Here is a 144179-nt window from a genome sequence, read left to right as displayed (position 1 = left end):
CCAGACATGGGATTAATAGCTGGGCATTCCTGAAGCTCAGAATAGCAATCAGTCATCATCCAGAGACCAGTGGGGCTTAAAAGGGCATGAAACCCCGTGACTGGATCCAGTCAAAACAAGCACTGTCTTTCTCAGATTAGTGAGTGAGAAACTGTAGAAGATATCTATCTGAAGTTGCTCCATCTTTCCCATTTTCTCACTTCTCCCTATTTCTTTGGAGCCACACCACGGAGACACCGGACAGAGAAATCTTTCAAAAAACATCATTAACCCACATGTTCAGAAAAAAATGCAACATTTACATTAAATACATAATGCAGGAAACTGCTCTGTCACATGAGATATTCTTCACCTGGTTATGATTGGAAATCAATAAATAGAAAAAACTAGTCAAAAAACAAATGGCAACTGAAAACACGCACATTTAGGCCTTTAGCTCCAGAATAAATTAAGTGTAAATGTAGATTTTTCCATATATCTGCCAGAATTCAAGTAATTATTGTTATTTTACCCTATTTAACAGGTTGCTTGTATGAAAAAGTTTTTTTTTTTCTAATACTGAAATACTCATTGTGAAAGAGCTTCAAATATTTTTTTGGTGACACAATTAAAATGAAAGTGGTTTTTTCCTGGTTTTCTGTGCCTGTAGAGCTACAGTAAATGCCAGTTGAGATAACAAATACTTGTTGATGGCAAACACAGACCCTAAGGTCTATGACATCATTAGGTCTACTTCTCTAAGACTTTAACTGCTCATAAAGTCTGGTCTTCGTGGTTTATGGGATAGGTGTATTTATTCAATTAAGCTAAACTGTTTAAAAAAACCCCAAATATTACAATTTTGAGGTCCATGTTCAAGAATAAACAGCTGGATTCTGTTCTTGGGTAATACAAAGTGACTGCCAACATTTAAAGAAACATTCTGGATTCCATCTTAAAGCAGATTTGATAACAACCTTGAACTATACAAGCTAAAATTCAGATCATTCTCCTGTAATACACCTCCCTTGAGATTTGGTCAGATGCCTTTACATTACATATTTTCAAATGTACCTAGCCACAGAAATCAGTTAAATCAGTTTCAATGCAAACTGGGTGCTTTGTCAATGTAGGATTTGGTCTCCTTGTTTTTCAGTTTCTCATTTGTGTAGAGGAAATTTCCAATCATAAACAGCACTAATTTTCAACAAGTTTTTACCGGGCAAAAAAAGTTGGAAGTCTGAAGAACAGGAAGACACATGTATTCAGGAGTTTATATTCTGCAGATGTTCAAAATTGACACAATTTTATTTGCAGATCAGCTCTGTGATTATCTTAAGACCCCAAGGAAGCAGAAAATATTGATATTTGCAGCTCACTATCATTACACAGGACATGTGACCTTCAAATATGCCATTTATCTCCTCTACATACAACTCCTTTTTTACTGTTTAATTCTACCTCCATTATGAAAACACCAATTACCACAAATGGCTTAAGACTGTCCAGTCAGGTGTAACTCCATGACTGTGACTTTCTGCTTCTTCATTAATTTTGACTATTCTATTATTAGGATTAGGATGGTATTCAGAAATCTCAGTCATGTTATATGAAACCTCACAGCAGCAGTCAATCCCTGCTCTGAAGACCTTATATTCTCAATAGGTAGAAGAGAGAAAAAAATATTGTTTTCCTAACATTAGAGATCACCCAGCTCCTGGTAATACAACTTGATGCTTCTGCTCTGAGCAGCTATAAAATGCTGGAAGGCAGAAAAGTGCATGTTAATTGCTCAGGGCAGCTCTTTCCTCTTCAGGCAGTAAGTGGCAGCATTGCAGTAGCCTTCGCTTCCCTATCTTCTTTGTTGTTGCCTTCCAAGGCAGTCCTGCTTTTCTGCTCAAGCTCACTAAACTCCTTCTGCCATTTCTATATCCCTAAAATACAATATTGTGTTGGAAAGAAATATATTCAATTTAAGATAAATAATTTTGTGTGAGGTTAAACAAAAAAGAAAATGTGTCGATATGAGGTCTTGTGAATGGAGACTGTGCATATGAAAAACAACCTCTCCCTTTCTGTGCTCTCAGTCAGGGAGTATTTTGTGTCTTTATCAACGTTTCTAAAGACTGACCAAATTAAAACTAGAGAAGCTGAAAAATGTTCTTCCTGTTTCTGAAGCAGAGGATGTAAATGGGATTCTATCTATAGATAGACATTATAGTGTAGATCCTTATTCTTGAATATTTTATAGCCACTAAAAAATAAACCTGAAAAATCAGCATCAGATCATTTCATGTTAATTGACTTGTCAGTGATATGGTATTGGATTTACACAGTTCTAAAAGGGCTTTTTGGAGCAACAGCTGTGATTTTTTCCTGGCTCATAATCATCATCAGCCATAAGGAAACTGCAATCAGAAGGGAGGAGACAGATCTGCTGATGAAGCACAAGCCTGCCTTGTATCTAATTCCCTCTGGAGCTTTGTTGGCTCTGCAGTGCTAAAAGGAACAACATACATCAGGAATTCAGTTTTGTCACTTGCATAAACATATAGTCCTAAATATGAATTACACCCTTTTCAGTGTCTGCTGAGGTGAATGGCAATTTTCAGTTGTAGGGTAGGACTAAAGGTAGATCTTTTCCTGAGAAGAAATGGATTGTCAGGATAATTGATTTTCTGGTTAGACCTGTCTGTGGTGATTAGCTTGTGTAGTCATTAGTTCTTCCAGGCTGTTTTCACACTATCTGGCTCTGTACCATGATTCTGAATGCTCCTATCAAAGGTTGTCGTTTTCTCTGGTGTGGCATTTATGCTACTGGCCTTTGCAGAGGAATGAAAACTGTATGCTCTGTTTCTTGTGGAAAATTGTCTTTACAAAGATCTAGTTTTCCCATAAGAATGTGGCAAATTGTGTCAGGCAGCTTTTCATTATAAACCTTGCTTATTCGCTGTCAAGGTGAAGAGGTGAATAAGAAGACTCCTTTATTCTTCAGCAAAGTAATCCTGGAAATGCAAGAAAAGGATCAGGAAAATGGCTTTATAATAATTTGCACCATGCCTGTGTCAAAAAATCACTATTTTATTGCATTTTGGAGTCCCCATTTTCAGTAATGTTACATTAACCAAGGCCTGATTTGATGCCTCGGCATTTTTGGCCATGTTTAAGAAAATCAGTCATAATAATATTTTAGTGGAAATTTTAAAAAGGATTAATTAAAAAGATAATACACTGCATAATCTGGCAATCATTCAAAATTCTTTTTCAGTAATATTTATGTTTTTCTGCAACATCACATACAAACACTTTTAATCAGCATGTTTTTAATATACTTTGGAATACTGAGAATAAAAATGCCTTATAACTTTAAATCATTGCTATTAATTATTGCAACAATTTTTACTTCATCATCTTTCTGATCATTCAAGAACATTAATAAGAAAGTTTATTCATTGTATGAACTGTTTTTCATGAATGTCTTTCCATGAGATGATGTGACTGCTGAGATGAAAGATCTCAAATATTAATGCACTTGAGGTTTGTAATGTCTAATGTTAATGTCACAGGACATAGGTCAGGGAAGTGAACTGGGAGTGATTGCTCATGATAAACCATTGGCATGTTATTTTGTAGCAACAACACAGGGTAAATTAAGTCCTGGGACATTTCTATTGAGTTATGAAGTTATTGCAGAACTTCATCTAATATTAATGAGGCATCATTTAAACAAATGGGAAATTCTTGAAATAGGATATCACAGAACTAATTTCTGAGGAGCTCAAGGGAATAAATTTTGAGAAAAGGCTAAATGGATTTGGCCTTTAATGGTGCATAGGGTAAAAGAGGAGAGAACTTCTCACATTTCATATTCCAGTGTTGGGCTACAAAAACTGCCCTGTGTCCATCCCCTTGAGAAATAAACAAGGACTTTTGGCAGGATTTTTTTTCCCTTTGTTTTCTTCTCCTGTCTTCTGTGTTATTCTGGAGGTCAAGACTTGAGATTACATGTTGACATGCAGAACAGTGAAATAAATCTTTAAGCTGTCTATGTACATTCACAGCTATAAAGCATAAAAATCTTTTAATAGCAATGCACTCTAAACTACATTTTGCCTGCTAGTATCCAGCTACTAATTATAAGTTTCAGGCTGAGTTGCTATGTCAGCTGGACAGTGATTTACATGTGCTTTCATTTTATGGTCTGGTTTATATTCTTCTTTGCTTTATATTATTCTGTGATAGGGACAAAAACTGTATCTACAGTGGAGGAGAACTAGAGAAATGAAAGTTCTTTTAAATTTTATCTGTTTGAAAATTAATTTAACATTGACTACATGATTTGAATTGTCTGTAGATGTTTTGACCTCTAGTTTCAAATGTTAAATTTATTTTCATTGATGCAAGTTACACCTTGAGAATATATAAAGGAAGCTGCCCTTATGATGGGATATACAAAACTTTCATTATCCAATTAAAGGCCTGTGCATCCTGCTAGCTTTTAAGAAAGTAAACACACAACTAGCTCTCTTAGAACAGATGCATTTATTTGTCCCTGTCCCCTCAGACTCAAAGAAGCAAGGTTTATGTCTATTTTTCAGCCAGCATCCTATACTATTCCTGTAGGATAACTAAATCCTTACACTACAAAGTCACTACAAAGTAACAAACTCATGTGTACTCCAATTTGTTCCTGCAGGATTCCCTGGAGGATGAGAGTGAATGGAGTTAATACCAGCAGAAAATTTGAACTATTTTTTGTTAGGTGGGAAGACAGTATAAACTACCTTTGTCATAAGTCTCTTTTGTAAGATTTATAAGAAATTAAAGATATGTAAATAAGGTACAGGAAATTATTTTTCTTTTCAGGGAATTAGACCATTTGATTACATCATTCTTTGGTTATTTAATAACATCCAGAGAAGTTGTTTTAAGTGCCTTCAAGATAAAAATTAAATAAAAATCTTGGAACATACCATTTCATATAAGTTGAAATGGTGCAGTGCATGAAGGAGGAAAATAAATAACAACTCATGTATTCATGTTACTAGGCAGCACTCAGTGTTCATTTTTATATGAAATTATGAATCTTCTTTATATTTTTTACTTTATGTCTGTCATTCCTGACAAGTAATTTCTATCTTGTTGTCTGTTGCTACATGACACGAATGTTTAAAACATTGTGGGTATTTTTGGGAACCACCAAAATCTAGCAGTTGAAATGTTAAGTTAAAGATCTTCATGGTACAATAGACCTCCAGATCTTTCTACTGGGCACAGAGAGGAGCCTTGGACAGACATTCTTCTTGATTCTGGTCAGGGAAGATATGAAGGGTATTAAAAACAACACATAAATGTCATTAATCTTTAAGTATAGACAGATATCCCCCAAGTCTCTTCCTAAGGGCTGAAGAGATTGTCAATGGAGAGAGAGAAGTATATAAGGGCACATTCCTGATTTATGAATATCTGTTCCAGGATGAGCTGAATTACACCCAAGATTAAAGGTACCTTGACTAGTATGAAAATTTACCTTGTAGACATCTTCCTTATGGACAGTGAACCCAACCCATGGAGTTGCATTTCCTCAGAAGCATAATGTCACTGAGGGAAGGGATTCTGGGGTTCATTGATCAGCTGAGGTCCATCTTTGGAGAGCCAGACAGCTCAGCATCTACAGCCAGGCACTTGCCCATAAGTAAGCAGGCATTTGCCCTTATAAGCTCTGTATGCAACCACTGTCAAGCAATAAACCTAAGCAATCTTTTGCTTGATGTGGCACAGTGAGGAAAAGTCTCAAGAAGAAAAATAGTGAAATGAGATGAGAAATCATTTCTTCTCAGCTTTTATAATACTCATATAGAAGGGTAGATGAGAGATCCTAAAAAAAAGGCTAGGAGCATCACCCCATATAGGAGAAAATGAAACCCTTTTTAGTGAAGGAACCTGCTAGCTCATGTGAGCTCAGCGGAGTACAGGAAGCCTGGCAAGCCTGCCTCTAAGTTTGGTTTTTGTCTTGTAACCAGCAGGATGATTCCAGGACACTTCAGTTCACTCAGACCAGCAACAACAGTGAAAATAAAGTTGTCATTCAGCCATGTTTGGGTTTAACTACCGAGCCTGTTATATTCTATCTATAATAAAATAATTCAGTATAACTGTTGGTCTTAAGGAACTGGGCAGAAGTGAATTATTTTAATTATTCTTATGGGACCTATTGGCAGTGAACTACTACATTTTTCCTCTGAATTTCCTTGTGTTGAAACTGAGTAACCATATTAATATCTGTTTAGTCTTTAGCATTTATTATTAGCTATGAATATTCAAGCAATACATTTGAGGTATATTCAATGAATGAGTGAAATTGTAGATAAAATAGGTTGCAGATGACACTCCATGGGAAAAAAAGAGAAAGAGAGAAAGAAAGAAAGGAAGAGAGAGAGAGAAAGAGAGAAAGAAAGAAAGGAAGAGAGAGAGAGAAAGAGAGAAGAAAGAGAGAAAGAGAGAAGAAAGAGAGAAAGAGAGAAGAAAGAGAGAAAGAGAGAAAAGAAAGAAAAGAAAGAAAATTATTTTTTACAGGGCTAATCTACATTCCAGCTGAGCAGCAGTTAGAAACAGTACCTGAACTGAATGGTCTGGAATGACTATATCCCAGCTGTGACTAAATACACATACCCAGCAGAGTGCATTACAGTAGATTAATTTACATAGTAACAACAACAATTTTCTCTATGTCGAAGTTGTAATTTCCTCTGCATCAGGTCACTCTTACTTATCTGATTATTTAGCTGATCAGCAACCTAAACCATCTGCACTCAATTAGCAATGTCATTCCTGCTAAAAGCTGAGCTTGTGTTATTTGTAGGGATATTTATAAGCTTCTTGTTAGCTTGAAGAAATGCTGTGCTGACTTAACTAACCATTCATGGGAAAAGAAGACTTGGCACTCACTGTAGGTACTATGACTGCTATCACATATCCTCCATTGCTACTATGAAAAGCATTTTGAAGAAGACATTACTAAACACCCCTTAGCTGCTAACCCTTCACTGAGACACTGCAAAACAAAATGGCACAAAGCGTGCATGAGTTGTCTGCTCACAAAGGATAACCTTGGCAGGGGTAATTTCCTGTAACTTTAGATACCTGCAAGGTACAAGTGTGCATCCAAGCTCATCACAGAGCCCTTGGTTCTGTCTGCCATTGATGAAGGGAATCACAGAGTCAAGTCAAGCATGGGCATTCACAGGGTGAATCCCATCAAACTAAAAGTGTTGATTTTCTTCATTTATGACAATGAAATGACCCTGACTAGTCTGAGCACAGATGTTCACTTTATAGTTTTCTAAAATTAAGTAGAAGGAATCCAGGCAGATTTTGCTGCTCTTTGAGAATCTGAAATGTTTGTCACTGGTCATTTTATTTTGCCATGATTCTAGTGTTTTAAATTCAGGTTACAGCAGGAATTTTCAGAAACTCAGCATACACTTGGAAAATATGCAAAAAGATGAAATATCTTTAATGGGCAACAGGAAAGAAAATGAGCAGTGAAAGAAGGAGACATTGCAAACTGTAATATAGAGATGTTGCATATTGTGCTTCTGACTGACAAATGACATCCTAGCACTATTTCCACACCGCCCTGCCCTGTGTCCATCATCCTCTGAGCTACCAGACCACAGCAGAACACTCCCTCCTGTCTGCCCCTTGACTGCTAGCTGTGAGTGCTCTGTGTGACAGGTGCAAAGATGTACCCCGCAAAATGTAAAGGAATTTGTGTCCTTATTTTTGCTCAGTTACACTTTCGGGACATAAATTTTCCTGTGGCTATATGTCTGGGGCAGATGTATCTGCTTTACAAGCTTGTCTCACTGATTTTTCAAGATTCACTCCAATGAAAAAAAATCATAATTTCCTTTCCAACAGTAGTTACCATATATATCAGAAATACTCAGGAGTGAAATTTCATTGTTTATGTTTAGTTAGGTACAATAAAGATTTCAGATGCTAAAATACATGTCAATGTAATGATTCTTTTTCAATTAATAACTTTTTTCCTTAAAATCAATTTTTCTTCAATTTTCTTATTCCCATTATCAAAGACTATTGATATTATTTCCCTTCCTCTTCCAGATATTCTGGTATTTTCCATTTCCTTTTAACACTTTGCATTTTCCAGGGAAATAGATCAGTGTATAAGGACTCTGGCCCAGAGCATTTCCTTGGAGTTTAACAAAGTTCCTCTACTTCTCATAGGCAGTGATGTGTGTACTCACTGCTCTGAGGAACAAACCTTGCTCCTGAAACAAATTGGCCTAAAAGGTGTCTCAGTAGTGTTCCAGCAATGTCTAGTTTGCTAACTGCTAATTGTTATTCTGTTCCTCAGAGTTCTTATTCATTCCTATCCTATTCATCAAGGCAAAACTTTTTAGGTGCTTTTCTGAGCATTTATGAGCCAGCATCCAACCCAAAGGAATCTACATTTCATCATGCAGTTGTACCCAGTGGAGGACCTTCTCTTTGTGGACCTTTCTGTCTGTTACAACTAAAATCTTGAATCCTGGGGGTTTTTTTGGGTGTATGAGTTCTGTTTAGGTATGGCAGCTCTCCAAACCACAACTTGTATGTAACAGTATCAAGATTGCTTCATATTTTCTGTACATATCACATTAAATGAATTTAAGTTAAATATTCAAATAGATTAAAGCTGACATGTATTCCTGTGCTGGTGTAATCACACAATCTAAATTGAATATTTCTGTCATAAAACAAGATACAATGACTGAGTAAATTCCAATATATACATAATTACCTTAATAAAGACTGTGTCAGCACTGTGTTTGTAAGGACGCGGCATCGTTTATAACCAGCCAGATTTAAATATATGCAGCGCAAGAGAAATGTACCATTTAACAGGCTAATAATTCACCAGTTGTTATTCTGTATTTCTCAGTGTTTTTTTTATGATGAAGAACTCAAGTCATGCTGAAACACATGAGCTGATTATTATCTTATTACAGCCTGTACAGGAGAACCTTCCAGTAGTTCAGAGCTCACTCCTCAAGGAATGCACGTGGCTAAAGGACTGCAATGCAGTAACTTCCAGGCAGGGTGATTAGCTAACTCCCTGTTTCTCCAGAAGAATGTAAGCTGAAAAAGTGGTAGAAGAGCTGTTGGTTCCTGTATTTGATAAATAATTGAAAGCTTCCCTTTGCTGACATTATCACTCTACTCATGCTATGATTATTGAAGTCTTTCTAAGGATCTGATTTCAAGCAGAGATCTTAAAGGGAAGATAGCACAGATAAGCAAATAAACCAGCCTTTTCTTTGGAAGGCATATAATTTTGCATTAAAAAGCAGAATATAATATTTCCTGGTGTTAAGTCTCCCCAGAGAACATATTTCTGCCCAACATACCCATTTTGAAAGTCTAAGAACAATGTTAATTTTTATAAGTATGTTTTATTTTTAAATTCCTGTTTGAGGGGGTAAAAGAGGAGAGTTTAAATAAGTGTTAAAGAGCTTTCATATAGCTAAGGGGGAAATGTAAGAACTAGATGTGTTAATTGCAGTGTCTTCAAACACAAGTCACATCCATTTACAAAACATGCACAAGTCTGTGTAGATTTTGATTACCAGTGGACTATGAGATTTCATAAAAGAAGGTCTTAGCAGTGACCTGTGGCCACCATACATGCAGGCCCCAGACGCCCACTGGAACCTGTTGGTATCCATGGCATGTCCCTGCAGGCTCTGTCCTCACCCTTGCAGGCAGAACTTTGGTCACCATGCAGTAACACTCCTGCTCACATTTCTGTATTGCTTTACTGTCACCATGCTGCTCATCTGTGCTCATGTAGTGCTGCTACATGTAATTTTATACTGGCGTGAGGGAGGTTTGATTCACAACTATCAGCCCTCAGCAAATCTTCATTTGAAGAACTGGAATTTGAGCATCAAGCTTTGAGACTTTATGTCTCAAATGGGGCCATAATCTCTTAAATGGGGTCTTAAATGGGATTAAAAAATCTCAATTTCTGGACTTCATTCATATGTAGAAAGCACATATGGACACAATATTGCCCAAATAGTTTGTACAGCCACTGCCTACAATTGCTCTGAAGCTGTTAGCCTCTGAAAAAGTTTTGTCACTAAATATAAACTGAAATCGACTTCTTTACAAAATTAATTCATGTCCAAGGAAACTTTTGTGTTTGTTTACTTCTCTTACACTGTCTTTTTTTATTTAGCAGTCACCATGTCCTAAACTAGAATTTTCATTGACGTTCCTTTGAAGTGCGACTGCAAATACATAAGCGAATTGAATATAGATAAAATTGAGGAGTTTTGTTTGTGACTATTTTGGACCTTACAACTAGAACCTTTTAAATTCTTCATCCATTTTTCAGATCTAAATACTGAGATTCTTTATTCTTTTCCTCTTAGTATTTTGGACTTGACTTGAAAGTTTAGAGTTTGCTTTTTAGAAAGTGGAGGTACTTTGCTTTAAAAAATGAGTATTATTAAGTTGAGAAGCTTTTGAAGACATTCCTTTTATTGTTTATGTGTTTTATCCCACTGATAATGAGGCAAATTAAATCTAATATTGTATCTAATTCTATTTACAATAAATGCATTTGCTGAGAAGCATCCTGTGAGAACAAAGAATATTCCCTGCCTCAGAGCTCAAAGGATTAGGCCAATTGTAAAGTTTCCTTTCCTGAAAGAAAGTTTAGCCCAGAAAACATAGCAGTTTGCCCCAGGCATAACTAAACTAGAAGAACTGAATCTCCTGCCAGACATTTAGATATGGGTTAAAGTTTTTTTCCAGACATTTCATATATCTACATTTATTATCTCAAATGATACGCTAAGATTCTTGCAAGAAGGTCAGTGGTAAATTGGTGAAATCCATACTGGGTACAGTGGGAGAAAGAGAGAAAGATTTTGTATAACTATGTTGAAGATTTGCAAAGTTACCAAACACGTTGTGTTAAGAGGATGCCCCTGAGAAAATTCAGTAGTTTCCATACACTTCTCTGGTTTAGTTACTCATCCTCCCACATTTCTCCTTCCTGCCTCATTTCCATCACAGCTGCACTTTAAATAATCAGGGTCTAATTTCTCTTTCCCTTACTTCAGTTTCACTGCAGTCTAATGGACTTGTTATATTTCTCTACTTTAGATAATGGTAACATTATACACAGGAACATGAAGACAGAACTTATGAGAGTGACAGAAAGTTTGGGAAAGATGCTCTGAGAGCAAAAGGAGAATGAAGACTATTTATTCACACATGTCAAGTGTGTGAATATTGGTGAATTTCTATGGAGAAATATTTTGTCCAGTTCCAAATTTGAAGACCAAAGCTTCTGTATACAGATTTTTTTTTTCCAGTGCACTGGCTGCAGATGAAATACCATGTAGAAAAGAGTGTTTACTGATTTGCAAGAATTTTGTTCCAGATCTTACATGTATTGTAGGTAGAAATAAAATGATTTATAGTAATTTCAATACAAAAGCCACCAAAGCATTGTATCTGTGGTGTACTGGAGCATATTTAAGATGTTTTTTTCTATTTTGAGTGAACAGTGTCCTAACTTATCTCTGAGAAAAAGAATGGATTAGTATTTGGAACATGTTTAGATCTACACTTCTAGTAATGATTTTAAAAACTGCACACACATAAGCAAAACTAATGCAATTTATGTTTATGAAAGTTGGTACAAATATCCTGTGTACATGGAGACTTCTTCTCAAGAAAATTATGTACCTGAAGAAGGAGCCCTCATTTCTCCTTACATTCCTGCAGTGGAACTTACCAGTGACTTTTAAAAGTAGATACTGCAAAGATTTTAGAGTCAGCATTCAGGTCTTACTCTGTCAGTGAAAAGAGCTCATGGTTATTCAGATCTTTTCATACACAAGATCGATCCAGCCAGAAGACCCAGAGTCCCCACCCATATGTAGCTCTGGATAAAACATAATGCATAGATAAAACCAGCAGATTTCCTGCTGGTCACCGAAAGATGGGAGCAGAGAGCTCCTTCCCGTGCAAAGCATGAAGACAAAGTGTTTACATAATATCCTTAATCATTTTTTTCAGATGTGTCACACAGAAGTTTTACAGTGCTGCTCATCTCAAAGCTTCTTCCTTTCACGGTAACAAAAGGGGCTACTCTTGTGTCCAATCCAAGTTATTGTTCCAACTAAAGACAGATTGTGTTGCTGCATTTAGCCAAGCCCTGTTTATAAAACAGTTTTTTAATATTTATTGGATTGTAATAGTAGATACAGTCCCATGCCTTCGAGCCTTCAAAAAAACCAATTAATTTATTTAATTAAAAGAAGACCTTAGCTAATTTTTTGCTATATATGAAGTTCCTTGAGATTGCATAATATGTCCAGAGTTTGTATACGCTACACGTAGTATATATAAAATGCATACTCAGTAAAGATTAAAAGGGCATTGAATGAAATGCACATCGTAAATTGTTGCTAAATTATGACAAACAACTTGATTTTGAGTAGCATATGAAGTATATCACAAAAGCCATTCCTAAACCAAATCAACAAGACCATTAAAGTTTTCTGTTTGACCTCACTTTCTCAGGTTATTCAAAGAGAATACACAAAAATGAAGTGTCACTGATTCAATGCACAAAGAATAAAAAGCTAAAAATAATTTAGAGGGAACATATTCTTCACACATAACATTTTATACTGTCAAGCTATTCTGTTTTCTTTTATACCCTGGAGATTTTAGCATAAATTATTGTTTTAAAACTGACAGCTGTTAGCATTCATACCGTTCAGTCCAACTCTAATGAACTGCATTTGAGACTGAATTATATGAAATCATTCCCCAACTGGCACGCTATCCATTAGCAGTGACTTCTGATGATTCTTTATAAAGGCAGAATACAGTGAATATATTCTTCACTATATCTACAAATCACATGAGTCAAGCAACCTTAGGATTGACTAGAAACCATGGAATTATGGCAGTTGCACAATGTCAAGAAAAATAGTCCTTCCTGTTCAGGCCTGAAGGAGTTGTTTATCATTTACAGGCTAGCATATTCAAACAAGGACAGAAAATACTCTAATTCTGCAAAGATTTGTCCCACCATTAAGCCTCAGCTAGAAATAAATTGAAAGAAGACAGTTCCTAGATATTAGGTTTAAAAACAAGCATTTAAGTTAATTACTTTTAATTCCATATTAAGTGTTGCTTTGGCAAGTCAAAAGCAATAATGATAATTTCAAAATGATGAAGCTCCAGTGAAAGGGAGTAAGGATGTGCATCACAGCTCCTGTGAAGCTGCTCCACTTTAGCACTTCCATCACGTCTCTGCTCTTTAGATTCCTTTACACATTAACTTCTATTGAGACAGAGGCTGCTACTCATATATCCCTGTTCATTTTATAAAGTTATGACAGAATAGTTAAAAATACTCCACAGGCTGAAGGGAAGGATATTCACAATAGTCAGTTTTTACAAACACAGTGAGGCTGGCTGAGTTGGAAAGCCATTGCCTTGAGCTGTGTGTGAAATTATTTCCTCTGAGGGAAACTGAGACCAAGAGTACTTCCTGTGCTCTTTTGTTGGAACAGCACAAGATGGGGACAACCAGCTGGAAAGGTTCTTGGGGTCCTGGTGATATAAAGTTGACCATGAGCTAGCAAAGGGACATCATAGCAAAGGCAGATAACCTCCTGTCCTAGGCAGAGTGTTGCCAGCAGGATCAGGAAGGTGATCCTTCCCCTCTTTTCAGCACTGGTGGGACCCATCTGGACTGTTGGGTACAGCTCTGAGCCACTCAGAGCCAGAGAGACATTGACATATTGGAGCAAATTCAGCCAAGGGCTATGAAGAGGATAATCATCAAAGCCTTCTTATTCCTATTTGATTTTTTTTAATGCTTCTTGAAATATTTTATAATAATAATAATAATTTTCACATCAACAAATCACTTCTACGAGACCCTAATAACATTACTTAGTGTCAGTAGTTTTGAAGAAGCTAAGGGTTCACATCACTCTCATGGTTTTTGCCAAAAAATATTAGTATTTTAATCTGGTCACATAGCTCCCCTACATAAATAATGAAGAAAAGCAATGCAATTCTAAGTACACATTCACAGACAGAAAGGCCATCAAGGTAGAGCCAGATCTCTGCTCAGGGCTTTGTATTATGTTGCCCATATACATAATTTGTTAATTCCATTCTGTGCATCTAATTTCTACTCTTAATGAGTTTTTACTTTTCAGAAATTACCTTGTTGTCAAGAAATAAATTAAGCATAAGGTGTGAAAATAACCAGTACTACCAACTGGTTATTTGGTAATGAAAAAGTCATTGTGCCATAAAACAGTTCATAAATAGAGAACATGTTTCAGGAAGCATCTTGACATATGGTTATGGAACAGTTTATCTTCTAGTGGATGAGGGAAAGGCTGTGGATGTTGTCTGCCTGGACTTCAGTGAAGCCTCTGTGACTGTCTCTTACAGTATTCTCCTGGAGGATCTGACAGCCCATGGCTTGGACAGGTGCTGTGTCAGGGGACATTCAGGTTGGACATCAGGAAGTTTCTTCACTGTAAGGGTGCATAAGCATTGGAGAGGGAAAGCCCAGGGAAGGAGTCACCATCCCTGGAAGAATTTGAGAAATGACTGGATGTGGCGCTCACTTCTATAGTTTACTTGGCACGGTAGTGCTTAAACAGAGGTTGGACTTGATTTTGGAGGTCTTTTCCAACCTTAGTGATTCCACTCTATTCAAATAATGTTACAATTGCTCTGAAGAATCACACATCAGGCTCCTTTTACAACAGTCCATCATACCAATTTTACTGTCTCTAACCGAGACAGCACAGGCTAAATATAGGTATCACAAACATATACAAAACCAGACGGCAGCCAGAATTCTGGCAAAGCTTCCAGCTCAGCTGTCATCCCAGCTGATTCTCAGTGAGCTCAAATATAATCCACTGAAGATGTCATTCCCACAGGAAGCTGAGGATCAGTTCACACAGGACTTTGTGTTTGTTTGCATATGTGTATTCACTGTAGTTAATGTCATTTTACTGACTGCACTTAAAAATTGCCCTCCTCCCGAACCGTGTGAAATGAGATTATCCTTCAAACCATGAGACTGTTTCTGACAAAATACACGTGAATCAAGCCCCAGAAAGTCTCCCACGTTCATGAAAACCACTGGTTTCAGAAAAGAAGCATCTAAATAATAAATCTTCTCATCCTATTTTGTGTTCATTATTCCTAATAGAAACAATGGATTGGCTACCTTTTTAGATTTATAGTCCAGAATGATTGTACAGTGATTATAAGCAAATTTTTTTATGTCTCAGACAGAAATCAACTTTTTCTGTCAGGATGCTATGTCGTATCATGTTCATAGGATAAATACTGAAAAATATGAAACTGTTTTGACTGAAACGAAATTACTGTAAGGATAAACGTTCAAATGAAAACAGGGAAAATAGCCCCTCAATAATACTAGTATCTACTATGCAATCCTAAACCAGCAAAGTTCAAATGACGATTTGTGGTGTATGTGTTACCAGTTTCTGTCTGGCTGTGAAAAGACTAGATCTAGTTTCAAGAAAGATCCTACTGCAACACATTTTAGGCAGTGGAATATGTTGAAGTAAATGGAGTCGTATCAATTATTGTAAAAAGGATTGCAAGAGGATGAGGAAGAAATATCTTTTAATAAAGAGCTCTCTAACAGGGAGTAGTTCCACAGCACAAGATGAAAGAATGACCTTTATCTGATACCCAGATCAGAAGGAGAAAAAAAATACTAGACAAAGCAGCAAAATTCTACTCCAGAAAAAAAAAAACAACATCTGTCCACAAAAAATAGGGAATAATCATTGTGGGATAAATATGTGAGTTCCCAACACTGACTACAAATGCATGGCTGTAAGAATATGTGGACAATAAATATACATTCCTCTAAGCTGAATAACTCTTACAAGTAAGAGTAAAACAAAAAACCAAATATCGTTGCTAAGATAATAAACAAGCAAAAATCCCCATCTTGGGTATATTCTTAACCATAAGATGTCTGCTATCTCTCTATTTCATAGTGTGTCAGTAATATTTTAGTGTTCTATGTACCCTAGAATAAAAATAGAGCAACTTATGTGGCACAGCTTCCAACCTTAGCAAAGGCAGCCAACACTCACCAGCTACAATGCATTAAATCTTTACACTGGTGGGACTGACCACCAGTTTACACTGTCTGGATGCCTGAGTATCCAGTACTGGTATTACAGGACAAATCTTCCCAAATCCTTTAGCAACACTGCTAATACAAATATTATCTTGTGCCAGCACACTGCCAGGAACTGTGATGCTGTCCATAGCAGTCTCAGAGAAGAAATAAAAGATGAGGAAAGTGAAGTGTAAATATGAGGTCATGAAAGACAAGTTGGAAAAGTGAAGTAAGGATCTTCTGCTTAAATAGGAAGTGTGGAAACATATTTTCTTTTCCTCTTAAACTTTCCCTCTCTCAGTATTCAGTGTTTAAAAAGGTGTCTGGGGCACTCTTCTGGGAATTCCCTTGGTTGCTTGACCAAGTTTCTACCTAACAGGTAACTTCTTCTGAAAATAAAAAACATAGTTTTATACTTTCAGACACGTGGATTTTGTGGCACCTATTTCATGAAAGCTAAATTCTGGGGTTTACCCAAATTTCTTTTCAACGATGATATATATTTCATTGAACTTAATTCTCTGGAGGAATACCTTCAAAGTTGGTGGGAAAAAGCTTTGAAAGATCATATCCAAATTTCATAATGCTTTCTGTTTCATTTCTGTTACTTGGACTTTTTACATTTTAGTAAATACAAACAAATTCTCAACATGTTCTGGAAAAATGGACAAATATTCACACAGAGTCTGGAGTAACAAGTGGTTCCAGGGAAATCCAAAAGGTAGTGGAAATGGGAACAAAAATCCTACTTGGCAAAAAGCCAGCTAATTTTCTGCAATAGAAAAGCATTCTAATTCCAGAACATAACATGACAAAGGCTCTAATAAACATCCTGAATACTTCATCTTCAGAAAAACTTCCCTTCTACATAATGACTACTGTTGCTGTGTGATCATCTCTTTCTGCATATCCCTGTGAAGAACTAGTACTCCAGGGAGTTTTATGCCTTTGATGACTGATCTGTCTCAGGGGCTGGTGGGAGCTTGCCCTTGACTTCTGCAGAAGCCGAGTCTAGATCCAGAATAAACAATGACAGACTGCTAACTGAATCTGTATGAACTTAGTGAAAAAAACCCTCACCAAGTATAAGAGAAGGGACAATGAAATTAATTTAAAGGTAGGGCAGATTCTTTACCTGCAGCATCAAACACTACATTTTTGATTGATACTATAGTCCAACTTTTCTCATATCAAAGCAGAAGAATTCAAATTAATCTAGTATGTCCAACTTGGCAAATTTATCTGTTGTTTCAGTAAACAGGCCAAGGATTGACTAGACACTAGATCAGAGCTGGCAAAAATCCTTGTGGTTGTACTAGATTGATTTATACTGACTGAGGATCTAACAATATATCATCCTCTAATAAAGCAAGGTATACAAGAGGCAATGTGTTAAAACTTTTGATGGTTTTCTCTGCACTGAATCTATATTACTAACAGAAGACTTCAGAATTAATTCTGGCAACACTTAAAAACACACATTTGCAAAACTTTTGGAACTAAGCCATTCTGGCAGCAAATATTCAGAATAGATTTGAAAAGTAGTCTCCATGGAACTCTTTTTACTGAAAAAAAAAAAAAAAGACCACGAAATTATTACTCTGTAGACCAGAAGAAATGCAAGTCCATTTCATTAGGTGAAAACTCTGTTTTAGCAATTAAACATAAAAAGACTTTTCGGACTAGCATAGCCGTAAATAAATTCAAGGGATTGCTACTGATTACATCTATGTATCATTTCACTGATATTCTTTTCTGATTTGAATTCTACTCATCTAAAGCTTATGCCAAAATATTTTAACTTTTCATCCATTATAAAAATACTGTATAATGCTAGAAGAAATACATGCTTCACAGTTTATCTTCTGATATTTTGAAGATATTTTCCACCTTCTAATTTAAGAAGGAACATCTCGTTATTACAAATAACAAGAGTGTAATTTTGTTAATGTATATAGTGTGCGTCTTCTCTAGAATTTTTTAATTTTTTAATAGCAGTGATTCAACTAAAAAATTTCTGAAATCAAGCAGGTAAGAAGTAAAATAGCCCATGGTCAAGAATCTGAAAATATGCAGGTATCTTTGTTTCAGTTTTTTAATGATTTTATGACAACTGTTCTTAAATGTTGTTTCTTCAGTATGAGGGGAAAGAAATACAACTACTATTTTTACATATTACAAGGGTTTTTTCTGATTAACTATTTACTGTAGTCACATGCTGATTTACAGCTAATGTAACAGAAATGCAACTATGCAAAAATCTCAAGGGCAGGAATAGTCAAAATTATCCAGTTAGTTTTGACCCACTGTCAGTCTGATTTCTGCTTTTCTTCTGAACCAAACTTGGGATTCTCTGACAAGATTCTGTTTTGGGAAGCAATTCTTACAAGTAATATAGCCTTTATCCTTCATAGTTCCTTAATGTTATCTCTGCTAGACCTGCATATAGAGAATGCATTTTAAAACTTAAAGTCACAAAAAAGTAGCAGAAACACAATATTTAAAATATGTGGTTTTGATCTCCAGCTGGTACAAACTTTACCTCTCTGCAAATATTGATGTAAGGACCTAGTTACAATGTTCTAGTTCTCCAGTCCTCATGTCCCAGAACACATAAATGGATTTTTCATCTTATTCTCCTGTTGTTGGATCTGACACATCACAGAGATGGGAAAGCCACCACTTGACACAAGTGTAACATTCCTGAATGCAGCTGTTTGCACAAGCAAAACCACATGGCATCCAGTGAGGGTTATGCAAAGGTTCACATTAGACAAAGCCAAATTAAGAACTAGGGAAACTTTAAAGCTATCATGGAGCTTTGCCTGGGGATTGTCCAAGTGTTATTCCTACTTAGGTTGCTACTGTGCACAGAGCTGACATAGCTGCTACTTTTCACAGAATAGTATTTTACCTACGCAAGGTGTACTCATCTCTACTGGACTTGGGATGGACTATCCCTGGAGAACTGTTTCCCTGGTCATGATGTTTGTGAATATAAGAGCATTCATGGCTGGGCAACATCATGATAGCACCACAGTAAACTTGTCTCTATAAAGTTCCTGAGCAAATTATGGGAAAAGAAATTACTTACTAAATGAAAAGGAAAAAAGTTAGGACATTAAAACACCTGATAAAAAAGAAATTTGAAAGTAACTTCACACTTATTTCTGTGGGATTATCATTGGGTGACTCCTTTTGCATATTTATGACAATACAAATTTTATTGCTACACATTATAGTTCTCCCAGTTTTGAGATTGGTTTGGATGTTCTTAAAATTTTTCAAAAAATATTTCTTGAAACCATTATATTTACCAGAATGTGTCTAATTTACAGCATATTATGGAATGGAAATACTCCTAATGACATCAGTGTGCATCAGTTTATAAAATTTCAAATCATTAATTATACCAGAAATCAACAGGAAATCATATTGTTATACTATGTGATTTAGAATTTTGAGAAAGATGATGAATAGTGAAAACTGCTGATACACATTAATAGCTGTACAGTGAAATGAGTGCAAATGAGTACAATAGATTTTTGACAACTAAAATATTGTGAAAAAGTCAAAAGTCACAGGAACAGATAAACTCTCATATATATATATATATATATATATGTATGTATGTATATATATATATGTATGTATGTATACATATACTCTGAGGCATATGTACTGAGAAATGCCCCTTAACCTTCAGGCTCCTTTTTTTAAGGTATTCACATGGACAATTAAAGCTTCCATACGCTAAGACTGAGGCCAGGGAGGCTTTGCTGGAATCCTTTAGCTGCCAGATGAACAGAGCCCCAGAACTTTCAGAATTTTTTCCTGCATCCTCTTGCAATAAAATGACTGCCAAGGTTAACTGTCAGATACTTGTAAGGAGCAGTAAATCTCACAGTGAGAAAGGTATTTCCCATTGTTTAGTCAAAAAAAAAAAAATCTTGTTGGAATATATGAGAGAGGGAAAGACAAACTGTGCTTTGAAGCCTGAGCCTTTTTCAAGACTCAACATCTTGAGTCTTTGCACCAAAAAACATTTGCAAAGAATTAATATGTGACTGGGAGCTAGCAATTCAGCAGCCATTAGGGAGAGAATTATAGACCACAGTCTGAGGCTTTACAGAGCACAGCCAGCTATATATACTAAAAGAACAAATCTATAAACTTAATTTCTCCTGATTTGTCTATGAATATTGATCACAATTAGTTTATAGCTTCGTTTTTCTAAATATCTAAATAAAATTCCTCCAGTAGTGTTTTCTGGCACATGCTACTCCCAGTCCTCTATATGGAACACTTCCACACTGGATTGTTTATGATATTCTCTTCCTGCAAGCTATGTTCCATCAGAAACACTTGTGATTTTTAAGTTCTTTTAGCATCTTGGTATTTAGAGAGTAGGATCTGATATTTATACTGTACAAGCAGCAACCCTGTTGATCCTCTAGGAAAAGACTAAAAAATGGAACCAAAACTTTGGAAAGTAACATTTTTAATCAAGATAAAAAAATGCAATTAAAATAGAAAGATTCTAGAGGATTGCTCCACTGAGCTTACAGAAACAGTATCACCTATTTCTTTTTTCCTACACAGCCCTTGTTTCCTCATCCAAGGAATGACATGCACATTTCTTTCTTTCAGCTTGAGTGATGGAACTTGCAGAAAATTTATTCTATTTGCCCTCATTTGGCAGAGAAATTCTCCAGATAAGGTTTTAATTTCTTCCTTAGAAGTAGTTTCAAATGTCATATAGCCTGTGATTGCTACCCCAGATTAGAGAACATCCATTTTATCTGAACTTAGGCAATAATTACTATGGTGATGGACAATGCATGTGGTAACACTCATCTTCTTATTACTTACTGCAACATGCTGCCAAAAAATTGTAAACATCAGATTGTGCATGAACATTCATTTAGATTACTCTCTGTTGTCAGTTATAACTTACAGATAAAAAATAACTTGCTTCGTCTGGTTTTATGCATCTTTTAGAATATAGATGACAAAACAGAAAAAATATATGTGGATACATTTGCATAAATAGCACTTAACAAAAGTGTTTATAAATAAAAGGTTGGGAAGTAGGAAAATTCAAAAGGCAAATGATAAAAAAAAAAATAAAAATTATAGAAGCATAGATGAACTCTACACCATATAAGGAAGCCCAAATAATTCAACAGGTTTACTCAACTTCTCTAAATATATAACCTTGAAATAAAAAAAATCCTCTTTCCAAATTTATTCTTATGGCAAGTAGAGCATCAACTGTGATCTAGATCCTGTTTTCTTCCCTACCTGGAGTTAGAATAAATATCTTTGATATGAAATTAAATAATGCATTCAATGAAATTAATCTAATCAATTATTAGACTCTTAAGCTCGGTATTATATAATTGATATGGAAATCATTGTCTGGGAAATTATGTTTTAGACCAAAAAATAATTTTGAAGTTCTAAGAATTGATGCTATAGAAGATAAGCTACAAGATGGAAATATTGCTTGTTGTGTTTTTTTAAATTTTTGATTGATTCTATAGAACAGAATGAGGAGCAGTGTAAATATCAGCCCAATGATTAAGGAAATCTCTTACACAGTGGAAGCAATATGAATGAATTACAAAAATGTGATACTGACAGTACTTAAACATACTTGAAATTTCAGCATGCATTACATAGTAGTTCTCTTATTCTATATGAATGCATAGGCAAGAAATTGAAATCCCATTGTGAGAGACAAAGTTGAATTTGTTGTGTAAGCAAAAATTGATGACAATATAAGTACAAATTCTCAGTTTGATCAATCTTGCTACATTAAGCACAATAAATTCCAAAGCAGTAATATACATAGTGCTTTAAAAGGAGACATTTCCCAGAACTGAAAAGAATTATGAGCCAAGTCAGCTAGCAGAAAGAATTTAAGCAGAAAAATCATATATCAGTTAGAAATCAATTGTGGGTATTTTACTTCATGTCCAAAAGGTAATAGCCTATAAACAAACAAGCAAACAAACAAACAAACACTCCCAGTAAACAAAATAAGAAGGCAGCTCTAAAACTAGAGTGATATCTTGAAGCTTCAGAAAACTAATACTAAAAATATATAGATTAGAAGTTGGAAAATTGGAAGAAAAAGAATATAAAATGTTAAAACACAACAAGAATAAGGACAATGAGATAGAATAATACATAAAGATTAAAGTTACATAGGTCTATTATTCTATAGAAATGGTATATCCGTAAAATGATAAAGAAGATTCTAGAAAAGATGGTCAACATTGATTGCATGTGGAAAAAAATCACAGTAATGCTTCAGAATGGACAGTCATAATGCCATCAGAATCATAGTTTTAAAAACATAGTGCCATTTTTTGTCTTGGGATATTAAAATCAAATAAGATTCATCACTTTCAACTTTTCCCATGATTTATCCAAAAAATTATATTTTTAATTGCCTTTCATATCCCCTCATCCATCACCTTCACAATTCCTTTGTGGTTTTGTCCCCATCAAGTACTTTAATTTTCTATAGAGATGCTCTTTTAATAATGGTGTGTCAAGTGTCATTTTAAGTGTCTAAAACAAAAGGCTTTTGGCTACTTCTGTGTTAACAAATCAAGCACTGCCAGGGAACATTCCTGGGCACTGAACTTGAATATGTTAAACTCTTAGAACATTCCCTGGCATCATTTTTCCTGGGCCAGCAAGTACTCGATGAAACAATTTCCAGGTATGGCCTGAATGTTAATGCAGTCTGGGAGCTGATCTCAAAGGATGTCCAACCTGCTTGGGTGTCTAAGATGATAATGGATTCTCTTCTCTGCCCCTTGGCCTCAGTGCCACAGAATAGTCCCAGGTGCACTGTTGTCTTGTAAATATGTAGCCTTTTGTGACAGATCAAATAAAGATAGATTCAAAATTAGTCTCAGATTCCGAGCCAATGAATGTCCTTTCAGATTTTTGGCCATGAGTTTTAACTGTTCCCAGAGCAAAGTCACCTTTTATGACTATTTTCAAGCTGTATTTTGGGCTTAATTACCCTTGTACTATAAACCCCCGTTTTCTGTCCAATTTTTACATTGCGATCCTGATAATATAAGTTTCCTGTAGACAGCTTTATTAGGTATAACATGCCCCTTGTAAAAATAAATAGGTTTAGTTCAGAGTAGGTCTTGAATATTTCTCAGTCTTTTTAATGTCTGCTGCTTCTTTTTTCACCTGACTTTGTAAGTTCCCAGAACTGCAAAACAAACCTAGCAGTTTTTTAAAGGACTGCATGAAAAAGACTTGAAACCCATAATTTTTTATAATGTCTTTCAAGCTCAAAATGATTTAGGCAGCACTTTTTCCAGATGAAGTCTCACATTTCATAGGTATGAAATAAGCATTTAATGAATTCAAGGGAGCTTACCTGAATAACATTTAAATATTTGTGAACATGAACCATGACTCTCTAAAATCAGTGCCTGATTTGCCTGTTTAGAGGATGGAGACACTGCCATAAACCAGGAAAGGGACAGCCATTCTGCCCAACAAAGCACCTTCTGCAGCTTCAGTGTCATAAATAAAATCTACCTCCCACTTTAGGCTTTGGGTAATTTAGAAGACTACATTTATCTTTAGAAGTATACTGAAAAAGGATGCAATCTTCCCTTGACTTTTTCTTCGTAAGACCATGTGTATAGTGGGCTTATTTTTCTTTGGCCTAACAGAATAATGATTAGAGAATTACAGCAGAAAACAATAGATTTAAATTCTTGGCTCAATTTTGTTCAAATGAGAAATCTTTAAGCACACAAATATGTAGCAGGTGGATGGAAGCTCCTTACCTTAATTCTCTTTTGACGGCAAAATGCTGAACACAGAAGATAGAAGCAAGAACAGCCATTTTGCAGATGAATGGAATGAAAAATATCTGTTAAAGGGTTTTGGAAACTCTCAAGCTATGTTAGAATGTGCCTAGTTACTACTGATGCCCATAATTTCAGGACATTTTGAAGTTAAGACTGTTAACATTCCTGTCTGAAGCACAGATGAATTGTAGACATTCAAATTCTTACTCAGGAAGGAAGGGACCTTAGGACTACAGCTATAGTACAAAGTTAAAAATGCTTAGGAACCACTTTTGGCACTGGGGCAACAGGTGTGAAACATTTTGTGTCATTAATAATAAATGGTTTTAGCCCACTAAAGCAGGATGGCTTCATCCAAACTGTAAACTGGATCTTTTATAGCACTATTTAAATTATTGTTATAGATGTTTTAGGTGAAATAGATCTCATCCAAAATTAGCACAGTTCCATAGCCAAAACAGTCTTCAGCAAAGTACTATATTTTATCAGCTATTTTTCTTTTCTGTTTTCCTCCACAAATGCCTAGATTTTTCTATGTGTGTTTAGTGGAATCTACACTCATTAACTGGTACTATGATCAGTGTTGTTAGAACAAGTAAGATTTACATTATCCGCAGTGCATATTTTTTCCAGTTTTCCAAGAAGCAGTCATCTTCACATACCTGCAGACTTCTATTACCATGGACCATCATTTGCAGCTATTATTGATGTAAGTGGGAGTTGGATATGGGGATTAAAACAAGTTAGTTCCTTTGGAGACGGATGTTAACTACTTCTGTTTAATGACATTATATTTGCTCCAATGCTATTCATTTGTGGTCTGCTAAACTGAAAAATCCAGATCTTCCATTCCAGCTCACAATTTTAGGGAAATTTCTATCTGCTTTATACCCTGTGTTTTATTCTGTTTCATCTATGCAGGAATTTTTTTAAGAGATATTTCCATATGTTTTAGGGGTTGTGAAGAGTGAACACATTTTTACAAGATTCAAACATGACATTACTGAAGCCAAATGACATTGACAATGACATTGTTGAAGCCAAAAGAGCCAAAGCTGTTTTCCAGTGCATTGGACTTTTGTATGAACAGTAAAACTATCCAGAGTATAGAAAATATTCACACAACTTTTCTTTTATATGTAAGTCCTCAGGTTTTAGGTGTGAATCAGCTTCCAACTGCTGAAGGAGAAAGAACTTCCCCACAGGTAGTATTTGCCACAGCAGCCTGTTACACCAAGCTGAAACATCTGCTTCCAACCACTGCTGGACAGAAATGCACACATAGCTCTCTGACAATAATTAACATATTTTATTGCTTTCAACATTAGTGGCATTCTTCACAAGCATTTCCAACCATTACTTACAGTCCTAATATAGTGAATTTTCCAGTATCATGCCTGTTGTTTATTGTTACCTTTTGACAGGTATGACTGTACAAATGAATGCATATATGAAAAGGTGGGAAACAAATTGATATATGCATCTAAGTAAGAAACTCAATTTCAGGAAATCCATTCAGCCAACAAGGGAAAAAATAAATCCAGATAAATCATACAAACTTTTCAAATAAAGCAATAGTGCCTGACTTTTGGGTTTCTTTGTCTGACTGCCAAATTAAAAAGCAGAGTCGAATAATAAGATATCCTGTCCTGTCAAAACTTATGGAGAAAACACCAAAGCTCAAACAGTAAAACTTTCCAGGAAAACTGGAATCCTGCTGTATGTTTTCCCCAGAGAGGCAAAGCAGATTGGATTAATGCACATGATTAATCACAATGACCTGCCAGGAGTCCACATCACCATGACCCAAAAATGAATGCAGAAAGGACAGAAATGTTATAAAACAGGCAGTGAAAAAAGTCTGAAGGAAGGCAGAATTGAATAGGGAGACAGTAAATTAGCTGTCAAGCTGGAGAAAACAAGACAGGAAAAGGAGTAGCTCAATGAGAGACAAAACGTTCAGGGGCTCAAGCTGTCATAACAGAACAGCTGGAACAGAAGAGCTTTTTCCTATGGTGGCTATTTCTTCCCATTTCTATTTTATGCTGGGATCTTGGGAGAAAAACCAAAGTCCATGTATGACTTCCCTTTACTCTGTTCAGGAATTCACTGGAACATGGGAACTCAGATTACTTTAATGTAATTTTAGACAAAAATTAGAAGTTACATCAGCAGAGATCCTTGCTGGTGAAGTGTTCTCTAACATGTTCTAGCAAGCTGGTCATATTTTGTCCAAGTGTGAACATGCACAGCATTCACTTAGTTTTGACTATCCATTAAAACAGCAGTTTAAAATAGAGCTCTCCCAACAAAACAGGCAAAATTGTCTAAAGCTTTGAACACTGGAAGAGCACATCCTGTTTCCAGTTCTGCCAGTGAACTGCTGTTCTTTCTCCATCTGTCAAGTTTCTCGGGTCATGGCTGACAGTAATGAAGTGTCATGTAAGGAATAAATACACCATAAACTTGATAAAGAGGGTCTATAAAAAAGTGCTATTTGTTTTAATTAAGGGTGCTGCATTAACTAAATGGCAGTTGTTGCCATGGACTTTTGTTTTTTTTCAATTAAAGAAACCGAATAGCTTCAATTATTTCCTACCCTTCTCTTTTTTCTTCTGTCTCTTTATTGCCTAATTAAATGTGATGTGAATGCAATAGTAAAGAAATTAGAGTAACATTGCATGCTGTTTAGAATAAAAAAATTTGGTTGGTAGGTATCTCTGGAGGCTATCTAGTCCAACCCCTGTCTCAGGGCCAACTACCAAGCCAGGTCAGGCTGTTCAGGGCCTCGTCAAGTTGAGTTTCTACTGTTTCAAGGATGAAGATCCTGTAGCCTTTCTTCTCCAGTGCTTAACCAATGTCACAGTAAAATTTTTGTCCCCATATCCAGCTGGTATTGCTCTTGCTACAACTTGTGGCATTTTCCTCCTTTCACTGACCATCATAACATCACAGAATACATAGAGTTGGAAGTGACCTCTGGAGATTAACTGTATATTAATTGCATAGGAGTTGATTACATGTATCAGAGGGATCCAGTACCATTTGAAAGCCCCTTTTGAAAGGATCTAATTTTTGACACCCTGCTGCCATCCACTAGGGCCCAGATGTCCCCAAGATCCTGCATAACTTCTGTCATTCTGCTGCCAGGTTGAGGAATCTCAAATGACACTCAGGAATCATTGTTCTGATGGCTGATTAAGGAAATAATCCTCAAATATTCGTGACACTGTACCATATTTTCATTGCCTGCAGTGGATGTTTAATCATCTAAGTGGAGGTGTCTTTCGTGCCATCAGTGTCTGGGATACTCTAAAGTGGAGTGACAGAACTGGCACTACAAACATTACGTTATGATAATCTGATATCAGTGACAGTGGCTTTAGCCACCTTTTGCTAACAAAATTGGTTCTAAAAATAGGCTTTCAACAGAATCACTGAGCAATATTAGATATATTGTCCGGGGAAGAATGCAATTCATCAGGAATGAATGTCAAGTTCTGTAGGTAAAAGCCACCAGCTGTATAATGACAGGCTGAATAATTATGATCTTTGGTACTATAGGAAATGGTCTCTAAAGTATGGCAAGCCATGAGCTGAAAGTTATTCAGTGTTAGGCTGCTACAAAACACCAGAACACTCCATACTGGGATGGATAAACAATACTTTTGTTTGCAAAACACATAAGTAACTTGTCAATAGCATGACCTCAGGGGGAGCACCATGTCCATTTTTGGGCAGTGCAAATCAAGAACAATGTGGGTCAGTCCAGACAAACAACAGAAATGACTGAAGGTGTTAAAAACATGGCCCATAAATGTTGAAGGAAGTAGGACTGGGTAATCTGGATAGGGCTGAGGAAGGAAACTTGGCATGGCTTAATCTTTTCTGACTTTAAAAGTGACAAACAGAACAAGAAGAACATAAAGACTCAAGGCTATTTCTGGTGCTGATTGGTACTAAAGATGTTTGGCCACTATTATTTATTTTTCCCATTCAAGTGTATCAGGAGCAGCGTCAATGCAGCCAGTTAATCCATCACTACTGCTTAGCTCACCCTCATGAGCTAGGCTTTTGGCAACAGAAGGCTCTCAGAAAACATGAAGATACTGCCAAACACTGAGGACTGTCCAATCTTGTAACCTTTTTTTTCCCTCTCTACCATGCATCAGCTTGTATTTATAGAGAGTGTTTACACCACATAAAGAGCTGAGTCAGAAACAGAGGCAAGTTACACAAATCATTTCATGACAAAATTTGACCATATTTCTGCTTCTTTAAAGACAGGCTCCAAGTTCAACTATCAGCTGAAAATCAAATAGGGCTGTGGAGTTTTGCATAAAAAATGCACTTCTGTTTAAAAAAAAAAAAAAAAATCCATTGATAAAAATCTGATGCCAGGGAGTAGCAAGGGCCAGCTGCTGCCTAAGGGCAATGACAGTGAGGGTGATCCAGGGCATGTCATGCCCTCACCAAGTGGGTGCAGCCCTACAGGGCTGAGCAAATTGGGCAGAACTATGGGCTGGTAGCAGGCTCCATAAATAGCTCCAGATCCAGGTCCACAACTAATGCCAAGGATCTGATCAGGGGCAAAAGAACATGGAAATAGCTGCAAACAGACACAAAACAGTGACAGAGCAACTGTGGCCAAGCTTAAATGGTGTTCTGGCCCTACAGGAAGGGCTGTGGAAGGCCAGCAGGATTAGCAAGGTATATCAGTTCTCTCATGGCTCTGGAAAACTTCAAGGGAACAAAAATTGACATATTGGACAAACACACATCGGACTGATTTTTATGGTAGCTGGTCTTGAAAACAATTGATGCTATACAGCATTTTAAATTCCAAAGGAAGATGGATAAAAGTCAAAAAGCAATGATTTGTTCACTACTATTGAATTCAAATACAGACATTTCTACCAGCAGAAACGCGTATGATATATTTTCTACTAAGTATGGGCTGAAAGAAAGATTTTTGTTCTTGGCTTATGCTTGGAGTTTACCAAAATTACATCTTGGGTTGATGGCAGAACCAGCCATGCCAAAATATTTTCTAATAATTATGTGGTTTTGGAAAAAATCTCATGAAATCTCCTGAGAACTGTTGTTTTTTGAAATCCTTGGCTGCATCTCAAATGGGAAACAGGCTTTTCCAGCTTTGGGATTTTACTGGAAACCATAAGGAAAGAAATGATGTTGAAGCTGGGAATTCAAATGTTTCCCCGCCCTTCTTGGCCAGAGATTAGATGAGCTGGATGTGACATACTAGTTTCAATCCATCTGTTCTTTCAGGCACTATCAGATACATAGCTCACTTCACTGACAGCAAATGCTCTGAATAATTTGTATTACTTGCATTCTGCAATAGCCTTGGTGATCTGTTCTCCTTCCCCACTTCCCCCACAGACACAGACTTAGCTATTCATCATGTGCTCCTCACTTCTTTGTACTAGGAGACAGCTGTGCTTTCATGGATTGCTTTAGACCATTTGGCTGCAAAAGCTGGCTGGCAATCCTGTACAGCTGTAACCTTGGCCCACTAACTTTCTAATGAAAGCCATGCCACAGTGGGTACCGAGGGGAAAACAAATACCCTTTTGTCCATGGAAAGTCTGGCAGGGAAGCAGATCCACTTGTGTTTCAATAGCAAATTTCCTTTGACTGCAGCCCTCCCTTTGATTTTTTTCACAGTTAGTCAAATTGACAGAATAGCCAAGGGCAGGAGGAGACCTGCAGTACCTTGGGCTACAGCTGCCAATTATTTGAAACTAAGAATATATGGACAATTAGCAATGAAACTCCTAAATCAAATCTTAGAGTTCTGCCTTAACGGGAGGTGGTTTAATTCCTCAAACTGGTTTCTTTTTTTGTCTGCTCACACATTCAGTAGAAAAGCCTGGAGCAGCGAGGAATGTCTGGCATTTCTGCTGTCAGTGTGCATGTACATTGGAGTTTGTTATTTTTAGAAGCCCATCACATCCAAGTATGCATGAATTCTCACGTAACCTCATAGCATGAACAGCTCAGGGAGTCAGGGATGTGAGGCTTTATCAGATTAAGCACACAACTTGGTTCCTGAGGAGTGTTTTTCACACAAGCACTTGCTGCATATTCAAATCCAGAGACAAATGGTGCTGTAAGATTAAAATGGAGGAGAGAAGCAGGAAAGGCTGTGGTAGCTGGGGTATAGCATAACTCTGCAGAGAAGAGCTAAAATTTGCTAACCTGGAAATGGCATGGGAAAGGCTGGATGTTCAGTCCATTTTAGACAGCCATATGTCTTTTGTAAGTGGCTCTAAGAAAATGTTTCTTTCTTAGAGGAAATTTTCTGTAAATGGATGATTTCTGACAGGTCTACTGTAGTCTTCTGACCCATGCCCAGAAATGAAGCCTTATTTCTTCTCTCTCAGCCTGATCATCTGATCAGCAGCCTTAAAGGGCCTTCACAGTAGAAGTAAAACAGGGTCAGCTTTGCAAAGAAAGCCTAGGGAAGGTCAGCTTTTGAGGATGTTTGGGACATAGTTTTTCGTGTAAGAGAAATGGGCAAATTTGAACTGGGACTTCCCAGAGCTTTTTCAATTTCCCTTTATTTCCAAAAAGAGTAAGGATACCATTTCTTACAATGCCAAAGCCCAGAAAATGTAAGGAAAACATTTAAGAAAATGTCCCAGTGTTAGGGATCGAGGATTTACTGGTTCAGCTACAGAACAATTTTGTAACAAGCTTCCACTTAAAGAGAGCATTGTTTTAAAGATAGGGAAAGGATCTCTCAACTGCTGAGTGGTTTTAGATCACTGAAATTTTACAGGCCAAGCAGAGGACAGTTTAAAGTGTCTTGCATCTCTGCTCTAGCACCAAAACATCTAAAATCACTTGACATGTAAATGATTAGGTGCACTGAAAAACAAACAGGACAATATTCCACCAAAATACTTCTGAAAAACATACTTTTTTTTTTCTAGTAAAATACGGCAGAAATAAATGTGAACAATGGGTCAACTATTTTGATTTTTTTTTCATTGAAGTGCTTTATCAGATTTTTAGTATTTAATTTAATCACCAAAGCTTGGGCCTAAAGCCCATTGCTGAGGGAAATCCAAGTTTAGAACACAAATACAATGCTCCTGTATAATGAAGCTTTGATCAAATGAATAATAACATGGAAGGATTCTTGTTCTATTGCTCCCAGAGCAAAAATGAAATGACCTTTGTGCTAACTTTCTCTAGTCTTGATTACATCTGTATGTCATTTAGGTCTAAAAGAGTAAGACAAAAGTAATTATAATTCTGTTGTCTTAAGGGCAATCTCTGCTTTTGGACACAGAGGCTTTCAAAGGGGTTGAATTGGTTTCCCCCCCCCCCGCCCCCACAAGATTTTATTTTAAGTTTCTTTTAGAAAACAGAATAAAGAAATGGGAAAAAAATGAGCTAATTATATGGCTAGTGCTACTTGTTGCTTCTTGTGAGCTTGTCCAGAGCTCATAAAGCACATTTCCTTAAGAGAGGAGATAAAGTTTTACATAAATAAAGATAGCATGGTGTCGTGCTACTGGAATTGTGCAGGCTTAAGGCAGCCTCTAAAAATACTGTGTATGAATATGCTGAATGTCTTTCTAGTCCCCATGGTAACCAAAGGAACAATCAGTTGCTCTGAGGACAAGTGGAAAAGAAATGCTATGAGAAAAACAGACCCTTTCTGACCAGAGAAAGGAAAAGGCAAGATCTCTGCAGCCTCCTAGAAATAATGTACGCTGTCATAACTTTAAGTATTCAAACAAAGATCCAAGTATCACAAAGGGAATGAAAAATAAAGAGCTGGCACATGACTCTGTGGTTTCATGATTGGGCTTGAGGTACAGAGGTAATTTTCAGCCTGTAATTATTATTTCCCTGCTACTGCCAAGACTTCCATAGACTAATCTCGCCTCTTTCAGGGTTTCTAATTGGATACCCTCTGAAAAAAATCCCACTGTTCATTTTGCTCAGCACCCAACATCAGTCATCTTCAGAGGTGCATCCCAGCCACTGCCAGGCATAAGTAGGATTTCCTTACTCCAGGTAAGTAAGACAGAAGTACCTATTAACACCAGCATAAAATATCTGCAGCATTCCCACCAGAAGTCACTAAGATGAGTTTCTTGTCACAGCATTAGCTTATGTGAATTTTCATAGAGAAAAATATTGATTTTTTTATGAAGTTGAATGTATGAGAGATCAGCTTGGTATACTGAAGATATGTAATCTACGTTGTTTTTGCTGTTGGGATCTCAGAGAGCAGGAAGGAAATGTTCCTGAGGAACACGAGAGAAAGGAAGAGGATCTGGAGCATGAATTTTCAGCAGAGAATTGGAGGAAGTAGCTGGGGAAGATGAACACCTGGCACAGTAATTGAAGATCATAACATGATTTAACATGTGAACATCACATCTGTGCCAAACATTTAAAACCATGTATGTTAAATACACTTTGTAAAAACATATATCTATGTACTAAAACATATAAAAAAAGTCACTGGAATGCAACTATATTAATAACTGTAACAGTGAACTGTTCATAGCCATAACTTATTTTAGTCATTGTCTAAATCACTAACTGAGCATCCCACAATGCTCAAACTAGCAAAAAATAGTTTTCCATTAAATGTTTGCTTAAAAGTACTTTCTTGCATCTCATTCTAAAGCTTGAAGAATTATTTTGGGCTTCACACCAGAAAAATTACTGCCGCTGAAAGGGACCCTTTATGTTGTGTCTCTGATCTAGGAAACACTGGTTATAAATGCAGATTTAGAAATTCTTCACCTCATCATTCTCAGCAGGCATTGTCTTTTGAAATTTGTCTCTGCCCTTATTTGAAAAGGCGGAAATAAAAATTAAACACATTTAGTGTACTACATAGAGAAAAATGTATTTTTCATTCCTGCATATCACTTCAGAGTTTCAGCAACAGATGTAACTACCAAGCTTCTGAGACCAGAAGGGGTGCAAGATCCCTTCCTTCTGAACTAGGTAAGGTACGCTGCTTTCCTGGCAGTTTTTGAGTGGTACCTCCTAGGCAGAAATACATATACATGTGCTAGGTTTTGGAGTTCTATATGGCTAATTTGGAATTTCCCCATATGTGGGTGGAATGATCTGGACAGAGTTCCAGGACACATGGGGCCCACTGAAGGTGATGCACAGAATGACCTCTCAGAGCTGAAGTGTTCACCTCCACTGGGTCTGGTCCATCCAAAACATGATCTGTCAGTGAACCATAATCAGAACACAGTTAATACAGCAGTCTCAATATACATCAGCCTTGCTGGCCTCCACTGTAATAATTACCATTAGTGGCTAAAAAAGACAAATCATTCTCATGTGTCCCTGTAATCCTCAAATTCATACATGTCCATCTGTTAAAGAAATTTACTTTTAGGGCATATTAACAGCATGTACCAATTCACTTTCCAAATCCAGAAATTGTATTTTTCATCTCATATCTCATAAGGCAGAAATTTTTACCATTATTGTTGTCTGTCTTCCCTTGATGCAGGGAATCCAAATCATTCTTGCTTTTTTTGCTGCATTGATTTACTTTCCAACACCTCTTCTCTCTCACTGGAGAACACAAGTCTTGGAAAAGTGATGGCCATGGAAGAAGGATGTCAGCAGCAGCAGGAAGAAGATGGATGCAAGACCCAGGTTGGAGAAAACTTCAAAGCATGAACACATACACTCACCCTCTTATCTCCTTTCCACTTTATCAGGACACATTTCTTGCTTCAAACACCCCTAACAGTATGAGGTCTGTCAGTGAAAAAATCAATGAAAGTGCCTAGGTCTACAGAGTCCTGGGGAAAAGAACAATGTCACTTCAACCACATGAATGCATCATTAAGCAAGTAGTAAAAAAGTGCTGGGTTTACAAAGTTGCACTTCTTCTGCAGTCATGCTGGATTTTATCACTTCCAACAAACTGTTGGTAGAGCATGACAAAAGAAGGGAAAGAACAAGATCTTTCCATTATCAGAGGGTCACTGTCAGTCATTGTGAAGAGTGCAAATATTGATGACATCGTGGACTAGGTATCCAATTCAGGTATCCAAGTGCATGTGCTGAGGGAGAGCCTTAAGGAAGTTGTACAAAGGCAGACTGAAAATCATTGTTCTTCCCTGCCACACACTTCACAGCCAAAAATTAGAGAGGAACTAACACAATAAATAAGGAAAAATAAATACAGGAAGACGAAAAGAGATTACTATAAAGCAGAAATTGGAATCAGGCATAAGTCAAAAAAACAAGTAACATTCTAAAGAGAGACAGGCTGGCATCAGTTCAAGCTATGGGACTTAAAATAATTTAAGTCAGTCACCTTTAAAAAGAAGTCATAAAAATGCCATGGTTGTATCAACAACTTAAGCTCTTCTATAGAGTAAAATCTTTGTTTGTCTTTCTTTCCCCTGTTTTCTCTCTTTTTTATGTGTCTTGCATTTCCCTCAGGTCCTATTCCTTACAGATAAATTTTCCTCCTGCTCAGAAGTTTATTATTTAACTACTTAAACCCAGGGTTTTTTTAATTATACTGATCAGCAGTGGTATGTTTCTGGTATTTCTGGTATTTGATAAGAGGTGACATTTTTAAATAATTCTAAGTTAATGCAACACAATTTTTTGCACAACTTTTTACTGTATTAAGTCTCAAAATAACATCAAAAGGCAGTTAAAAGTATAAACACTTCTGAAGAGATAAAAATGCTTTAACTGCCATCTATAAAGACGAAAATTTAAGAAAAAGCAGCATGTGAAAATGAGATTGCCATAAAACACCCCAGAATAGTTATGGTTAACATTTTCTGTTTCAATTAGGATAAAACATTGTTGAAAAGTATTAAAAAAAAACCAAACAAACAACTTTTTAAAATGCCGCGTCACAGAAAACAAAAATGGTACTGGCTATGTCCCAAATAGAAACAAGCTAAAATATCCATGGGGTCATAAAGATTTCCCAGAAACTCCTTGAAACTGTGAAGTGTGTCATGAGGAAGATGTTCCTGATGAAATCATGTATGAATAGCTTCAATAAATTAAGCAAAGGAGTTAATTCAGCAGGAGGGATCTAATTTGAGTCATTGAGAAATTTCTCTGTCCTCATGTATCATTGTAAATTTAAATCAATGGATCCTACAGCTCAAACCACCACAGAAGAGTAAAACCTGGGACTGGTAACTTACTACCTCATTCCCAGTCATAGATCCTGGCCTCCTGGGAATGTCCTCTGCCCCTTTTTGGCTCAGTACATGACACTGTTCAATCCATCTGTCCACCCTCCTGCCTTCTTATCCCTTCTACACACTGAGGAAAATATAGCTAGCTCATTTAGAAAGATAATTTGTTCCAAGCAGTTACGTTTCTCAAGTGAATGTCAGATGAATTCATAATTGTGGGAACTCTTGGAACATTTCCAGACTTACACAACGTGTTTGTTTTAGGGCTCTGGTAGTGTCTGTAATGCATGGGTCTGCTGAGATTTGGAACAGATGCATTATTTTCCTCTACCACCTGGAAGAAAGTAAAATATTGAAAAAAGTTGGTTTATAAGGACTCCCTGGTGTCCACAAACTGGTCTGGTTAATCAAAGAGAAAATATTTCTGATTTTTTTCAGAAAGCTGCAAAACAAACAGTAAACGTATAATTGCTGCTTTCTGTCAAGGACATAAAAACGTCAGGAGGCTTGCAAGGCTTGAAATCAACGCACAGTAGCTTGCCTAGTGTCCTGATTTGGGGATACATTAGGGATTTGTGAATGTACTTTTCAGACCACTCCTGTAAAACTGAAACTGAAAAGACCACAAACCTGTGTGCAATTCAGTTTAAACTAGGCGGTTTTACCAGGAGTTAGAAGAAATTCATAAGGTTGTTTTAAGATCCTAAAAGACACACTTGAACGTTACACTTTTGAGAACAAAATAACTTTGAAAAAAGAAAAAGTGGCCAAGGTCAAATGGCAGCCCAAAGAATGGACTTCTCCAGACTGAGTGATGTTCAGCTTGTTGCAAATGCCCTTGAAATTGCCAGCCAAATATTTACATCACCAGCCATAACATTTGCTGAAGTCCTTATTTGCTTCCCCTCAATATAATGAAATGTGGCAAAATCCTTCATAATCCCCATTCACTTCTTTGAGAGATAGGGGCCTGTTTAGGCTGAAAAGAGAAACTTTGTGTGCACCACCCTGGGCCTGGGAGCAGACTGAGTGGTTGGGCGTCATCTGCCAACAGTGACTCTGTAGCTGGAGCAGAGCCTCAGGCAGGGATCAGGAATATGTGAGGAGACCCTGCTAAGCTGCAAGGCTCCATTGCTGCTCTGCTCCTATATGGTCTCATGGCCTCAGAGGTGGTGGCATCCATAACAAGAAATTCCCAAGCTGGCTCAAGGTGGAGCTACTCTTATATAGCCACTGGCTCTTAAAGACAGTGCTTAACAAATCTTCCTGTATGCAGAGGCCATGGGCTGTTACAGACCAATCCTGGATATTGACAGGAGACATAAGCCTTTAAAGCAACTCTATTGTGGTGCTTTAATATCCAGGATTTCTCAGGTGGTCAAGGAGAAACTTTTTACTTTTAAAAAAGTGTTTTAAAATGTCTTCACAGGCTGACAAGAGTTTTCCCACATTCAGATATACAAGGTCTTTCCTGAATTATTTTCATAAATTCTCCTGAAATGTCATCAATGTAAGGTAAATGAGGTAAGGTGTTTCTTAACTACTGCTGTGAATAGGGAGGACATGGTATACACAGCAAAAAACACTTGTCAAGAGACAAGAGGTTTGTCCAAGATATACACATTTCAGCAGCACGCGTAAAAACCAGTTGTCTCACCAGACATCCTAAGCTGCTGGCCTAAAACTAATATTTGGGTAGATAGTAATCTAAAATAAAGAACTCTCTGTGTTTGCAGGCTTTACAACCCTGAATATACTTCTCTTTTACATGTTACAACTCAGCCGCAGGACATATACATTGGAATAACCAAACTAGGTTTCAGATCTATGTATTTCATTGAAATTTTTATCATTTCATTGGAACTCTAAAATTTCAAAGAAAGCAATCTGTGTCTATTGCCAAGAGAATATCAGTTTTAACTGAAGTTATCTTTTCTCTCTGTATTTCAGAGATCGAATGGCAATGATTAAAATATGATATTTTAACAAATATTTATGCAACATTAACAAAATTCCTGCATTGTTCTTTTGTACTGGCCATTGTGTAGGACCAACTCTTTATACCACAGTCAGTTCATCTCATCTTTGAAATATAAATTATGACATTTACATGGCAAAGTGCTGTGTAAAGGGATCACTGTGAGAGAAGTTGGTACTTCTTGAAAAAAAATAAACCAAGTAAAATGTTTCTTTTTCAAGCCTCTCCTCTGCTAAGTGAGCTAGAATATAAGGACATATAGTTATAATCCTAAGAAAATGAAATATGGAATACATTCTTCTCCTTTCACACCCCCCCCCCCCCAAATCTAAATCTTCATTATCTAACAATTTACGATGAGCTACATCTGCAAAACTGCATAGCTGCATTTGAAAATCCCAAAGGCCTAGTGCAATTCCTAACAGATGTATCATTGCTTTTAGACAAAGGGGAATAATGTGGCCCACTAACCACAAGAAATACATCAAATTATATCTCTGGTGATGACTTTAGCGTCTGGTGATGGTATCACATGCCAGCTAATTTTTTCAGCATCTTACATGGATCGAGAATTTGGTCTGTCTGTGAAGCTCAGCAGAGAATTGCACCACAGTTCAATTCTTATTACCTTTTCAGAAATGCTATGGAACATTTAATTGAAATGATAATGCATTTATGAAATCTATTATTTAGTAAGCCATTTGTCATCCTTACATCATGAATATAATCCAGATATCAGGTTTACAGGCAATGTCTACTGATGTGAGACTCAAAATTGCTCTGCTTGGCCTTGATGACATGCTTGATTTTTCCAAGTAAAACCAATCTGGGAGTTAGATAATGTTAGACAATGTTAGACAAATCTGGATGAAAATCTAATGGGAGTAGAAGGATTAAGATGACTAGTTAAGAATACAAGAAGGGTAAAAAGAGCAAGCAACCAAGGTGACAATGCAGAAGAGAAGGCAAACTGAAGTGTGCGTCAGAGAAGTGGCAGCAGGGCTAGATCCAAACAGGGATTGTCAGCTACTGTAGAAATTACAGAGACCTGTAGTTTTCAAGCAGCTCACATAGTTTCCAGTTATCTCAGGCATCATCTAGTCCATTGGTTTTTAGATTTCTAAAAATTACCACTCTCTAAAACTGATTGGCCTTTGTGCTAACTTTTTGGAAAGTGTTAGCTGAAATGAGATGGAAATGTGCAGGTTCTTTTGAACTAATTTGCAGGTATGAAGCCTGGCATTGTTTCATTTACTGTCATACAGAGCTTCATCAGCCTGATCCCTTGGAGCCAGCTGCATGTCTGCATCACTGCCTAGGCCTACAATCAGCTGTACTTGCATGCAGAACAGCCTAGCCTTCAGGTAGAGCTGTCCTCAAGTCTGTGAATTTGTTGTCTTCATTGTATGAACATTTAATATTAGGCACCACCTAGTTCTCAGCCTTTCAAGCATAATGAGCTCCATCTGCAAAACTGCATTGCTCCTCTGACACTATATAAGCCATCAAATTACTGTCAAAGCACTAAAAAAACAAAAAGTCTCAGTAGATTTTACATTAAATATTATTAAGTAGCTGAAAATTAGCACTAGCATGCCTTTTTCCCAGTTACATAGAGGAGAATGTCCCTTTGGGTTAGTGTACGTTGCTCCCTGTTAAGCATATTCTTTTATCTTATAGCCCAGTTTTAGTTTAACTGCCATTGTGCATTATATTAAGTTTAATATCCAATATCACATTTTTCTCTGACCGTAATTTTAGTGGTGTTTCTCATAGAGTAGCTATCTTCAGAGAGATTTCTACTCACTGGAGAAATACTATATTGATTGAGTGTTATCACTGCACACAGTATTTTCTGTCAACAGCATCCAGATAACGACAGAAAGTTGTTCTTCCTACTAGGAATATATATAATTACAATTTTACTTTTTCTGTTATGACATCAAGCAGTTAATGGTTATTCAGAAAACTTGCCACAGGGTAACAAGAACACTGGTGATTATCATATAAATCTTTAAGCAGAAACATCCATGCAAACTAGATAAGGAATTCAAAGATTAACAAAGAGTAGGGGTATATCTAAGAAATACTTGGCTTAATTCTACTTGCACTCAACTTTTTACAGGGAAATCTCTAATTAAATTTAAATAGAATTAAAGCTGTTAATTCCTTTTAGAGGAAGGAAATGAAAATATAATTCATGCTACAAAGATACACCCATCTTCAGTCAGAAGAATTTGCATTCAGCTGTGAAATTATTCCATCTTTCATCCTTCAGCAGGTATATTTACAAAGGGACATTTCTGCATCTTTATCAAGAAGTCTTGATGAAGAACTTGGAAGAAATAAACTAGTTAATGAGGATGATTGAACATTGCATGGCCCCAGCGAAACTCCAGTGTTTTGAGAAAGTAGAAGCATGTCTCATCTGATTCCATGCTTGCCTGGGAAAATTTAAGGAAGGTAAATATGCCAACAGGATGTGAAGACATTTTCCAGATGAATTTAAGATGAAGATTTTCTGAAAAAATCGGACATTCCAAAGAAAGATGAAATTTAGGACTCATCCAACAACTCAGAAAATTAAACTGATAAAAACTAAATTCTATCTGCTAGCAGAGAGAGTATCTTTTTCTCTATGCCTTGTCTGATGATGATTTCAAGTTCACTGGGGTTCAGTGAAATTCCAGGATGTTCTATGACTGTTTTCAAATTATAGTAACTGGCATTTCTCTTTCAGTTTAGTTTCAGATGGGTAATCTGATGTTCAAGTTGTTTGAGAATTTGTTTTTAAGGGCACAGGCTATCTGACAGGAAAAAGATATGCACAAGTATGGTCTCACTAATTCTTCACATGCCTAACTCCATCTACATGAGGAAGGAAGAAAGGACAGGGAACTCTTAATCTCCACTACAGTGCAACTGGTAGGAAATGACAGGCACTGCAAGGCCATTATCAGCCACTCCCAGACCTAAAAAACTTCTGTCATAATCAGATAATCTAAGACTCAGCTTTCCCCTCTGGTTAAAAGTCCATGGAGGTGTTGTACATGGTATATATTTCTTCCTTTGATTGACCAAAATCTTATTCAAACTAAAGGCAAAGATTATTGAAATGAAAAATAATCAGGGAAAGGAAATAACACGTAAGAAGGAACAACAGTAAGCTTTCTCTGAGACATAACAGGCCACCAGTGAGATTCACAGATTTTGAAAGACTTTAAGAGGCTGGGCATTATTATGTCTTTCTTACAAACAGGAGACTTAAATATTGAGAGCTTAAATTAATTGCCCAGCAATGCCAAAAGCTAACCCAAGAACAAAACCATCCTGATTCTTATCTTCATGGCCATCCTGCCTTCAATTAATTGTTCAAAATCTAGTCAAACAATAGTTAAGAGATGTTTTTCCTTCTGTCTGCCTTGGTCCAGAATATTTTTTATGATCAAGATGTCAAATATTATCAATGTAGAATCCAACAACTCTGGAATCAGGAAGGTGAGCAGCTCCATTAGCCAAGTGTACTCTCCAATGTGTTTAAGAGCAAAACTTCCTCATAAATTCAATTTAACTACTTAGGCTAACTCACAGCTTGACTGGTAGAATTGAAAACCATTTTCTTGCTTTCTTATTCTAGTTTGGGCAACTAATTCTACCTCTGACTATTACATCTTAAAAACCATTTTATTTTGGTTCAATCATGTGTATAAAACACATTTTTAAAAGGATATCTTGTGCAGACTGTAGAGTACTCCCAAAGAGTTCATTTCCACTTCAGGTCTCTGTTGCCTTCAGGTCAGAGAAACAGAATTGTAATAGAGACTAGAAACCCCAGTTACTGAAAAACAACTAATATATGGATAAACATGTAAAAAATACCTATTAATATCAGATATTAGGAACAAGACTCTTCACCTCTAGCTTTGGCTGGAGTAGAATTAATTTTCTTCCCAATGACTGATACAGGGCTGTGTTATGGATTTGTGCTAACACAGGGTTGATAGTACAGAGATGTTTCTGTTATTGCTGACCAGGGCTTAGGCAGAGCCAAGGCCATTTCTGCTTTCCATGCTGCCATGCTGGTGAGGAGGCTGGGGGTTCATGGGAGGCTGGGAGGAGACACAGCCAGGACAAGTGACCCAGATTGGCCAGAGGGATATTCCAGACCATACAACATCATGCTTAGTATATGAAGTGGGGGGAGGAAGGAAGAAGAGGGAATGTTTGTCTTCTCAAGTCATTGTTGTCTGTGATAGGGCCTTGCTTCCTGGAGATGGCTGAACACCTGCCTAAACCTGGGAAGCACGAAATTAATTCCTTGTTTAGCTTTTCTTTCCCTATTAAACTGGCTTTATCTCAACCCATAAGTTTCCAGCTTTTTTCCCTAGCTTTTACCATTCTGACTCTCTCCCCAAACCCATTGGCAGGGAGGCGGGAAGCTGCATGGGACTAGAGGTTCCTGGATGGGGTGAAGCCATGACATCCTGTCATGTCAAAATCATTATCGAAGAAGTATACAATGTATTAACACAGTAATTGCAACTTATCACTTTAAAAACCCATTCTAAATACTTCAGATGGTTCTTACATGGCAGTATTCCTTTCACAAAGAATAGAACTTCCTAGATGATGGTGAGTAAATCGGCACATAAATAAAAGCAGGCATGATGTATTTAGATATGCTGCAAATCTATAAAATTAACAACTTAATATAAATGTATTTTTGTGCATCCTGCACTGATTTTTGTGTAAATTTTACCATGGACTGAACAAATTAATTCCCTTGGTTTACTTCAGGAATTATTCCACACGTTGGGAAATTGAATAGGGTCGCTCAATGCTCAATGGCCATTTTTCTCCTCCCAAAACTGTATTCTATTTAAACCACCTCAAAATCCCCCTTCCTTCCATTTTTCCAAACATTTCCTTCAAAATAGTTGTGAATTGTTGCGATATTCAGACACTTCATGATGGTTGCTTGGCAAAAGGTCTGTTAACTCCCTTAGTAAACCAGGTCTCATGGGACTATAAATGCTGGTTTTCTCTTACACCCATTCCCTTTGACAGAGCACTTTGGTGAGGACTTTGGATCCCTTGTTTAGGTACAGGGTCACCAGTGTCATGCAATAGAGTCATGTGGACTATAGAGGTCACTAGATAAGCATAAGGAATATATGCATCTTAGAAATAAATACATGCAATCACTACGGCCACAAAGAATTTAACTCACATAAACATCAAATATTTCATAATTAAAAGAAAATGCACGCAGTAAAAGAATACTATTTTCAGTGGAGGTTTCCTTCCTGCCTCCAGCTGGAAATTCATGCATTGTATAGAGATATTTAACTAATTGGTTCTCAAGTTTACAAGACAGAAGGGAAGTATGGGTTTTCTGCCTGATTGCCAGAGATTTTATTCAGGGCCCAAGAGAGAAATGTGCTCATGTAAGTCATGATCCTGTGAATGCTTCCTTAGTGTGCTGTGCCAAGACTGATGTAACAAGCCCTGGGAATCTTCACTGAAGACCCAAATGTGCTAAGTGAGATCTGAGATAGCAGCCATCATCCTGACAGTCTGGCAAGCTATCTAGAAGAATTCTCTGAATCTGCTGGGAGAGACAAAGATATTCTCTGAAGAGTGAAGGATTTGCTGATATCTTGCCCAAACCACAAAATTTACCTTTTACATGGATTCCAATTTCATTTGTAGCTAGCACTCACAAGGATGGACTTTGTGTAACAAAATCTGCCTAGGAAAAAAAAAATTAAATATTTTCTAAGATAACATCATCAAGGTTTTTATTGGTTTCCTGTATAAGGAATATGCTTAGGGAAATCCTGTCCTTAAATTGTAGTCACATATTATCCTTGGCAATCTTATTAAGGAAGATTTCAAAGTAAATTGGTGACGAGTGATCCTTGGGATACTTCTGGTTTCAGGAGCTGCAACTACCTCCTCTGTTTATTCAGTTTACTTGCAGTGGGCCCTTGTGTAAACAAACAAAAATTAGCACAGAGGCCTGGGACATTACAGAGGATAGGATTTTTTCCTAATGAAAATATACCATTCAGTGCTCTCATACCAAAGTGCAGTAGGTGCAGTAAGATGACATTACTGAAAATGATCTCCTGACCTTGTATCTTAGACAGCAAATTTCTTCTCCCTCTTAACACACAAAATCCAGAACTATAATAATATTATTTGATTAACTGGGTGGAAATCCTGGCCCAATAAGAGTCTTTCCCAAGACTGAGCATGAAGTGTCAATGACATCACCACTTTGAGAGAGAAGATTCCAGCCCAGCCTTATCTCTTGTTAACAGACTTTTATGGGCTTTCAGAATGGAAAAAAAGGCCACCTGTTTGGTTGAAGATAGGCAGACAAAACAGAAAAATAATGGTTCACTTCGGGAAGCAGTATCTACAACACTTTTGCAAGATCATACCTTATTAAGAGCTTAAATAGACTTGCCTAGTCATTGCCATCAGCTTTCTTTAGACCAGTCTTAGTACTAGTATCTTGTTTGTGTTGAGAGAACCTGTGAAAGTAAAACTATAACACTTTCTGTGGAAGTCTGGGATTTACACTCTAGTTTGGATTTAGTAATAAGCAGTCAGCTACTCAAGATTTGGTTTAAAAAATTGTTGTGACATTTCCATTTTCTTCTATTCTCTCCCTTTTATGTATTCACTATTTAAAGTGGTAACTAATTTTAAAAATACCATGTAAGCAACTTTTCTATGCATAAATATTCTAATAATCCAAATATAAAATATTATGGATTTTAAGGCCATAATTAAATATGATAATGCAAATGCTTCTACAAGACAGGTAAGATGGCTTGCAGGGTTTCTAGTGGAGAAGCAAAATAATAACTAGTAATTCAGCACAGAACAGAGACATGTGCCTTTCTAATAGCTTGCAAACAAGTGGTGCCACAAAGCCCACCAAGGCTGGTACTTGCAGTGTTAGTCTCAACAGAGACACTGAGGCTTGAATGAACTCAGGTCTTCATCTGTGCCCGAGTAATTTTCCAGAGCTGTAATGGAATTAAGAGACGCTAGGAAGTTCTCACATCTGCCAACCAAGGCTGTTCTGCAGGCCAAGGCATTTTATTTTCCAGTGGTGCAAAACCAGGACTAAAATATGTAAAATTCCTCACCACACTGATAGCTTCATATAGCCCAGAGTCTTTAAATTTCTAATATAAACAGTTACCCCAGCCATGTTTTTCTGCTATTTCACAAGTGTGGGCTATTCTTGTTTTCATCTAATTTAAATTAGAGACAGAACTAAGGGTTGCAATACAGGAAAGCTGAAAGGGAAAGGAGATACAAGACTATCACTAGGAACACAACCTACACCATGTATTACTACACAGTGTAAATCCTGACTTTCTATCAAAGCCTCTCTCTAAGCTCTTTAAGTAGCACATCAAGATTGAAGCAAACAGCAGCTCATATGAGGGGGAAAAAAAGCCAGAGACCATCACCAGCTTTTTTTCGTTTGTGATCATCTTCTCACCACAGAAGGGAAGCAGCAGCTCAGCCTTAATCTGTTTTTCCTTTGCTTTCTTATTCTCTCGAGTATGGTCAGTCATATTTGGCTAATTATTCCTACAAAGAATCTAAAAGATGGATTCACCTGTAGCTGCATCAGAACATCTATACCAGATTACATAAATGGAAACCTTATGTAAATTGCTTTCTAGAAAGAAAATTAAAACACCTACTGATAAATCTGGCTTACTTTCTAGACTTTATCTGATTAGAGTAACATAGTTAAATGTAAAATAATTCATGGGGGAATAAAGAATGTGACTCCTACTAAAAAATTCAGGCCAATACAATAGCTAAAAGCACCTCTAAGATCTGGCTGGACATGAATTCTTGGTATCATTAGTGAAGAAGAGTAATTCTACACTGCAAATGGCACTCATCTAAATCCTGTAGTTTTGAAATTAAAACAAAAAGTAGGCTGATCTATTTTAAAAGTGAAAATATGGGTTAGTATGAGTAATTCAGCAGCAGAATACTAAACTAGTGTAGGCTGAATATTTTTGTGAGAGTAACCCCTACTACACTTTAAATTATGGTGATGTGGAAGTGAGATTTAAAAATTTTCCATCAAGACTGGAAGTCTTTTCAAGACAGTATTAAAACACAAGATAGTGCTTTAATGCAAGAAACTCTGAACAAATTGAGTTTAATAGACAAGGCTATAGTCACTTCTCAGGGGTTTAAATGTCTGCAAGCTAAAGCAATAGGTAGGAGCTATGCCCCTTTTTATCACTCCCATATGCAAAATCTTTGAACTCAAAAGTAAAGTGACATTTTCTGATATATATCTGCAGATAAAATAAAAAAATATTAGCTGCTTGTGAGGTAGGATTTGGGGTAAAAAAAAAGCATTTCACAGTTTAATAAAAAACAACACAAAAAAACACAACATAAGATGAAAGTTTTAAAATCTACATTAATGTTTGCCTGAAGGAGAAACAAGCTGTCCTTTTCTGGCTGCAAGGCACCTGAATTGATTGTTGATATGAAAGAAAACCCAAATAATCCCACATCAATGTTGAAATACTCTCAATATAAGAGAACAGCCTGGCAACATATAAGGCTGTTTGCAATCATGCCAAGGTATTTCAGATGGAAGAAAACATTTATTCCACTTCTACAATGTAACCAATTTGCTGTACTCCATTCAAGAAACCTATTTCCATAAAGGCTAATTTAAAAAAAAAAAATCCTTTTTTGGTGACATTTGAGTTTTTAAATAAAAATGTAGGTTGCTAACTAATTGATTGTCATCCAAAGGTAGAGAAAATAATTGATTAAAACAGCTTGAGTATTCCTTCAGCAGCTGGAATTGCTCTCTATATATGAAAGTTGTCACACTTACCTCTCAGGTGTAGCAAGAATATGGCTTTCTACAAAAAGAGTGACCTAGGAAAGAGCAAGCCCTCAGCCCGGTGTCTCCTAGCAGTGTTCCATGGAAGTGTGAAATCTGCATTAAAGAAATCTATAAGTAACAGTGCCAAATCTATCACCCAATGACAGGAAAAGAACAGAAACCCCCATATGTCCCTCTGGGAAATGTTTTTAACTGGCTGACTCTTAAATCTGATGATTCGCCTTAATAAACATCTTGACCTTCAGTTTTGAGTTCATATTTAAGTCCTTCAGCTGTAAAAAAGCAGGTAGGAGAGAAAAAAAATAAATCATTGCGAGAGAGGCAATGCACAGAGTGGAGGTAGGGGACTAAAAGCCTGTCATACTACCAACAGTAGCTGGTTCAATAAATGGTGAAATTGCTTCCCAGTGCCTCAGGACTCTCTATCACACTCTAGTATATGTGTTGCTTTGGTATAATAATCTGCCTCTATATTACTAATGATTTTTTGCATTTGCCTGAAAAAATTCAGAGGTCTTGATGAAATATTTCCTTTTTTCTCCCTGCTAAAACAAAACAATAGTTTATTTCATTTTCTCTGGACAATTCCTGACTATTTTATTTCCCCCTCTGGACACCTTTTTCATGCTTATGTCCATGAAAAGAGACATGAAGCACTTTGCCATTTCCATCCTTGGAATGGTTGCACACCAGATTGCGGCATCTCATAAAGATATAAGTAGATCAGGAGATTTGTTTTGGCAACGCAGCAACAGCACATGACTTGCGGGAATGTAAAGTTGTATCACTGAGGGAAGCATCAAAATAGCACAAACATCTTTACCAAATGCAACAATTACATTTATTCCTTTATTGCAGTTCTGTTTGTTCCATTTCTGAATCTTAATAGATATTCAATTCACAGCTTTTGAGCTAAACACAGCGAGCCAGATCTTCTTGTAACTTAGATATATCTGATCTGTACTCCACTCCGTCTGTTAGCAGGCTGTAGTGCTTAAGCCTCATGAAAGAACCATTCATTACACTGCCATCTGAACAGCAAATATATTGGACCCAAACGAAAAGAAGTATGCAGGAGGTGTAGAGGTTTCCTTGTCATGTCATAGCAGGCTAAGGAGAAAAAAAAGGGAAAGTAAAGGAACTACATCATGAAAGACAGGACTCGAGGAAATGGCCTGAAGCTGTTTCAGGGGAGGTTTAGTTGGATATCAGGAAAAGGTTCTTCACCCAGAGGGTGGCTGGGCACTGGAACAGGCTCCCCAGGGCAGTGGTCACAGCACCAAGCCTGGCAGAGCTCAAAGAAGCATTTGGACAGTGCTCTTGGGCATATGGAAACTCTTGGAAATGCAGGGCCAGCAGCTGGATCAGTGATCCTTGTGGCTCCTTTCTAATTCAGCTGATTCCATGGTTCTATGAACTAAGCAGCCAGGACAATTGCAAAACAACAGTCTGGTATTCTTAGTATGTATGCTTTCAAATATGCTGTTAAAGGACAATGCTGCCTTTTCATGACTCAGAACAATCTCCCAATTAGATACATCATAATCCAAAGCTGGTCAAGACAGTATTAGTATTGAGATATTAAGCATTTAGCAATTTATTGGTTCACATTAGTTTTAATAAAGATAATGTTTCATTCTACTGGAAGTCTGACAAACTCCCAGCATGAATGAGATACACACATATGCTCATATTAGTATTTTTTGTTGACACAGTTTATTCAGGTATCAGATGTTATGCAAAACAAAAATTAGTCTAGTGAATTCTGAAATATATTTCACTGAACCCCATGTTGTAGATGAGAGACCATTAGAGGACATTACCAGCAGAAGAAAAGACTGTGTAATGTTATAACTTTATCACACTGTGTGTGCAAACTTAAATTATTTTAACAATACAACAACAAAATAATGCAGATGTTTTGAGAAAATTAGTCAAATTTTCCCAGCCTTTGATACCTTAATCTAGTTTTCAGACTAAAACCATGGAACAGTCCAACATGTCTAATGGTTTCTCTGCAAAGATTTGGTATATACTATAGGCAAAAAGCAGGATGCTAATTGGGGATTCAAAAGAAAATATGAGGAGAAATACTTTAGATCATATAATGATATATGTTATGGCAGCAATATATTATTTTACAAAACAAAGTTAATGACTACAGGTCATTCCTTATAAAGACAACTTTAATCATACTGCAGCCAAATGATTCTTAGCTGAAATCAATTAAAAGAAATAAAGTCTATTTACTTGATCTATTTCAAAAGTAACTGGCTCTTCCTCAAAATATATCAGTATCAGTGCAAGGATTTTATTATAAAAATTTTGTTAGCAAACTTCTAGGCAAGAAGTGTGGACGAGCAGGAGTATATTTCACCAGCCTGCTTTAAAATACACAAATGACCTACTGCAGTTTTGCTTTTCTAGATTTGCCTTATTAAAAACTATAAATTATAAAAACTATACTGAAGTGCAATTAACTGCAACCTGAATACAATTCTTAACTTTGTCTCTCGGAGTCCGTCTTTAACTTCTCCCATATCACCAAAAGGTAACTTGGAATTATATTAATTTAAGTGATATTGTATCACAAAATTCTTCATATGAATTTCAAGTAAATCTGACAAAGGAACTGACCTACTGTCCTAGAGATCCTAACACCTCACCAAAGGATGAGTTACTCATAATGTGTTCAGACGTAATTCATATTGTGGGATAAAAAGCATAAATGAGGGAACGAAGATCTCTTTTGCACAGAAGACTCATTTCGAGCTGCGATTGCATGAACCTGAATATCCATTGGTGAAATTATGCGAAAAAAGAATGAATGTAGAATCAAGTGCTTGGGGAGGTAAGTCATGACTGGATCTATTTGGAGACATGAGGAACTGTAAGACCAGCCTTAAATTTGTATGTATTTGAATTATAACAGTTATGACATTCCCATTAAACAAAAAACAAACAAACAAAAAAAAATAGTTCAGCACCAAGGTAAAAAAAATGCATTTTGCTAAGAAATAAGTGTATTTTTAAATATCCTTCCTAAGCTTATGGTATCTTTTTCCAATCATCTATCAAAAAACAGTGAACAGGTACTTTAATTCTATGTGTTGTAATGTTACATAAACTACTGAATCTACATGACTCGTTAGTCCGTTTCTTACTTCTCAGAAACTGTCTTGATTATGACAATTCTGCTTAAGTAATATGAATCTTATCAAAGCCTACACATTGGAATTTCAGCAAATAAACTAAAGAATACGTGTACAAGAAGAAATTTTGAAATTTACTTGGAAATGTGGGCCATTTTATTTTAACTGAAAAGCATTCATTACACAGTGCAAACAGTTCTTTGGTAAATTTACTGATTAAAATAACAACAACAACAATGACTTTGTTTTAGGTAACATTAAAAAAGAAAATAAATATGTAAAATTTGCATCATATTACAGCAATATTCTCACAGTGGATACTGAAGAAATGGTCATCTAGCCATCGGCCACTATTTCAGAAATGTTAAAATCAACACTGATTCTAGAGACACTGCAAAAAAACTGAGCTAGTACAATCCATGACTGCTTACATTTTAGACTGTGGATAAAGACCTGTTTTTCCTGGTTTATTTTCCTGTCAGTTTCTAAACAAATTGATGGTGGCAAATTACTCAGTATTAGACTTTTTACACATGTTTAAGCATATCCAGACTCCAAAGCCCATTTTATATACCATATGAATAAACAGTGAGCAACAAAGAAAACCTCCCACTTTACTCTGGAGGCTGGAGAAAAGGAACAATCAGATATAAGGTACTATTTTATAATGTATAAAATGGAAACTCTCTTCTCCTATAAGCGGAATTCTTGAGAAAGTTTATTTTATATAAAATTGAAAAGAAAAAATGGAAGTAGTAATCAACTGGATGTATTAATGCCTTATTTAACTGCTTGGACAGGTAAATTATATTTTGTTTAGATCTGCAACCCCTCCTCTTTGAGCAATTTCTGCTATAGGTCAATGGGAGCTCCATCTGAGTTGGAATTACAGGACGAGACATGTGGTTTGGACTCTAAAGAAAAGTCAACAAAACACAGAGTATCAAAGAAATACAGGAATGACAATATTTAGGAACTGTATGATACTCAAACATGCTCGCCACACATTTTCTAGAAGTATTAAAAAAGAATATTACATAAATCAAAACATTGTATATAAAATCAATTAAAATATTCTTAAAAATATAAATTGCAATTCCATATGTACCACACGCCTTCAACACAGCACTCACATGTACATATTGCTTCTATCATACTATGAAACAAAGTTTCTGTAGTAAGCTTTAAAGTTACACCAAAGTTTGAATGTGTGTCATGGTAATAGTTTATCAAATTAGAAAACATTAATGTTAGTAATCAGAGAAATTATGTGCCAAAATATGATAGTGGATTTCATATTGCTGTGCTAGGTTAGTTATTAGACAGGTATTTGTTCTACCATGCAATAATTAAGTACTCAGTCTGTTTGTATAAAAAAGGTTTAATTTTGTGCAGATTTCTTTGATACCCCAATCACTGTCCCTTGAACTTGAACATTTAAACTCAGAAGTCAGTGAACCATGTAACTACCTCTGGTTTTAGCAAGTCCTGACTTAGGACTAAATGATGGGGCAATTACCTCTAACAAATTAAGTATTCAGGGGAAAAATCAATTCTGAGTAAACAGAAAAAAAAAGATGTAAAATGAGGTATGATAGTTGTCCTTCACTCAATGTAATTCCTGGTAAAAAAAATGCAGTTTGCATCCTAAAAAGTACACAACTTCGAAATGCTAGTGTAGACATATACTCTATAATGTTAAACATTTAAATGGGAGAGAAAGTCCATTGATGGACCAATTTTAACATGAATGATAAAAATATTGAGGTAAAAATATATATTCATTAGATGAAACTGGAAAAAAGAAATAAAAATCAAATACCTTGTCAGAAAAAGTAGTCAATCCACAATTAATCATGCTGCTTGATTTTGATTTTTCTTTTTTTTCAACAGTGCCACAATATAATCAGGAACATATGTCTATTGATAATATGCACAATGAATCAGTAGGAATTTTTGTATAAAAAATGGCATGTGACATCTTTTCACATTTTCAAAACAGGGCCATACAATTACATGAGCTGATCTGAGATCAAATGAGCATGCTTTCAAACTGACCTGGATGGTTATATTACAAAGATTTAAAATAAATGAAACAAATAAACAAACGAATGTTGTCAAGCAATTACAAATGTTTTGACAAAAAGGAATATGCTAATTTTTAAGATCAAATGCTACTCTGTCATGCATGTTTCCCTAGAATGAGGAACATTGTCAATTTACAAAAATTTTGCTTTCTTCCAATTACAGTTATTTATATTTCCTTACTAATTCTAGCTTTTATTCCCCTGAACATTTGATTCATTTTGCTCCTTAAATTAAGAAAAGGATGTTGAAGGTGTCAAGTAGCTTTCTTTATTTCCTTGATGGTCCAGGCCCAGCAGTGATAGTGTGATTTAACAGAATTTTCATGCAGTGATGTTTGCATAAACTGGGCTGGCTATGGCATTGCTTCAGGCACACTGACCTCGTGTTTTCCTTTTCCTGGCATTTTACTAAATAACAGCAAAAAGTTAAGTTTGAAGACAGACTGGTACTAGAAAGGGACAGTAAACTTTTAATGTTGCTAAGTAAAGATAGGAAACAAAGTGTTAACTTTAGAGTAAATCCTAAACCCAGTCATTTTGGGTACCTAAAACTACCCGACAGTGTTCTTTTAAAGTAGCACCAGTTCGAGTTTGTCTAACCTGAGAAGTATAACACACAATTAACTTTGATCTGTTTGCTATTTTCCCTTTTGTTAATGTTTGCATTGTGATTTACCTTCATGGGTAGAAAATAAAATGATGCATTATGTTATACTGTTACAGCACCATTAGATTATTGTAAATTTTGATTTCTTGCTGTTGTTAGGACTGCAGTTACCTGTTTTTGCCATCAGCAGGCACTGATATGATTTGAGGAGTGTGCACCCTAAATTCTTAAAAAGTAGACTTATGGCTTCTTTTTATTAGTATTTTGTTGTAAGCAGACTGGACAGCAATCTCCTTTACCCTTCACAGGTGCTTCGCAGTCAGCTGGTGGGCATGATTCTACAAAACAGGTAATCTGACCAGCCTGTGCCAGGAGAAAAATAACAGAACAAAAACATACTTTGTTACATGTTCCAAATAAGAAATACATTTTTCATGTTATTGAAGAAAATATTCTCATTCGTTCTCTGTAAGGACCTAACTAATATGGTAACTCCATGTAGTTTGTTTTAGCATAAACTTACATTGAGAAGGTTAATGCACAGTCTGGATTACCACATTTTTTTTTTGATAAAGCAGCATATGTGGTTTTGTCTAACATTCAGGTGGGACTGAGGTACCAAGCACTAACATATTTTTTTACTACCTTTGTAGAAATTTCTGTCTGATAGAAGAAAATTATAATCTAGCGCTGTCAGAGGAGCTTTCATTGACTTTTATGCATTTGCTTGGATTTCTTCAAAAGCCTCTCACGTTATAGTTAAATTTACTGATATAACTATACAGAAATGAAAATAGAAGTATAATAGATGACAGCTGGACCGAAAAACAATGTCGGGGACAGGGGTATCTGAATAATATAATTTTTCTGAAAAAAAGAACTGAAGAACCATTTTAAAAATTACCCAGAAATTAGCAGGCACAAAACTGGAACTGCTATTTTAAAAGTAAAATTATAATTTCTACCACAAAATTAATTTCCACATACTTACTTTGCATTCACACACAGTACAAGGGTCCCTTTTCCAGGTTTCATTGCTGGAATATGATTTACCCTCTTCATCAGTGCAATCAGAATTACTGAGGCGTGATTCAAGTTTTTTTATCTGAAAACATTAAAAACGTTAGTAACTGAATCAGAAAAGGATTTCATTTGTGTAAAGTATTCTGGTTTTTCTCTTATAATACATGCTACATAAGCCTTGTTATACTTGTCTGGGCTTTTCTTCTCACTACTTAGTTTTTATAATGCTAAAAGACTAGAAACAGGTAATACATATGGAGATAGTCATTCTATCAAAAGAAAGCCAACAGAAAATATATCTTTCCTACCATTGGAATATTCAGCTAGAGCATAAAAGAGAAAAAAACTTTATGTTTCACATACAGAAAGACAAATTTAAACTGCAAAAAATGTTCTGGATAGGAAGCGAATTTTTAGGGGTTTTTTTAAAACAACTTAATTTAAAATGTTTACTTGAATTTTTTACTAACTTCTCCATGGTGTACATTTTAAAAATGGGATTCCGCTATGGCTGAAGAGAGTTTACCAGCAAACATTGTAAAGTCTTCTCTAAGTAATCTAGATTTTTACTCTGATTACAGCTGTAGTCTGGCACATTCCTTCTTATGAAGTCTGCATTTAATCATTGCTTTACACAAATTGTATACATTTCAAATGGTAAAAAATATTTTATTAACACTACACACCAATTTTTAGGGAAAGATTAATTCCATGTTTAGTATACAATGGTTGCACAAGGCTTCAGGTTCAAAAGTCAATAGGGTCCAGCTGTAGAATATTTCAGTATGATTTCAAAAGAACACAGAACTAAAGAATAATAACACACCAACCTCTGTGTTGTTTTTTTTTTTGTTTGAAAGACTATGTGGTGGGTTTTGTCTGCAGGGGATGTCTAAATATTAAAAACCTAAGACAGATGTTAGGAAACAATTATTAATTAAATCTAAAATTAGACATGATAGACCACAATTAGTCCATGATATCATCTCACCTGATTTCTGAGGCTTGAAATAGTTTTTTGCATTTCCAAAACAAATTCTTTGAAGTCATTCACTGCGGGTACATTTCTATTTTCATTAGAAGTGGATGTGGCATTACGAAAATATTTACTCTGTTTCACAGAACTGCAACAAATGAATGCCAAGAAAGTATGTTCATCTAACTCATTTTTATTTGGCTAAGTATTTTAGAACACTTAACAAAAATGTAAAAGAAAAGCAACCAACAAACCTAGGAATATGAACCACAACAGCACACTGACAGACCAGCTGGTGCTTAAGACAGACTTAGGGCAGGTGAGCTCTAGATTACTGTCACTATCACTTGCGACAGGGAATTTCTTATACTTAGAAAAATTATGTATTTCATGCAGGGGTACACATGAAGTTGTCACCTATGTATGTATGACTATGTTGTACATATAATTGACACTATAGAGGATCACCTTAAATTCACCCCTGAGCCTCCAATACAAAAGAAGACTGAAGTGAAAGAGTCATCAAAAATGTTTCCTCTAATATGAAATTCACATTTCACATTCTGAACCACAAATTCTTCCTCCACAGGCTTGTTAGCAAAACATGTATTTTAAGAAATATGAACTTAAAATGGAGAAAGTTTGGTTTCATAAATAAATGAGAAGTACTTCTAGATATGAACATATTTCTAAATAACATTTGACATCAATACTGCTAATAGTACACAAAATCTAAAGTCTTTTGTCTGCAGTACTTTCCAGCAGATATATTATAACAGATATATAACACTAAAATTGTGTTAATCAATTAAATCTGTTGATGACAGAATGTAAGAAAAGGAACTGTCTGTAACTGACAATATCTTATCTGGTACCAGTTGAAAAAACAGGCATTCAAAAACATGGATAACACTAATTTTTAAATCACTTATTACATTAATTTCCTTGAATCCATTAACGTGTTATCTCCAGTGCTAAGGAATACCCAAAGAATGAACTGGCAAAGAAATTCTTATATATCAGGACTCAGGATTTATACTCTCCCTCATAAATTAAAACAGCACTTACTGGCAGGGGTTCAAGCTACTTAGTTTCCCATCGAAATTAGAGAAAAAGAACTCTAAGCAACATAACATGCCAAAGTTCAAGTAAATCATCTCCTATTGTATAAGAAAATATTTAATCTTCCCCACCTGTTGAAGTTATTGAAAATGAGAAGCTAGATAAAAAGGAGGAAAAAACCCTTCTCACTACAAATGCAATTTAAATACAACACTGAGCATGAGAACTCATGGGAATGTTCAATGACTGAGGTTGTTTTAGCATTATTTATGCTACAAATTAAGTATTGTAACTCTTCTGTTTTGTATTCTTAATTAGTAATTGGAATGAAACATAGTCAAGCTGGTACTTAGATGTGTTTATTTTTTTCTTGCTCTCATTATTATTTAACTCGTTTTACAATTTTAGAATTATGGGACTAGCATCCTTAAAAAGTGAATTGCTGTTTTGTAAATTTTTCTAGCAGTTCACTTGCAAAGATGGACAAAACATCCTTCTTCAAGGATTACTTCAAAGGAACCTATCTTTTCATATTATCTATAAGCCATCTTAAACATAGCTGCTGTCTTCTCTTGTCTAAAATCCTAAACACCTGAAGGATCTTTTATTTCAGGACAGATTCCACTCAGACAAGTAAAATATTATCATGGTGTTTACTCAAGTACTATAACACTTCCAGAGTATTTGAAATTGCTGAAATTCATTTACCTCTTTTTGTATCTGTCTAGATGCTTTCTTTACCAGAGTGGGTAGACTCTGTTTGATCATCATCACTCAAATAGGAAGTTTTATTTGTTAAAAGAATGCATGCTGAATAGAAAGAGCTACAATTCAAGTGTCTCACATTTGTTTATCATGAAGGATCTTCACAAGAAATGGTCTGAGCAGAGCTCGTCTCATGTCAGTAATTCATACGTAAGCTTTCATTGCCATGAAAGGGCAGGGACCATGTGCAGCTGATAATTTGACTGAAACTGTGATTTACTTCCTTGCTATATTTTGACGATTAGGGAGTTTTAAACAGTATTATTAGTACTGCTGTTCTCCATTCCTGTGTGAAGTATTTTGGTACCAGAAGCAATCCTTACCATTATCACAAATTTCTGAGAAATTTTGAAATTAATACTCGGTATCCTCCTATTTCTACAGGAGAATCTAGAAGCTCCAAATAGGCAATTAAATAATTTAGATTAATTTAGTTAATACAGGCACTGTAGGAATGTGGCATTTCAAATCCCCAAAGCATGCTTCATAAGTGTTTATTTTCATGAAAACTGCAGGAAGAAGTAAAGCACTACACTTATACTACTGACAAAGAATTTTACAAAAATTTGAGCTTAAAAACAGTGGTTTATGTTTAGTAGATATGTAGAAGTGTCAGAATAAAATACATCAATCATAAACTTGAGAAAGCAGACATCGGAAAAAAAAGTGGCATGTGCTCACAAAGGAATAATTCCATTTCATTCAATTGTGAAAACAATTTTTTTATATATATAATTCCTTATTTTAAAAAAGTCTCACCTTACTGATTTGGTCATTTTCATTTTCTTCAGGGGCTTGTCCTCCTGAAAGCTGTAGTCAAGAGAACGTCTCCCCCGAAAGTGATATGAAAATGCATTAAACTGTCCTCTGGTTCTACAGTCTGAAAACAGACAAGAAATTACACATAAAATACAGCATATTTCAGCAGTTACAATATTAGTATGGTTTTGCAGTGTTTTCTGAATTGGTAAAGGCAAGTCATACATTCAGTCTTATTCCTCTGGAACTGGTTGATGGCAGATGAATATATCTTAGTGATAGAACATTTCAACTAGTTAGATACAGAGAATGTGATTTCCCACAGAGCAGCTTTTTAGTGTGAAACAAAGGAATAAATCCATATAGTGCTACTTTAACTATTCTTTTCACTTCTGAAATTTTCACTCTCTTGGTGAAATTTCTCTCTCTTTTAATTATTTTCTCGGCAAACAGGGCAGCTACATATGAAGAAAAACAATGGCAGAAAAACCACTCTGTGGGTTCCTCATCTATCACAGCCATTACTATTTTTTATTTTTGCCATCTGAATAGATTTTTAAATTAAATTTCAAATTTTCAGACATGCTTTTTAGGTTGATGAGTCTTATTTCCAAATCTGAGGAATCTGAATGTATCACCAGACTCTAAAACTCCTTCCACCACAGTAAAAACCTCAACTCTGAGAATGATCTAAGACAGAAATCTTCTCCTAAGACCCTAAGAGGACATCTTCAAAGGATGAAGTGTGTCATTCTTCCAGTTCACTTTATTTACCCTTCCAAATGCAGTGAGTATTTGGAAAGAGTCCCACTTAAAAAAGAAAAGGAAAACAAAATAAAACTGCAACAGCACTTGATAGAGGAGAAAATGAGAAAATAGAAGTTTTCTCATTTCTGTTCACAGAAGCTTTAATGCTCAAAGTTATAATGGGCCAAGCTGAAGCCAGAACAAACTACATGATCAGCTGCTAGAAGCAATGTCTGCTAAAACCAAAGAGAAAGCCTAAATATAGGATACCATAGATATCTCTCAGCTAATTCTGGTATTAGCAGAATGAGCCATGAAAGCAACTGAACACAGGAAGAATTCATTTTCCATGATGTTCCTCTTCGTTTGCACCAAAACAAATTAAATCAGAAACTCAGCAAGATTTATAAAGTATTTTTCTTGAATTTCGATTGAATACTTGAAGTATTAACACAAATTAGTACAGAATTTTCAAGTCTATAAACACTGCTGAAATGAGCAACTAGAGAAACCAATATAAGATTGCTCTGATCACACAAAATTAGGTATCTTGGACTACTTTTAATTGTGTTTAAATTTTACATATATTAAAATATTACAATTTCTCTGTTAGGAAAAATTTGTTGGTCTTAATGGCTTAATATCATTTAAGACATAAAAAAAGAAAAATATTACTGACCAAAAAAACCATTTCAGATCAAAAACAATATCTAGAGATTGTTCTTGAACACAGGTTATCCACAATTCCCCATCCCTTTTCTTTCCTTGTGGTTTGTACCATTCTTTAATAAATGTATTACATTCCTCCTATAATAACAGCACCCACCAAAGCACTACATGTTATTTGCTGCCAACATACTGTTTATTCTTCATGTGTGTTCCACTGTTTCCCACTTGCTGTCCACTCAGAAAGTAAACTCTTTGAGCTGGGAACAGACCAATGTGTCTGTAAGGAGTTCGGCATGAAGGCATTTTTGAACACCCTTAGACACTTCTATATTTAGTATGGTGAGAAAAGGGATCATACTGAAGGGATCCTGAAGAAAGAACTAATTTTGGTCAAAGGAACTTTTTTCTTAAAGCAATGTGCTGCTTGAAGTTTTCTCAAGTATCACAAAATCTTTAGTTTCTCAGATATTTTAGCAATATCTGAAAGGTTTCTGCTATCCTCCTCTGTTCAGTAACTGTTATGGTCATCTTGCATAATACAGATTTTTTGGGGGAATACAATAACACAATGGCCCATTGTGTTTTTTTGTTGTTTTTTTTTTTTTTTTTTTTTTCCTATGTTGTTTCTTGGAAACAAAGGTCTGAAATCTTGGAAAGGTTTTATCACCTTAGACTGGTAAATATGAGAACCATATGTTCAGTGACAGCTTTAAGTACACAGATCTGACTTTCTGTGTTTTTTAAAACTCAAATATGTCAACTTGCCAAATTAACAGTTCTTGTTCTTGGTTTCTGTTTCAGGTACAAAAGGGAGAATTGTCACTGATGAGAGGTGCAGGACAAAATGCTTCAGATTTCAGAAAGCCTAAATCAAGAAATTTCTTCTCCCTATTTTTTTAAAAAACTTTTATTCTTAAGGAAGAATGCCTTAGCAGTAGTAGAAAATAAGAAAAATAAGCCTGAAATTCTGGGTTTTTTACCCAGGTTAACTAAAATGTCCCCAGATTAGCTATAGCCATTCCAATTAACTTTCTGCAGAAAAAAAAATGAATGTTTAAAAGCAACCTAAGTATTCTTTTCCTTTATGGACAGGTTTTTTTTCTTCCAGAAGTTAGCTATTGTTACACTGCAAGTTTCAAGCTGATCCATTTAAAGAATAACACAGGATCACAGAATCATTTATGTTGGAAAAGACCCCTGATATCATCAGATCCAACCTTTAACCAAACACCACCTTTTCAACTAGACTATGGCACTAAATGCCATAGCCAGTCATTTCTTGAACGTTTCCAGGGGTGATGACTCCTCTACCACCTCCCTGGGCAGCCTGTTCCAATATATGATAACCCTTTCCATAAAGAAATTGGCATTTCCATTTGTATATGGAAGCCATGTCCACATCTTTAGAAAATCCTGTTCCCCACAAGGTTTTAAAAATGTAACTATTATGTAAATTTGATAATAAAAAGCCCAACAGAGAGTTATTGAGCACTCTTAATTCTCTATGAATCACTCCTCAAAATCTAGGCCATGGAGAATTAATCTAATGATAGGTTAAAACAAAGCAACTTGAAGGACTGAGGAAATCTGAAGCAACACACTTATATCTATTTGATACTAGTTTAATTCTCCAAGATTTATTGTAGTAAATTAGGTCACTGTTACTGTAAGCATTTGTATTAAGAACTTGTAGACATGCCAGTGGGACCATTAAAAGGGTAGAGAAACACTGAAAATATCTGACATAAAAAGATTTTTTTTGAGTAGATGTTTTCACAAAGCAGCTACTTAAAAATTGCACAACATAGGAAAGTGACTTTTCACATGAAATAAAGCCCTAACTCAAAATAGCTGGTTTTGTTATTGCCAAAATGGGCAGTAACCCTTCACGTGGCACTGCATATCTCCATGTCTTCTGTTGAATAAGGCTTTCAACAGAAATTAAACAGCACCAAAAATGTAACATGGAGATCTAAAATACAACAGTAAACTTCTCAGATAATTTTGTATAAAGATTACTTAAACATCTGAAAAGGAAAAGGTATAGAAGGTAGAGGATGAAGCAACAACTCAGATTGCCATCTGCCAGATGATATAATGGGGAATCTTAAGAATAAAGATGTTTCCCGTAGCTGATCTCAAAGTTCACAGACTGAGTTTCAAGACTCATCTACTACCAGAACTAGGTTTCTGATGGAAAAGCAAATGTCCAGTTTGTTAATATATATCTAATGACAGACTAAAGACATTTTAAAACATGATCTATCTAAATAGATCTCGGATGGTCTGCAGGTAGATAAAGGAGAAACATTAGGTTCTTGAACACCAAACCAAAGCAAATCCAATCTCTCCAGTGGAAAAATTAAATAGGACTAGCTGGGGGATTTTGAAGAGAAAAAACATGTAGCTTTTGGATTATAAATCATAAGAAAAAGTAATTTCAGACAGACTGAAATCCATGCAAATTTTTAAAATAAAGACCCTAAGAACTGTCCTGCACACTGGACTGTAAAGTCAACAGTGTCTTCGAAAGGCAGCAACAGTCCACAGGAAAGGAGGAAATTCTACAGGTGCCTTGATTTGTAAAAACCACTGAGACACTTCAATTAGGATGCTTTACCCATGTTGATTTTAGAGTCAATGACATAAGTTGAGATTGCAGCCTGACTGTCCTCCAGACACATCTCTATTGCCATCAGTGGGACTTTGCCAGATCTGGCAACTCATTCAGCAATTTGAATTTAAACACAACAATTGAAGCCTATTGCTTCCCTGCTGCTCTTCTCAAGGGATGGCAACTACTGGCAGGAAACTTCTGGAAGCAAAGTAATGTCATAACTTAAGTCTCCTTATTTTACCTTTATGAATGTAGAACTATATTTAATGGATCACAGATACCTGAGAAAGATAAAATATTTTTGGTTTGGATGAAATAAAAATAGAAACAGTGATTCTCTTGCAATCATACAAAAACACTGAGCTATATTAAATGTTCTTCCATTCAAAGATAAAAATAATAACATCCTTATAATTGCAGACCATGGAACTTAATTTTAGTAGCCTGGCATAGACTGAATTGTTACTAAGCTAACAGACACTGTTTTTAATTGTAAAAAGATAATTTGAATGTAGAAAGCAAAAATATATGACCTAGCTCACTGAAGCATACAAGTTCTGTGTAAAGACAAAACCTTTTCAGGCAAAAATCACATAAATTTGGTAATTTGAGGCATTCTAGGTGGACAATATCCTTTGTCAAAAAAAGAACTTCCAGTCTCACACAGAGATTTCTGCTAACATTTAAAAATGTTACTTCCATTATATTCCACAGAATTTAGTGCTTAGCCCAGTACTGCTTAGTATTCTCATTGAAGATTAAAGGACATAATGATAAGTGCATAGTAAGAGATTAATGTTGTCAGTAGAGAAGCAATAGACAGCATAATTGTTCCTCTGGCCTTAAAATACGGGAGTTCATAAATATAGGTCTAATCTACTGAACGACCATGTATAAAAGCATTCAGATTGTGTTTTAACACTTCTAATGAAATTTACTGGGATTTAAACATGCTTGATCGTAATTTGCATAAGGTTGTATTCCTGAATTAAACAAACAAACAAAAATAACAACATCTGACAGAGGAGATATGCTGTTTGCTAACTGAGAAACAGTTAAGAAAAGTCTTTCTAAATCAGTTTACACTTATAAGGATGATTTGCATCTTATCTGAATCACTTCCTCCAGGGTCATTGTCCATTGTCCTCCTGGGTCCATGTGAAAACCTCATGGGTTTTGACACAAAACAAAAGGTTAAAGAAATTCTTATTTCAACTTACAAAAAAACCCCAAAACAAAAGAAAACAAAAAAGTGTGAAACTTTTAAAGACCCACATTTGAGTAATCATGAAAACATACATTGATTATTTAAAAAGTACAAATTCAAAATACACTTTTTGCACTAGAGAGCCTGAAATAAAGCACTAAAAATTCGTTGTTTGGAAAATCTGAAGCTTAAGTGTGCTTCGCACAAATAAAGAGCTGAAGCAAATCCAGTAATTACCCATCATTCCTGACAAGACAAAGACAGGTAGAAATTGAAGGAAAACAGAAGAAAACTTGTGCAGTTCAGTGGAACTCCCACTTTTTGCCATTATAAACTTGTAATTCTTTTGTATGATTTGCCAACTGAAATCTAAAGGTAATCTGATCTTTTTATAATAAAGAGGAATAATGCTTTGCTTTGTAAGAAGTAAATACTAGCTTTACTCAAAAAATCTACAAGGCAGACTGTTGTAACAAAGAAATTTTTATATCCTTCACATGGAAAAGTATTTTGACTTTTAACAAAACAGGAAGGAAAACAAAAATAGATTTTTTTTTAGCCAGGTTGAAACAGATGAACACATGGATCACTTATGAAGCATACATAAAGTGCAATGAGCAATATTCCATATCTGAAATTTATACTTAGGTTAATTTAACTCTAAAATCATTAGAAGCATTTTAAGTGTGGAGAAGGGTTTGTTTACTTTTAAATAAAAAACAATAATAAATTCAAATAAACAGACACCTTTAATGTATTCAGCTCAAAGTAAATGCTGTTCCTGAGTGTATGCCCCATCTCAGAGGAGTGGTGGCCACAGAAGGAAAGAAATCTTTTATATCAGTTGCTTAAACTGGATTCCCCCAGAAAACATCACAGTCACTGATCCATGCAGGAAAGCAGTTCAACCCATGCATACTTCACTTCCTCTTCATTAACCCCTGCAAGGCTTCAGGAGTTCAGAAAAAGGAAATACATATAGGCAATTTTTTACAAAGAGTAATTGTTTATCCTTTCTTTTGCTTGACAGTTGTCTAACTGCACTGCATCCAGTAGTACTCTCTGGTTTTTAAATGAAAATACAAACTGAATTGTTGAACACAAGAATACTCTAAAGGCTTTCAAAACATAACATCTGTTCTAAAGGGCTCAGTGATAACATAACATTTAGAGAATCAAAACTTCTCAGAACAGCTTTACTATTTTTCCGAATCAGTATAAAAATGTATTTATTAAACTGTCTGTCAAGCTTCATAAACCATGGCAAAGTGAACTTATCCTGAACTGGAAGAATGTGCTTTATTTATAGTAAAGCATTTAAAGAGCGATAATTTATTTTCTCCCAATGCTTCTGGCATATGTCAGGGAATTTTTGAAGATATTCTGGAAGACTTTGTATTAAAATTACAATATGTCAATCATGTCTAGCTTTTTAGAAACTATTATCATTAATTTGGGACTGGCAAACATTGTTTAGAAAAACCCGAGTAATCTACCAATAAAAAAAAAGCTGTAAAAATTAGAGTAAGGCCTGAAAGGTACTGTATATGGAGAATACTGTACAAGATCATAGAATACTGTACAAGATCTTACTGAAATTTAAAGTATTTATTTCTGTTAGTCTCACACTAATAACTTATATTTTGAACAGAGCCTTCCAAGGAAAATTTTCTTAGAGAGTTATTTTTTGAAAAAAAACTTGTTTACTGGATAAGACAATACAGTAATCAGTTTAAAAGCTAAGTTATACAGTAACTTTGAATAGTAAATCTCTATCTAACTTTTTAATTGCTAATGATATCTGAGTTTGTTCTCAAGGTACAGTCACACCATTATAAATCATTCCTCAGTATCTACTGTATCTCTAAATGTAGCAGACTAGAGACATCCTCCATCAGTTTAACTTTTACCTTCTGCCTTAAGTTCCGAGACATATCGCAAAAGAACTTCGTCACTGTGGACGATTATATCTTATCAAAAGAGTTAAATGGATAAGATACAAGTGGAAGATTGTGACTTCTTTCAAAAATGCAATCCACCAGGTCTTTATTCATGCATTTCTTTCAACAGAATATTGACTAGCCTATTCAGCAGTAGTAAACTCAAGAGAATCAGCAGTAGAAAAGATGAAGAACACAGATCTGGATACCTTTCATCAGCAAATCTACACGGTATTAGTATTGAAATATATTAGGGAAATGATAAGATTCTAATAATATCAACAGAAATATCCTCTCAAATAAGAGCCTGGCTTTTCATATTAGGAATTTGTTTGACAACAATTTCTCAATAATCAGAGTTGAAGAGCAAAGTTCCCAAAATTCCTGAATATACTTTCACAGCCTGGGCATGTCATTTGAATTTGGTCCAAAAAAAATGAGAACGACATTGTCAAGGAGAGATTGTCAAGTGTTGTCTCAAGAAAGAGAGGTCAGTGTTCTCTGAAGCATTTTGTTGTTGATGCTACTGCAAATCATTCTGTATGAGCCAGAAGATTCTCTTGGGAATGGATTCTAACTATGTTACAGCTGCAGTGAATTCTGATGTGACGATGGCTGAAGAGAGGCCATGCAGAAAATCTGTGAGACAGAAGCCAACATACAGGCCACCAAGAAGTGTCCTGTGCTCCATGCACCTAAACAAATCCTATTTTGGGAGAAAAAGAGCTTATTTTTCAGGAAAAACAAATTATCCCACGCTCCTAACTTTTGAAGGAGATGGCAATGAACAAGAGTATTTATCCGCAAAAGAAAGAAAACAAGTAAACAATTACCTACACCTTGCAATGCTCAAATCTATGCTATTTTTATACAGTGTTTATTTAATATAAAATATGGAGTGATTTCCCACTTAACAGGGGCTGTGTTCCAGATGTGAATTTGTAATATCTTAACAAAACCCAAAAATAGTGAAATATCTTCACAGAATAAAATAGACACTTAACAAACTTCACACACCTCACTGCCCCCAAATCCACCTCTATACAGACCTTCACAGCAATCTTGCCACATCCTGAGGTCCAGTTTAGGAATGTCTTCACAGCTACTATATCCATGTGGGAATTCAGCCACCCTAAAGACATCATGTTGTACCCTGGTTATGTTGTCACCATTGTCACACAAAACTCTGGCAAGAGATGTCTGCTTGATCTGAATGAGCTGAGCGGGCGTGAAGACACCTGGGTTTTCATACCACAACCTGCAATCTCACAGAAAAGACAAGTCTGCTAGTAGAAAAACAAGAGGCAGATTTTTCAAAGGTATTTCAACACTGTGTTCAGAATGAAATGAATTATCTCATAAATCCTGTTCCCAACTTAACATTGTATCAAGGGACATTGATCCAAATGTAAAATTTTAGTTCATGGTGCCACTTTAGCACTAGCTGGTGTCATGCTGACACTCTGAAAGGGATGTAATCTTAAAAAATTATCTGATTTCTCTCCTAGTCTCATTTTGATGTCTTGGGTATCTCTGGATATCTAAAATGGCACCAGACTTACACGTTAAGTGTTCTTCTAAGTAAGAAACTTAAATGACCATAATTTCTTTCCGTAGGAGACTTTCTTATGGTCATGAAAACATTTTGATGGAATTGCTGAGATTAGAAGAATGGATCTATATCTAGTTTACTATCAAGATAAGTGAGATGATTTAATTTACTAACAATTTTTTAAACTATATTAAACTATAAATTATAAAACTATAACTACATTAAACTATATATATATAAACTATAACTATATTAATGACTATACTGATTCAGGGACTTTCTCATACATGCTCAGTTAATTTATATTCAAGAGGGAAACACTGTGGTTTCAAATAGTTGGTTTTTCATACATAAGGGGCTAAAAGCCTATTATCAATAGCAAATATAAATAATACATTGCTATAAGAAGCAAGCTTCAACTGGAAAATTTCTTTAGCTACTGTTCAAAATTTGAAAACATTTTACAACATTCTAACACATAGGAACCGCTCACTGTGACATCGTTTCTGTCTGCCAAAGCTGTGTCAATATTGACACTTTTTCTCCACCTATTTTAAACAACAATAAAAAAAAGGAAGCTCTTTAAACTTTATGAAAAATCAAAACCAGTAGTAAACTTAGAAGGGTCAAGAAATTTCATTTTACCTATTTAGTGTAAAATTTTCATAAAGTATTGGGCAGCAGCCAATGAATTTCCAAGTACTACAATCAGATTCTCAAATTTACATCTTGACGTAAAGTTAAGTTCCCTTCAAATATCACTCCTTGTTCATGCACTGGCACATCTGCTTTGAATGGTGTTACCAGCTTTGATCCTCTCCCCATTGAAAAGGTTTTTCAAAGAAGTAAGGCTTGTTTTCATTATGTCTAATAATATTTTACTATTTGCTGGCATGTTGCTTCCAAATATTTGTATTCCTTGGACAGCAGAATCCCCTTTCCTAAATATTCAGTGTTTTCCTATAATTTCTAGATGTTGTATCAGCAAACAAAACAAAACAGGAAAAAGTGCTTTTGCTGAAATGATGCAAACAGATATAAACAAAAAGCAGTATGGATATCCTGTTGTTACACAAATAGGTACTTGTCACCAGTAACCTGGAGCTCATACTGCATATATTTCTCCTCCTTTTTCTCTCTCTGCCTCCAGGTATGAGAGTTCTATGCTTTACAGCTTTAATCTTAAACATATTTTATGTAAAAAAAAATTGAGGGTTATTTTAAAACAGCACAGAAAAAGGTTTGGGTTATTGACTACAAAAATTATATCACAGGTAGCAATTTAATAAATTAATTCAATAAAATAACATTAGATAAAAAGAATCAAATCTAACTTCCTAATTCTTCCTCTGTTTTCCTTTTATTAGGACTGAATTAATCAGCCTAAATCTATGTACTCTCATGCCATGAAAAAAACCAGGATTCTAGGTCAAAAATTATGTTAAAATGATGAAAATGTTGTTTTGCAGATGCTGAACAAGTATGAAAAGGAGATCTGGCTACTGTGACAAGAGACAGGACTGTTCTCTTATTTCAGGTATTTGAAAAATGGAAAATGAGAAATTACTTACAATGTGCATATATTTTAAATATTTTACTTTAAATAATTATAATTTAAAGTAATTTAAAAACAATTTAAATTAATTTAAAAGCAATTATCAAATTGTGCTCTTTGGCTTAACCTGTCTGCTTGGTGCATAGACTGCTTGTATTGTAATATGCATAGAAGTTAGTGATTCTGTTCCAATCTATGCTTAAGTAACAACTACAATTTCTTCACCAATAAAATCACTAAATAACGATAAAAGAAGCACCATGCGCTTTTTCAAAAGGGTAAGTGACTAGAATATCTGGCAAAAGGAAACTCAGCATGTGTTGGCTGTTGTGTTTTTAGGGGTCAGTATGATATTCACCACAAAAAGTAACAGAATTAATAAAGAATTATGGCTTCTAACATTGTTTTAAATGTGTATTCTTAATCTTTTCAGTTATATTTTAAAATCATAAATGAACATAAAATGGTGTTTGTTTTGGAAACATGACATTGCAACTGTTATTAATCATCCTTAAGTTAAAATTAATTTTGGTTTCCTTGGTATTTTAATGTACCTGTCTCCATCCCGAATACGCCTGAACTGTGTGCTTAACAGACACATCAAAGTTGGCCCCAGCCGACTCCCTGGAACTAAGTCTTCCACCATTAGAGCAGGAAACAGGTCTATGTTCAGTGGGGAGCCATACAACCTATAAATTGAAAGACACAAGTACTGAATAATAATTTTTTTTATATTTACCTAATAATCAGTACAGGATGAAGCTAAGAGCAAGAGATACAAATAACTCAAAGGAAAAAATGTAGTGATAGCACGACATCTTTTGTGAACAAGCTGTGGGTGTAATACAAGAAACCTGCAATGCAGGTTGTATACACCATGTAGGTCTACATGTCTAGCCCGCATTTTTTATTCTCCTAGCACATTTCTTCTGATTTCTTAGAATTGTTTCTTTTTTGTAGCTTCTCTTTCCTGTGCCTCTGTACACACTTTTTCTATTACTGAGCTGAGACGAATTCTCTCTTTAATTTTGAGCAAATAATCTAGAAGCAGCAGGTAGATGTAGACTTAAGTTCAAACACTGAATGTCCGATTACTGGTAATGAAGGATGTCCACACGACAGTACAGTGGACGATACTGACATTTGTTTCACTGTACAGAATTAATGGAGTTGAACATCTAAATACTTGCAAGAAGCTGGCATTTACAATGACCTCACACTGAAATAGCACTCATATTTAACAGCGTTTACAAAACTAGGCATTTCAAATTAATAATTTCATGAACACATACAGTATATATTACTGTATATATACTGTATATATTCTTAGTGTTCACAAAGATGTAGAAGTAGAGAAATTATCTGCACGTGGAAATTGTTAACATCCATTTTCTGGTACTGATGGAAGTTTCTTAAAATGTCCCTTTAAGTTTTTCTTAGCAAGTATCTTTTTCTAGATAAGACATTTAGCTACCGTTTTTGCATGCACATTTAGATAATTGACTTTTTCTTCACCTCAGGCTCACCTGCTAAGTTTCTCCCTGATTTCAGGATTCTTAATTTCATTTTTCAGATCTTCAAAAGTCTGAGCTGAAGAAAGATTACAGTAAACTCTAAAATCATGGTAGGGAGGAATTCCATGATCTCTGCCTCTCTGAATATTCATAGCTGCCAGATCTAAAGCCACAGTACGTGCCATGGAGAAGAGTCTTTCTGTTAATTCTGTATTGAGTAACTGTGACGGGACACGCATCTTACCAGCAACACCAAAAAATCCCCTTAGAAGTGGATCAATGCCTCCTTCATTTACAATCCGAAATGGAGAGAAGAATGCCTTATGAAGAGGTAGATGGCCTTGTGGAATAGGTTCAAAGTTTTCATCCAGTCGATACAGAAAAGGATTAATGAGTGTGTGACCAAACCTAAAAGCGGCAGTTGCAAACTCATTAGTTATGCCAGAATTAACACTGGGATCATAACCCTTATATTCGCCAAGCATCTTCATGCCTACCTCTCCAAAGATCTTAGGGAGCCAGTGGCTAAATGTTATGTGTTGCATTTCTGCACCAACAATTTTGCGTGTTTCATGATATATTGTGTCACCATCCCAGTGTGGATTGAGTTTCAGTAGCTCTGTGGCAATTCTGTTGTGCTCTCTAAACCACAGTGTGTGGATGCTGGTAAGACCCAACTGTTCGTTAGAGCGCTGATCACCAGCCAAAAAGCAGGGTATTGGGCTCTCATTTTCATCTCTCATACATTCTGTTGGTGGGCCAGTGGCAAATGGAAGAAGGGGCTTGCCAGATCTCTGTACAATGCCCTGCCTCAGAAGACCCCTTTGACTTGCCAAATCTCTGATTTCTAGCGCTTCATGGTCTGAACTGCCATACACGTTGGACGCATCAATGTATGAAGTCAGCTGGTTGATCTGTTCTCGTGGGTATACAGAATTCATCAGGAGAGATGTCATGCCGCTTCCACAAACTGGGCTGGAGCGTACAAAAAACATGCACCGCGCACCATTTCTAACTCTGGGATCATTTGGTGGTATCATGATTGAAAAGCATGGAGGATCATTTGTACACACAGAACTGCAGTGCTGACCATCTGAAAACCTGGCCTCACTTAGCGCAGCAACCGTGAGGTCAAGGTCATGGTCAAGAAACTGACCCCACTGCATGAGCATGTGAGTGTACTGGTCGTCAGGAGTTACGGTTTCGGTCCCGATCAGAGTCGTTGAAACCAAGCGAGGCATTGGGAGAGCATAGCCATTAGAGAGTCTTCTGGGTTCAATTCCCCGGGGCAAATTAAATCCATTTTCATAGACTGACTTTAACAGACGTTCAAAAGCTGTCAGAGAAGCGCCCCACATGGGATGCTGAAGGTTGTTGCAAGTTCCATCATGTGTCCTGTACTTCTGGTGGAAGCACATATCTGAGCAGTTGTTCACTCGTCGATGGGCTGTACAGCCTGAGAGATTAGCTATCAGATTCAAGTACTGTGGGGATACAAGGTCATTATAGTGATAACCTGAAAGAGAAAGCAGAGAAAGAAAACAATCATAGGATTCATAGACTCATGGTCCCCCCACATTTCAAAAAATGAAATGCTATTTTATTTTTTATTTTACATTTCCCACCAGATTAAACATCCCTATTTTTAGATAAGAACATCAATAATCATATATGTATATTTGATCATTAGGTCATTTGAACAACTTGACCATGACTAGGTCAGGAGGACACTTTCTAAAATGCCAATGGAAGCGCAACCTTTACATAATGATCATGAAAGAGTTCATTACTTGCTCCCTTGGGAAAGCAGAGATATTTTCAGAAATAAAAGTCTCATATTGAGACAAAAAAACCATTTTCTTCATGTTAGTAAAAGTATTTTAAAAAATGTCAGTAACACTTAAATGGGCTTTCAAGACTTTAGCTTTGAGACTTGCTTATTCACTGAACATTACTATTTTGTTTTGCTTTATTACAGTGAAAGTTGTAAATTTTAAGGAAAAAAAAAAGAAAAAAATTAAATAACTACCAGCAATAGAGCCAAACATGGTATGATCTCTACAACAAACATTGTGGAGCAACTCATATTCACATTATTCTGGACAAAAACTTTTCTATAGAAAAGTAGTGTTTGTGTAGCATTTGGCACAGATTTTTTCTGCAATCCACACCATTCACCACTGGGACTAAAACATACTTACCATTTTCCTGTATTTTTTTCTCAGTTCATAGAAGAATAATGCATACAAAATATATACTGTAATTCATTAGAATTATGTTTTTAGAACCTCAGACTAAGGTTATGTGCTGCATGAGCTCTGCTGTGGTATGATGGCATGTGGAAGGATTGAAGACCATAAGGCCTCCCAGTAAAATGCAGGCTGACTGCAAATAGTAGAAGAGTCAGCCTGCGTCTTACTCTTGCTGCTGATTAGAAATCATTGTAAAAGTGATTTTTACTTAGTAACATTCTGATTCAATTTCAGGCAGAAAAATTCTGGCTACATCTACATTATCAACTGGTGTAGACCAACAGAAACGTCTCAGTAAAGTAAAATTTTTGCTGCTGAGTAAGACATGCCTACCAAGAGTAGGTTTCCTTGAGTAAATCTTTACTTTGTATTCCTGGACTGAATGTGGCCTGGCTCAGATTTTTTCATTTAAGTTGAAAAGAATTCACATTGTTCAAGACCATATCACAAATCATACCAAAGCACAGTAGTGAGGACAACTTCAAAAAGGAGCCACTGATCCAAAGCAAAAGGCACACCATGAGTGACTAATGGATACAGAGTGTGGAGGAATGAAGTTCCAGGAACCAGGAAAAAGTCCAGGAGGTGGAGTTTTTGGCAGCGTAGATGTACGTTTAGCTAACTAGAAGCCATCATACACCACCATAGATCTTGATCTGCAAAGTTTGCAGTCAGGAATAAAACAAAATGAGCAGTATAAAGGCAAAAGGTAAAAAGGAAATGAGTGAGTATAGAGTGGTACTGTGCTCCCACAGGCTTGAGGGGCTCCCAGCATGATGGCAAACGCTCAAAAATATGAACTGAATGCAGTTTTGCAAGAGGTCAGGATCGGTTAATTGCACAGAGTTGGGAAATATTACTTTTAATCCTGAGCTCAGTCCCAGTGTGCCTGCAAAGACAATGGTCTTCATCTAAATTCAACACATAAACAAGTGCTAGGCACAACTGGCTCTCTGCCAACTTCCAAAATGCAGGGCAATTGCAAACTACCAAAAGCCCAGCCTAGTCTTTGCCTTGAAAGGGACTGGGCTGCTCGCAGCTGCCCAGCTGGGACAGGACCTGTGCTCAGCCAGGAAAGCTGTTTTCTCAGCCTCAGGCTATGAGTACTCCACATGGTTTACAAGGCAAAGCAAAGATATCAGAGATTTAGTACTTGCAAAGCTAACATGCTTATGTAGACATACAGTAATTATTTTATGGAATATTCCATATTAGGAAAAAGAAAAATAAATCACAGAGCAAAACCTGTAAGTGCCACTGGGTAATGCAGCAAAATACACACTTTGAGGCTATAATTAATAGCATATTTAAAATATCCTGGCTGCCAGGATAGTTTAATTCTAAAACTATGCACAGAAAACCTATCTTTTTTGTAATACCACTCCTGTTTAAATGATCATTATTCATTATGGAGTTCTTTGCTTATGATCATTCAAATAAACATTTGACATTATCCTGATTGCCACTCCCACTTCTGCTATCAAGTTGTGAGCAAAACTCAACTATGAATCTTTTGGGTGGAATGACCTTCAGTACTAATTTAAAATTAAAAGGCTCAGGTTCTCTCTTTAGAAGTTCAAGTGGTATGTAATATCTCATGATGGATTGGATTTGTCTTCCTTATGCCAGTCCTTAATTACCTCTCACATTGTAGGCACTAATTTTGCCTTTGCTCTCTAAATGACTGGGTGCTGGGCGTTTCCAGTGCTTAGGAGCTGCCTAGCTCAATTCACATATTACCTATTTTTTCAAGTCAAGGAAGATGTTTCATAGGGCCAGAGAAATGTTGACTGTAAGGGACCTCTCATTCAGACCAAGCTCCTGTTTGAAGTAGAGCTGTTTCCAGCACCTGATAGCTGTATAACTGGTCTAGCAGGCTTGAAAATCTGCAAAGTCTGAGACTCCTCCACCTTTCTGGATTAGTTGTTCCATTGCTGCACTGGTCTTCTGGTGAGAAACTGTTTCCTAATATCTAATCTGAACCTCCATTAATAGCCATTCCCCTTGTTATACAGTCTGGCAGTGTGGAGGAGAATTTGGCTCCATAGTCTTTCCTTGGGATATTCAGAGGTTTTGCAACAAAAAAAAAAAAAAAAAAAAAAAAAAAAAAAAAAAAAAAAAAAGCCTCTGACTGGGAAACATATTTCTTAACTGTTCCCAATGCAAAAGTGCTAAATAACACCTTTCATTTGGCTCTGCATTTTTAAATAAAATTAAATAAGGACAAAAATTATGATTAAAACTCAGAGTATTGGGCAATTTAAATGAAAACAGATTTATTTTACTATTCAAGTTGCCCTAAAAGCCAGATTTCTTTGGATTCTGTAGGTCTCAAATGCAAGGCCTGGTTGCAAACAGAATTTACAGTATCACAGAAAGTTGCCTGATTTTGTATTTATTATCTAGTATCCATAGGCTTTAATGCCTACTATCAGTCCTAGACAACCAGTTTTCACACATCACATTTTATGTATTGCTACTACTATATATTTATAGCATATATATTCAATATTCTTGCGTATGCATCTAATCAGAGAACCAAACCAAACCAAACAGGGTGGCTCTTATAAAACATCAGCCTTCAAAGAATTTTAAGTAAGTTTTTGTGGCAAACAATTCATCATGAATTATCTACTGAGATCTAATAATGAGTAACAAGCTCCTTTCACTGGCGAATATTACAGTACTCCACAAAGCTTGCTGCCTTTGGTCTTATAAATATTTGCTAGCTCATGGTCAGTGTTAAAGTTTTCAGAAGTTACAATAAATACACAATTATAAACATCAAAAAGAATATAATGAGTAAAAGTATTTCCTCTAGATTGCCAGTGTAGTTTTTGGCTGTCTCAAGTCTCAAAAGCTCTCCTAAAACTCTATCATTATTTCCAAATGCTTCAATTGCACGTTTCAAGACTATCCACTCATATATCTACACACATTAGCTGTATGCACTCCAGCTGGATTTCATGAGTTTGACTGGAATCCAATACCTAAAAGGCAGAAATTAAATCTCACACTTTTTTTTGCTAGTTATGAAAAGTAACAAGAACTGTATTTCTCATTACATCAGGTCTGTGTTAAACAAAGCAATTAACTTAGTTTGACACTCATATATATAAAGTAGAAAATAATTCTTTGGATACTATTGTGGTATAAGCAGAAACCTTCGTTTGTAAGGTATACGAATCCTTCTTGTTATGTCATGTTTTCTCCTTGCCAAGGCACGCTGATATTAAATAGTTTTTCTTAAAGAAACAGGAACAAAATACTGCTTATTTTTAACACAATGCAAAAGTCTATTGTCTGCAATGAGACAATGGTCCTAATAAACTAATACACAGAGAATTAACAAACAGAACATTATACACTACATTATGCACTTCTATTATACTAAGTTCGACCAGCAGAAGAATCAGAACCTGAACTTTTTCCTAATATGTCAATGTGACAGAAAACACTCCACTTGAAGAGCTCAGAGATATATAGTGAACAATGTGCAAACCAAGGACAGAATTTGGTAAAGTTTTGCAAAGTCAAATACTTCAATGATTTCAATGTAATGGTTCTGCAGCTGGGACCAAACATCAGAAAATTAATGTCTCCTGAAGTATAATGACTTAAAAAGGCAAATGCACATCAAAACAGAAAAACAAGGAAAGAATACTGACTTGTGCCATTCAGGTCAACCATTAGACCATCTTGTACATGATCTTGAATAAGCTGTAAGGTCCTTTCAAATATTTCCCCAGCTCTTGCTTGCTCAACAGTGTATGGGTCCCTTGGGTATCGAAATAAGGCTAGCAAGTCATTTGGAGAACGAGGACGACTGATAGATAATTTGGGAAAAAAAACAGTAAGTGTACAAAGGAGGTACAAAACAACAATAATGTACATAAATCATGTAAATGTTCAAGCAATGTGATTAGTACATACCTTGGTTACTCATCTCAAAATGGAAGGCAAAGAAGAAAAAAATTCAATAAAATAATAAAAATTAAATACTTGGTAGCAATTAAATATTTAGTAGCATTTTAATACACATTATCTAGCAGAAGAACTACTGCAGTGAACAGAGATCTCAGGAGGAGTGTATAAACGATAGAAATCCTTACATGCTGAACTGTTAGTGTTCTCCGAAACAACCAAACACTAACAATGCCTTTTATTTAATAAAATGGTTTCTTGTTTAATAAATCTCATATTATTTCTAGTATATAGAAAATTAATTCTGACTTCTCAATATGAAAAAAAAAGGGAGATACCTGTCAAACAGATGTGTACGTGTTGAATTTATTGCTCTGTCAACAGTTGCAATTGCTTCCACAATTGACGTTTGTACAAAAGGATCTCCATTTCGGCTGACATTAGGAACTAGAGAAAAAGGAATTCACATGTTATTGCAAAAATGGCCACACACAAAAAGATACTTCCATAAAACAGAGTCTAGACACGACATCATTTCAGTTCTACAAAGTAAACCCCATTCTTTAAATGTTAGTTCATCCAAATAAAAAATTCTTAACCATTTTGAAATTCTATCAAGTCATATTAAAGTAGAACAAAATTAATTTAAAACATAAGTTAGCTTAAGCTTAAAAGTCATGTAGCTCATAACTCAAAAGCAAGATAAAGAGAAATGTATACAGTGCATAGCTGTCCTTTAATTATACCTATAATTTCAAATGCAGATGATGAAATAAAATTATTATTATTATTATTATTATTATTATTATTATTATTATTATTATTATTATTATTATTATTATTAACAATAATAATATTAATAATAATGGATTTTTCTCATGTATTATCAGGTTTCAGATGTTGGTATCAAGAGCCTGACCTATACCCATGGAAATCAATGCAGATTTCCCCTTTGATTTCAGCTAGTTCTGACTTAGTATTGAACTGAGTTAAAGAACTTAAAGAGCTTACAGGAATGTGCTGCAAGAAGCAATAATGAACAAAATTCACATAATTGAATTCACAGAAATTAACATTGTTCTTCTCCTGATCTTAGTATAATAAGCAACACAGATTAATTTTAAAGGGCAGTATTTTTAATTTTTTTTTTTTGTTTAGATCACTCCTTTGTTTCCTACTTTAAAACTGTCTTTTTGATACTAGGTTAAAACTCACATGCTTAAAAGCTATTTAACAACTGTACACAGCACTGGGAATTTAATAATGCATAGGTCTTTTATGCAATGCTTAGTTGCAGCTGGATGTTTGTACAAAATGAGTAGGACTAACAGCCTTCCTTTCAGTCTAAACTAAGAACTATCAGATCCAGGGGCAACAGCTAACAATTTCCAGAGTATGTTTAGATTGGAGAAGTCACACAGGAAGAAGGGTAAAGTAGGGAAAAAGTCCAAAGCATATACACTGGAATAAAATCAGCAGATGTACAAAATCATCTGACATAAAAACTGTTGTTTAAAAGCTTTTCATTACTCCTTTTTTTTTTTCCCTAGGCAACTTTTTATTATTCCTTCCTAAGTGGCAGCTTAAATTATGTCTACACGAGTTTCAGAGTCTAGACCCACTTAATCAAACTTAACCATCTATACCATCAAATAAAACTCCCTGGAACTCTATAGCTGCAGATGAAGCCCCTTTCTGTGCCCTGAGGCCAGTCTCAGGCTTTTGGCAATATATTCCCAGCATCCAAAATCAGCTGACCCTTTCCACACTGCCTGAGGGCAATAGTCCTTGATCCATCCTAATTACCAACTGTCCTTGCTTGACAGCTTCATCTTCAATAGCAGCCATACAGAAACACTATCAGAGAAGCTACCTGTTTTAGGAAGAAATTTCATTTACAGGTCTAAACGACATTTACAGTCGTTTCAGAGTGTTTGTGTGCCTTGAATGACCTGAAGAGTGCAAAACTGCAGTCTGTAAAAATCCAGTGGCTGGCTACCTTCCTTAGTGCTGTCTACATTAGATGTAAACCTGGTATTTACTTGCAGAGCTATCTTTCTGATTAATAGTATATGTGGGTTGAATTATAAACCTCGGTCAGATGTTAACTATTCTGTACTTGATTTTTGTTTAGACTGTTTATTTCTAGCAGTTCTTTTTTTAGACTGATAAATGTTAGGGGTTAAAGCTCCTTGTAAGAGTCTCCCACAATACTTTTTTAAAATTACGCAGGGAGGGGGGAATGACTTTTACCAAACAATGGAAAAGGACACAGAAGAAAATAGCTAAAGAAAAGCATCTTTAAAATATTATCCAACACAGCCAGAAAAACCTATTTCCAGCTTCTATATGCTTGCCTTTATTTGGTCTCAGTCTTAGGAAAGTGTTTTGATTTAGAAACATTCATAAAACATTACCCTGTTTAAAAGAAATGATGACATGCAAGTTTTTGGGCATTTTTGGCTGTGCCATTATAAATACTATCTACCCAGCAATTAACCAATACTTATAACCTGTCCACTTGTCCTCCTTGTTCCTCTGACAGCATCAGTTTTTAAAGCTGCCACAGCAAAGCAGCATCTCATATCCCACTAATCTGAAGGGGAAATTTCATTTACAGCTTCAGATGGAATGCAGATTAATTAACTGTAGTTTCACTAATTTAAGGTTTATTTATGCTACAGTTTAGAAGAAATTACCCACAAAACAATTATTTACTACAAATCAGCAAATAAGCAGTTTTGTAGTTTGCTGATTTCAGCAGATGAGAATGATCAATTTATACCTGTACTAAGTGAATGAAACACATTTTCACTGGGGTTTTATTTCAACTCATGGTTTCATTTTGCAGCACTCTTAGTGACTTGAGAACTAGCTAATCTTTCCTAAACAAAAACAGGGTTTTTTGCTACGCATCTCCAGAGTAGCCAGATTAACTGATTTTCATTACTTTCCCTTTGCTGACTTCATACATGTAGATGGAAACTTATGATTACTATGATTCCTAGCCCTACAATTTTTTTGTCCTGAATAATCTTCACAGATTAAAGAAATATTTTTCATACTAAGAAGTATAGATTAAAAGTCTACTAAAAACAACCTAAAACAGGCAACATCATAGTTTTATTGACACTATGTGATTGATACCATGGCAGATAATATATCAGAAAAGTCATTGATATGTCTTTATCAATTTAGTACACAAAATACAGAACATCCCAAATAACACTGGGAAACAATATCCAATATATTGAAGAGATCTTCACACCAATCTTCAAAATACCAAAGAAATCACTGTTCTATACAAATTTTTTGAAGATACAAAAATACTGTCTTATATTCCCTACTGAGAGACAGAAATCATACAATTTTCTTTTATTTTCCATCAAAATTACACTGAAAAATCAGCAGTTTTGGTCAATACATCAGAAAAGCACTATGGTCAATCTTTGTAGCGAAGTTATTTCCTTAGCCTCTTTTGCTGCTTTATTGCCACTTATTACATAGAAATAATTGATAACTATTATTTGCCATTATTACTTTCAAATAATTATAACAAGATCAAATATTCTTTTCCTCCTGTTTTCTCTTTTAGCTTCTTAAGGTCTGTATGATTTTCCTGAACTGTTTTGCAATAGGTACAGCCTAATTTTCAATGAAATGCTGTAAGTGTCCCTTTGAAGATGCCAAAAGATTTTTATCACATTATGTCTAAAAATTAGACTGGGTATTTGACTAGCAAATTCTAAAAGCTCTAAATAATATCTCAAGAAGAAAGTTGAAAGATTAACGTGAGCCCAAAGCATAGTTTTGGTGCTTAATACATAGAGATATTCCTATAATGACATTACCATCTCACTAAAATATGGGGGAAAAAAAAAAGAATCATGGGAGAAAAATAGAAATATGAATAAAATTAACTAATTTAGTAATTTGACAACTTTTTTTCATTTTACATGTTAGACAATCAGGACAAAACTAATAATCTAAGTCATACTCATGTGTCTTACCATTCACACTCAGCACCATACTAACAGAGGAGTATCCTATGGTGTTGCGGGCAACACATTCATAGCGACCTTCATCGGCTGTGCCAACATCGCGAATGGTGAGAAATCCCTCTGGACTAACATGGAATTTTCCACTCTCAGTTACCTGTACTCCATCCTGCAGGAAAGCCCAAAGTTTACTTATTCAAAATGCACTTGTTTTCATACCTGATTTTTTGTCATCTTTTTCTCTCCTGATTTTAATTTTTATTTTGTATTTCTATTTTGCACACCAAGTTCACAGTCAGATAGATTGTCGTAAGCTTATATAGAAAAATCAAATGCACTTTTAAACAGTACAGTGTATTTCTTTACATCTAAAATTACTCACTATAACAAATAAAAGTATTTTAATAGGCTTTCAGCACATAAAATCTATGACCCAAAAATAAGATAGCACCACTTGAAAACAAACATATTTTATTCTTCTCAAAATTAACCAACTGAAATAGATCAAGAGCTTTACGTATATCAGTTCTTCATGTTCTCATTTAGAAGCTATTTAAGGTCCATTAAAGTAAATTTCTAATACTCAGTAATTGAAGAGACTAATATAATCAGAAAAATTGAATATCAATATTAGCAACTCATTAATTCACTGGCAACTCTGCTAATACTCTATAGTTTGATATAACAATTGTTACATCAATGGAAATAAAGCCACAAAGAGGTTACCAGAAAGTTACCAAAGCCTGTCCTGGTTGGTCTCAAACTAGCATCAAATACAGCATTTCTCATTGTTTTATATCTATAATATCATTGAAAATGTGAATATTAGTAGGATATTCACACAGAACTGTCACTAAATACAGACCTTTTAAGGCATACATTATGAATTTTAGCTGGTCTGCATAATAACTTGCATAACTACATATGCATATTTATTTATATAAAATTCAGGTTTAGTATCAATATACATACTCTGTATTAAATACTTACTGATCGGACTTCAGGTAATGTTTTCAGACACCATAAGAAGCAATAATTTGACAATGTGCACTTTCAAAAATTAATTATGAAGAGATGGAAAGGCCATTGCCTTTCTTTAATAACTGAATATGTAGTACCTTATTCCACGTAATGACTGGCTCTGGCTCCCCTTGAGCACTGCATGGGATCTGCACATTTGTGCCAACCTCCACAGTCATGTCACTGGGAACACTGGCAAATACAGGAGTCACTAAAAAAGCCAAATGATACACTGATATAGTATGAAATACAGTTTGTGCAAAAGACTACCAAAAAATAGGTCAGCACCCTGTTTTTATCACTTACTGAACATTTCTTAATCTATTACACGATTCTATTTGCATGGTTTTTAGTTGCTTATAACTCCATTTGAGGGATAAATCTCCTTTCTCCTTGAAGAAACTAGCTTCCCATGGTATGGATGTATATTCTTTGCTGGAAAAAAATCTGACTGGACATTCAGGCCCAGAGGTAGTAAGTGGAGTTACATCCAGCTGGTGGCCAGTCAAAAGTGGTGTTTCCCAGGGCTCTTTACTGGGGCCATCCCTGTTTAATATTGTCATGAATAACCTGGATGAGGGGAATCAAGTGCACCCTAAGCAAGGTCATAGACAACACCGAGCTGGGTGGGAGTTGGTTGACAACACCAAGTTGGGTGGATCTGCTGGAGAGTCAAAGAAGTCCCACAGAGGGAGCTGGGCAGGCTGAATAGATGGGCTGGAGCCAGTTGTACAAGGTACAACAAGGCCAAGAGCCAGGTCCTGTCCTTGGATCACAACAACCCCCTGCAGTGCTGCAGGCTAGGGCAGTGTCTGGAAAGCTGCCCTGTGGAAAAGGACCTGGGTGTGCTGGTTGACAGCATCTGAACATGAGCCAGCGTGTGCCCAGGTGGCCAAGAAGGCCAGTGACATCCTGGTCTGTATCAGCAATAGTGTGGCCAGCAGGATCAGGGCAGGGATTGTCCTCTGTACTCAGCACTGGTAATGCCACATCTCAAGTCTGTATCCAGTTCTGGGTCCCTCAGGACAAGAAAGACACCACATTGTGGTGCTGGAGCATGTCCAGAGAAGGGCTGGTAAAAAGTGACAGGACAAGAGGAAATGGCCTTAAGTTGCACCAGAGGAGGTTTATATTAGATATAGGGAAATTTTTTCATAGAAAGGGTTGTCAAGCATTGGAACAGACTGTCCAGGGAAGTTGTAGAGTCACCGTCCCTGGAAGTGTTCAAAAAATGTGTGGATATGGCACTTAAGGACATGGTTTAATGGTGAACATGGTGGTAGAGCTACATTGTCAGTTGGACTTGATGAAAGGTCTTTTCTAACCTTGGCAATTCTATGGCCTTATTCCTGATGTCTGCTTCAGGATTATTTTAAAGTACTCTTAACTTCTAACATAATAGGCTAGTAGTTGTCAAAACTACTTAAGTTGCATGAATTTAGAGCTCTGAAAAATATTTCTGTAATATTTCTGCTTAATATGTACAAAGTCATCAGATTGAATATTGCATTAACTCCTTACTTGTTTGTTTTAAATTTTGTAAGTAGCAGCAACTGCAATTTCTTAGATGACAAAAGCAAAAACTTCCACAACTCATTCAACTGAGTCTCTCAGCCTGACTTGCTGAGGCACTGAGTCTTGAGAGAGCTTCTATCTCCATGGCACCTGTGAGCCTCAGCCCTTAAAACGTCAAAAAATCACCTTCAGTTCTAAGGATAGAGTACACTATTACCTAAATCCACTATGAATAAAATTAATGTGTTTCTAAACTCTAATTTTCTTCAAATCCATATAGATGCCTGGCACTCATATCATCACGAGAAGCACATACAAGATTATGAAGACATTAGAATTCTATTTCTGCTTAACATATACTGCTATGTTACTGATTACATGATACAGATATCTAGGGGGGAGTGGAAGAGGGTGGAGGGCTGTGCTTTTACAGAGAAGTATTTGGCTCCACTGCAGTCATTTATACTACCAACCAAATGTGCCCTACTGTTAAACTGTACAGAAATTGCTGTAAAGGACCAGAAACCAGTTCAAATAAGGCATCCAGAGGCAGGTGTCTAGCACTGGGAGGTAAGAGAGTCTGGCTCTGCAGCTGTGAGCTGAGTCATGCCAGTGAACAAACCTGGACCATTAATCTGTATCCAGTAACACTGACTTAATCACAGTGACCAACAACTAGACCTTCCTTGGATGAACAGTCCTTTTGTTAAAAGCCCAGAAGAAAAAAATTCTCTTCTTGCACGACTGAAAACATCACTGCAAATAATCTGTGGAGAGCTATATTTTCAGGCAACATATTCAGCCTTCAGTCTTGTATTTACTACCTTTTGGTGGCTGAACTTTGCAACCCGAGTTGCACACGGATTGTCAAACTTTACTCAAGTCTGGTGAAATTGAACACAGCTGGAAAGCTGTAAAGTTTTTTAAACTTATACTTGTTTTATATAATTTTAATCAATATTTTATATGGGTTAAAAAGATCATCTCAATTTTGAGAAATCCATCTCGTAATACTACTCTTAACTAAGAAAAAACAATAGAATTTTTTTTTTTCTGACAAACTTCTAAACTGTTTTGAGCCTCTTTCACTAATATACCATTTTAAATTGGGTCAGTAAAAATAAATGTCTTGAATTATGTTTTATCTCCTTGAATTCAGTCAACCATCAAAGTACTTAAATAAATTATGAATGGCAACATAATTATAATTTATCCTATAAGCACCTTACTTAGAATTTAATCGAAAAAAAGAATATAAATGCATTTTGGGGTTAGTGTTTTAGGACTTTCTTCTGTGTCAGTTTATTTTCAGTACAAGGATTGACTTTTCTTTGTGAAGTTCATTCTGCTTCTGTAAAATAAAATGTTCTGTTTCTGGACATGAAACATTATATTAATAGCACCATTTAACTAACACCATAGACCCTTACTGGAAATTGCACTTTTCACAAAATAAAATATTTTCCAAAGCATAGGAATACTGTCATCCTCAAAGTAAACCTCCACTTCTTAAAAAAAAAAAAAAAAAAGAAAAAAAAAGTAAATCAGATAAACTTCTTTCCCAGATGACAGACTATTCTAAAGGAATGATATCCTTCACAAGACATGTTATTTATTTGAAACCACCTGGGATCTAAAAGGAAATATACTCAGAAACAATCACACGTGGTACTGTGTATTTTAGTGTGAGTTTAAATATTTCTCCTTTTTTCCCTCTTTTTTTCTTCCCAGCAGCTGTGCATGGGCTGTACCTCTAGGCTGCACAGTCAGGTACACAACAATTCGCTGAGATCCAATGATGTTGACAGCTTGGCATTCGTACTGCCCCTGGTCATGCAGAGCAACCCTGGAAATCCTCAGCGTTCCAGAGGACAGAACTAAGTGTCTTCTGTCAACTGACAGCTGGCCTCCTGAAATACACAACAACATCATTTGCTCTTTATAGCACCAAAGTCCCTTTGTGTCAGAAAAAGGGAAACACGGAAGGTTTTAATTTTTTTAAAACACTGGAAAATATTAAAGTTTATTAAAAACAAAAAAGAAAAAAAGTTTGAAACTTTTACTTCTAAGAAGATAAACAAGAAAAGCAAATAAATTATACATATGCACACAATCATAATTCTGATCTCTTCTCTGTTTGTGGTAGAAATATGTATTTTCATGTAAGGAGCATGCTAAAGCATAAAAATGAGAAGGCATAAAAACACCAACGTGTTACTGTTCATGTCATATTATTGTCATGTGTATAAGATACAATTTATCTTATTTGCCTAGGCAATCCACAGAAAAATACATATGGCCCTGAAAAAATGGAATATAAGAAAAATGAACACACATCACTGTACTCTACTCTCCCTTTCTGGACATTTCATTTTATTGGAGCAGTCTAAGTAGAGGGAAAAACAGGGACATTAACAGCATCAAAATGATGATCAGTTTGTTAAGAATTTAGAATTTCCAAGGAGCTATTTAGCCTGCTATAGTTTTTGTCACTTGAATCCACCAGAATTCTTGCTTACTGATAAAACATCCACTACAATATTTCTTCCTGCTGGATTTGGCTAAATGCCTTTTGAGCCATAGCTCGATAAAACAGTCAGCAGAGTGTACCCTGTCGTTTCTGTTGATGTGCCTTAAGTGACAGAGGTGCTGGTACACTGATGCCAGTTGCAGGCTGGACTGTTCTGGTTTCTGAAGAGAGCACATCTCACCTAATTTCAGACCTCCAGTTAATGACAGCATCTCCATTTCCTCTGCAGTACAACAGCAGTGATACATAGTGGTACGTGTAATTTGATTCATCTTTCTTAAACATTTATTATTACAAATCTACTATGGACACATATATTTTAGTGACTCTTTCTTACTTAATAATGAAAAATATTTGGGCAGCCATCTCCTGTTAGACACCTTGCCTTTCCCAGCTTAAGGGGAGAGAGAGATGAATTCTGTTTCCTTCAGAGACTGAAGTATCTAAACAAATACATGCAGTTCCTTTCAACAAAGAAGTGATTCCAATGTGACTGCTAAAGTAGCCTAGCAGTTGGAAAGTAAGAATGGAACACACTTACCTCCCTTAGTCCAGGCAATAACAGGCTGGGGATAACCTTGTGCTTCACAAGGGAAGTCAACGGTTTGTCCCTCAATCACAGTTTTGTCTTGTGGAGTGACAGTAAACTGAGGTAGAGCTACAGATGATGAAATAAAGCCATTAAAAAAAAAAAAAAGAAAAATGTACAACTAAATTGCATACTGTTTCCTGTGTAAGTTGGAATAGTTCATATTGGTGGGAAGAGAGATGCTAATGGAATTCTTTTATATTGCGACCCCTAGAGACAAGAGATTTAGGGTGGCCACTTGTGCAAAAGGAACATCTCTCTCACAACCTGGCCCTGATGTCAGTGAAGGCATGTGGGATCTCGTGTCACAGATCCAAAATAAGAGATACAGTAAGACTTGTAAAATCAAACACAGAGTCTTCCCTGGATTAAAAACACTTATCTTCTCTTTCTCTCAAAACTTCCCAGTTAAATTGTGAAGAAAATGTAATGTAATCAAAACCTTCTTGAGCTGCTTGTTTTCCTCCATGAAAGCAATGAGTGGAGCACGGGCCAGATTCTGCAGTAGCACTGTGCACTACCAGTGGGAGAAGTATTTATTCAGCTCTCAAAACACAATTATCCACTGGTAAATAATAAATGAACAAACCACACAAACAAGTTGTTTTGTATAGCTTTAGAACTCATTAAGAAGGCATTTGCAATCTTAACTGTTTGCCAACTAAAGATTTTAACAGGAGAACAGAAGGAAACAAATTTAAAGGTTACTTAAAGTATTTTGGAAACAAAAGTTCCAGCACAAAAAGTATTTGCAAAAAAAATTATCTACATATACAGGAGACTTTTGACAGTTTATCTCGAATACTTTATCATTACACTATTGACATAAAATATCAAAATTATTGCAATCACAGGTTAGAGTACTTTGACTTGTGCTTTTCATATAAGCTGTGCTAATGCCTCAATTGGCAGAATTAGTTTCTATCAAACTCAGGAGAAAATGTTTCCACATTCACTGAAGTGTCTACAGAAGAAAAGTGGCACAGACCTGTATTCAAAATTCTGTTTCTAGTTCTCCAGGCACAAATTCTAATCTTTAGCATTGCTGCCTGTTACAGAAAATATTTAATCATTCAAAAATTTAGCACTGCTTGTTTGTTCCTCCATGCAAACAAAACATAATGAAGTTAACATTTGAAAACATTAAACTTCTGATAATAATCAGAAATGTGTGAAATGTATAGCAACTTCCCTATGGACTATGATAGTGCAATTAGAAGTAAAAACTCTTATGTTTCTAGTTTGGCTCTGTCAACTCAGAAGAAAAGGCAAATCCACAGAATTGCAAGGAATATGTCTCTGCTAGTTTAACGTTATTTACCTTGGACTATGATATATGCAGTCGCATGGATGTTATCTATGCTGTTAGTTGCAAAACAGGTGTACTCGCCACTGTCCTCCTGCTTTACATTTTGGATATAAAGTCCTCCTGACTGAGTTATTGTGACACGAGGGTCACTGGGTAGAGGGGTTCTGTCGCCTTTGGTCCAGGTGATTCGCGGCTGAGGGTGACCGGCGGCACTGCACTCCAAGGTAACACTCTCTCCAACCAGCACTTCGGTATTTTGTGGGTGAATCACAAAACTTGGCCGGGCTGTGGGAAAACAGCAATGCCTAAGTGCAGCTTCTATCTTGCACAGTTCTAATTTAGACAAATATAGACTATAACTGGGGACACCTCGGGGTGGGGGGTAAATAGCTGTGTTCCAACATACCTCTAATGTCAGTGCAAACTCTGCCTTGCTTTAAGTCTAATCTAACTGCAGACATCAATAGATAAAAACAAAAGCTTATGATTGCTCTGATGTTTTTTTCTTAACTCCCATTAAAACAATTTTCAAACATTTTGCTCTCCCATGCTGATCTTTATAAAGGTCTCTTCAGAGGCATGGACACTGAGATACAAAACACAAACAGGCTAAAAATTGCTGTTAAGTGCACAAAAGCCAAAACTGATTAAGCTACATTTAAAGTAACTTTTCTCAAGTACATGAGTAATCTGCAGTGACATTTTAAGTTTACCTGATGCTGTGTGTCAAAACAAAATGTTCTCACAGCAAAGTCTGTGATTTAAAAACATTACAGTCCTGGACTGGAATTTAGTCCTTGCAAACATGAGGCCTTGGCTAGACAGAGCTAAACGGTTTCTGAGCAAGGATGGCTGCACAGGGTGTGCCAAAGCTTCCATGAGTGCCCTGTTCAGCAGCCTGTGGTTTTGGAATCCAGAGAGAATGTTGCTGCATTGAGCAATGCTGGAATGTAAAGCCTCTTCTCCAAACCCTTCTACAGCCTGTAAGACTATGCATACTACAATAAACATATTAATTAAGCAGTTGAGTTGCATTTGTGTTCTAGGGATATTATAGCTTCATGATATAGCTCTTAAGATGCCCAAGCCCAACAAATCTACATGTCAAAGAGCTGGAGCATTTTATTTTTAGCACTCTTATTATCAAAACAACTCTGTATCTGAATGCAAAATTCAGGCTTAAAGCTCTTTACCTGGTGACTCAAAGTATCTAAGAGTAACTTCCTGAGTTTTCACTTCTCCAGCCACATTTTTTGCCATGCATTGATAAATGCCTTGATCTGTTTCTTGAGTATTCTGAATCATCAACGTGCCATCATCTAGCAAGTTTAGACGGGAATCTTCTTTCATACTGAGCTCATTACTGAGAAGAAAAGGATCTGCTAGAGTTAAAACTTTAAATCACAAGTGCAGAAACTTCCAAATAATAAAACCCAGTAGATAAATTACCCAAAGTAACTTGTGGGCAGAAAAAAGTTTCACTTTGTTAAAAATAATGGAACTTTAAATTTTCTCCTAAAGAGAAGAAGAGAAAAAATAAACCATGAAACTATTTTGCTTATGCAAGTCATACATCTCCAAAATGAAAAGTTAAAATTATTTTATGAGGAAAAGCTTACAGGAAAAAACAGTGAACAAATACACATACCTGTTCTTTAGAAGGCTGTTCTAGTTGGCTAAACAATTAAAACTGTTTCTACTGGAAGTATGTCATGCAAGTTCAATACTCCAGATACTTTCTACTAGGAGAGAGGTTAGTTGCTATAAAACTATCTTTGTGCCAACGTCTGCCTGGATTGTACAAGGAGCACTAATGAACCTGATTATAATTTGTACTGGTTCAAAAATAAGTTAAGATCAGGTCTTCAGGTTAGGTCGTGGATGAGCTTCTGTGATGTAACCTAAGAAGACTTAAGGGGTTTTATTAAAGGAACTGTTTCTCAGGTCACCCCTCACTACATGAAGAGGAAAGCACAGAGGAGGGATGAGGTCACACCTCTTAAGCACAAAACCTAACCTACTGGTCTATTCAGCATGCTGCTCAACAGCTTTATGGCTTTTGACTGAAATCTTGCCATATTCAACTACTTTGCAAAGAGCTTTGCTCTCATTCATGCAGCCAGGAAACGAGCCAGAGTCAATAATCCCTCACCCCAAGCTCAAGTTTCTTCTTAAAACTCATATGTGTATTCGGAATATGTTTTCTTTGTGTATTATATACACATGAGCCAGAGAAAATTTTAAAGAAATAATTATAACATTCAAATTCAAGGCTCTGTTCCTTACATACTCCATAAATTCTGTACCTTTGCTGCATGAGAGGTTCTTTCTGACAGCAGAAAGATATAGAACCAGGATTCTAAGCCATGCCATTTCATCAACAACTAACAAATTAAAACGCTTTATATAAACTGTAAGGGAATTAATGTTCCAGGTCAGGGTCTCCATCTCCATCTCTTTGTATAAGAGCATTATTAAGCCAAAGTCTGATTTGCTGATGGTAAAACAGTTCATGCAAGTTCACATTGCAAGTTCACACCATTTTAAGGGGGTGATGTGCCAGCACAAGGTTGCTTCAGCTGTGCTGTGCCCAGTGCAGATGGAGGGAGCCAGGCTCTGGGCACAGCCTGAGCAGTCATTCTGCAGCAGGCTGGCCTTGGGCTGTTGAAAGATAGCCATCCTTTACAGAACCTTCCCCCATCTTCTAAGTGGTGAGGGACGGAGATGCAGCAGGTTGCCCAGAAAACTCCACCCTTAGAGGCTTTTAAGACCCATCTGGATAAAGCAACCTGGTATAATCCTGGTTTCAGAAGGCTGAACTGGACACCTCCTCCAACCTTGGAGACCTCCTCCAGCCTGAATTATGCTACAATCTTATGATATAAAGACTTGCCTGCCCTCCATGTACTGGTTTGAGGAGGCTGGAAACAGATGTCTCTCCTCTCCTAGGACAGAGCTACACCTTGGAAAGAAGCTACCTCTGAGGAGCTAGGGCACCAGAAAGAGTTCTCTGAAACTTTAATTGTATCCAGCTGAGTCCTTAAGAAAAAAAAGTATCTTTTGCTCTGCCTCAAAACTTATGCAAATGCTAAGGGATCCACACACTGTACACGCAATACATCCAGAGTGGATTGCCTGGTACTTTTATATAAATGATTTAATATTACAGGTGTGAGCAGCTTTTCAGGTGTACTACAGCTGAACACCTTACAAACAGTACTAGAGTAATAATACTTTCTAGTTACCAGCTCTTGTTTAGAATTACTAATAAAAAATATATGGGCCATAATTACTTTAGATGTTTATTTTAATTATAGCATGTTTTTTCTGTAACTATTTCATATATTACAATATACAGCACATGGACATACAACCAGAAATATACATACACAGAGACAAATGTACTTACATCAAGTTCCTCTCTTCCTCTTTTAAACTTACTTGTTTCGAAGCCAGATAATTTCTGGTTTAGGATTGCCTTCAGCCCTGCAAGTGAAATACACTGTATTCCCTGAGGTAACGTCCACATCCTGAGGCTCTGATGTAATTCTTGGCCTCTCTATATCAACAATAAAACATACAAAGAACTCTTACTTATTTTAAAACTACTAAAAACTGGTAAATAAAAATATTTTCACACATCTTGTAAAAAATGTTTTTCACAAATGTTATGACTTAAAATATCTATATGCTTAGCCAGTATTAAATGCACTTTTCCCTGTGCAAAAGTGACTGAGGGATTTCTGACCCCTTTCATTGTTCCTTAGGACCTTTCAGCAGACTGGAAATAGATTGTGAAAATTTGTATCAGGTTTTAAAGCGGCTGTTTTATTTATTTGAACAGAGACTCAAATTGCCCATGAAGGAAAAACTTTAAAGCAGCAAGCACAAATGCCATTTAAAATAACTTCCTCTTGATAAGTATCAGTGCATAAACCTGCCTCAAAGAATAATTTGTACAGCTTGCTTCCTGCAGTTTCCATATTCAGGCTGCATAGATGTGCAAAGAGCTGGTAGGACACCATGTGCACAATTCTTGCACCAAACTCCCTTTGTACTGTCTTTTTCAAGAACCTTGTAGATGCTTATGGTCATAGTTCTCATGATCAGAACTATATGTAACACATAAGCAAAAGGACAATTTGCTTGTTTTATACCTTGGCTTCATTTTGTGGGTGGGCAGGCTAATGCCTATAGCTTGATGAGAAATCTGCATTTTGATTTCAGAACACAAGAGGTTCTGGGCCAAGTCCCAGGGTGCCCATGGGCCCAAGCTTTCGCACCCCTAGGGTGAAGGAACGTAGGCTAACAGGAGGATTACAAAGGTGCTTGTCCATTAATACTCAGTGAGAGAGGATTTGTGTGGGGCACTCCTTGTTATTTTAGCTGAGTAAAACAAAAACAAATTCAGTGGTCCAACTCCAATCCCTACATCCACAAAAAATTTAAAGGTAAGAGCTGTATCATCAGGAGAAATTCAGTAGAACTTCTTTCTTTCCTTTCCCTCGTCCAGAAGGGAATAAACAACACCAAATAATATTAATGCAACACCACAGATCCTAGCTGACAATCTTGTTATGATATTAAAGGGAAAAATAAACTCCACCAGGATAATCACCTTTAGTTCTTCAAGGGGAAATTTCAAACATGGTTATATTCGTTTCATTAAAAATAGGCAGAAGGGTAAAAGCAATCAATTTTGTCAGAAGCACACAAGAACAGAAAAGGTACACAGAGAGATTTCTAGAAATAACCAATACTAACCAGAGGTGGTCAGCGTTAATAAACAGAACAACAAATTCCAATACCCCCCAAAAATACAGTTTAGGTACATGCAACCCTTAAATAAGCCATCAGGAAGTGGCAAACCCACCACAGTTCAGCTCTTCTGGTGTTATGGTAGCCACTGATCTTCCCTGGATCCTCCGTGGATACTCACAGGTGGCTGCTGCTTGAGCATTACCCGACTCCGCGTACGTCTTCAGCAGCTCCGCCAGCCACAGGATTTCACAGTCGCAGTGAAGAGCGTTTGAGTCCAAACGCCTGCACAAAACAAGGAGCAGCCACAGCTCTGTTAGCAAGCCTCAGCCACTTTGCTAGGATCAACACGGCTCTGTAAATGGAGCAATGCCTTTATCTGTGAATACAGACAACAGCCAACATGCAATACAAGCCATGGTTACTTGCTTATAAGCATTCTGGCAGTTTTCATTAGAAGAATGTGTATGATTTTTACTGCCCAAAGAACAAGCTATATTTATTATTTAGTTTAAAAAACAATGACTACAAATAATCCAAATATAGGAAATAAACTTTAGTAATGAAAGAAAATAGATACAAAATTATGTTCTCAATCTATCTTGGAGCACAGTTAAGAAAAAAATTAGTATTTAAAACAATTACAGCATAAAAGGCATTTGCAAGGAAGAAAAATATTGTAAGAGAAGATACAGTCTAATTGGGTTATTTAAGATTTCATTAGTTCAATCATAATATAATTTACTTACAGTCTCTTCATAGATTCTAAGTGACTAAATGTTCCAGGAATCAAATGAGCTATTCTGTTGTTATGCAAAAACCTGTTAAAAACACAGAAATATGCACGTAATAATTCAGTTTTTGTGATGCATTCATTTAATTTACATAATTCTGGAAGGTTTTTTTGAGAGTAAGTAACCAAAAAAAATTAAAGAAGAGAAATTTAACCCATTCAGCAACTCATGGTCTGCTATTTTTAAGTGGCCTCCAAGGTGTACTTGGGTATGTCCATGTGAGGAAAAAGAAGCCATAAGTAACTACAAGGAAGGGAGTACATAAGCACTGAAATTAGAAATTAAAAAAAAAAAAGGTCCTTAATAAATTGTCTAGTTCTTCATTCGTAACATTTATTTTAGGCCAAACATTGATCACAGATCTTTGGGAAATAGCTTTGTAAAATAAAAATAAACCACAGGCAATGCTCACTTCTGCATGCCTCTAAGGTCAGCCTCACCAAAGTGTTCTTGGAAAGACTACATAGTAGTTACAGTAAAAAAAAATGGATTAAAAACAATCTATGGCAATGATAAAAATATTATGTTTTAGTTTCAAATGCTTAATTTAATTCAAACAAGGAAGCAAAATGTCTTCTGAATCTTACCCCAAGAAAAACAAACTTACAGCCTTTCAAGTTTTGGAAGATGAGTAAAGGATTCAGGTTCCAACGTTTCTATTTGATTAAAGTGCAGATACCTGGAAATATGTTAAACAAAAAGAAAAATACTGAAACATTTTTCTTAACAATTTTCTTAATTGGTGATTTATTTAAAGAATTTATTGTTTCTATCATGTTTACAGATCAAAATGGCCATAGTGATGTAAATGTTTTTTTCAGTTACCATCTGAATATCAGACTTGCATCTGAGAAATAAAAGACATGGCAAACAAAGAAGGGTTTGCAGATTGCCACATTGAGCGTGTGTATGTATATAGGAAAAAACCCCCAAACATTGCTTTGGAGATAATATCCTGAACACTATTTTGCAAAGTCTCATGTTCATTCATATGTATGCATGAAAAAAATTATTGAAAAAAGAGAATTATTATTTTTCATAGGAAAAATGTTAGAGGTTATTTAGAAAACATTTAGAGTTTCCAGCACAATAACATTTTTCAGGGGCAAATGTTTTCATTTCCGTGAGTGAAAATTTCAAAAGATGCTGAGAAATAACCTTCTCTAGTCTATGAACATTGGTATTTAAAGCTGTGAATACTCTCAAAACCAAATATGTAATATAAACCCAAGTTTGACTAATTTGACTTTAGACAAAGGACTTCCTAGCAACTAGCGCTGCTTGATGCTCTCTTGATGCTTATGCAAATTATTAACATTACACAATAAATCTACACAGCTGTTAATGCTGTAAAATTAAGAAAGTTAATATGACAAGATTATTAACCAGCCTATTAATCTGTAAATGTTCTGAAAATGTACTGCAAAGGCAGGATCATTCCAGCGTCAACTATTTTGTGGAGATACTCCTTAACCTTACAGACGAGAAAAAAAGATGTAATAGGTAAGACTGGCAAAAGAAACTGTGAAAATTATTTATAGACTTTAGATCCTGATTATATCCAAATGTATTCAAAAATCTTTAAGTCTCCTGTTTGACCTCTGACAAACTCGGGAACCTCTGGAGAATGTGCATACAGAGAAATCACTCTGGTCTGAAGAACAAAAAAGCCTGTCATTTAAAAACGGCGAGAACAACTCAGATCTCAGTATCTCCTGAACATCAATCCCTCAGCACGAAAAGGACAAGGACATGGGGATTTGCCTGTGCTGAGCCAGCCGGTGGCTGCACAGAGAGAAAAGCGGGAAGAAGCGGCGATTGCGGCCAAGCCCTTGCAGGGAGCCCTGGAAGGCGCGTGCAGCGGGAAGCCAGGCACGTGCCTGGCAGCCTCCCAGGACAAGCAGCGAGCGATGCCAGGGAGCAGTGAATGGGGACCACAGAAAAAAGCCAATAAATCAGCACGGGCGTGATCAAGCACATCAGAACGTCAAGTCTGCCTAGTGCCGGTGCAAGGTGTGCCCACAGAGTACACTGAGCATAGAGTATGGTCTTGTTAGCACCAGGAATCAAGAACTGCATCACCTTGCTAGGACTGCCAGTTTTCATCTCCCTTTTAAAAAATCCAGGGTGAATTCTTCTAAATTAAAAAGACAGATCTCAAAGGCAGGTATTTCTTGCAAGGTTCATTCGATTTGCCAGCAGAGAGAAGAGAGACCTCAGTGAGGAAGGACTGGCAGGATGAGGACTGGGCATGGCTCAGCCATGAGGGGTGGGCAGGCACAGCTTGGCAGGAGCCAGGGCTCTGCTCGTCCACCTTCCAGGATCACCAGCATATGGGAGAAGGCAAGGCAAGGTGGAGATCACTGCAATGAAAGAGGACGAAGGGAAAAACCAGGCACAACTATGGGGTTTGCTACGTCAGCAGCAGCTTTCATTTTGGAAAAAATTACAAACACTAGTTGTTTAGCAAGTAGCAGTGATTTTTTCCTTTTTAACCTTCTTAATTCTACTTGCATTTTTACGCCTCGTGAGCACCTTGCAAACACATCTCTTTATATTCCAAATAAATTTACCTCTTGTAGTTCTTTGGCATTGACAAGGCAAGATTTTCAGGCACCCTTTATATGAAGAAAAAATAACACTCTTAAAAGCAGACACACACAAAAGAGGCATACAACACCTTCTTCAGGGCCATGAATCGGGATGAAATTAGAGAGAGGGAAAAAGAAAGAATACCTCTCTCAGCTAATTTAAGTAGTGTATATTTTGGAAAACTCAAACACAAGGCAGCAGCACATAATGGCTGTTTAGTACTCAGGACTATCAGAATTACAGATGTAATCAATGTGTGCCTGAAAAGTCACCTTGTCTTGCCAAACAGATTTTAAAAAATATTTCTGTTATAAATGTTGCCTTGTTTACAAGCTCACATCATTGCAGATACAAACACCATAATTCAGGAGCTGAAGAACATTATAACAGTTAACATTACCTCATCAGATACCACACTGTCTAAAGTAGCTTAAAAAAATCAAATCACAAAATCCAGCTGGAAAATACTCTCAGCTGCTTCATAGTAAGTTGTGCTACACAAGGTAGTTGGGTTTTGCAGGTCTTTAAATTATGACCTAAAAAAGTCCTGAGGACCTTATCATGCAACTTATTAATAGAACAAGGTGTAAAATATCTGGCCAAAATAAATTTTAATTTAAAATAAATAGATGCAGAAACCAGACTGCATTTTAAGACTACAATAAAGAGAATAAAAAATCCTTGGCAATATGACCTATACTTTAATCCTGTTTTATCACTTAGGTTTATCACTTAGATTATTTTCTTCTATGTACCACATTAAAGTTTTGTAAAGGTATATTTTAACATTTTAATTAATATGGTGAATTCTTGGATTTAAAATTCACTTAAATGTAATCATATTCAAGAAATAATCTCACACTGAAATATCTTTATAGGCATCTTTTATGTTCAGAGTACAAAACACTACAAATAGTAGTATCATGTAATAAATTAGATATTAAAAAGACTATCAGAATGAAAATTGAAAGAAAAAGCACGCAAGAGTGATTTTTAAATACTTATGTCTTTCTTTCAAATTCTAAACTCACTATCAATAATGAAGCAGATGGAAAGGAAATACTTATAGGGAAAAAAAGTCCAAATGAAACACCTCAAGAGCAAGATTAAAATTTTATCAAATAAGCATGGTATAGATTGTCTTTGTTATTATTAATCTTGTAGGACAAAAATTTACAGTAAAATTCAGACCCAGTGGCACTTTTCACATCACTAAATTTAGGACTATATCTTATGTAGCTTTATGGTTTTTGTGTGGGAGAACTTTTACAATATAAGCCAATGGTTCTTTTTCTAATAGTATCATCATACCTTTGGGGAAGTACTTACTAACCCATTAGCTGAGTATAATCTATGTTCTGAATATTTAAGCAGCATGTTTGCCCTTTTGATTATTTGAAAGAGAATGAACACACATATATGTTCCATAATTATCAAAGAGCTTTCCCTGCTCAGGGAAAACAAGTAGCAGCTTTAAAACACAAGGAAAAATATTGAAATGTACGTTTTGGTAATGATATAAAATATTGGAACAGGATTCTTAAGGAGATTATGGAATCCTCTGAAGACTTTTAAAATAAGGTTAGAGAAGTTTCTGTTTCCCTAGTTTGTTGTCCCTAGCTGATCTTATTGTAGATTAATGAAGATATACTTCTCAAGATATCTGTCATACCTTTTGGGTTTGTTTGTTTGTTTATTAATTAACTTTCATTATTCCTTCCCACAGATAGTTTTAGCAGTAACTTTACACAGAGTCCACTGTGTTAAATGTGCATAACTGCTGACAGAGTTATACAAAAATCAGGAACTTGTAGTATAAAACAAGAATAAAAATAGCAACACTCCAAAAATGCTGAGAACTGAGTTGAGGTAAATAATTTGGTTAAAGGCACTTCAATTATTATTCAATTATTATTAATAAAAACCCCACATCACTATATGTTAGTTTAGGCTTTTATCTATTAATTCTCCCTAAATATGTATATGTGTACATAAACTACATCATAACTAATAACAGCTTATAAAGAAGAAAATGACTATGTTATATGAAAGCTGAAAGAAAATGCATAACTAGGATTAGGTAAATAGATTTAAATAATTCAGTTAATATTTGAAGATCCCACTAGTTAAATACTAGAAAGTACACTTTTTTGTCTCTGATACATACAACTCATAAGCTGAGATCTCAAAAATATGACAGATATTTAGAAGCAAAGCAATGTAAACACATCTGGAAATGGACTCCATGTAGAGCTACATCTCGGGATCCAAACTCATGACCTCCCAGGCAGGGTATTTGTGACATTTCAGGTGGGTCTCAGTTGTCAAGCCCAGGCACACAGAAGCACAAAGCACACAGAGGCAGGCAGCCCTCCTTGCTTTCGGGTGTTCTGTTTGCCTTCCGGCCGCTGCTCTGAAAAAAATCTGTTTCCTGCAGCTTTCTGCTGTTTATGTCAGACCTAAACACATGTCTTGCAGATTTAACAGTGTCTGAACTGGTACTAAGCACCTACTTTTCACCAGCTCTCTCCCTTCATGCCCAGCCACAGGTGAAAAGTTAGGTGACAAAGTATGTATGGCTCAGTGTGATCAAGTACCTAAAACTGCCAATTTTTATTTTCAGTATTTACCCTAGCACAAATGGTTTCAAGATCTGATTGAAAGATCTTATTCCTTTGGCAAAAATTTCCAAAGGAAAAGCTATTTTGAATACATCAGCAGCTAAGAATTCTGCTGCAGAGGTTTAAGGAGGAACTTGCCAGCTGCAGTAAAATACTTGGGGGGGTTTTGTCCCTTGTACGTGCAACAGGCCTCCTAAATCTAACTACATTTAGTTTTTGTTCACAACATCAATCACAAAAAATGTGCTTGCTTTGCTGTTGAGGTATTTTTTTTAAAGCAGCTATGAGTTGAATTCTGCTTCACTGGAGCTGAAGAAATTGCTGTTAAACAAGTCGTTCCCTGAAATGCAGTCCACAGTGACTACTGAGAACTCTGCTGAGCATTGAGAACAGCACTTGGCTGAGTTAACACAACCAGTAACAAAATGTGTTTGAAAACTTGAGACCTCAAATGCAGAAACATCGACTTAGTACTGTCAATAGAGTTCAAAACTGAAATTAGGACACTTGGGAACTTGTTTGCCAAGAGCAAGTCTTGTCTTGTCAGCAGCTTTCCTCCAAAGCTGATGTGGTAAGACAGACCCTGTAGAGTCACAACATATTTTTATGCCTAAGATGCCTAAATGCCAAATCTCTTGTAAACTAAAAATCTCAGAGTATCCATTAAATTTATTTCTGTGCCTGCCACTGGTTTCATGTGCTCCCATTTTCTCGCCTGGCAAGCTCTCTGTTTAGGAGTGAAGAGCTCTAAAAAGCAGTGAGCTCTGATGCAGGCAGTGGGGAAGAACCACCCCTGTTCCCCAGCAGCCGCAGGTGCTGCCACGACACACGGGCACGCAATGAGCAGTGACTCTGCCAGGCTCCATTTCCAAACTTCTCAGCTAGAGATGAGACTCAAGCCCTGAGCTTGAATCTCAATTTCATGCTGAATAATGTTGATGTCTCAAAAGTTTGAGCTTAAGCTGTTACAGTGTGGTATCACCATAGGCAGAGAGGCTTAACTGCCACACAATGGAAAAGTGCATTCAGGTGTTAATATTTCAAACTGATTTATGTTTCTTCAGTAATAACTTAGATCAGTAGGGAAAAAAGAACACAAGAAAAAAGGAAAAATGTTGCCTCTTGCAGCATACAAGGTTTGTGGCATGGGGAAGAACATGACTTTGGAAACATTACTCATTCAATAAATAGGCCTCAGTGTTCCAAATTCTCCACAGAAATTAAGTATTGCTACTAGCATGCAAGTAAGCCCTACCAGTTGCTGTCAATATGGCGCAGTAATAATTTCTAGAGTAAAAGGAGAAGGAAGAGAAAGGCATTAAGGAAAAAAAAAATTACTTATTTATATACTTTTTATAATTAACACTTCTGTTTTACATAGAAGCTCCTCCTTCAAAAGGCATCTATTGCACTCTAAAAGGAGCATGGATCATTTTGTACCTGTATGAAGTGTCATTTTATTTCATATGTACTCTGTATCTACTAATATCCATTAGACATTTACAGTAACAAGAAAGCTGGTACATATAGAACACTTGTAATACACTGGTACCTTTCAAGAGTTTAAAATTTATGTGCAGCCCCCAATTTATACACTACAAAACTAATTGGTTTACTGCTGTTATTTGGTAGTCAAACTGTGAAACAATTACACATCTACAGCTTTTTCCTTTTTCTATACATTATCAAAATGAATGTAGAGCAATGCTTTCTGATCAGAATCATAGAATTGTTAATGCTAGAAAAGACATTTAGGATTTTCAAGCCTAATCATCAACCTAGCACCACTGCCACGTTCATCATTAAACCATGAACACAAAGTGCCATATCACAGTCATTTCTTGAACACTTCCAGAAAGAGTGACTCCACTGTTTCCCTAGGCAACCTGTTCCAGTGCTTTACCACCCTTTCAACGATTATTTTTTTCCTAATATCTGATCTAAACTTTTCCTGTGCAACTTGAGGCCATTTCCTCTTGTCCTGTCACTTGTTACCTGGGAGAAGAGACCACTCCCCAGCTCACTACAGCCTCTTTTTCAGGTAGTGGTAGAGAGAAGTAAGGTCTCCACTGAGCCTCTTTTCTCCAAGCTAAACAATCCCAGCTCCCTCAGCTGCTCCTCACAGGATTTGTGCTCCAGCCCCTTTCACTGGCTTGGTTGCCCCTCTCTGGACTCATGCCAGCAATTCAAAGTCTCTCCTACAGTGATTATAAACCACAATATAGTTGAACTTAATGGAATCAATACATCTGGGTATTGTTATGCCTAGGACTGCATTCTTCATTTTTTTTTCAGTAAAAATTATTCTTCATTATACAGGAAAAAAAGTATTATTTTAAATTATCTTTCTGGAGGACATTACTGAAATATCTACACTGCAAATGATAAATTTCCTTACTTTTTAAACATCTGTACATATCCAAATATAAATAATATAAAGGTTTTTATTTAAAAAAACTATTCTTTTTTCACAGTACAACAAAACTGGATTGAACTTGCAGAGGCTTTAGTTATGCTGCATAAAACAAAGTAACTGCTGCAGTCAAAGGAATTGAGATATCATAAAAACCTGCAGGAATGAAAGCAGAATCTATCTCTAAGCAATATACATTAGTTTTCAACATTTTCCACAATAATTCTCCTTTGTCAAAGCTATGTAACAATGTATAGGGACATCAGGAATGCAAATCACAAATAGAAGACAAACAGAGATGAGGAATTTGACACAAAGATCAATTGTGGTTTTTTCACATGCAAATGATTATGGGGCTCTCTGCCCAACCCAGGGAGTGCAGACATGCAGAGCATGCAGGTAGGATGTACGGATCACGGCGTGCACTTTTCCTCTGCAGGGGAACCATGGAGATGACAGCACAGAAGAGAAAAGGCACTTACAGTTGTTCTAGAGAGGCAAGTCCTTTAAATGCTTGCCTGTCAATTGACTGGATTTCATTCTTGTACAAATAGCTGAAACAAGAAACAATCAGTAATATTAGTACACAAACAAGAGCTACATGAAGGTGGAAAAGAAGAATTAAGTTGACACATGAAGACAGTTTTTCAACTACATATTAGGAAAAAAAAATACAAATAAAAGAGTAAAAACATAAAAATGTTCTGTGTTTGAGATTTCATCCCACATATCTACTAGGAAAGACAGAAATCTGGGGCCTTGAAGGCCCTGAGGTTGATACCCAGATGGACTTGGGCTTCCCAGTGCTCATGATATTACTTACTGGATTTTTGTCCCTTGTTTTCTTGACTGGTTTGCCAAAAGTTAAAATAAATTCAACTCAGTGGGACAGAATTGCATTAGACATGCCTTTACCAGAACACACCAGGGATGCCACTGGCTTCTTATTTTCTTTAAAATATCTCATGTGAATACTGGTACAAATATTCCAATGAGGATAGAGTAAGTCTTTTACTGGACTCGGAGAACAAACAGTGGGAAATTTCTGTAACTCTGCCTGTGTCACCTTTGGGATATTCACAATAAAATTACAACTTAAAATACTGGTATCACATCCATAAAGCAACATCATATATTTAACGCAGTGTAAAAGATGGACATTAGGTCCCCATTGATACTCTGTAATATAAACAGGATAAACATGCAGAGTATCAGTATGAACACACATGTTGCCTATACCTTTTTATGGAATTAAAATAAATCAGAAAGGATCAGTGTATGTGCTCATGTTCATCATGCTCTTAGCAGCAAGGATGGTTTAGTGAGGGACTGTTGGAGAAAAATCACACAGTTTAGCTGATAACTACAGTTTCTGGATGGAGACAGCAAATGAAAATACTTTGGGGGTTCAGTGTCAGTCACTCTTTTTGTGTTAGGATAGGCACAGGTTTGTGGTTAAGAACTTTTTCACAATTATTTGACAAATGATTTGAAACTCAGTTAATCAGGCATGGGTTTCTATGAAAAGGGGATGAAGAGACTGTACCACAAATGACTGTATTAGCAGGCATCTTATTAGTAGTGGTTTTGGGCTTTCTATTATTACAGCTTTCAGTAACTTACTGGAAATACTGCAAACTCCTTTTGATGCAACAGAAAAAATACTGGCTCTGTTGGAGGTGGTGGTAGTTTTTACACTGATGTGACAATGGGCAACTTTTCACAATACACCCTAACAAGGAAAGAAGTTGTAGGTATTTGATATTCAACTAATGACAATTTTGGGGAACAAAAAGGAGTAGTATCCATCCTTTGAGTCTGAATTAACTTTTCCAATGGACTGGTTGTTGAGAATCCAACACATTAATATACAGAGATTCCTGGGTGCTTTATTAATGTAGATATCCATCTGAATAAAAAAAGCAGAGTTCTTCCAAGAACAGGTAATACGGAAGCAAAAATTTCTGAGGCTTTTAAAGTATTCAAAACCACAAAAAATTACTGTCATGTGAAATTACTGTAAAAAACTTTAAAAATAATTTTTAAACAGTGATTCTATATCTGGAACTGGTTTTTATTCTATTTAGAAAAAGTATTTCACTAGTATTAAAATATTTGTTCTGGCTCAGAGTTGCCCATTCATTTGAGGATCACAGTCATTAGAATTTTCTCTCCTTAATTTTCCTCTCTGATATTAAATTCCTATCTTATTTTAAACATGCCTTATCACTCCTTAGAAAATTTCGAGGACTGAACAGCTGAAGTGTTATTTACCTTTCTTAATACACTTAATTCCACTTGGCAGTGTGGAAATCCCTCTTATTTCTAAATAAACTTCTAAGTACTAAACTTCTGATCAGACCAGAGAACCAAAACAGTCTTCAACAGTTTTGATAACCATCCTCAGTTAATAATTATCTCTTGTGGACATTTCAACAATTTTATTTAAAAATCTGAATTAATCAGATTTTTTTTAAAGTTTTACCATAATCATTAATATAACTTTTATTTACTCTCTGCAGACAAAAGTAAGCAGAGTGTGAAACTCAGAGGTGAGTTAGATTGGGATAATGACTGTAGTATTGCAGGCTTTAAAAGCCATACTGCAAGGAAGGGAGCAGCCTTTAGGAGTCCTTACCATCCCACTGCAGTGAGCCTTTATTTGGGATTCAGCTTTAAACCAGAGCTTTTTCCATTCTGACCAAATATATCATTATTTGCTGAATGGAGAGAGACATGACAGAATATAAAGTAAAAATAAAGTATTACTCACAAAAAAATATTGGCCCCTCTAAATACATAAATACACATACAGTGTTACAGAAGTAAACACTGCTAAATTTTAATAAACATTCTCAAAATTTCTCTACGTTACATTATCAGTAAACAAATTCAGTACATTTAGGGAAAAAAAATTATTTTTTAATTTACCTTAAAGCTCTCTTACAGAACTGAATATTAGAATTTTACAGGAGATTAATGAACAGTGGATTAAGATGAAAAAGGGATATATTCTATGAAGACATTAAATTCTTTTTGGACAATTACTAATACCTATTTTTAGAAATCTAAAAAAAAAAAAAAAAAAAAAAGGAGAGCATTTTTTTTTTCCTAGAAACACAAGCAAGGCTGATAGAGATCAGAGGTACTGGTCATATATTTAGGAAATGAATGAATAGGTAATCAGTTACCAGAAAATTTGCGAGAAAAAGTAGCTTTAACTAAAAAGCCTGCTGAATTGTCTATGAGGATATTACTGGGGGGGTTCATTTCTTTCTTTTCCTTTTTTAATGGGCCATATTAAAAATCACGTGATTCAAGGAATGTAAGATTCATATATATTTGCTCAGAACTGGAAGAGAAAAAAGGCAAAAAGTAACAGGCTCTGTAGGGTTAAATCTCACAAGTAAATAAACACCCAAAGACAGATTTACACGGTGGAATCAGCAACATGATTTGCAAAGAAAAGAGATCTGGAATCACTGGAGGTGCCCAGAGGACAAAGTAACGTGACCAGGACAACAAGAGAGGCAGAAGGCACGGAAGGAAAGGAGACCTAAACTCATTCTGAAAGGGTGAGGTCAGAAATTCCCCACCTTGGCCAACCTCTAATGCAACATCTACCACTATTAATTCATTCACCAGCCATAAACAAAACTTGCACCCTCCCTCTTAGCATTTCTGGAACTGATACACTTCTTACAGTCTTAATTACCATTTACCATATGCTTATGGTAATATTTCTATGCCTCTTTCCTCACCTGTGCATTTCATACCAAGTGAACATACAATGCTGTTGACAAAGTTAATTTCATTCCCCAGTTTCATTTCTTTCACTTCTTTCACCTTATCTTCTAGCTCACTGCTCTGTAAATGTCCAACACATGTTCTCTCTCTCTGGAAAGCTTTTTTTTAAAACCTAACCTATATTGCATATTTTTCCCTATGTCCTCCTGAATTCTTTCTTTTTTAACTTACCTTCATTTTTTCGACTTCTGATTCCAAATCTTCGAGTATTCTACATGTTGAAATGGCAAAAATGTGTCTACCTTCAATTCCCAACTGTCTTCTCTCTTGGAGAATAAACTGTTGACATTTAGGCTTAGGAAGAATTATCCTATCAAGTTTCCACAGGTTTACCTGCATCTATTTTGTAAGTTTGGGAAGCTTACTAAAGATCCTTCTTGCCAAGACTAAGGTATGTAAAGACAGATGGACAGAAAAGCAGAGAAGTGGAAAAAAAGGAAAAAAAGGAGAAAAAAAGTATCCTCTTAGCTTCACAACAATAATTGCATTTCTTCCTTTCCAATCTTTAGTATATTAATACAATACCAAATTATCACCACAAACAGCACAACAAAAATCACAGAAAACTGCTTTTGTAATTGCAAGAATTTCAATTACATATAGAACAAGATAATAAAAAATCCTAAAAAAAAAGTTAAAAAATTATGTGTACAATTTTCTTTTAATGATATAAAGACCAAATTTTACAGTGATGAATGCATTCAATGCAGAGAAAATTAAGAAAATATTACTCTTTTTCAAAATGTGTTTTTCAGACAATAATTCTGGTAACATATACTCGTCATAAAACTCTAAGCTCAACTTCAGAAAGGAATAGTACAAAGAAGCATTTGAAAATCCTGATTTTGATGCTGCTGAAAAAAATTTTTGTTTGAAAACAAAAAAGTTGATCTTCAGCAGTCATACAGGAATGAATCTTAATCTCTCAGAGAATGTTTTTTAAAGGAATATGCTGCATTATACTTCATATATTTTATATAAAACCTATAATTGTGAATATTTTTATTTAGTTTATATGTGTATGCTTACTAATTGTTATAGATTTTAAATTTATATATACTCCCATTTTGCTAAATCAGGGACATTGAGAAACTACAGGTTTTTTTTAAATTAGTCAGGGAATTATACATTTTCAGAACAACATGCAATTCAGCAAAAGTTGTCAAAAGAAAAAAAGTAACATCATGGATCAATGATCTAGTTTTATGAAACATGACAATACAAGTTAGGTTTGCAAATATCCCCAGGACCAGATGATACTAAACCACAAATTTTCCAGGTGATACACTTTATAATAGTGTATTCTGAGCTCTCTCCCCACTGATTTCTACTTCGGTGGATCCTATTGGAAAGAAAGGCTTTGTTTTTCTCCCTTCATTTCACAGAATACAGTTTGCATTCAGCTACTCAGCTGAAACTTTCACTGCTGAATGGTATTGATTTGTTACATTTAAGTCTTCTCTATTGATAAACTGACCATACCAGATATTTTGTAACTTTAAGGCTATATAATTTAAACATTTTATAGCCATTGAAACAGGCAAAAAACCCCTTAAAGTTTATTTTTGAAAAAAAAAAAAGTTTTAAAGAGCTCTCTGCAGTTGAATAAATTACCACACAGAACTTTAAATTTTCCAGGGAACAACGAGAAAAGAAAAGGATCTTCCCCTTAACAGTATAGATACTGACAGCCATTACAACATGAAAACAAACCAGAGTTCAGTTATCTTTTTTTGGCTCTTTTCATTGAACTGAACACATTGCATAGTTGAGCTTTATTTCAGGTTTACCACAGCTAGGCAAAGGTAAGCACGTGAAAACAAAGAAGTAATAGGAATCAAGAAAAATCTTTGAACAGCTGCAGACTATGGAAAGAAGTTTAGCAAACATCACATTGTAAAACCTTATGTACTACACTACCAGAACCATCATGCAAACATTTCTTGTAACAAATGCCATCATCATGGACTTTGATCATTCACTGGCAACAGTCTGTTCAATATTCTTTTACGTCCTATTGCGTATGGGTTAAACAATTTCATTACTGAAAGACAATACACACAAAAATGACAGCAGGAAACATAATCAAGCACAACTTGGAAAAACAGGTGATGTATCTGCACAAATTAATGCGATTTTCTCCCTGCCTCCACCTCCTTAGAAGCCTTCTGGTTGTATTCTTGAAACTGCATGGAAAATTCAGCTTCTGATTTGTTTCCAAAGCAGTGAAATCTCAATGTGACTTTTTTTTCTGTATGTCATTCAAGTAACTATCAATCAATACTCCAAGACAATGGAGTGAAACTTTTCTAAATTACACTCCTTAAGTTTGACTCCAGTAACTAGAGCTGAGAATCCATGACGATTTACTATGCAGCTTTAGTCTATTATACAGACAAAAATAACATTTTTGATGCTTTTTGTTTATTCATATAATTAATACCTTTGGTATATTTGTTAAAAAAGAGACAAGTTAAGCTTAAAACATACAAGCTGGCTGAAGACCTAGAACTAACAGCAAATCATATACATACTCTGGTATTTTGGGTTTGACTGAATTTTTCACTTACGAATTCAGTGAAAAATTTAGGGATAGTTAATAAGCTTAGGTAAGATACAAGCTTCTGCAGACACAACCTTTGGACTGGCTACTTTTAAACCGCTTTTCAAAAGACAAAAAGTACCTGTGTGAAGATTTCAGTGAGCCATTGAAGAGGTGGTTTCCTACATCTTTCAATGTATCCCTTTTTAAATTATAAATTGCATATAATAAACAGAAGCTAGTAAGTCCTTTAAAATGTATTGACTACAGATAGCAGTCTTTTATTAGAAACTACCTAGAGAAACACAATTGTCCCCACCCCATAAATTCGTTTCACAAGTTTTCAGTGCACTTTGTCTCCTGATATAGTGAGTCAGATAGAAATCATCATCTCAGAATAGAACACTTTTCCACTGAAGAAGCTGTTACACAGTGATGAAGAAAGTAGCATTCATTTAACTTACAGATATTTCAGATTTTCAAGATCTTCAAATGCTCCACTTGGAATTCTTTTGATTTGATTGTTGTTTAGAAGCCTACAAAAAGAAACAAACAACTGCTTATTCTAACATAAAGAAACACTAGGAAAAAAATCTGTAAAAGCAGGGCCAATATAGTATTCAATAGAAATCACTTTTTCCCCTTAGAGTAACTGTTAGAGAAAAAAAGGTAATGTGCTTACAGTTGCTCAACCACTACCTTACAGGTGAAAACCTGAAAAAATTAAACAGAATTTAAAAAAATAAAAACCAAACCCATAAAAACAGCAACAAAGATAAACAAATAAAACCCCAACCCCAAACAAAAAATAAGATGACCCACCCAGAAATGAAATAACGTAGTTTCTTGCAGGTATTACAAATGGAGGTGAAGGGGGCTGGAACCTCCTGTCTCAAGTCTACACATCAGTTTAAAATTGATAAAAACAAAGATTTGTCACTAGCAGGTGCATTAAAGTGACTTTTCCCAGATGTTTCTTATCAATAGCTTCTGCACTGGGCCCTTTACATTGTACAGGAGCACAACTGTATGCACACATTTGCACTCATCCCTCATACACTGGCTTTACAAAGAGAAGGGAATTTAAATTTAATATATCCTGTCTTTATCTGGGACCTGTGGATATCAGACCAGTGATTTGGATAGTTAAAACTTGAGCTGGATATCTGGCAGACATTGTAATTCAAAACGGGATCAGCTTCAAACAGAGGCGTGAACAAAGGAGACTGGGAATAGGGACAGTTAGTAAGAGTATCTTGGCAGCACAGATTTGGACAATATACATTTTGGGGAAGGTCCTATCATTTCTTCTGGTGTGAACAAAGTACAAGATGTGTCAGTATATTTGTCACGATGTGCCTGCAGACAAGTACTGATGCAAACCTCACTGATATCACTACTGTATTTCAGTCCGTACACACTACTTGTGTTCCGGGAAACAGCCACATTTGCAATCATGAATTATGTACGTTTAAAAGTAAAAACAACTGCTTATCTTGATTCCTCCTCATGCCTGACAATATATTAAAGAAGAGAAACATGCATGTATTTGTTTAAAAAGTGATGCCTGAAGGAATGATAATACTCAGACTAATTGTATTATTGATTCTAAAGAGTCTTTTAGAGAGGCTTCTCTTCACAATGCTATACGATAACAAAGAGCTCCATGAAAGGCAGCTCAGTATGAACAAAACCATTTGACTCCTGCCAGTCCCGGTAAACACATTAGAATAGGAAGGTTCAGAATATTAGAATTTCTCAAATATTTTTAACTGTAATGAATTTGCACATCTGAGCCTTTGAACAGCTTTCTTGTAACCCCATGGTATATTATGTGATATTCCACTAAAGCAATTTAGCATAATGTCAAAAAAAAAAATCATGCAATAATGGTCTGCATTTTTAATGAAATTCAGTTAAAGTATATGAATAAAATACTAATATGCAAATAATTTTCTTTTTATTTTGATAGGCATACACCTGTTTTTGCCTTCAGATATTTTGGTCCTAAGCCCCACTTCTCCCACCTGTGTAAATGCTACAGCTCAAAGTTATGAGACTACTTACCTAAGAAATGTGAGCAAATACGACACATTATCAAATCGACCATATTCAGTCAAAAGGGAAAGAGTCTTAGGGTTGAAAAAGAACTTACAGTGTGTTCAGGTTTTTAAGCCTTCTAAACTCTCCAGGCTGGATTTCTTTAATCCTATTAAATCTTAGGTCTCTGTAGAATAAAGAAAAGAAATCATGTTATTAAAAAAGCTATGTCTTTTTCATATGAAAAACTGAACTAAGCACAAGTCTTTTGGGATGATTGACCAGCCTCTGTCCATAAACCCCAGCTTTTGACCAAAGCAAAACAAATCCAAACACTGCTTGACAAGTTTAGGCAGAGGATTCACCAAATCCAGCCTCAGTGGTCAGCTAAAGGCTGTATCTAAGTTAAACCTGTGATCATGAAGTATGTTCTCCTTCACAGTGAAGCAACTCGTAGTGAGTTGTTCAGTATTTCACTAAATTGAATTGTCTTTGTATTTTAAATCTGTTTGTAAATAATACCATAGGACAAAATGCTTATTTATAAATAAATAAATAAATATAGAAACATTTGCAACAATCAGAAAAAAAAATCAGGAAAAAGAAGAGACAGGTGAAGACTTTTAAATTACTCAATTCTTTAGTTCTGAGTAAGGAGGCTTAAGTGCCCTATGTTGTCTTGCTTTTAAAACATGTAAACCCAGCTGACTGAAGCTAGATATTTCTTAATTTAAATTTTTCTTGATTTTTATATGTTTCTACCACCTTTAGTTTCCTGTTAGCTCTATAGCTTAATGAGAACTTCTCCAAGAAAAAGGAAACCTATTTTTAAGCAAAGTTCTGCAGAGAGAGCAGGGACAGGGAGCAAGATAGCAGTGGAGCAGGGATGTGGATAAACACCTTGGCTGTGCCAGTCTCACTCTCTCTTCTGCTGAGAGCAGGCAGCAGGGCTTCCCACCTCTGCCACCTCCTGCTCTCCCCCGACTCCATGTCAGGCTATTGCATTCCAGCAGCTCATAATTGGTTTAATCAACTGGTCAGAACCACCAATAAACCCATGCAAAAGAACCCAAAACAACCAGGAAATAATTTTCTGCCTGATAAGCAAAATGGACAGGCTTCCAGGGAGAGCACTCAGGTGAGAGTAGAACTACAGGACCAGGGGAAAGGAAGCAGGGTGAAAAGTCTGTCCCCTTCCCTAGCAAGAGACCAAGGACACCAGGACCTTATAGTGTCTGGTAAGCAAATAGAAGGAAAGCAAATGGAAAGTAAGTAAAATTTGAAACACTGTGATCATATATCTTAGAACATACACTTAGCAATTGCCTTCAAAAAGTACTACATAAACATGACACAACTGTAATCTTTGCACAACACCCAGTATCAATTAAAAGAAATATGCTCTGAATTTTAACAGATAATATGTTAACAAAATTCTCTCTGCAATTTGGTCAAAGAAAATACAGAAAAGCAGACAAAAATCAGATGCATCCTAAATCCCATACAACCCCACTGGCTGAGGCTGTATTAATGGGAGGTGTGGTTGTCTGAAGTCTTTTATAAAGACCATACTTAAGCATCATTCCTCATGAATCCACCCATCAGGCTTCATTCAGCTCTGGAATAACGGCCTCAGAAGGACTTTTTCTACCTAAGTGGTTTAGGATGTGGCCTACTGCTCATTGCAAGGAGAGGATTAGACATGTGGTTCCGTTTGCACTACGCTCCACCAAAGTACTACACTCCACCAAAGTGACTGGAACAAATGAGAGCTACAAACTGCTATCTCTTACTTAGATGTGTAGTTAAACTGCCTGTAGACTGATGGACAGCCCCCTTATACAACACTGAGAAAACTGAGTATTTTCAGATTTAGAAGCACAATTTTTCACAGTTCTAACTTGTTCTTCACAAAAGTACCTTCTATGGTTCTACTTTACCTGCATTGTTTTGCTCATCACTCAGATGTTTTATGTGTCATACGTATACATCCCTGTTGAGAAGGAGATGCTGCCTCTGAACCTCAAGTGCCAAGATATTCTAAACAACCATGGAATGTCATATCCAGCATTGAGAGAAGATACAGCAGATCCCTCTGTAAGAGTCATTGGATATGACATACCACTTTTCTTGGTTTTTCTAGATTATCTGAAAGTTTGTTGTGTTCTAAAGCAGATGTTTTAGTTTTGATTAAAATTGTTAAAAGTGGAAAAAATCAATATTCATGAATGGAATATTGGAAACTGAGTATATATCAAAAGCCTCAAACTACCATTACAACTAGCAATATTTAGCTCCTAAAAACCTCTATTTTTCAGATGCAAAATAATATACATTAATCCATATGAAAAGCAAGCCTGCTCCCTACAATGGTGCAAAGACAATAAATAAAATATTAACTTTCATGAATGCAAGCAAGGAGCCAGCCCACTGGGTCAGCAATAAAATGAGTCACCTTTTGATGTGTCCCTTCCACTCTGCAGTAACTCATGAGGATAACTGGGGATCAGGAACACCAAGCAAAATAATTTAAATTATTTTACTATTGCCGCATGTAATACCATATCTAGTGATATATATCTCATCTCCTAACACGATTGCCCTTCTCATATGAAGCTGTTAATGCTAAAGAAGACACCAAGTTTGAAATTCTACCCATTCATTTTCATCCCACATAAAGATATGACAAAGGAGCTGCAATAGAACACAGCACATAAATTTTCTCTAGAGCACAGTATATTTTGTATCTGTAAGTAAAATTAAAAATACCTATGTTTTGTTCAGTCAGTACTGCAAGTACATTAAAATCGAAAGGAAAAAACGTTAATTTTACTAAAATATAGGATTATAATTTTGGTCCATTCTTTCAAAGAGTATTTCCTTCTTCAAACAAAGTAAGACTTCTCAGTGTTTGCTCCAAGTATTTTCATTAATTTGCAGCACAAAATCCCTCAAAAATAATGAGGTAGGCAGCTCACAAATTGAGAACATAAAACTTAAATCATAACCACTGAAGATTTCTGAAGAAGAAATCTGTCAAACTTTCAATTTCGCCATACAACAAGATAATAAAGAAGCAAATAAAGGAAATAGAACTTGCATTGCATGCATTAGTTTAAGGGGTGCGGTATATACCACTCACATAAACAACAGAGAAAATCTCTGTAAACCAAGTATTCAACTGCTAGGGGAAAAGATATGCAAGACTAGTTATTGAAGAGAAAGATTGCATCAAACAGAATTGGCAGATATCAGATACAGCAAAAGAAAAAAAAAGCAAAAATCTTTAGTAACTACTGCCATGCCACCATAGAAAACAACAACAACAACAACAAATCAATTTCATACTAAACACCATTTCTCAGGTTTGAAATGTCAAGCCCCCATGGCACATCATATCCAGCTTATGATAACAAAATTGTTTCAGGGAACAAAAGAGCTCAGAGCAAAATCCCAACAGCAATTGGAAACATTCCCTTGGAGAGTGAATGGCAGGAATAAGGACTGTGTTCAACTGAAAAATGAGTATGGGTAGCACAAGCAGGACATTACGGAGCAGATCTTCAAAGGCATTCTGTGCTGGTGAAATAATGTGCGGTCAATCAGCAGGATGATGTTTCTTGACCCTTTTTTTTCTGACTAGTTCCAGCCCAACTGTGCCACATGACTTTCACTCACAAAAGCCTGTTCCCTGCCCATTCAATTCTTTTTCACCTTTTATATGCTCCCCATTTCACTCTCACAAACTGACATATCCTGGCTGGATGCTGTGCTTTGGGGCAGAGAGAGCCTGACTCCCACTGACCAGCCAGAGTGCACCAGAAGGTTCAAACAGCAGACTCAGGGAAGCTGCTCAGTTTTCGACTGTCATTTCCCCCCTCCTAATCTCTAAACCATAACTGAAACAGCCAGTTAAAGAAACACAAAGACCTGTGATGATGGCATTGAATTTTAGGGTATATTACAACTTTTGCATAACAATCCAAAGCTAAATGTCATGCGTTTGGTTTCTAAAATAAAAATCTAATGCACCTAATTCAAATTGTCTGTTTTATTATATGTTGCACAGTGAAAACATTTACTCCTTAAAGCTGTAGCTAGACAACATAATTCAATTTGAAAAATCCAATTCAGTGCACAGGCTTCCACAGAAGCTAAGCCCATCATTTTGAAGCACGTCTCGCCTGAATAACACAAACAATACATGTCCATGGTAGGCAGTAAACTTAATACTCTGAGGGTAACTTTCCTGGCTCCACTCAGGAGCTCTGCTCTGCACTAATCCATGGAGCACAACCAGGAAATGTTCGGCAGAGCGCGAGCTTGCGTGGGCCAAGAACGTGCCAGGGAGCAGGAGGTCAATTTAGCACTTGGATGCCCTCGAGATTCACATTCCAGCACCTTGGAATGGCTGTGGTCCCACAGCCCGGCAAACAGCCTTGGGTCAGGACCTGTGCCAGGCAGGGTGTGCACGCACACTTGTGTTGGAGTCAGCCCCAATAAAAGTGCGGAGGATCATGGCTTAATGCCATGGGAAAAACCATTGCAGTCAGGGTGAGTAAAACATCACCCCCAGAATCCTCCAGTTCCAGTATGTTGATCACTGCCAGAGAGTTCTCAGCTTCCCTTGTTATCATTGGTTGCTTTTTGCTGCAATAATTTTAATATTCCTAATTGCCCTTCTTTATTGGTTACCCTCCCTAAACTCCATCCTAATTCCTCCCTTCCTCCGAGTTTATAAATATCCCTGCCATGCCCTAACACCTGCTTTTGTCCATGCTCTCGTGCATGGATCAAGCCTCCCTGCACCATCTTCTCCGGTTCATTCACTACAAACTGTTTGGCTTGCTGTTTGTTATTTTCTAGTATTAAAGTTTTTTAGTTCCCAAACAACTGGGTCAGATTTTCTTTCTGCATAAAATCATGAAGTTCAGTGAAGCCTTTGGCCCTAATAGCTGGGCTAGGAAGGATCAAAGGTTATACACTTGCTTTTTAGGCTTCCTATGTGCTGTCACCTGAATAGGGCTGTGGGAAGATCTGTAAGACCCGGATGTATGGCACATAAGTAAATGCAATATTTGTACATGTTTCCTTTTCTGTCACAAAGCAAATGAGAAATGTGCTGCAGACACTTTTTGTCTGGATGAAAATGAATACTGTTCTTAATAAATTCTTAATTTGAACTAACTGCATCCATTTGTCTCCCCTCCATACACTGCCCATTTTTAACTATTTCTAATTTAGCATTGAAAATTAACTTTTAACAATATTTATACTTAATCACAGTGAAAATTTTTAAGTATATAAAAATATCAAAAAATTACTGTCCCATAAAATCCAATGCTTCTGTGGCATGTCTTGGTACTGGAGGATATTCTTTAAAGCTTGCACTGACAGTGTGCAGTAATGAAAGGTAGGGTTTCTCTGTTAAAACATCCTGATTGGGGCATATTAATTCATTGCAAGCTTACAAAATAACACTTTATAAAAACTGAAGACCTTAATAATAAATATTAAAAATATTTATAAATATTTACAAATATTTACATATAAATAAGTATATTTGGAACATGATCATCACACAGGGTACACAGCAAACAGCACAACATTGACCTTAAATATCAAGCAATTTAAACACGGGATTAAAGGAGTTTCATACCCCTCTGTTTAAAATACAGGAATGTCTTTGAAAGAAGGGATTGTTTTTACTTAGATCAAACCATGTGCTGAACATAAAACTAACTTCTTATATAAAATGCCTAAAGTTAAGCTTTTCTTAATTATTTCTTTATAGTTATTGAAAATCAACATACAGGGTGGAAAGGTAAGGATTTTAATATCATTAATTTTATAAAAGGTTAGAATGAATGTATTTTAATATTATTATTTTAGATCCCTTTTAGCATATGCTTGACTTTTAGAGATTCTGTTGCTCCAACAAATTCAGAAAAGACATGAACTGTTCTAAATCATATGGATTTAAAGGAGGGTTGTGAAGAATATATTGTTTGCTCTCATCATGCACTTCAAAAGGCATCCAGCTTTGGATCAGATTGTGGATACTCAACACCAGCCCCCAGCCATCACTCCACCAGTGATAACCTATTGGTCTCAAATAATAAGCACTCATTAGTCAGCAGCTATTACAAAAAGTATCATCCTAAGCAGAACAAAGGTGAAACTTCCTTATAAAGCACTGCTGGATCAGAGGCAGGAAGGACACCAGGCTTCTCCCCTGCTTGATCCACTCCAGTCATGTACTTCTCATCTCTGCCTGAGGACTGGGCATTCTGTGACTTATTAGGGCTTAGAGGATGTCCCCAAGATCCCTCCATTGCTAGAGAGAGTATATTAAAAATGGCTTTCATTTTCTTCAGTTTTAATCTGTGTCAGAAAAAAAAAATTGTCATGACACAAGATCTTTAATAAGAAAATAAAACCCAAAATTTAACATATTATGCTACTGCTTCTTCCATAGACATCTTTACCTTTATATATATATATATATACATACACATAATTGGCCAATTGTAACATGGATATAGAAACACAGTATTAAGTGATGATCTAATTAAAAACATTTATCTTGGGAGATATTGTATATATGCAAAGTGTAACATCAGGGCATTCACAAAAAACTCATTCTGCATGTTACAGAAATGAGACAAAGATTTCGAATCTAGTATCACAACTAGAAGTTGTGAATTCTACATGCAAAATGAAGATTTTAAGCACAACGTGTAATTTCATTTTCTGTTTATACCTCTCCCGATACTGAAAAAGATAAATGCAAAAATAGACTTTTGATCCTATTTCCTTCTCACATGAAAGAATGAATCTGTCATTGCTTTCAGTGCTAAGGCTGAGGAGGACACAGAGCTGGTCTAACCAAGCATTCATTAGCTGTAGCGATGCCAATGAATTCTGCAACATGAAGCTATGTCTTACTTAGTACTTTTTGGTTAGAGCTACTATTTCATATCACCTGGACTTCCCAACTTCAGAAGATCTCTTTAATAATTTGTTAAACTCTGAGTATCTGTTAGAAGTTTTTCTAGTCCAAAAATGAAAATATCCTCTTACTTTGCTTAATAACACTACATGCAAACAACAGAACAACCTAAACATCAATCTGCACTTACACTTGCTATATTTGCTCTAGGGACTATTGACCAGCATATTGCTCCCAGGTATCATAGATTAAAGATCACATTCATGCTAAGGAACACTACATGATAAGGAGAGTAAGTAAAACAAAAATATTTTTTTTAAAAATCCCAAGTCCTGGAAGTGTCTCCAAAATCAGTATCTGTAAACACAGAATAAAGCAAATGCATCAGATTTACCACTGGCAAACTAGGGCAGTGTATTTAAACTGAAGTTTTGAAGAGCTGCATTTTTTTTAGACTATCATATTGAAAGCATCTGATTTCATACTTTAAATTGAAAATATTTTTGCATCTGTTAGTTTTGGACAAGACGGAGGCAATTGGCATGAAATCATCTTAGTCATGTAATACACTGTTTTAAATGCTATGCTGATGCATTAATGACTTTTATTATCAGTCTTCATTTAAAAGCAAAATACTAAAACATTTACCAAAGAAACCAAATCCTGATTTTTATTAGCAGTGAAGGTAAGTATCTCATTACCTTGTTTCAAAGGTTAACCAGTATTTCAGCATTGATTTAAGACAGGAATTGTTTGAGTTATTTCCTCAGCTAAGCAAAGTCACCACAGCAGCAAAATGGAAAAATCTGAAAGAACACTACAGTCTTAAGTATTTTTAAAATGGACAGGTTCTCAAATGTCCAACCTCTGCTGCAAAGGTAGATGATTTTAAAAGGTCCAGTGAAAACTATTTAAAGCTAAACCTCTTCCTCTATAAGTGATTGTAAAATGTATGGTCATATAATCTTCATTACTTTAATCAGACAAATTAAAAGGAGATAGTGTAAGAAATAATATAAGCTACTTTAAAATTATGGATTTATCATTGTCATAACTTTCTGATAATGAGGGATATAAACAGTCTGAAAAAGATGTTTATGTGAAATACAGTGTACTTATTCATCTGTAAGGCTAGTAATGAAATGCTGATTGGCAGCAAGTGACAAAATAGAAAATCAATTCTTTCAGCTGTGTGATAGATACTGAATCTGGAAAAAAGGTGCAGACTAGCTAATCTCATTTTCCTTAAAAAAATAAAATGAGCAGTTTATTAGACAAACATTAGATTTGTCAATCTATTAGATTTAATAGGTTAAATCAATAATTTAACTTAAAGAATTACCACTTAGCACTTTTTTAATTATTAGTGCTAATCATAAAAATTAGCACTTTTCCAAAGTGTTCATAAGGTAGGAATTGTCATAACCAGATGATTTTACCATTGCTACATTCAAAAGAACAAAACAAGATAATTATTTTTCTAACCATTGCAGATTAATTTCTATCCAGCAGAAATAACCTATACCTTGAACCTCAAACTTCTACGTTTCTCAATACAGAACAAAAGACCTGTAAACGCCAGCACGACTACATTGCTTATGTCTACTTTATTCTTATTCTTTTTTTATTCAAGGTCATCCCAGCAGGAAATGAAAAACAGCCATCAGCATAGTAAAAACATTCAAACAGAGCAGAGCATGAAAATTGCACAAAAGAGGTTATATAATCAAGTCACTGGAGTAACTGGATGATGTCAATGGCACTTTAATGCTGCTTTAACTACTGCCCTGTAAAAAAATGTGTCACTTTGTTGAGCAAACAAAGACACAGCCACCACTTTAAAATAAAATGAAACCAAACCCTACTTGCAGCTACAGCACTACTTGCAGTAATCATCTCTGTTAGCAGTGTAACATTTTCTAGAATACTAGAGGAACCAAAAAAAAAATATATTTTTTTTTGCCTCCTTCTCAGGTTTAGCCCTAGAGCTTCTTTTACAAAGAAAATTATATAATTCTTCTTTTTCTTGGTAATTCATTTCCTGAATTAATCTTCCCCAGTCTAATTATTACATACAATACATAATTTTCTCTAATTTATATTGGGATATTTTTATTATTTGTACATTAGCATGCAGCACATTAAAAAAATATGCATTTTGCAATGGGAAATTGAAACACTATTCTTACATGGTGAGGGGGTATCAATGTCAATAATAGTTAGTATACTGTAATTGTAGTAACAAAAGTAAATGGTAGAACCACAAAAATATTGAAATCTGTAGAATAGGATGCAGAACATTTGGCAGTACTTGCCTGGATCATAAACCCATGCTTCAGAAAATGTAAATACTGAAGTCTAGATCATATATCAATTATCTAATTAAAATAATATCTGATTTGCACAAATTTGTAAGATTTGTTGACAGGAACTTTGAGTTCACATGTCTTAAAAGCTATCAGCTACAGCTTTGGTGAATGCAGAACTTATGATATATCCTTCTTCAAGAGCTAAGGATTTGCTTCAACTAACAATTACTTTGCCATTACAGTTGAAAGAAAAACATTTATATGTTAATTCAATGAAATGCAATACAGTATTGTCTTACTAAGTCTTTATATCCCTTTGCTGGCCTTGTTGCCAATATTTCTAACCAGCCATTAAAAGTGCCATTAAAACAACTCAAGTACGATTTGCTAGTCCAAAGTTTCAGGTCTGTAGACTTAATTGACAAAAATTATACATGGAAATTTTATCCTGGTGAGATTGTGGCTCTTTGTCTTGTTCACTCTGAGTCCTCCAAAATTCCTCCACTACAGAAATTATTTTGAAATTAAAAATTTTATTTTATAATGATTTCTAATTCTCATGCTATCTTAAAAATCAAAACACCACCACCACCACCAAAAAAAAAAAACCCAAAAAAAAAAAAAACACCAGGAAAAACAGAAAAAAACCCCACCAAACCTCCTTCCTTTTAACAGCATGGATACAAGAAAAGGCAAAATCTGTGTCTATTTCTCTCAGGGGGATCTATTGCTAAAATCAAACAATGAAAAAAGGCTGTTGACAGCACAGCCATATGTTTTATTACTGATTTTTTTTTTTCCACAGAAACAACCTTGGGAAAGGGCTGATTTTTGCCCAGTGTTTGTACCGACAAAATAGAGCACAACAATTGTGACGGCATGTTGTACTAACACAAATCTGAGATAGTAAAGGTCTTGAATCAAACTAATGGTTGGCACAGTCTGTGTAAAGAGCTATGATACATTGAAATACTTTAGAGGACTAGTAACAGTAGGAGATGCAACCTTTTCTAGGTTTCCTTTTCAATATTTAAGAATATGCAGTTTCAGCTGGACTTTTGAATAAAAAATTAAGTTTCTCCTCTGTAATAAGCTAAAGAAGACACCAAAATAGGAAGCTGACTAGTTAATGGCTTAGGGTGAACCACCGAAAGAAATTCACTAGTTTTGTTTGCTTTTAAAGTTAGCAGTCCTTTGAATTACTACTGTGAAAAGCCCACAGAAGTTCTGCTGTTCTGCTACAGCATAAGTCATAAATTATTTTCCTCCCATGTACCAGTCTGTAAAATAAATGCTGTTTCTGCACTTCTCTGTCTCACAGGGATGCTTAATTCTAAACTCTATACCCGTGAAATACTGATATTCTCAGAGGAAAGAATGGAAAGCTGGAAAGAAACATTACCATCCCTGACCTCTCACACAAGACAAGTCACACATACAATAGAGAAATTCCTGTCTTCCTGTCTCAATTATTGCTGTCAGATCTGAGCCATCCCTTTGAAAAATATGTAAAATTGTGATTCAAGACCATCAGTCAAGCAAAACCTAATGACTTGCTAGTCATTCTAGTAGTAAAGTATATTCACTGTTAAAAATGGGAGTATCATCCTCCTTCCAAACTTCAGCTTCAGCATGTTTGTTTTCAGTTTCTGCTGAGCAGAAACAAACACCTTTAAGTGAGGAATAGCACTGACCAGTTTTCTTTAAAAAATCCAAACACTGGAGTTCATGCATTTTTTTTCTTGCAGTCGTTCTTGAAAGATTTAAAAATAAATAAATCATAAATTTTTAAATAGGGATGGGTAGGAAAAGATACTCACAACTCTGATTTTGTTCTGTAGCAAATTAGTTCTTTCTCTCTTTACTGTCAAGAAAACGGATGCAACTAATGTGCATATTCACAATTGAAAACCAGCGCAGAATAATCACCTGTGTTTTACCAGAGTGCCTTAAGCTTCCTTTAACTCTGACACATCAGAACCTCTCCCATAGGAGCACCCAGCTAGGGTACCCCTTATGCTGGGCATGCATCAGTGCAGGGTTGAGCTCTCAGCAGCAAAGACCCTGCACCTGAAAACAGGGGTGAGAGTGAGGGCTCTGAATGAACAACAACTGGACAGGTAAACTAAGAAGCCAGTATATAAGTGTGGTTCCCCATCACTGCAGTTTTAGGGACTTCTTTCCTCAGGGCAGGCAACCTCATTGATGCACTGCATGTGAGCTTGTATTATATTTATTATGCCAATAAATAACATCCAGCGTCTAAAATGCCATTGACCTTTCTAAAGAATGCACATTTTGTCTCTTCAATTCAAAAAGTTCTGCAATACAGGATCAACATCAAGCCAAAGAATGTGGAAAACTGAAGGAATTACTGCATCTAAAAATAACATCTAAATTTAACTCAAAAGCTTTTATTCCTTGTAAATCTATGTGTCACTCTTCCCCCTACACTAGGCAGATTTTGTTGGAATATATTTCCAACTGTTTTGTACTTCCCACTTGTTTCCAATAGTGATAGGCATATTAGATTCCAACAGACTTAGAGGTGTCAGAATTTATATGGATAGTTGTTCTTGTAGAATGCTGAGGTTTCAGACAAAGCAACAGCCCTTCCTTCCACTTCATGGAAAATCCCAGGTTGCCTCAATGAAAAAGCTGCAACTCTTCGAATGGAATTAATTTTCTGCATCCTGAGGTTAACAACAAGCTGCAAGAACAGATAAGTTAGCTACTTTCTGACTGTCTCCAGCTTCTCCTGCTCCTGGCAAAGAAAACTCAAAGGAACAGGGGACTTAGGACTCCTCTGATATTTATCTCCCCATTCCTCAGGAGGGGAGACAGCCTCAAGGCAGGCAACTGGGCGTTCCTGTCTCTTGGGAGAAGTTGTTTTCTTCCTAGGAAGAGTAATGCAAGTGGCTACTGGAAGACATTCAACCTTAAAGTACCCAACCTAATGACATTCAGAGAAGGGAATGTCTGGGAACAGATTATTGCTGCCCTTTTCTTCTATGTCATGTCCATCCTGACACAGATATCAAAACTATAAAGAAAAAGCAGTTTTGGAGTTACTACTCATTAGGGAACAAGTTACCTGACAGAATGCATCAAGAGAATAACAAAAGATTAATAATGAGCATTATACTTTATACACTTTTATTATATGCCATAGCTTGACTCAATCAATACCAATCATCTCTTACCCCACATTGCAAAAGCAGAACTGAATTAAGCAATACTAGCCTACAACTTCTTCCTCTGCACATATATTTTCTTCTTTCTCTACATTTTCTACATTCATTAAATTGATTGGCCATCTTAAAAAAAATAAATAAAAGCTTGGAAAACTGGATTGCTTAAAATTATGGATCTATCTGAAATTTCCAAGTAAATCTCACTAGTCTTGTGTGTTTGTCAGTATTTTAGAGTTCCAGTGGCCTCAGGAGATCACATCTATTCTGCATTGTCATGCAACCTCTTCCTAGCAGTTATAATATCGGCAGCATTAAGCCAACAATCAATTAGAGAGAACTCTTCTGAATCTCTCTGTAATTATTCCATCCTATTGACATAACACTGAAGATACCAGAAAAAAGTATGAAACATCTTTAGACAGAAAAATGTTTTTACACACTTCTATGTTGTTCATAATGCAAAAAAGGTAATTTCTGAATAAAATCGAAGGCAATTCTATCCTTCTTCAGTCTTCACAGTGTAATGCCATTTTTAAAATTATAATTCGAACCTGATTTTTCTATTTTGAACATGTTTCAGTTAACATTCTTGCTTTTATTACCCCACACAAACTAGCCATACCCAGGCCATATTAGCACCATTTGGGCCACAGGGAGAGCAGCTGGGCTGCCCAGTAACACATAATAGCAAATGGGAATTCTCAAGGGGCCTTTCCTCAGCTCAAACACAAAGAACAACACCTTTGACCTAGTGTGTAGGTCAAAAAAAAGTTCAAACATTTGATTACTCTTGCCAAAGTAGAATGAAAATACCAGAATTATCTCTAAAATTTTAAATTAAATACAAACCCGCCTTTAAGGGATAACAGATGGTTTAGAATATCCACACGATAAATACTTAGCATAACGACTCAATCGAGGGGACAGTAATTATAAACTAATTTGTGCAAATTAAAATTGCAGACATTTCTGTGGTAGACCATTTGCTCTGGCAGGTGGGTGCAGTAGCCCAGGGAAGCCCAGAGCAGGGACCGGTGGCACTCACATCCCTGGCAAGCCTGGAAAGGAAGGAAAGTAGAAGGCAGCTTCTTCTCAAGAAGGGGCACTTAAAGTTCTCTGTTTGCCCAAACCTGCCCCTTCAAGCAGTGTCACAGAGTCAGATTATTTTATGGTTTTCTCTATGGGCAGGTCCTTTTTGGTGTGGCCCCAGGGGCAGATCAGCAGGTTTGCTCAGGAGGCAGCTCCTCCTTGTGCCACCCCTCAGACATCACAGAAACAGGGAAATTATTCAGAGTAAAACCAAATATTCTCCCCTTGCTTATTTTCAGCTAACTCTGAGAACTGATGAAGCTCACAGGCAGAACTGGGCAACGACTGCTGGACAAAAGAAAGCCAAGACCCCCTCACAGGGTGTTTCTGAATTGTTATTTGTGGGGGCTTTTTGTTTTGTTTTTTACAGCGAAGGGGTACAATTTCTGTTTTGTAAATTAAAAAAGAAAATTGGAAAAAAAAAAGTAGGTATACACTAGCACTAATATACTAAATAGACCAGCTATTAAATACACTAGACTATTTTCTTTTAATATGCAATCTAAATAGCTTAAAAAAGGACTACTATCTGCAGCCAAATATATTTTTTTAAATCTTAGTTTCAATTAGCAACTATAGCTACCAATTAATTTCCAGCTTTGAATAAAAGATTCTTATAATGTTTCTACTACTGAAAAACACATATCTACATGACTTCAAAATGTATAAATTAGTAGTATTCCGCTTGATTAAGACCACTGCTGTCATACATTTGGTTTAAAAGCCTGTGCAAAAATTCTTTCCCAGAAATATTAATTACCAAATTTTAAGTTCAACTGCAAAAGAACCCTCTGGACCCACAGTTAAACTTCATCATTGTTCTAAGAGTGGTCAGAAGTACGGATACACCCTTTGATCCAAAGGCATGCAAACACCAATTTATGACATTCAATTTAAGACACTTCAAGAACTGAAGAGGCTGAAGACTGCAAGCCACAAACAATTCCTTGTGAACATTCAGAGGGAAAAATAAGTAAATTAAAGATAATGAAAACCCCTCATCTAAGGAATCTGGGTAGCACAGATATTACTGTGTTCAATAGGAATTCAAAATTTTACCAGTATTGAAAAGACAAAGCTAGTTTGAATTCAACTTGATATTGTTATGTGATGAGTACAGAACCACAGCTAGTTCTTATTTCTTTCTGTGATGAATAAGGGATTATAGACACATGCCATGGAGTTATAAAACTGGCCTACATTGTATACCTGAGTGTGGGGGCTGTACACAAGTCACTTGCCTACCTCTCATATCTGAGTGCTGTCCACCTTGAAACTTCATCAAAACCAGAAAATTTCCCCTGTACTATCTGAGGTGTTTGGCAATCCCATAAATTTCCTCAAAAGACAACTCTATCTTACACCTACCAATGGATATATATCTTTTATACAGACATGACCAGTATAAAGGCTGACAATGAAGGCTGGTTTATTTTGTTGGGTTTTGTTAAATAAACCCTGCTTTCAGCCAATTAATTACTGTTCACTTGGAAATCTCTAATGATTCCCAGACTCTTTTAACATATTTTTTCTCTTTCCACATCTTATATTCAATTATTCCCATGCAAGATGTATCCAAAATGTTTAAGTAAATAGAGGATGTCAAAAAGAAAACATCTACTTCACAAAGTACACAAAGTTGACATAGTATAAAACATCCAAGAAAATACTCATATCACAATGGAGGACTGGAGGATTTGCTAGCTAAGTTTTCAAAACTGTTGGTTATTGAATCAATAAAAATGTTTCATCATGTATTAACATTTTAGAAATTTCAAGTGATTTAGATTATCAAGAGAGGACTCAGAAAAAAATATAATATCCTGAGTTTTAAAAATTGGTTTAAACAAATTATAAATGTTACCATACTAAGAAGGGTATTTACAGACCTTTAATAATTGTCTGGTAGACATTATTTACACACCTGACAACTATGTCTCCAATCTACAAATTAACGTGCTTTAGCTATACATAAAAGTCTAACTAGGAAACATTTTAATTGATTTTACCCCCTACACAGATGCCATTGCATTTACTTAAGCTTTTCCCAGGGCAATAAAATTAAATCAGGAAGTTAATGCCTTGAATCTGGCCAGAGCAAGCCACCAACTCACCAAATCAAATTGCTCTCACTGCTATTACAGCTTTGTAGATCTCTTTGCCTAAGTTTCTCCTTTTTCTGGGACTTTAATTCAATTACCTCAGCCCTTTTTATTGGAGACAGAGAACCTTACCAAAGTCAAACATCTGAATTTTCTCATTCAGTTTTCGTCTGTAACAAATAAATATGACCATCTCTCAAATTTCTTAGAGAGTTTATCAAAATGCCATCAAACCAAAACTTCTTGCTTGAATTCAAATTAGCTATTGTCCCAAAGAGTGCAAAATACCCCTTAAAAGGTATCCTGCTTTGATAGGCTATGTACTTCTTAATAGACATAAGTTATACCGTCATAGTGCTGCTCTAGTTTTTTACTTGATCTTAGAAGACAATGTAATGTGGCATTTATTTACATTCGAGTTTTGAATGGCCTACTAGAGTTATCTGTGCATCAGAAGACACATTGTCCCACATATTTTTCAAAATATTTTGGAAATATTGGGGAAAAAAGTTCTCTCTCCTCTCTATTCAAACATGACAATAATTTAAAGACTTGAATATTAATGACTGATTTAATCTGATTATCATGACAATCTATCATTAAATAGAAGTCACCACAGGACATTAATTTATCTGCACTGAATTTCATGCTGACCCAATCACAATGCTTATACTGCTTAGAGATAAATATGCAAGAACTCATTTATTCTTTATTTTTTCTGCAACAAAGAAAACCAGCAGCAAAAGGGCTAATAAAATGCTATTAAATCCAGCCTGGCTAACACAGTGCAAAGAACTTAACATTCAGCAGTCACCATCCTGTTTACCAAAAACAGTCATTAGTGAAGGTAACGCTGCGCACCAAGTATTTTTCCTTTTTCAGACCAGCCAGGCAATGAGCATGTTGTAATAAGTGATTTAAGGGGAAAGAATGCTGAAAGAAAATGTTTCCGAAAGATACAGGGAGTGGCAATTGGAAAGAGAATAAAAAATCTGAATGTTAGAACAACAGATCACAACAAGAAAGGGAGCAAGGTCACAGGCAGTAAAACTAATTTGGAGTTAAATCCATTTGCTCATTGTTTTTCTTAGAAAAACTTAAAAATACAACTCAGAAAAAAAAAACTAAGAGAAAACACTACATTGCACAAAACTTCACACTTTTATTCTACAAACCATCACATGGTTTCAAGAAACCTCACCAGCCTCTGTACAAACTCTTCAATGTCCTAATCTTTGCATATCTTCGTAAATACAGATTAAACAAAAAGACATGAGGATGAGAGACCACATTAATCATTCCTTCGTGTGTCTCTCAAGATTTTGGGACTCTTTGTTATTTGTAGTAAACATTCAATTTTCTGTTTAAAAGAATCACTTGACTCTCATTAGCAGCAGTAATAATTCCATACCAAAAAGAAATCAAATTTGGCAGCCTGATAAGCAAAGGAAGGAAAAGGAAATATTTGAGTCATTCTGTTCCAGCTCAGTCAGCTCTGATTGCACCATCTCTATGGATTGTCTTGAAACCCTGCCCACATTTGCAATAAGAAAGCCTTTAAAGTTATTTTTGTTTCGGTTTGGGGTTGTTTTTTTTATTGAATCCAAATGGAAAAAATTATAAAGACAATTTAGCTCAGTTGTTTCTCTGTATCTATATACATGCATTATGTACAGCATGTGCATATATAAATATACAGACACACACATACACATAAGTATTTAAAATACTAACTTCTTTTTATGCATAAACTTCACCAAAAAGACAAGAAACTATAAATGTTTAGATTGTGTGATACAGATTTTAAATGTCACCTTTATAAGTGGATCTTTTCTGTAAGTGAAGACTTATCCTATAAACACTTTGGCTTGCTGGAAAGAGACTCAGCAAATGTCCATGTCCAGGAAAAATCACAAGCCTGGGGATTACTCTTGTATACAAAGCTATGTGTAAGTTCTGCAAGATGAGATCTGGACTGTACAAAATATTTGATCACAAAATATTGTAAACAAACTACAATAAGCTTTGAAAGTCTCAGAAATTTGAATCCAAAAAAGAAATAATTGAAAAAGTATCATATTAAAACATAAATTGAGATGGATTAAAATTTAATTGTTTTTTCAGTTGTTCAAAGTAGAATTAGAGTCTCAAAACATTACCATTTTCATTTTACCCATTATACACAGTAAAATATTCCTGTAAAGGCCATTTTGTAATGTAAAAAAAAAAAAATAATATGCAATTTTAAACATAATGCACTTTTTTCCTTCTTTTGTTATTTCCTGAATAGCTGTCTGCTATTTTTTCATGTCATAATAGTAATATTGATTTCTTCTATTGTATAATGTTGTCTTCTTTCTGCAGTTTCCTTCTATCTTCATGCCAAGCTCTGTTCTTTACTGGCTATATTTCCTGATTTTCATTTCTGCAAGACTTTCAACCTTTCAATTTAAACTCAGCTTACTTGCAAGGCAATCCATATGCATATGTGACAAGCCTAACATTTATTTAACACCTAAATGACAAAGTTTTCTGCAGGCTAATGACATCCCCATGTCATCTCTTAAAAAGCACTGCCTCACCTGGGGGAGAAATCAGTAGGGGCTACTCAGAAAGTGGAGGAGGTTAAAATATTTACTATTCATATTTTTCTCTTAGGCATGTGTTTACCACAGTTTTAGGTGAGATACTCCTCTCCATGTGTTTCAGATCCAGACACTCCTGATGATATAAGAATAGGCATCTCCCTGTTATTTTTCCACCAGCTGCCTTTGGGAATTAAGAGAAAGAATATATTTACTCAAGTCCAAGCATCCATTTCCTACTCTTTCCAATACGTAATCCCATGTTTGTCTCTGCTACACAAAAATTTCTTATTCACTGTCCCTCACGCCCCTAAATTCCCCAGAGTAATGCTGAAAATTCATTTAACTAATCATTTTTAATTACGTTGTTTGGGAAAATTGAGTAACAGCAGAGACACTGAAGTTCTCTGTTAAACAGAATCAGAAAATCAGAAAAATGTTTAAAACTGAGATTTTGAACTGGGGATGTAGACAACAACACAAAAGAATCTACTGAGTTGTATAATCCTTACAGCTTTCTAAAACATTTCAGTAGAACAAACAAAAAATCTCGTGCTGACAACAGTCTAAACTCTCAAAGCTTTGGGAATTAGAAGACAATCCTTTAAAACAGCTATAAAGCAAATATTCCACAGTCTAGATGAGCATATGAAGAGATGTTTGCAGTAAATGGAGAATTTTTGTAGTTGGGAAAGGTCACCAGCAGAGTTTTGTGGAGAGCTGTGCTGAGTTCTGCATTGTTCAGTTTATTCCTAAATGGAAGATTGATGATCAACAGAAAGAAAAGTTTTGCTTATGATATTCATCTATTTCAACAAAAACTGCCTAGGAAGAACTGCAAAAAGACCTGCCAACAGTACATGAATGGCTTTTAATATGTAGACCTAATGCATGCATTAATAGAAAATAATGAATATAGAGAAAATTAAACCTCACAAATAAAATGGCAGGCCTAGAAGTGATCATTACTACTTACAGACAAGATCTTAAGCTACCCTTGATTAGTCCATGAAACCTCATACCAGATTTGTCCATATAAATACTGGGCAAAGTTACAATTCCCTCACCTCCACACACAGCAGAATGGTGAAGCAACAGTCCAGATGATGAGATATTAATACCAACCTTCCACTGAGAAGACACCAACTTTGAAAAGAAAGGAATGGAGAAGCTTAGGATCAAAGATCACAAAACCATGGCTGGCACTGGAATGATAAGAGAGTGATCAAGTACTCACTGTCACTCCCAATAGAAAAAAAGGGGAGCACTGAGTGAAGCTAACAACTTTCATGCTTCAAACAGAAGAGCAATTTCCACCATGTAGTTTGTGCAACACTCCTTGTCACTGAAAGTTATAATGTAACTTAATAGCTAAATTAGTTGAAAAAAGAGGTTAAACAATTTGTGGAGGAGAGATCCATCAAGATCTACATCCCCAAAAATCTATCTCTTCCAATTATTATAGGTATGAACAACTATATGCTGCTCTATTCTCTCTACTTGTTCATAAGCTGTGCTTTCCGTTACACTCTAAAAACAGATATCAGGTGAAACAGGTCTTTGAGTTTACTTATTAAAGTTATCTTTCTGTAAATAAACGCATATTTATCATTTTAACATTCAAATGTTAAGTATTTACTGCTCAAAAATACATGTTAGTAAAACAAGATGAAAAGAAGAAATGGTATTTATTCACTGTAATATAAGACAATGTATTCCTCTGATGACAGTGTGTTAAGTGTACAGTAAGCTACTTGCAGTAAATGATGGATATGTTTTTGTTCCATAAGTTTTCCCATTTTTCAGCAAAGAATTTGATGAGGGCTAACATACTGTTGAGGTGACAAAAATATCTTCCCATCAGTGAAGAGAAAACTCACTTGGCTCGAAGAGAAGACTCGTTTGGGCTTTCTGTTGCAGCCCTCAGCAGCTTTGCCTCTGTCCCCCAGTAAATGTCAAACACTATCAGTGCTGTGCCCTTCTGCCCCCTGCTAATGACCAAACACATTCTGCAAGCGCTGCAAATGTCTCCTTAACACACTCATGCCTTGGTCCTGGCTCATTCCATCAGCAGCACAACCAGACTGCCTGGGAATGGCTTCAGCAGGCTTTACATCCTACACACCCTGCACAGCTGCTTTGCTGGGAAGGATTGGTGCCTTCTGCAGTATCCACTTGATTTGTTGGGGATGGGGCTTAATAGAGAAAATATTCTCCTTTTAGCAGCAAGTTACATACTTTGAAAGTTATTTTTTTAAAACTGCTTATGACTCCTTTGCCTACTCTTTGCAAGTAGTTTCTTCCTGTCAAAAATTCTATGAAAACATTCTTATCTGAAAAATACTTTAAAATTTGGTTTAGACAAATAAACATCAGCATAAAGATACAGATATTTAATCTCCTTTTATTGTCAACAGAAGACTAGTCAACACACTTAGGCTGGAGAAGGCACAAATAAATTAATAAACTGCCTAAACAGTAGCTAATTAATTCAAGTTTCTGACCAGTGGTGTCTGCTGTTGATTTAGATGTCCTAGGCTGAGAGCAACCAGCTATGACACAGACCCAATAGGGACCTAATCTGAGATTAGAATTTATTATTTCAAATAAAGGTGTCCCCTTTTGAGTGAGCCAAATTCTGCTCCAGGTACTTTGAACAGTACTGGCTGAGTTGCTACTTGTTAGAAGGGAAATTCGCAAACCAAGTACAGATATACGCTCCTTGCATAAAGACTTAAATGTAGGTGTTTTAATCTCAAATTGTATTCTCGAATTGTTCATAAAATTTCTATGAAGGAAGACGTAAAGACAATCTTTATTGAAATAATCTTGTGCTTTATCCCCTGTTCTGTGCCATTCAAGCAAATCATCACTGGCACCAACCACAGTTTGCTGCCCAGCCAGGAGTGTCAATAGCTGTGTCAGTATTAAGTTATTATCAAACCCTTCAAATAAATCCTCAGTATCTGTACTTATTTTTAAACATTAAGTAAGTACAAATCCCTGTATCTTGAATAAAATCTTCTGGTGTGCTATCTCTTGGCTAACTCCTACATGCAAATTGATGTTCACCCTTGAAGTGATCAAGTTTACTCACAGTCCACATTTGAGAATGCAATCCTTCATCCTTCACAGTAATGAGGTATGTTTATTTTATATTGCCTTAATTTTAATCTACTGGAATTTTTCTAAAAATCAAAGATCTAATCAAACACAAGGACCTTGTATTTTTCAGATGAAAATGGGATGGTTTTTTGCTGGCTGAAAATGCATCATTTCAAATAGCATATCTGCAAACAGCATGAAGTAAAATTTCTAATACGATAGCCCAGAGACTCCTGCATATCACCCATTTCATTTTCCTAAATGCCTCTGCTAAGAGATATAATGTTAGCACAAATCAACAATGAAATGAGAAATATCATTACATTTCCATCACCCCTACCTCTCTAGTGATTCGCATATTCTCCAAATAGATGTGTGATTTGTGTAATTTAGTGTTGTGGGGTTTTTATTAGTATTAAGACAGATATTCTTGAGAAGCCTCAATAATGGTTTTCACTGGCATTATGAACATGCATTAGATTCCACCAAAAGTTCTTACTGAGAGATGAAAAAAATGTAAGTACTTCTTACTCAGCTATCTAGAAAGTCACCATATAATTAAATTAACACTTCTCCCTTTCCCTTTGACATCCACAGTACAAACCAGAAAATGAAATACATTGATAAATGAGTAAATAAAAAAGTACACACCCTAAACTATCCAGTGTTGAGAATATATTAGAATAACGTAACAAAAGCAGTAACAAACAACACAGACTGTTGCCTTCAATTTCATTTCAGAGTCTACCTTCAAAAGCTATTCAGCTGGAATGGCTGCAACTTAAGAAGTCCTATTATGGTTTATCTCTTAAAATTACACTCGCATGTTGAAAAGGTGTTTTATGCATAGCAGACATGCAGGTGACCCAAAGTAACAATCACACAGCAAATACAGAATTACTTATTTCAAAATTAAATCTTCTCTTCAATAATTTGCATGTCATTGCAAATTAAGTCCACTTTCTTTCGCGACAACTATTTTTGTCAATCATTACCTTTTCTGCTATTAACAGAACATTAGTTTCTTTTCTTGTTCAGTCTGTTAAACTAAAGTGCAGTAAATATGATTTTGTTTGTACAGCTAGCAAGAAATAAGAGAGCAATGAGGCGCTGCCAAGAAAAACTGTGAACAAATTTCACTATTGGTCTGAGTATGTGTAGCTAGTCCAGTAGACAGGTTTGGATTTGGATCGTGTTTAGATACAAATAGTAACATATTGATTCAATATTCAAGGTCTCCTAACAGAATTATCAACACCACATACTATAAATTGCTCTAGAACACAGAAATCCCTTGAAAAAACAGGACACAATTATGGGAGGAGGAGACAGCAAGAGGGGATACCCAGAATTTTATGTTCCTCAACTGTTTAAATGGTTTAATATAAATACATTTCAGCAATTTCTGTACATATAAGCACTCTATATTTAGTCAGAGATGAAATTAAATTCCCCATGATTGTATTTACAGCATTAAGTAATTTTTCAAACAATTTTGTACATGAGTTTCCATTTTTAAAGGAATTCTTTTTGCACAGGACTGGGATGTTGGCCCTAGTCCAAAAAAGAGACCAGGTAACAATCTCATTCTGGGTGAAACCACATGCTTATGCAAGGCTCCATGAGTTCTTTCAAAGCTGGCAGAATCCACCCTGCAGAAGCAATCTAAACCATGGATCCCAGCCTGCAGCAGGGAAGGGGAAGTGCCAGAAAGTGGGAAAAGCAAGGGAGAGTGAGAAAATGTACAGCCAGAAGTAGCACTGGCAAGGTCAGCAACTAGTAATGATATGAACAGTTTTCAAAAGAGAGCCTGAGGTTACGAGTAGACATTTTTGGTATGTGGGGGAAAACACTTAGCTGCACTGTTGGTCTGGGCCCCATGCTGTTTTAGTCCATGTAACAAACTTTTTGTGAAGTACAGCAAATTCAACTCAGCTTCCAAAATGGGGCATTTTTCAGAATCAATACTCAGCAAAATACTTATAAACAAGGAAAAACTCAGGACAGTATTTTTTTACAAAATTACTATGCACAGTCAATCTATGTTGTAAGTAAGAAATAAAACAGATGAGAATGGGGAATTTATCAATGCCAGTAAAAATGGACTTAACCCATCAGCAATACACTTGCAGGAAATCTTGCAGGATTTCCTAAATTTTTGTTTTAAAGGGGAAGGTGATTGATTTAAATCAACTTATTATTTTTAATTATCTAACTATCAACACCACTACTAAAGAAAATACATTTAATATACAGGCATCACTTGAAAGACAAACATTGAGTCAAATCAGAGATTAAATAACTGCTTATTTTCATGCTTAAAAAAGAAACTGTTCTTGAGTGTAGAAAGCCCTCTGTGGGTGATGGGCTACCTTTGTGCAGTGTTAACACTGTAGTGTAGAACTACAGTTCAACATTTCAGGTAAGTAAAAAAAAAAAAAATAGCGGTAATTCAGTGAGTACTCCAGACATGTTATAGTTATTCTGAAAGCATGTCCTACAGCTAAAAGTAGGCAATTCATATAAAACAGGTAAGATATTTGTGTGTGATTGGTACCTTCAAACTGCTGATTACTAAACAAATTGTACCATTGCTCTTTGTCCCAAAGAACTCATAATGCCCAACTATCTTCTGACCCAGCTCCTTTCCATTTGCAGCCGTTCAGCAGACCCGTAGCAGGAGTCTCAGAAAATGCACAGATGTAATACTGCCTATTTGATTTCTAATAGTTCCCCAGTCAGTTGTCCAGAAAGGATGATACCCATTACTAGATGGCAAGTAAGGTCACCACTAGGTTTTGACTAATGTTGGTCATCCACTGGCATATTTTGAAAACGACCATTCTTTGTCAAGCTGAAAACATATTTTTAACTTCTTTTGCATTATTTCTGCAGCATGGTAGTTTGCATTATACCAGAATGATAATTCAGATTTGGGATACAAGACAACTTGATATATTAGTGGGGTTAGACGAGTATAATGCTTGCATTGTTCACACATTCTCCTCTGACTCACTGCAAGATTATAAATACCCACCATAAGAGGAGCTCCACCCTGGTGAGGTTTAATCTAATACTTTCTGCTGTTGCAGACCCTTCTACCTTTAAGGAGAAACCAAGCCATTAAGACTTGACTTCACACTCTAAGACCTATTTTTTTTTTTTTTTTACATTTAGATGATTCACAAAACTAGCTTTACACGGTTTCCTGTAAATCTCAAGGCAAAAGGTGTTCTGTAAGTGTACTTTGTTTCAAATGTAAGAAACATTAACCACCCACTTCCTGTACTGTTCCCTAAAAGGTTTACAAGTACTGCAAGACTAATCCCATTCTGCCAAAAGCCTGCACTTCTTGCCAAAGAGGGACTCAGTTAAAGCTAAATGACTGTAGTCTTCACATTAAATAATACTTGGAAGCTGAAACACAGCAAGGCTTTATAGACCCCTTTTGAAAATATCTGACAAATTTATGACAGGAGGCCCCCGCAGAAAATTCCCAGGGCCAAGCTCTGCTCAACTTCCACAGCTGCGTGTGTGTAAGGAAAGGGCAGGGCTGGTGCCAAGAGCTTTCCGAGCCCAAGTAACATATAAGCAGGTCAGTGGAACAAATCCGTTCCTCTTAGTACGCCACGAAACCAAATAGCGTGTGATGTTCGTTTGGAAGTTTGCCTTTATTGCAGGGAAATATGCCTGGAAAGGTAACTGTTTCAGTCAAATCAATGTGAACTAAATGTCAACCCTTGTCAATACTGAAATTTATACCAAAGCAATCCCACCCAAAACAGTGACCAGAGGAACGGCCGGGCTCTTCAACTGACACGTTTGCGCCTGAACTAAAAACCTGGTTGTTAACTAATGTTCTTAAATCTCTGTAGGAATCTGAACAGGGTTAGTTTTCAGCAAGCCCAGGGTTTGGGTCCCGGTTTGCTGGTGCGTCCCCAGCACGTCTAACAATTGAGCAGAAAGTGCCACCTACGTCCCTGTCGAAACCCCTGCCGCCTGAATACGCTTTTAAACAGGATACTAAGGAAGTACCGTAATCCTTCTAGAGACAACTAAGCTGGGACACAACGCCCGCAAGCTAACCAGAACATCCACATCTAGGAGCGCCGCAGAGCCGGGGCACCGCTCCAGTCCCCCGACCCCGCGCCGCCGGAGCCGGGCAGGAGCTCCGGAGCCGGGCACGGCCGGACCGCGGGGCCGAGAGAGCAGCGGGGCCGCGCAGGGACGCCCGGGCCCCTCGGGCAGAGCCACCGCCGCCGCTCCGGCCCCCTCCCCCGACCGCAGACAAAGAGCCGAGGCTCCGCCGCCGCCACCCACCCCAGTGCCTCTCACCCCAGGTATCCATCCCCTCCTCCGCCTCCTCCTCTGCCCTCCCCCCCTTCCTGCCTCCCTCCGCCCCCTCCCTGCCCCGGGCCGCCGCGGCAGCCCCCGCCGGGTACTCACAGGATGGTGGTCTGGGGGGACACGGCGGGGACGCTCTCCAGCATCAGATGCATGCAGCGCACGGTGGTGCGGAAGCAGAGGCAGCGGCTGGGGCACCACACGCTCCCGCGCTGCGGCGGCGGCGGCGGCTGCGCGGCGGCGGGGGGGAAGAGCCCCCCACTGCGGAGCAGCAGCAGCAGCAGCAGGCAGAGCCCGGGGACGGCCGCCGCTTCGCGCCGGGCCATGCTGCCGGTCGGAGGGAGAGGAAGAGGAGGAAGAGGAGGAAGAGGAGAAGGGGCTTCTGCGGATCCGCGTCGCGCCCGCTCCGCTCCCGGCCGCGGCTGCCGCTCGGGTCGGCGGCGGGGCGATTCCCGGCCCCCGCGCGGGCTGGAGGAGGGGACGGTGATGGGCCCGCCCCGCCCCGGCCGGCCGAGGGATGGGCGGCCGCCCCCGCGGGGCTCCGCGCCCCCCCGGCCGCTGCTCCGCCGTGCCCGGAACGGAGAGCCTGAAGGCACCCCCTGAGCGGGACGACAGCTTGTACCTCGAGAGAGGAGAGAAGGAAGGCAAAATGAGGGGAGTGGAGCAGGGGAAAGAAGGGGTAAGGAGAGGAAAGGAGAACAGAAAGCACAGAGAAAAGATGAGGACAAACAGATCGGGGAAAGAGAAACCCTTATGGGAAGAAGCAAGTCCAACAGGCCAATTTCCATTTCTGCCCTGCTTTGAAAACCACGTACACAACCCTTGGACTATCCCCTGTGAGTGCTGCAGCTTTGACTGCTGAGCCAGAACAATCTGTTGGATTTGTCCTGAATGACTTTCTGGTGATGGTTTTGGGTAGGTGAGTGCACAGGCAAGAAGGTATAAGAGAACCCACTAGAATGTCACGTAGGATAATGGTTGCAGCACCAGTTCACATGATCTTAACACTTTCTCAAAACAAATCTTGCCTGAAAACAAAAAACTAGATTGCCTTTGAGATTTTTAACATTTCCCTAAATTCTTATGTGATGTCAGTCAGTCCTAAAGCAGATCAACCTTATCTCCAACCCTTTGCCTATCTCAGGCGAGCACTGGCACATCATTTCTATGACAATTACAATGATCACAACTAACCTATCATGTCCAACAACACATTCTCTTATGGATATCAGCACCTCCAGTTCCACCCCAGAAATAAGCCATGGCACTTTTGCAGCATTGCCTGAGTATCTTTTTATTCAAGAAACAATGTAGAGGCCTTTCTTGCCTAAAACTTAACTACAGTAATTAATGGAACAGGTTGCTCAAAGAGGCTGTGGAATCTCCCTCACTGGAGATAACTCTCTGGATGCAGTCCTGTCCCAAGTGCTCTAGAATGACCCTGCTGGAGCTGAGAGGTTGGACCAGATTACTCATTGTGGTGCCTTCCAACCCCATCCATTCTGCCATTTTGTTATTCTGAATCTCACTGTGAAAACTTATGTTTAGCCCATGAGTCTGGGAATAACTTTTGGATATTTGTTTTTCTTTTTTAACATCAAGTCAAATACCTCATCAAGAAAATCAAAACCTAGAAGTCTGCTGTGATGCTGGAAATCACTAATGGGCCCAGAATTAAAATACACTGAGATGAATCATTATCTTTGACTATGTTTTTCATGAGTCACTGTCTCCTTCTCTAAAGCAATGCAACTGCTTATATCTTTATAAAGTAGTTAGGTAGTGGAAGTATAGAAGTAGGGTTTGTGTTCAGGAATTGTGTTCTGAATCCTTTAAAAGATCCCTCACCACTCCAGAGGTTAACTGGGAGCCTGTGGGCTCAGCCTGTGTCTGGAGAAAGGAGAGGCTTACTGACATGTCATCAGTATGACTACTAAGTTTCTAGCGTGGTCAGACACCCCTAGAAGACTCTCACCAGTTAGGTAGACTTCTAAATCGGGTGCATTTCTAAACAATTTTGCAGTGCTGGTCTTACTCTTCTATTTCAACATAAGTTGCTCAGAGACTCATATACGCCCACATCAGCTGTTTTACAGCAGAGGATACCAGTTTGAAGTAGAAGAGAATTTACAGAACAAGCAAGTTAAAAAGTTCATCACCTCAATGTCAATTTAGCAAGCAGCTGCTATGTGTATCACCTCCTTCGCATTTGTAATCAGTGTTGGGATATAAGCATGTCTTAATCTGAAAATTAAATTTGGTTCCCAGTCCAGGAAACCCTCAGGCACTTTTGACCTACAAAGTGCAAGTGTTGGCACAAGTATGTTTTTGTTGCAGAAATGCCACTCACATCAGAGCATCTTGGCAGCTGTAAATCTGTCATCCTGCAGAGCCCGTACGGAAAGCAGCGGAACATCTGAGGTTAGATAATTAAACACAGTATTACAGAGATAGCACCAAACTGGGATATTTGTAGCATTTAGGAAAATATGATGACAGTTTACTTCGTTTAATTTAGGTGTTTTATGATGGTTTATTTTACAGAAAAGTGTACATAGTTAAAATTATGTTTTCTATAGGAAATTAAAATTGTTCTGAAAAGTTTTTAGCAATTGGGATCTTGATAGACTATTGTGCTCTGCCTCAGAAGTATCTGTGCTACTACACATGTAATTCTGAAAGGGAGAATAAAAGTGCATAGATACTCTCACTGTCCTTAGGCAATTTAGATGTAATGTGCTATAGCATTCTTGCAATTTACTTTGTTACATGCAACTTCCAGGCTCTTGGTTAATATATTATTGACACCTCAAAAGTCATTTGAATGAGACTTTTTTTCATGCCTTGTGGAATCCAGAACAATGAGGTGCTATGTTTATGGTTGGACTCAGTGATCTTAAAGGTATTTTCCTAAACAGTTCTATAATTGTGTGATTTTAATATTCATTGTATACTATTCTAAATTGGTGGCAGGGAAGGTTTCTGATAAATAAAACTTCCAAGTGGTTTTGATATATGTTTCTATTCTTAGCTGGCTTTATAGAAGAATTTTTATAAAATGTGCAGGGTCATTTTTCTTGACCCTGCATATAAATATCCATGGGAAATTTGTCTTCTGTTTTCAATTTCTCTAGTTAAAGAGTTGACCTAACAAAAAGAAGGAAAATAATATGCTGGAAATTAAATATGTTTCTTTCTGAATGCTTGCAGAAGTGTTTACCTTATAGGTAGATATAGTGTAAATCTCCATTTGCTTTTAAAAGTTTCCTATCCATCTCTCAATTTTTGTCAAATACTGCCACTTGCTGGTTTTGTTCCATACCAGTAATTTAGCTTTATAGATTTTGCTTTGCTGAGGTACTTAAAAAAACTTTCTGAAAGATCAAATAGTTAATACTTTTATCTTCTGTTTTTTCTAAAAAAACAGGTATAAGAAATATATACTCAAATCCTTTTCAGTTTAGTTTATACGTCCATGTTAACATTCTATCTTTGGATATAAAATCAGGCATTCTAGACATTTCAACATATCTTCAGACACCTGACAGTGAAAATGCCTTGCACTGTCTTTAGCAGACACTGAATCATGACCCAGTTTATTAATTAGAACCTTTTGGTCAATAATAACAGTAACATTTAAGAGGACCAGATTGACAAAATCTCTAATGAAGAACCATAGAAACTTATACTTAAAGCTTTTTCATGATAATAGACCAGCACAGGTATCTAAAGATTAAACACATGTGATGATTAATTTTTTAAAGGCAGAAACAAAACTCAAATTGGTTTTGAAAGCATATAATCTTACCTTTTATTTCTATTATATATGCAAAATGAATGTCATGGAGTAGCTGGATGGCATGTCAGCAACTGTGCTAAATGCAATTATTAAATTTGTAAATGCTTGTTCATAAACATTTCTCAACTATCCAGGAAAGCTTAGGCTATACTCAGATATGTTGTTCTTGAAACACCTCGTGTGTCTTCATAGCCAGATCTGTCAGAGGCAATGTAACTTCTCTGACCATGGGCATTTGAGAGTCTATGACATCTGCTAGCACAGCAAAGAAGACTGAGGACATTGTCTCCACATACTCACAACTGCTTCTTCCCCTCAGCTGGGATAGTAATGTTGATATCTTTAAAAGATGTCATTCTCCTTTCCTGAATATAATATGAATTTCAGAAGGAAATTATTCCTTCCCTGGTTCCATTATAGAAGATGTTCCCTCCAAGTTCAAACAGGAGTGTGCCTAGCTGTAGAGTGCAATGGGTAACTTTATTTGCCTGGTGACTTGCAGTCACCTGAACAAGTGTTGTTAGTTTCTTTGCAATAATAAATTTCTGTGACTGACAAAAAAAAGGGGGAAAGCTTTCTTCCACATTATCTTCGAATCTTCACTTCAACCAGACTGCCTGGTGCTAGTGAATGTGTTCAAGGAAAGATGCTTACTGTGTCTTGATCAGCCAGTATAACTTACATTTGCCACATATTTCTGTTCTTTCAGCCAGTGCATTTTAATGTATCCTCCCTTTCAAAGGAGCAGTTTGTTACATGCAGGAATTGGACTTTGCCTACCCCTTATCTGATATTTAGGAATATAAACCATCAGCTTGGTTTTTTATCAACTGTGCAATAAGGACCTATTAGACCTAAATCCTTTGGTTTGATTCCACAAAACTCTCACAGGTAACTCAGTAGTGGTAAAACACTTATCAACCTGCACTGGCTAGTGAAGCCAGGCTTGAAAAGTAGATAGCACAGGAGCATAACCTGTTTTCATCCTTCTGGCTTTTTAAATTATCTGCTAAGAAAAATACTGAATAAAAGAAAATTTTAAAAGATAATATTAGGCTCTGCTTTACAAGTCCACTTAAAAAGCAGAGAAACATGGCCAGCCAACATAAAATGGAAGAGTTTGCCTGTGATGATAGAGGAAAATAAGAAAACTCCCCTGAAGAGACTTTCCCAAAGGAAAGTGTACTTGAACCAATGAGCTCTTGGTTTCCCACAGAGTAATTTTCCTTAATATCAGCGTAGTGGGAAATTGGGTGTTATTAGTTTAATCCCTTGACTACACTGAGGAAATACCTCACCCAGAAGACACTCCAGGCTATGATTTGTTCTGCAGCTGTTCCTGGAGGCCATAGAGAATCAGAGCCACCAGCCGTATGTTTTACAATCACAAATAAAACCAAATGCCCTCTCTGAAGACTGTGGGACGGTGCTCACTTCCCAGCTGGGTACTGGGTTGATCCTGGGCACCTTGAGGCCAGGGCCTGGCTCTTGGGGTGCTGGGACAATCTGGGAAGAACAGAACTGCTCTGGGGAAGGCCAGAGCCCCTGTGAGGGCAAGCAGACCTGCTCTTAAACAAGCTGCCATTTTCAGCCTGGCTTCTGCCCATCCCCATCCCCACAGCCCTGCCCACACATCCCAGGGCTGTGCTGCAGACTGGCTCCCCCTTTGGCCCTGATCCCAACCCCTGCCCACAGGGCAAAATCCTGACCCAGCTCATCCCAGTCCTCTGGGAGGTGCTTGATGCCCTGGACTGGCTGCCCTGTTCCTGGCTGACAGGTGGGACCAAAGGAAGAGTCCTGGAGGCAGTGGTGAACAAATGCTCTTCGACTCTCCAGATCAGTGTAGATGTTTTCTGTTCTCAATTTTTATATGAATAAGAATCATCAGGAGAAACATAGGCAACAGATTGAGGGAAGACTCTTTCTACCACAGCTGGTGCACATGAGGTCCTACCTGGAAGGACACATTCCACATTCTGTTTTCTGCTTCACCAGATCAAAGGGGATGACAAGAAACTAGAAAGAGGAATACCAAGATGCCCAATGGCCTTGAATACATGACCTGTGAGCATAGACTGAGTGATCTGGGCTTATTTCATCTGGTGAAATTTGGTTAAGGTTGTGATCCAACAGCAACCTGTGGCACTTGGAAGAGAAAGTAGAAACACTGATAAAACAAAGCAATTTTTTGCAATGGCAGATGATATAATAGCAGCGAGAAAGGTGAAATTGTTGTCAATTGTGGTTTAAGAAATTTAGGTTCAATACTGTGTAAAAATATTTTTACTCAGATGGCAGTGTGGCATTGGGACAGGTTACATGGAAATGCTGGGAATTGTCTTTCTCAAGAGATTCTCAAGATTTGATTAGACAAAGCCATGACTGCTATGAAAGATTGCTGAAGATAACCCTTACCTCAGCAGAAGGCTGGCCAAGAAGTCTTCAGACATCCCCTCCAGGCATCGTCTGGTTTTCTTCATTACCTGATTTGTCCTTTGGCAGTGACACCTCACTGTTAACAATAGCTGAGCTTGGGTGACCAGGTTGGGCAAGATGCCTCTCAAGCTTAAAGGGTGAGTCATGAGCAACTTCACCAACATGACGCAATGTGGGACAAGGATGGTCTGCTCTATTCATCATGACCTTAGCTTCCAATGAAATGCAGCAATTTTGCTGGAGCAGAATAAATTTTTCGTTTGATTGGGGTAATAGTTTAACAAAGGTCTCTGGAAAATTAGAAGTAATGCAATACTTAACAGGACATTCAGAAGAATATGTATTTTTCCATATAGATGTTTGTGTTTAAAAATAATGTACCAGAAAGATGTAGTTTCTCAAATTTTCAGGTGAAATACCAAGGTATACCGAGAGGCAAGAAGGTGTGTTCATCTAGGTTGTCTGAGGCTGAGGGTATCAACAGACCTCCCTTAATTCATCCAGGCTTTCTAGGCTGATCAAAGGCAATGTGACTGTTCAGCTAGGGTGGGCCAGCTCAGTCCTGCTCTCTCCCTAAGGGCACTTTCAGTGTCCTCTAATTGCTCCCCGTATTGACTAATTGCTGTTTGATCCTCTTCCTTTATTCACCTTTGATCTTCTGTTGTTTTTTACAGAGTCTCTGGTTAGAATTAAGTAATTTTAGAGAGAAAGACAGTCCTGTGAAAGGAACAAAGACAAATAACTACTAAAAAGAGAACAAAACAAAACAATGTTCTTTGCTCCAGGGGGCCAACTCCAAGTTACAAGGGCAGTGAAATCAGGGGTCTTGATTTGTATCTCAGGTATCATGTCCAAAATACCATGTTTACAGCCATGCCCTTCTCCTGTTGGCCCTTGAATTTATAATGACCTGCCAAGCGAGCAAAACAGCCATTCCCGATGCAAGACTTAGATAAGAATAAGGAAAATAGAATGTGCTAAAGAAACAAAAGGAGAAAAAAATCCACTGCTAAAACCTGTAGAGATATGGGCACTTTTTGCATGCAAATCAATGCAATGTACAATTCTCTTCAGTTGCACAGGCAGTAATCTTATTCTCCAGGATCCTTGCTGTACATGCTCCACTGGCCTCCACTCATCTGTTTGTCCCATCTCATCCACAAGAAAGGACATTTGGCTGGTTTGGTTCCTTTCTCTCTTTTTGCATAGCTTGGGGAGAGCATAATATATTCCCATCCAGTTCTGATTGAAAGTGGCAATATCTTTAAAATATGAGTTAAGGCTCTATTATTATCCTTATGACTTGAAAGTTAGGTGGAAGAACTTTATAAAATTAGCAGATTTTAATTTTTTTTCTGCTGATTTTTCTGGTATTCTTTGTTTTTCTTTCATTGCCAATTCTCATTCTATTCTCACTCTCATTTTTCTAGCAGAACAACAGCCAAAACAGCTCTTAGGTAGTAATGAGTACAGAAGAGACAGGGTTGTTATTTGATTTTTTCCCTTTTTTTTTTGTTTGTTTGTTTTTTTGTTTGTTTGTTTTATCTAAAAGCAAAATATTTGAAAACTCCAGTGCAACTAAGATGTCCTGTGGAGAAACAGACCACAAGAGACCTTGTCCTCTTTAACAAGTATCTATTAAGAAGCTGGCAGCTGGCAGGCATTATAGTACAAAATACTAGCCTTTAAATGGAAAAAAAAAATATCCCTGTATGATTTGTACGATCAACATGTACAACATAGTTCAAATATTTATTTGTAACTTTTTTCAGAGGCATCAGAATTAAAAGGACACAGTCATTATTTTTCCATTTCAAACTCTCTTTCATCCTTTTTCTTCATGTTTTCCCTGCCCCTTCTCTTCAATGCACAAGGTTTTTAGGTCTTAGATTAAAAACCAAAACATTAGAAGGTGCCTGAGTGATTCCTAATTCCACTTCTATGTTTGAGTCATGGTGTTCATTTTATTTGACTCTTATAAATTTGTGTTATTGAAAAATATCAAGGAAGCTTCTGTGGCACAGAAGCAGAAGGATTGCTCCTTTTTTTGCGAATGCAGGTGCCCAGAGCAGGTACTGTTTGAGTTAGTGTTTGAACTTTGACTTACCTCTCAGAGATGGTTTGAGGAGCCTCCTAGGACCAGGGGACAGGGCTTAGCCAATGACTCAAAAAGTTGTTGGATAGCTTGGAAGCAAGGATATGCTTGCAAAGAGCTCAGGAGCACACCTGAAAAATCTTTTTATTTATCTTCTAGTAGTTTAAAAACCAAAACTACTTCACTGGTTAAAGCCCTGTCTTTTTCTATGTTTAAAATAGTTTTGGTCTTCTTTTGGAAAAGAATTCCTAGGCAGATTCTTTTCAAAGTCAGCTCAGGACCTTGCCACACTCACGTTTTTCAGTCCTGCTCATCAAAGTCATACCTTCTGTTGACTGCAGTCATTTGGGGGAAGAACACTTGTAGCATTTAAAACAGATAATTCAGTAGATGAGTATTATTATGAGTATATATGATGTTATATGTTTAGTATATATTAGAGGTGGCATACATACTTTAAATTTTTATTTTACCTTTTATATATGTTTCATCTAAATTTACCATTTTTATTTTACCTTCTATCTATGGGTTTGCTTGTCATGTGTGTTTAAGTGTGTATCAGATTCCTTAGAAAATAGTGGGAAAACACAAATTGCAGTTTGAAAAATCAAAGTTTATCCAGGATTCTCAAAGGGGAGCATGTGAGAACAATGACTTCCCAAGGCGTTGATCATCTCTGTTCAGGCAGCTGCTGATCATGTGTGGACAAGATGCACCATGGAATGGATTTCAAGATCCTTATCTACAGATGAGATCACCTCCTGTGCAGTGCTAGCAGCCTCACCTGAGTCAGTACATCCAATGAGAGGTGCAACCTTTGTCATGAATATTGCTATCACTTTTTTGCTTATTCACCCACCTACCCTGAAAGTTCAAAATGGCTTATAATTATACAGTCTTGAAGGTTATGACTACAAAAACTTAGCAGTTCTGCTGATACTGCAATATCTGTTTTTAGACATACCACATTTTGCTTTTGGTTTTGAGTATTTTGTGTCAGCTGTCCTACAGTAAATGCAATTTCTTAAAAAGATCATTCCTTTCTCTCTCCTAGAACAAATTATTCTTCCAGACCTACGTCCTGGGATAGAAATTCGGCTTAAGTAATTTTCAGAAATTGTCCTCACATGTATTCTGATAATCATAGATGGTGTAAATGACAAAGAGTGAAATAACTTGAAGGGAATTTCAGAAGATAATTTTTTGTAAAGAACCATATAACTAAGCAGGTGACAATCAGAGAAATTGGCGCCTGATAGAAAGAAGTTTCTCCTGAATAGGCCTGAATTGGTTAAATTTGCTGCTATTACTGTTGCCATGCCATTTTCCTGGGAGGAGCAGCAAAACTAAATTTTACTGTGAACCTTTCTTTTTATAGTTTACTGAAAGTGTAAGTGAAATAAAGATAAAATTCTTTCTTGGTCCAAGAGGTATAGTGTAGAAAGGCCCTCCATCTTTTCTTACGAAACATAAAGTTTTGGGGTATCAGCATTTTTAATCAGAGATTAACTCTACGTATGTATCTGAGAACATAGACATGAGAGGTAAATAGGAATTGTGTCATGTGTAGTCATAAGAGCTGAAATATCCATTTTAGCAATAAAGGTTAGATATTACTCATATCTGAGCAAGACCTTACTTCTCTCTAGGCCTGAACATGTTGGTGGGGTTGTTAATAATGATCTGCTTAAATATGAATGTGGATCACACATCTTGGGCATCCATCTGGGCAGAGTCTCAGGGATCTAAGCCATGATTTCAGATTTTATGAAGTGGCCCACTTCACAATTTAAGAGTATATGCACATGTGTACACACTAGTCTTTCATGTGAATGTTACAACAAAAAAAAAAAAATGAAATCTTCAGTCTCATGCACGTAGAGAATAATCTCCTTAGGAAAAATGTTTCAAGCAAGGACAAGACGGTCCATACAGAAAATGATCTCTGTCTGAAAATCTTCTTTCATTTTGTTAACATCTCCTTAATGTGTAAATCCAGTACTGAATTGCACACTTCCGTTCTCTCATTGTAAAAGCCATGGTCAGTGAAGAACTGAATCAAAGATATTCCATGTTACAAAGGTCAAGGAATAGCTCATTCTTTATAAGCCACATTATTTCCTAGATACATACCACACAGATACCATTGAATTTAACACATTTACTTACATTAATTGAAGTAACAAACTAATTTTAAAATAACCACATGTCCAATAACCATCTCATAATCACCACAAAAAATGGAAGAAACATACTGTTTCTTGTATTGTTCCTATTGTAAGTAATGGCTGGATATAAATTTATGCCTCACTTTCATAACAAATAACAGAAAAGGATCTAAACTAGAAGTGTTCTCTAAAGCATAGTTTAAAGCAGGTAGTGCTGCTGTCACCCCGGTGAAGTCTTTGCTGCAGCTGCTGCTCTCCCTGAAGCTGCTGCAGGCATTGCTGCCTCTGGGACCACTCGATGCCAGCAGCCCAGAGCTACTGGCAAGGGAATAGCAACACAAGCATCACCAGAGGAGCCAGAAGCAAGGGAAATCCTCAAGTGAGGCTACAAGATCTGACAAAGAAGATAAACTGGCCCGAGGCTCTGTCCTTCGGGGGGATACTTTATTTTAAGTGTCAAATGGAAAATAGGTGCTTGAGCAAAGTAACAGGTACCCAAAAATCCAGGTCATCCAAAATACAGTGTTTTGGGGGCTGAAGAAAAGCTTTTTGTCAGTCATCCCCACAGTGCATGTGGCTGCTTCTCAGACATATGTTCAATGTCAGTGTGTGCAGCCCTAATGTTTGGTGTGCACTAGAGACAGTATCAGTTTTTTTCAGTGAAGCAGTTTGACTTTTCAGTCTTAAGAATTCCTTATTTTTAGATATCAAAAGCAAGACACATCTAAAGCTAATTTAAGGTTAAAGCTTCTCTCATTGGCAGCCTGAATCATGTAGCAAAAGTAGCAAAACCTTTGGACAGGGCAGAGTCCAGGATGTAATGCAAAAAAAGGAGTAAGTATAAGTGTCAAAAGGTGAATATCAGAAAAACTTAATTACTGCTGA

The 144179-nt window shown here is 36.4% G+C and overlaps 1 protein-coding gene across 1 annotated transcript; it reads right to left on the bottom strand.

Moving 5' to 3' along the window:
• Window positions 1-52266: 52266 nt before the first annotated feature.
• Window positions 52267-133122, bottom strand: PXDN (peroxidasin). Its single transcript, XM_062488517.1, has 23 exons — window positions 132899-133122; window positions 107232-107303; window positions 105541-105612; window positions 99210-99281; window positions 91709-91780; window positions 91057-91128; window positions 90423-90592; window positions 88991-89108; window positions 86743-86912; window positions 85562-85834; window positions 84193-84309; window positions 82873-83031; window positions 79705-79817; window positions 78599-78755; window positions 74927-75035; window positions 74333-74490; window positions 68425-69928; window positions 67453-67587; window positions 64841-65049; window positions 56612-56732; window positions 54041-54173; window positions 53018-53131; window positions 52267-52389 (listed from the first exon to the last, which is right to left on the bottom strand). The coding sequence occupies exons 1-23, from the start codon at window positions 133120-133122 to the stop codon at window positions 52267-52269; spliced, it is 4467 nt and encodes a 1488-aa protein (XP_062344501.1).
• Window positions 133123-144179: the final 11057 nt, after the last annotated feature.

Source organism: Cinclus cinclus, chromosome 3 (assembly GCF_963662255.1).
Source record: "Cinclus cinclus chromosome 3, bCinCin1.1, whole genome shotgun sequence".
In the NCBI taxonomy this organism is placed as follows: Eukaryota; Metazoa; Chordata; class Aves; order Passeriformes; family Cinclidae; genus Cinclus; species Cinclus cinclus.
The sequence above is the reverse complement of the archived record's forward strand: the minus strand, read 5'-3'. Positions and strand labels throughout refer to the sequence as shown.

Coding starts and splice junctions, on each gene's coding strand:
- PXDN (XM_062488517.1), bottom strand. CDS start 133,122: ATGGCCCGGCGCGAAGCGGCGGCCGTCCCCGGGCTCTGCCTGCTGCTG. Junction 90,593..91,056: donor TTAGAATCTATGAAGAGACT/GTAAGTAAATTA, acceptor TGTTTTGTGCAG/GCGTTTGGACTCAAACGCTC. Junction 75,036..78,598: donor TATGGTGCTGAGTGTGAATG/GTAAGACACATG, acceptor CTTTTTCTCTAG/TTCCTAATGTCAGCCGAAAT.